This window comes from Solea solea, chromosome 1 (genome assembly GCF_958295425.1).
Source record: "Solea solea chromosome 1, fSolSol10.1, whole genome shotgun sequence".
Taxonomy (NCBI): domain Eukaryota; kingdom Metazoa; phylum Chordata; class Actinopteri; order Pleuronectiformes; family Soleidae; genus Solea; species Solea solea.
The window spans coordinates 38637595-38759490 of NC_081134.1; the positions used below are offsets into that span (position 1 = coordinate 38637595).

The following is a 121896-nucleotide window of genomic DNA, read 5'->3' on the forward strand; positions in this document are numbered from 1 at the left end:
TTTAATGTAGCAGATACTTGATTTCCTCCTCCAGACGGTTGAGCGTCATGACAAGTGTCACTTATGTGTTGTTGTTTTTTTGTTTTTTTTCTTTTGAGCATTTCCACATCCCGAGCCACTGAAGTGAGAAAACGGTCTCATTATTTTTCTCGGGAAGAATCAAGCACCTTGATCATAGCAGATATAACTTGCCTCCCGTTCCGTTTGTCGGGCTGCATTACAGTTAGAAGCGGCTTTGCGAGGTATCAAGGGAATCTCTACCCTGTTTGTGGTTAGCTAACAATAAAACTTTGGAGATCCCTCACTTTCAAGACAGTTCAGGGGCAGAGACGAGTGGATAGCTGCATCTGCTGGCAATCAAAACAAAGCATGGTTTGTTTTTCATATTGTACTTAAAGACACTTTCTTATTAAAGGTGAGGAAGGAGGTCTCTGTCTAAATGTGATGTCTGCTCAGGGGGGATGCCAGCACACGGGGGAAAGCTTCCTCACTGACTCCACCGCAGAAACCAATGCTGTGTTTTTATAACCTCTGATTAGAGGCTGTGCAGCACTCAATTTTGAGTTCTGTGGCAGTCGCTGTGGTACAGAGGGGAAGTAGAAATAATTGTGTTCCTCACAGCGGCTGTCTGAATTGTTGAAATAAATTACTTAGACCCCAACCCCTCATCCACCACACACAAGAATCCAGGCACACTTTCTCCTTCCTCCCACCTCCCACCAACTCAGACAATTCCCTGTGGGGGTTTGTCTGTTAGAAACACTGAGGAGCATGCAATTTACCTTGGTAATAATCATTTCACAAGACATCACACATATAGACAATGCAGGGTGAAATCCCTTGGGTCAGGTGGGGCCTCATGGGCTGCTCTAGTTTTTAGCTTTGTTCCTCTATTTAATTGATATTGGATGGTGTCTCAGCAAGACACTGGCTGCATCACAGTCGGGGCAACCCTGAATCACAGTTTAGACAGAATTGGATCAAGAGCTTTATCACAGCAGCTGCAGTTTCATTTCTTTCGGTGCATATCATTTCATTAGTCAGAACAGTTTAACTGCACACTACTCCCTGCATCTGTCGAAGGAGGTGTTACAGCCATTAAACTTATAGTTTGCATGATTTAAAAGAGCGCAAGTCAGCTTTGTCCAACACTGCCCGTTCATTTGCATTATATTGTCGTCAAATAAATGTATTGTAGGTTTCGTTTTAGAACAGTATTTGCGTCTTCTTGCAGCTATCAGGAAATATCAAGTGAAGTTTTCCACTAAAGGACTGTTTTTAGTTTTGTGAAGCTGCTCTCATCATCATCATCATCATCATCATCATCATCTTATCTGTTCTAGAAACTTGCACGTCACCTGGGAGCTGACGGTGTCAGATAAGTCGGGGCAGGAGAACACATTAGAGCTGAGCCGCTCTCAGTTCTGCGAGACGTCGGCGTATCTGTGCTGGGGCGGAGGAGACTGCTTGCCCAACTACCAGCACATTTCCACTCTTCAACTTCATGGTGTCAGGAGGATCAACCTCATCTGCCCTGGCCTAAAAAGGTAAGAGAGGAGGTGTCCATTTCCATTCTCTCTGTCTCTCTTATTCCTCTTGTCTTGTCGGTGAAAAACCAGTTCCTCTGCTTGCTCGGTCAGCCCTGGCTGGAGGTCCCTCATGGCCAAGTTGGACATGCAGACTTTAACTGAAAGTGCGGAGGTCATTGGTCAGGACCAATTGGTTGAACTGAAGCTGTTACATCCTGGAGTCGTCATTGGTACCTGGAGGGTAAATACAAGCACCCGTGGCATTTTTAAAATGATGATACAATGGTTTATATAATGACATAAACAAGAACCAGCCTCTCAAAACACATTATACAAACACACACACGTTAAGCCACATCTTGCTCTTTTGGGGAATGAGCACCGTCTCTGGCCTTCTCTGGTCGGCCAATTGTGAGCACCATTAAATCTTGGTCAAACAGCACACAGCATGCTTACTGTCTCACTGACACTGATGAGATTAACTCCTTAGGTACCGAAATTTGGTTTCAAATTTGGTAAAAAGTTTAATGCCCGTGCCCTTCTACTCTCAAACTGTGGAAGAACTTAAGTGATTGCTCTCTTTGCAGGACCAGAGCTCCATTGCCTTCATCATGTTCACCCTTCACTTCCACAAGCTGTTGGAGAGAAGCATCCAGGGATCATCTGTCTGGTGGGTGCTACACAAGAACAGGCACTTCTTATTCATGTGGTTATGCGGTGTGCAGTGTATCACTATCAGTCGGTTAGAGCCCAAACATGTAGGATGTGATAACTGAGGGGATTTATTTGATGCTCCTGGTGTGTGACCCATCTGTTATGCACTGCAGAGTGAGATTTGAAGCATCAGTATTAGTGGCACCTGTGCTTCACCAGCACATATGTATAGCGTGACTGGACCACATTTTAATATGAAGTGGTTCATTCTTGTCACGAGTCGCACAAGAGATTTTACAATCTTTTTTTTGACACAACAGGAGACGAAAGCCTCAGCGGACCAGGTGAAGAAAAGCTGAGGGAAATAGCTCAAACCATAACCTATGAGGTCTTAACCTGCCACTGGCCAAAATCATACACAGGTCACATCACTGTTGGTGATGATATTTATTTTTTTTAGTTTAGATTAGTTTTGGATTTGAAGTGTAAAACTGCCTCACTGATTATCCACAGCGTTCAGTAGACTTCTATATCCCCTGTGAGTCTCAACATCTAACAAAGTGTGTACATGGCCCCCTCTTCTGGTTTCTTTTGAGATCACAGTTCTAGATATGATATGATATGATCGTCCACAAAAGTAAAAAAAAACTCTTAAATGCCCCCCCCCCACCCCAAAATATTGTTTCCTCTTTACATCACACAACTAAGTTTGAGTGTAATTTATCTTTTTAATTTCCTTTCTCTCTTTCTTCAGCCCCTATTTGGAACTAATGGCCAAACCCCCTAGTGATGATGCAGACCCCGAATACGGTCTCCATGGTTACCAACTACACATTGTTCTCCACAACACTGTATGCTCGCTCATGTCTGGAAGCTTTTCCGAGCTCTTCTGCCTCAGATGTAATATATTTATTTATCTCCCTCTCTCTGTATGTACAGTATATGTATATATTTGGGTGTATATAATACAGTAAATGCAGTACATATATGAATAAATAATTTAAAAGAATTAAATTAAATCTGTGTTCTTGCAGAAAATACTGACTTTGTTTTGCAAACTAATGAAGTCACTAATCCCATAAACTGTAAAGAAACAATTGAAATTGTGTAAAGTCTTACTTTTTGTGTTGTTTTCCTTTGACCAGCTCAGATCAGTGATGCACACATCGAGCTGACCGCCATTAGCAGGACAAACCTGTCCCAACACACACCTCTGACAGGAAGCATCACCCTGCCATGGAGGTGTGAGGTCCTCAAATCTGCAGTGGAGGTACGAACTGTGCTGTCGGCCACTCACACACTATAATGTTGCTGACAAATTGTTAAAAAGAGAAACTATTCACTGTTTGTTATAGCATGGTGGTGATCACAGACCTACTAAAAAATAATACATTTTACAGTCCATAATAAAGTGTTGACTCACTGAGCTTAGCCCTGTTTATTTCTTCACTTCCTGCCAGAATTGCTGCATAATGAGTGTGACTGTGCTGGATGAATTCAGGAAGCCCTTCTGGTGTGTCAGCTCTCCTGTTTTCATGGAGCCGGGAAACGCAGCGGTCTCCTATGACTACGACGGTGAGCACTTCCTGATCCACTATCGAGACTCTGACGGTCGGGTGAAGATAGAACTCGCGTGGGTGAAGGAACAGAGGCAGTACGTCGTCATCGGTTTAGTTGTCTACGTCAGTGTTTCTAAAGTCAACGAGCATTTCGGCAGAGATTACTGAGTTTTGAGGATTTGAATCATTACTTCAGGAAGAATTTAAGCCTGTGTGATGCCCTCAGTTCCACACAAAGCTTTTCCATGGCAACTCAGGGATAATTATACTGTTGTCTGGCTATTATTATATTTATTTATCAGAGGGAAGTACCCAGACCAGAGCATTCACCTAGTGACGTCCATTCATGTAAAATACAACATGGGACAAAAGTGATTTGTTGTGATTTTGGATCTTTCTTTGTTCTTGGCCTCTGGCTCAGTATATTTATTGATTTAGAGCATTTTGTATTCACACAAATGTGGCCGTTCAGAAACGTCTTGTTATCTTAATTTGCCTTTAAATACTCGAGCAATCAACATCGTCAAATAAATGATTGTGAAGTGCTCTAAAATTTGACTTCAATTCCAATGATTTTGCTTTCTTACGCTTTTCAGTTACACCTTTTTTTTGTCCTTAAAAGCTATTTTGTTGGAATTCAGGTCACAAGCCTACACATGCACATGTGGATGTTTCTCATAGTGACCCCCTCTCACCCTCAGTTGAATGCACATTATACACATTGCAATATGTAGTCAGTTTTCTACTCAAACGTACTCTTCAAGGAGATTTGGGTCATTCTCCCAAACTAATACTGTATTATCCATTTAATGACTCACAATTAATTATGCTGTTACACACACTGTAAAAATTGTGCCTACAAAACTGAAAATGAAGGCATGCTTTATGAATCGAGTTAAAATAGTGTGTTTTCTATCGAATTTTCTTTGCTCCTATAGAATATACCTTAATAGCCACATCACCGTAACAGGGTCACACATTATGCAATCACTTTAAGATGAATATGGAGTTTAATGTCCACACCCTGGGCAGGTCTGGCTTTCGCAATATAGAATTAGTACTGGAGCAGTCGTCGGAAACTGCTGCCAGGCTGCTGATGGAGCCAGCACTGCTGATGGCAATAAAATAAGGCAGTCCTCTAGATAATAGGATTTCAGAGGCTTCCGTTTATTTTCTCAGTGAGGGTCACCTCACCTTGAAAATATGCTTATTTTTCCAAACACATCCACAAAGTCATTGGCTCTAGATCCAAAAAATTATTTGGGGAAGAGAGCCAGAAGCGGGGGGAAAAAAAGAAAAAGAGGGGGCAGCATTATGTGTGATAAATTGAGTTGAGACAACAACTCTGATAGAGAGATGGAGACACTGCCTGAATCATAAAGACTCCACGAGCAGCCATGTTGTCAACGCTGCACAGGCCTCCTGCTTAACTGTGCTGTGGACAACAGCCGTACAGACCTTTATTGGATTGCTGCCTCAAGCATTTAATACACTGACAAATGACATGATATTGACCATTACTTGGACCGAACAATGTGTGTCGTGTATGACTTCCAGGTTACAAGTGTATTACGGCACATTTCCATCACGGTGACCTTCACGCACCTGTTTGCTGTCACATCAAGTGTCGCAAACTGCCAATCCCTCATTCCCTTTTATATTAGAAAAACCAGGAGCCAAGGGTATTGCTGTGTGGTAATGGACTCTTAGGGACATAAAGACAGTTATTCAGCCGTTTAACTCACAGTAATGACGAAACAAGGGGATATGGATTTTAGGGGCAAGGACCACGGCGCTTTGTCAGAAAACACTATGTAATCTAATTCTGGGGGTACAGCGTGTATGGAAATGAAATCTCTGTGCTGTTTTTCTTTTTTTTTTAAATACCAAAATAATCATAATATATTCAAATCAAGCTGTACAAGCGTGTGAATTCAGTGATTAGAATGTAATTCAATGTACATAGTTCTCCAGTAGATGGCTCTCTTTGGTTAACAAAGAAAACATCAGTGCCTGTTCTTATCCTTTTTTTATCCTTTTCAATCCGTCCAAAGTCAGAGCAGAGAAACTTGAAAATATGTCATCATGTGTGTCTGTCTTACACCGTGTTTCTTGTTTTTGTTTTGCTCTCTTCCGTAAACACTCCTTTTCCTCCTCATCTTTGTTTTCCTCTGTTTTCCTTTCCCTTTGCCAAGTTAATTACGAGTCTGTGTGTTAATCACAATTTATAAAGTTTAACAACAAATGGTGATTAAGAAAGTACGGGTTAAATTAAGTGACATAAAGCCTCATTAAACCCATCTGTCTTACTTTTCCTCACGGGCTAATCTTGAAAGAAAATTGCTTCCATTTTTAGCCGTTAATTCTCTCCCCTGTGAGTGACCAGCTGGGTCCACAAACTATTCAGCCTCAGAAGCCAAAGGCCGTTTTTATTTGGTCCTTTCGTTGTAGGTAACTGTCAACTAATGAGGTACACAACGACGGAGCTTGACCACCTTGGTCAAACCTCGTATTTGCACACTGAGATGACGATTATGTTTCACCACATTGATCAGCAGTGGCAGGTTGTCAATAGGGGGCACTAGGGCACCACCCCACCTCTCCAACACTCTGCTCCCTCATGAAGAAGAACCACAGACTTGCATTGATTTTTAAAAAGGTTATTACACAGTTGGTGAGTAAAGTGTTTAATCTGCAGTAAAAATGGAGAAAATGCTCTGTGTTGTGTGGAGTTGCTGAGAGGTGATGTACTAACTGTTCATAGATTCATGAACATGAGTCCCTGTGCAAAAAGTGTTATAGGAAACACTGTCGTATTTAATAGTACATGAAAAATCGGTAGGTTTTGGACTGATGGATGATGGCTAAGTTGGGCTCAAACTCAGAGTTTTGAATGAAGGTCATTTTGATGTGGAAGTTAGAATTCCATCGTCCAAGCAGAGTCATTTAATTCACGTAAATGCACTAATGTATGACGGAGTATTAAGGTCAAACTTAACCCCTCAGCACCTGAAAATTATCCTGCGAATAAGTGATTTTGCCCATTTTTCCCAGAATATGCTTCAGTATCTGGCAGTTATTCATAATTGACTGCATGTTAAACTAGTGCATTCACATTTTAAAATGAAGAAAAACTAAAAGAACACTGTAGCCGTCCATGAACACCAGAATTTGCGTGCTAAATTTGAACCGTATAAAAACTTCACAAAAACAAACGTATGGTCAGTTCATCTAAACTCTGCAGCCACTGACCAACTGTCACCTCTGCCTCGTTTTACTCATCTGTCCTGACGCCTCCTACTTTTCTGATCACTCGAGAGCATCGTGTGCTGAAAGCTTCAAGGGGTGACAGAGTAATAAAAGGTTCACGATACTCGGTGAGATCTTTGGTTTATTCCACCCTTTAAATGGAGCATCAAGACCAAACGGGTGCGGATAAATCCATTTTATATCAAAGCTGCTGTCTCTCCTCTGGCTTTAGGAGCTCAGTGAGTGATATAAGAGGAAAAGTGCCCTCCCTGCTGCATGGTCCGGAGCTGCATCAGACTGCAGTGACTGTATATCCCAAATATAATATAATACAAATGTATAATCCTGGACCTCAGGTGGAGAATGATGCACCATTTCCTTGGTGTTATTGATTTGTAGAAACACTTTTTCAGGAACTCTTGTAGTAGTATGTAGCAGTAGGTCATGCTCCTACTACTCTGTTTTTATCACACAGCAGTGCTATTTATCTATATGCTTACCAAAAGAAAATATATCGTAGACCAAAGATATTAAAATTCTGCTGTGTTAATGTATAAATAATGAACCACTTAGAGAGAGGTGAGTCTGGCTCATAAATACCAACTCTTAAAGTACATTCTCTTGATATTATTTCTCTACTTTGACTCAATTACGTTGTTTTAATGCGCGGCCTTTACTCGGAGAACTGTGTCAACACACACATCACGATGACCCGCGACTAATAAGAAAACGGATTCTTCACGCTCAGGGAAACGCAAACTCCTGAAGTTAAAAGTTAATTGACTCGCCACATCACCTCTCACAGTTTTTATTTTAAGGGCCCTGAGCTGTCACATACTTGGCATCCGTCCGCGAACATTGTCTTCTGCCAGCGATCTAAATCATTTATAATTTTGGATAACAGGACGGTGAATGTCCTTTGTGTCAAAAAATAAATTACTTGCCACTATTTCTCTCCCTCACTTTCCTCGGCGCGTCCGTGCCAGGGAGTGAGAAGTGTGCATGAGTCAGCGCATTATCCAGTGTACTGAAAAAGCACTTTCCACAATTTCACATGGTTCACTAGTTTGTATTACCCTCACAGTAACATCCCGCGGCTGTTTGGTGTCAGAGCAGATGTTTTCCTGGGCAGGTAAAGTCCAAACTCCTTTCTGGTCTTTCTGCTGCATGCTGTGGGTTCAAACAGGGTCACCTGGTTATCTAAGCTCTATTTACTGGGCCACTCTTTCAAGGAAATAGTCAACATCTTGCAAAATATGTATTTACTCCCCTGCAACCCCGAAAAGATACGATGGATGGAGATTACTTTAAAAAAAAAAAAAAAAAAATGATGAGTAAAAGGGAAAAGTTGTGGTTTTACAGTTGGTGCAGACAACTTTGTACAGTATTGTATTTACTGCATATTTCTAAAAACCTTATCTGACTCTCAGTGAGACAGCAACAGCAGCTGTATGTGATGATTAAGAGATGAATTGCAAAGTATTTCCTCAAAAGCCAAACTTTTTAATGTTAATCTTCTTGTACCAGCGCAGAATAAACATGATTTGTTCTGACCCAAAGCAAAATTCAAATGCAGCACATTTTGCAGTATAAAAAAAAAAAAAGGAAAGAAAAAAGAAACATCCAGGAGGCTACACAGAAAACAACCCGTGCTCTGCTTATACATAGTTCCTGGAACAATTGGTTTTAGTGCAAAGGTCTGTGCCTGAGGCTAAATCTATTGATCTGAACCAGTATTAAGAGGGATAGAGAGAAAGAGAAGGGGGGGGGGATAAACCGATGAGAAAGAAACATGGAGGCAGAGAAGAACAAAGACAGTCTTACTCATTGTGGATGAACACAAGGGTTTCCTGTTGGAAACGCATTGCGCTTGTGTGCATCGTTGCTGTTGCGTGTTGCGGTGCTTGAATGTGACGTGCCGGTGATATATACGGTCAATTACACCCAACCGGGCACAGTTTGTTTTCTCTGTAAACTCTCTCTACAAGGCCATGAATTATTGAATACCCAGTGGTTAGTTGTATCTGTGTCATCGTTGTGCTGCTGCTTAGACTTCTGACACTTGTGTCTGACTTTACTCTTAAGTGCCATGTTGAGTTCTTCATTGCCCCGGCTTGCCGCTCTGACTGGAATGAAACATTAAATGGAGATTGTCCGGGGTCATGCAGGTCACCGCTGTGGATCTGTCAGCAGAGTAGAAATACAGGAGGATTCCAAGTGAAACTTATGCGTCCTATTTCTTAATGTCTTTGTTTTTATACGTGTACCATTTCATATATGAGGGTGTAAGTGCCTTTTAATCACAATTCTTTTTGTGGTCACCACCTCTGTGTGACACATGTTAAAGAAGATGGCTTTCACTGTGTGAGGCAGTGTGCCACACAGATACCTGGGTCCTTCCTTGGAAATCAGCCAAGTCATCCAAATGTTCTGCATCAGAACGTGAATTACACACACTCTGCGCTTTTATGACTTAAGTCTGTGTTTAGTATGACATTTATATTGGTGTAATTGGTATTTATATGGCGCCATTTTATGTATTAGCTACTTTTTGCTTTAACTGAATCTCCCTGCATCTCTGTTTCTGCTATGTTCTGCTGCCAGGGTTTGGTTTTAATGGAGCCTATTATACTGATGAGATTCACCTCCGATGTTACTATGGTAGTGACCCCTGTCTCAGTGTTGCTGACCTCACTGGCCACTGGCCATTGCAGGAAAACACAGCATTGGATACAGCAACAGGTTGAGAAATATGCTCAGATGCTTTTTAAACAGTGGTTGTATGGAAATGATCATCTGTCCACCACATTCTCACAGACTGAGAAGTCCATGCAAGGGGGCAGACACAGTTATTATTCTGTGAAATATCTCAACATCTAGTCAAGGGATGGGCAATGAAGTCAGCTTCTAAAGGACGAAGCCTAAGGACTTAAGGGGTTCGGCGAGTTTTTATACAATGCCATTAATGTGATTAATGCACACCCACCTCTCACATGAATTCAAAAACCATTTCATTTTGTTTCCATGTTACCGCCGTCGTGTGCAAGATAATGGAGATGGTTGAGTTTTATGTCTAGGTTATGAAACGCCAGCTTGTTTGCATTATGGATGCGTTAGCATTTAGCATTAAGCCTAAAGAACCCAGAGCAGCTGGCAATATACAGCTGCATAGCCCACTATTAATCTTGTTATGTAAAACGAGGATAAAAGCAGTAAAGCGGCATGAGTCAGCGATTCTGGGGTGAATAGTATCTCGCACACGACGTCCAGATGAATTTAATCCTAACCCACACTTTACCAAAGTGGAATGAACGAGGAAAGGTCAAGTGTTGTGCGCCTCACTTCATTATGATGTCATCTTAATCAAATGCACACACTCCCACTCCATGATTGAAAGTGTCAAACCTGTATGGGAGTGATGAATGCTCGCTTCCTGCAGCAACAGTTCCTTAGGTGCTGTGCTTTATAATGACCAAAATAGCTGAGTAATGAGTGCAGTTGGTAACTGCTGGGGGTGGGCTTTCCTTTCTCTGTTCGCATGTGCACTGTGTGATGAGAGCTCTCCATTTTTCACAAATGATGATGAGAATGATGATGATGATTGATACAGTGAGGTCCCAACTTTTTCACCGGTGTCTCCGCGCTTCATTTGCCCCTGCTATGAGTAAGATGAATGATTTTCATGTGTCTAAAACCATGGCGGTAACTTTCTCTTACGCTCACGTGGAAGTAATTTGTGGATAAAATCTGGTGTGTTTGTGCTCTTGTATTTGTTACCTTTTCTGACGTCAACACTGACTTTACTTAAGTACAAAATTCACGTAACTGTAGTTTACTTTTATTTATATTTTTATCTACTGTAACTGTCTTTGTTACTCGTTACTACCAAAGAAAACCAGAAGAAGAAGAGTTGATAAGGGTCTGTATTTATATAGCGCCTTTGTAATCTTGATGAGCTGCTTTACACTACAGTTTTCACCCATTCACACGTCTTTCATCCCCAATCACACGCTTCAACATGGGGTTAAGTGTCTTGCTCAAGGACACAGACGAGCAGAGCCAGGAATTTAACCCACAATCTTCCAGCTGAAAGACAACTCCCCCCCCCCCCCTACCACTGAGCCACCATGGCTCAACCATTATTCCTCACTTTTTAATACTTTGTACTTAAGTACATTTTATAACAGAACATTACTTTTGATACCCTAGTATAAAACACGTCATATACTTTAAGACTTTTACTTAACTAATATTATAAAAAGTAACCAACTTCTACCAAAGTCATTTTTCTGGTAAGATACTCAAGTATCTCTTTACTTTTATACAAGACTGGTCAGGACCAGTAGTCCTCAAAGAGACCAAAACTTGGTCCTAATGAGGCAGAGCCTCATTTCTGAGAAACTGGTTAAGGTAAATTTGAATGAGGATCAGGTTAAGGTTAGGTTTAGGCTGGTTATGGTCAGAAATAACCATTTAAAGGTTGTCCAAATGAATGATAGTCAATGCAGTGTCCTTAAAAGAAGAGCTGTGACCTCTCTGTGTGTGTGTGTGTGTGTGTGTGTGTGTGTGTGTGTGTGTGTGTGTGTGTGTGTGTGTGTGTGTGTGTGTGTGTGTGTGTGTGTGTGTGTGTGTGTGTGTGTGTGTGTGTGTGTGTGTGTGTGTGTGTGTGTGTGTGTGTGTGTGTGTGTGTGTGTGTGTGTGTGTGTGTGTGTGTGTGTGTGTGTGTGTGTGTGTGTGTGTGTGTGTGTGTGTGTGTGTGTGTGTGTGTGTGTGTGTGTGTGTGTGTGTGTGTGTGTGTGTGTGTGTGTGTGTGTGTGTGTGTGTGTGTGTGTGTGTGTGTGTGTTTGTGTGTTTGCTGGGAATAGTCAGTGTCGTTTTTCATGTTTGTGTAAATTGTCGTCCTGTAAACATCCATTATCAAGCTGTGTGTGTGTGTAGGTCTTAGCATTGAGATAAGAGGCTTTGTTTTAATCACAGAGAAATGTCATCTTAACTTTCACCTAAAAATAACCCTTAAATGTGTGTTACATAATAACGTAAAGTGTGTGCTTTGTGGCTGGTGACGGTGATACAGTGGTGAGCAGGAAGGAGTTGTTGAGTGGCCACCAGAAGGCACTGGAACGCCTCGTGGCTCTCTCAGCGTTTCACTCCCTGAGGATACAGGCAGACACGTGTTATATCAGCGGCACATTTTTGATGAAGTACAACCCGACAATTGAATCTGAAAGATGCGGTAATTGCTTATTAACTCTGTAAAGGAATGCAATTGAGAGTGGATCTGATTAACGGTGAGGATACAAGACTTTTGGGAATTTCTCAGTTATGTTTATATTACCCGGTGGATCAGGTAGCCTGTATGTTGAGGTTGCCTCGTCTGCCGCGGCTGCATGTTCATATCTGACTTGCGACCCATTTTTAGGTTATTTTCCCTCTCTCACTGCTTTTTATTTCATAATTTGTCCATGTTCATGCCTCAAAAGATGTGTAAGTGTTTGTATACTGGCAGAATAAGTGGAAAAGCAGAGCGCTGAGGAAGAAGGACTTGGTTGTTGGTAAGACCACTTAACTGGCGGGAATTATTTGACCTCGGAGCACTTTATAGTTTTGTTTGTTTCCCTCAGGTTCTGCTTTGACTGTTTTGTTGATCTGGCTTTATAGGAACAACTCTTAATATTGACCCACTGGAACAGCAAATCAGTCTTAAAGAAAATCACTTTCCTTTTGACATGAGGCCAAAGCAAAGACAGAAATGTCTCCCTGTGACTCTACGAAGATTTTATTTGAGAATGAAGCTCAAATTATTCGCATCTTTTAAGCATCTGCCTTTTCCTTTCGTGTGAATCAGGCCATGACATGTTCCACTATGGATTTTATCCAAACTTTTGTTGCACAAACATCAAGAAATTAAGATGCAGGTGTAGTATACAGGATACAGTATTTGCTCTTGGTTTGTTTAATCGTCCAAACCACATGGTCAAATGGGCGGAGCATGAGGAGGAGGAGAAACACCCAAAAATGGATCTTATGTCTTGGTGTGATGGTATCGTAAATAACTTCTATCCATGCTATCCCTCCCCCCGTGGCCTTACCGCTGCCTCCTGCCTTCAGCACCCTCACATCAACACTTTCTGCTGTACTCGCAACCTTGTGGGTCGTAGCACATGCTGCATCTCATCAGAGAATATTACCCAACACGTGGAGGACAACATTCATCAACGTCACATGGCTTTTGCCAATCGTGCATTTCCTGCTGTGGTCATTCCAAGTCCGTTTCTATTGCTCAAGCAGTACAAGAGTACACACACACACACGCATACAAAACTTGTTTTTCAAGTCTTTGCTAGTTACTACTGATACACACACTCCTAAACATATATTCTTGATTCACAGTTGAACTTTTAGCGTGAATTACCAAGTAAGAAAAAAAATCAATACTGAAATAATGAAGACCAAATCAGCTCGACCAGTATACTGTCAGCATTTATTGAACTGATGGGTCAGTGTAATGAAATGAGGAAACTGGAGGGCAGTAAGTTGCCTCCAATGAGACACTGTGGCTTCCTGAATGCTAAGCTGCTTTTTTGATAGGATTGTTTAGAATTTGTTGCTTGTTTTCTGACAACAAAGGACACCTGAGTGCAGTGTGCCTGACAGATCTTCAAATCAGCATGCATGAAAGATAAATAGTTATTACCATAAAACAAATGTCATCAAAAATTGGACCAAAAGCCAAGTTTCCTAAATTTATGTCCTAATTGAATCAAATTATTCCCTATGGACAAATGATCCCTGAATCCCAGCCAAATATGCAGCTACATTTGCACGTCATTCATAGTGAGGACACTCATAGACCCTTACCCTAACCTTAATCATCACAACTAAGTGCCTAACTCTAACCTAAACCAGCCAAAATGTCACACAAATACACAAACACACATTCACACACAAGGTGTAGCCGTAACATAACACCACACACGCTTTAATGCATGTCATGCATTAAACTTTCATGAGCAGATGAACTACAGCATCACCATAGTTTGTTTTTTGAATGATCCACTTAGGCTAAAAGTCCTTTTAGTTTGCAACAATTGCGTCGCTCATTCTGTCAGCACATAGGAAGGCTTGGCATAAGCACAGCTCCGGGGCTGTGTGTTATTTAGAGGCTCTTAAAAGCAGCAGTCATACAAAACTACCCTTTGGGAATTTCCAATGATCTCACTATCATAGAGAGAGTCACGTAAGCTCCACAGCCCAACACACAAATGCCAGGAAAATCACATTTGCTACGAGAGAGCCTTTTGATTTAAGAGGCATAAACATGAGCCCTGTCGGGGCGGGAGGTGGATGGCATGCAAACATTACATGTGATTTATTGTCTGAAATCTACCCGGTGAGCTTTGTCCTTGGCATTGCAAACACTGTAGGCGTACATCTTGAATATAGAGTTTGAACAAAAGAAGGAAACTGCTAATATGACTAAGATATTCAACAAAGTATTTTAAGGAGTTCATTGAGGTTCACTTTGAAACGATAAAATGTAAAAATACAATTATGTGCAGTACATAAACCAAGGCTGCATTTCCTCAAGAAGATCACACAAGTGAAGAAAACAGTTATCGCGGTAAAATGAATTACATGTCTGAGTATAATTACCTCTTATGGCATAAATATGACAACTCTCTTCACATGACTTATCCTTTATTCCACTCAAAAGTCCCACTGAGAATCAAATCTCTTTTACAGGTGAGACCGAGTCATCTGCATGTCTTTGGACAGGACGTAGGGGTCGTTCACTGTTAACCACCATTACCAACCATGTTATTCTCCACGACAACTTGTCTCCCTTTCTGTTGTTTACTACTTTGCCCTTTCTTCTGGCTGATCGGTGCAAGTAAAGGTCGACCTGGATCCCGTGTATACACACAAGTCGACCAAAGCCAATTTCAGATGTGTCAGTGGAACTGATGCTGCCAGCATTCAGTGACAGCTTGAGTGGAGCAGCTGCCGCCCTGATCTCAAAATCACCTCTGCTTACTGAGTGGAAACTGTTCTTCTTAAACGCCTGAGCCCTGTCACCGCACATCCATTATGTTTAATATCAGTATTAATTTATATGCATGATTATTATTATCAAAAGTGTGGGCATTCTCCTATGTGATGAAAACTCTATGAAAGGTCATGGCTTTTTGAAGTTAAAGTTTCATACTTAGCACTAGGTTTTCTACGTACTACACCCAAAACATTGGGTCCTTCATTTATTTCAGGGACACTGACTGACTGCGTCCTGTTGATATGGCGCTCTCAACCTTTGACCTGCTTTGACGTCACCCATAAGAATCTGAAGTCTTGCAATTTGAAGCCTTGCAATTTGCAATTTGGCCGACACCATGTTGAGGCTCCTAATGGACGATACCAGCTGTCAATCACACTTGTGTCCAATATGTGCTGGACTCTAAACTTGAACATCATTTGCATAAATTGTGCTATTAAAGGAGCCCTAAAAAATTAGCAATTGTGACCATTAACTCCTCAGGAAAACATTGATGCTATGCCAAAACTTATTTTGGCAACCTGCAGGGTTGCCCCCTAGTGGCTATTCAATATATTTTCATTTCCTTTTTGGCTTCAGGAGGAACCTGGGAGACCATTTATTTAATGTATGGTCTAAACCACATGTGTCAAACTGGTGGCCCGAGGGCCACATGTGGCCCTCCCATCGATTACATGCGGCCCGCCCACCACTGTGCAAGGTGATGGAATAGAGACAGAATATAAGACTAAATGTATCTGCCGGCAATGTTTTTATAATAGTAATAAGACATAGGTTGTAATCATTGCTTTATTAAATGTATTACACTCAACATGAAATTACATATATTTAAGCTGTTTTAATCACAATTATCCTCGTCATTATTTGCAAAATTTTCAATTTAATTCTCTGTTTTTGTGCATCATAAATATGTTTTTATTGTGAATCATTTTATATCAAAACAAGCACTTTTACTTTGCAATTCTGTCTAATAGCATAATGAATATCTTATATTGCCCACCGGCTACTAAGTAGTTGTTCTTTCCACTTTTTTTCCTCTGTCGGCCCCCGCTTGACCAGACTATATGCTCATTGGCCCCCAGGTCATTTGAGTTTGACACCCCTGGTCTAAACAATGTACTTGTATTTATAGCAATATCCATAACTGTAACAGGGCTGTCATGCTTTATGTACTTTTGCTACCTAATAAACAAAGTCCGACTGATCATCGGGATCCACAGGATTTCATTTGGCTCCAGTGGCCAGAAAGTGATAAAGTCCAGGGCCATTTTTTGACTAAGTCCAACCGTGACTATGACTGAGCAATTTCTGTTTGGGGAAGAGGTTAGCAAATCATTTAACCCAGTAGAGAATCATTTAATGCAGTAGAGAATCTGCCCAGATAAGCTGGTCCATGCATTTTTCTCTTGTGACTTCTCTTTGATAGCTGCCAAGTATTTGTTTTTTATTATAGCATCACCTCCTCCACAAAAGCTTAACACCACTTTGCATACGGCTCTCCCTCTTTATTCAATGTTCGTGTTGCTGGATCAATGAAATTAAACTTGTCAGCGTAATTTAAGCCTGAAAGTCCCACAACCATCCCAAACCTCAGGCTGAGTGCATATTATCTGTGTTACAGTCGTTTCCCCTGACATTTGACAAGAGGGTTAGAGAGACAGGCACAAAGTAAACTTTAAAGAGAGAGACATTAATGAATGTGGGCCCCCTCTGTATATGAAGCTGCTCTGTTACATAAAGATCCATCCCTCACTGCCCATATCTAATGTGTGGAGCCGGAGCCTTGGTTGCTGCATAGCACAGCAGGCGTCACTGGGGAGCTGTGATCACACAGTCACACTACAGAAAGCATTCGGCATCATCCCCAGAGGAGCTCATTCAGCGCATTTCTACGTAATTACCTCAAAGTAATTACAGAAATCAATGGAGCTCTATCACTGCAGAGAGCACTACCCCAAAGCCTCCGATAATCATAGTATACATACCTGTCCAGCTTCCACCGACAAGATTTATTAAAAGCTCCACAACGTACTCAGTGCTTTACAAATCGCACACATATCCGTGCTGCTCCAACCTGTTGCCCTGCGGATGTCTTGTGCCTCATACAGTTATTGGAAGTGTAAGATTGGGAGTGTTTGGCTCCTTTTATGAGGCCCTGGGGACGAGTATCAGGAGGCTTCCAGCCCATGAAACCAACAGAGTTGTTTTATGAAATTTGGTTTTGGAGAGATAACAAGCAGAGAGCCTCGTAAATCATCCGCTCTCGGGTCCAGCTGGCGAAAAAACGACCACTTCCTGACGACGGCTAACCAAATACATCTGATTATTGCTTCAAACCGGAGAACAAGGTTAAATATGCACAATTGATTCAGTAAATGTCTGTGAAGGTGAAAATATGTCCATCTACAGTTTAGCCTCATGTTCTCTGTGTTCTCGATTGAGAGATACTGTATGATTGCATGTTCTCCCCGTGTGTATGTGCGGGTTTTCTCCGGGTTCTCTGCTTTCATCCCACAGTCCAAAAACATGCAAGTTTGGGGATTGGGTAAATTGAACACTCTAAATTGACCATTGGAATGAGTGTGAGAGTGGATGGTTGTTTTTTCTCTGTGGCCCTGTGATGGACTGGTGACCTGTCCAGGGTATACCCCGCCTTTCGCCCTATGTCGGCTGGGATTGGCACCAGCGACCCTCATGTGGAGGATAAAATGGCAGAAGATGACGGAGTGATACTGTATGATATGAAACTGCTGATGGCATATACTGTATATTCTTTTATTTGTTGTCTGCCACTATATCCTCCACATGAGTCACAGGGAGCTGGAGCCAATCCCAGGTGACATTGGGACAAAGGCGAGGTCGAAGGAAACTGGAGAACACAGAGAACACAGGGTCCTCGGTTGAACAAGGTCGCAAACCTGGACTTTCATGCGATAGTGGTCATGTGTTCTCTGACATTGCATTTGTTCAAGTGTTGTTTTGCTGGTTTCAGGAAGTGGCATCAATAGCAGGGGCAGTCTCATTCTTATTCAAACGGAAATGAAATCTGCACAGATGACATGTATGTGAGGTCGTGTCTATACAGCCATAGATGTATTCAACCGGCTTTGTCCTTGGAAACGTAGTATGTTAGTGTAAATTTTTCATTGACCCTCTTTCCTTATCAAATCATACACTGGCGTCTTGATTTACACTGAAAGTGATGCATGTTCAGATGTAATCAGTAGCCATGCTGGTGTCTTATAGCGTAGGCTGTCAGGCATGTTCTCGTATGTTTCACTCCCAGCATCCATATCAATGAACATGTCCTTCGTCCTACATATGTATGCAGTATACATTTAACCCTGCTGACACAGCTGTCATTTATATTAATATATCACCTGTGAACACAGCAGCACAGAGGCACATCTGCAACATTTGCTGTTTTCCACTCGTGTCGTCATTCACAGCCATTCAAATGCGTGATTGAAGCTGTGAGTCGGCAACATTAACAACGCACCTGCACATTACCAGCAAACTGAAATGTACAGATCAGAACATGACGCTGGAGGTGAGTGTGGAGAAAAGAAAAAGATGAACTTTTGTGCTTTTATTCAAAGCCTGCCAAGCTCGATGCACAAGCTCTTCTTTACATGACGTTTTTACTGAACGTTTTGTTGAAGACGAGAGCCCAATTTCTGCTGAAGCCATTCACAAGCAGAGTTTTGGGGTTGTTGTTGTTGTTTTTTAAACATTGTAGCTGTGAAATCGGATTGTTCAGTTATGACATGTGCATGCTGTTTGCACAGAAACCATAACATGAAGAGAACATACATGGTGATGTTTCCCATTTTCCATTACCATGCCCATTTGTGACTGCCTATTCATTTGATAGATATGACAAATTCTGCATTTCACAATAATGTGATACTTTTCAGGGTGGCCATTCACAAGATGAACGTTTTCGCCTCAGGCGCTGACTCCGTCACTAAATCCTGCGATGTATTTGATATACGATAACGAGTCTCGGGTTGATTGTGTTGGGTCCGTCAAGGACTCCTCACAATACGTTTAGAGCAGAGGTCAGAGCCGTAATTGGAATTTAGGAAGCTGACAAGCTTGGCGTTACGCACTGACCTTGAACCGAAAAACAGGAAAGGAGGGTGACACAGGACCACAACTGTCAGTTAATAAACAAATAAACTGTTGTTCATTTCAGCAACTTCAGGAAAAATCCTCCATTTTACATTATTATGTTACTCTATTTTTCTCAAATAAATCTATTCTCTTTTGTCTTATCACCTCAAATAGAACATTTTTTTTTCCCACACATTTGACAAAGTACTGCGATATTATGATTTATAGTATAATTTCCCGTATTTAAATGTCAACTGTGGCTGCATTTTGTTCGGAAGTGCCAATTAAATGCTGTTATATTCATTAAATTCTTTCTTTAGACCTCATAGGGGGTTTGACAATTAATGCCAGAGTCTGTGCTGGATTCACATTGTCTTTGCAGTCACACTAGAAGATGTGTATATAAGTACGCTATGACTACTTTTAATGTTGCCCCATTGTTTACCCTATTTTTGCTGTATTATATATGTATTAAGTTGATGCTAATAAGTCACTAATACTATTTAATACTAGATTTCTGCCACAATTAGAGAAACACAGGGTGGCTTTCGTTTTCATGGCTGACATCAGTCACATGTGACGTTTTCTTTAATTATATGTAGTGCATGGGGAGAGACTATACCACAATATTTTTTGTCTGTCGAGATAAGACTGTGTCAGATAAGGCAATTAAAAAGTATCATTAAAGATTACATGTTGCTCCCTGACCAATCACTGTCTGCCATATTTTATGATAAATCGTGATGACACTATAGGAAGTAAGGAAGCACTCACGACTTCCAGGAAGAAGAATGTAAACAAACATGTCCAAAGTGATGATAGTGGATTTGTTGTGCACAGAAAAACCTAGAAAATCATACCTCTTCCACCCTGTGTTTACATCTGTGTGGCTCCATCTATTCCAGCAGAGTGCGATTGGACAAGTGATAAAAATCTATATTTCAAGCAGATTAAACATTAAGCAGTCAAAATCAGACATGTGGAAATGGCTTCCTATAGTGGTTGAATTCATTCGTTGTGTGTTTACTCTTCAATTTGTTCTCAGAATAACAAAATGGGCAACTGTCCAACCTGGTTTGTCTCGAAATTAGAGCTAATAAAGTTCCGGAGATCTTAGGGCGTTAACTTAAGAGTTGTGTTCCTGTGTCAATGTCGGTCTTTACTCAGGCGGCGGATATTTTGTCGACCCCTTGGGCTCACAGTGTATTACGTTTACACCGAAAAAAAATCGCCCTGAAACAACAGGACGTTAAATCGTCGCCCTCTCTCTGTTCAGCAGTCTTCTCTCAGCCTCCCAGTTCACAGCAAATGCATGAGCCAAGGATGACACAGTCGTGACAAACAGCCTCCAATATTACACAAGTGTAGGTTTTCATTTTCCGTGACACCTTACAAATGCTAAGTGTATTACGCCCGGCTACTACAAAAGTACATTATTTTAACCTGTTGTTGGTAATTGAATCCATAAAAAGTATTTCACTTTGAAATGTAGAACACACTGTGCTTTAGTTTTCATCACAAGCTAAATTATTAAAAAGATTTAGTGCAAGTCTTTTTCTTTTCCCTGTTTGGGGAGCATTAAGTGCGAGTGTGCTGAAGGGGAAGCTATTACTCTCCCTGTGTCCTGTGAGGGCCAGCAGAGCAGGATTAGATGATACAGTAACCTTCAGTCATAAAGCACATCAGCAATAATTCAAAAGAAAAAAAAAATACTACTACTTTAACTACACAAAGTTTAGCTTTATCACATACATTATTTCTAGCTGATGATTTAACATCACCCCTTAAAATTTCAGGGAATTATCTGGAACCACAATAAGTCTGTTAAATGTCCCTTTTAATCAACATTTAAGTTTTCTGTTTTCTGTTATTGGAGTCATACATTCACAAAATGTCGTCTGATACTTATCTGGAGTGAAATGTCTCTCTGTCAACAACACTTCCGATTGTTTTTGTCTCTGAAGTGTGTTGAAAACTGAAATCGGAAACATTTAAAGTCGTCCCCCGAGAAATATCCTTGCAATCGTCCCATGGTAACATGCGTTTGCTGTTTTGGAAATAACAAACAGTTTTCAGCTGCTCATGAATTGTCTTCATTGGAAGAGAGTTTAAGTGTTTTGTTTTTGTTTTTTTGTGTGAAAATGTCTAAGGACACCACCAGTTTTGTTGGTTTCTTGTGTGTCAAAATCTGTGATCTTTAGTCATCGGACTGGAATGATGTGACTGAAATTTGTTTTATCTCATACACTGAATAAACCTGGCGTAATAGCAGATCTTTTTTAACATGAAATAGTTGGACAAACACACATTTAACCAATAACAATAATTAGGGTCCCACTCCAGTTTTAAGAGAGCCAGGTCAGATCATGTTATTGTTCAAGTGTAATGGTAAGTCTCACCAAATACTTGAAACTGTCAAAGTTGTTTGATTGTTTTTTACTGAAAACGTTATTGTGTATTTCACATGTTGAATGTGTTCCATTAAAGTGACTTTTGCACATTACTGTACAAAGTACTTACATACAAAGTGCCTTTTTAGTCCAAGACAAACGTTTTGGCTTAGACAGAAAGAACTTAAAACCTTTTAAGTCGATGTAACTCTAGTTGAGACCAACAATTAAAACAACCCTAACAACCGCTTGTGCTGCACACGGAGCAAGTAGATCGAGTAAAATACGACACATTGCCAAACTGCATAAAATAAAGGAAAGTTCAAGGTCACAGTTTGTTTAAGAAAATACTGAGTAAGGGCGAGAATTAAGAAGCAATTAAATGTTTAAAACATAATAAAATGATGCTGACATAGAATACACACGGGAACTTTAATGTGGTATCTCCACACGGAGTACGCAAAGCATAAGTCGGCTCATTAAACCTGAATCAACTGGCTCAAAATGGTTTACGTTAATGCTGCTGCTGCATTAATGAATATGTATGTTGAGTTTAGCTCACTGACCCTTCATTTGACTGTTTGATTTCTTTCTTTTTTTAACTGTTATAAAACCGTAGTAAGGAGGAGAGTTGCTAACATGTCACACTTATGCTTAAGGTTACACTCAGTCCTTTAGGGAGTCGTGCATTAATGCAGTGTGGTGTTCCCGTTGGGCCAACCATCCTTCAAAAAAAAAAATAATAATAATAACAACATATCACCCTCTGCATATGTTTGTTTTTTTGCGAGACAATAAAAAAAACACAATGTTTTGCCAGCGCTGCTCTGACAGCAGCAGGCTGCCAAAGGTGTGAGAGTTACAGTCAGCAAATCACAAACGTCTGAATCTGTCAGCTTCCTCGGGAGGATGCTGTCTGCGGGTGTTGTGATATTCAAAAGGCAGAAAAATTCTTAGCTCAGTTCAGTTTTGTGCAGCACATGCTTGGTAAAGAACTAAGCATACAATCGGCTACGCCTGCATGAAGCCCTCTGGGCCACTGTGGGATTTCACATGCGTGGTCGTGAAATTAAACTGTTTGAAACGCACTTTTCTTTTTTTTCGTCTTCAACATTACAGTAAAGATAATCTTCTGTCTGTTCTCCGCTGCTGGTTCTGTGATGATAAAAACAGAACCAGCAGTCTATTGCTTACTGGTATCCATCACGTGCCAGTGGAAAGAGAAAGCAGACAAAAGTGTAAATTATTCTCCGTTTCGTTTCATTTAACCAGTCTCGTTGCTAAGACAGGTAGTTCATGAGATAATGAATACGTTTCAGATCACCACATGCTTTCCTTTGTTGTGGAGGAAGTAATTGACAATGTAGACGGATGAGGCTGAGCTTTATCTGCAATTTACATGTTGTGTGTGTGTGTTTTTTGGAATTCTTTTTTTTTCTTCTGTAGAAACATGTTGCATAACTGTTTCCTTGCTACCAAACCTTCTGATAAACATGCCAAGCTGATGTGCCGGGTCACTCGGACCTTGATTTCCAAACATTAACAACATCAGCTCAGTTTATCTCCAACCTGTTAGACAATAATATAGTTTGTAGTTTGAACTAAGTTGTATCCAAACCTGCTGGTCACCTGGCCTTAGACGTTTATTTATACCCTGATTCACTAACATTAACATTGTAACCTTTACTAAAAGGGTTAAACAAATGTTCATGTAATGTAAAACTAATGCAGCGTTGGATTTCACGGGCAGGTCAATGAGAGTTTTTCTGATGAGTGAGCCCTCGATGGACCCTGAATTAATGAATGTTAATTTAGTTATTTCAGAGGTCTGTGCCAATGTGTATGTCACCAACCTGAGCCTGAGTTCAGTTTAATAAAAATGCAAGCCAGCCTAATATCACAGGGCCAACAATCATTTAACAATGAAACCCATCTGCCAATTTTAGACTGTGGAGAAACATCGAAACTCCACATGGGAAAAGTAAGGACTCAAACCAAGAACCTTAATGTTTAAGACAGAAGAACCATTTCATATGAGCTACTTGGTTTATATGAGGTTGTCGTACAGTAGCTCTTGCTTTAAATGAGTGTTATAAAATACATGTGTCTTTCATTAAGTGTTATGCACTTACTCTTAAGTGATACCTTAAACGTTTCTAGGGAACAATACCAAGCCACAATGCTTTCCTCTTATCGCCGTTTTACTAACAACAAAAGAAGCTAAGCAGCACCAAAAGCTTTTTTTTTTCTTTAATCTTCAACTAAGTAGACGCTTCTGGACTGATAATATTGTCCACATTATTACATCGTGAGTTCTTCATCTATGAGCCAAACTTTGTCTCCATTTGTCTTTCACTGTCAGCGGACAATGATTTATCGCTGTCTGCTTTTATCTATTACTTTCTAAACACATTCAGCGAGAAACACGTCCTTTTACAGGAAACCTTCACAGCTTTGTGCCGTATATTTTTGCAGATCGCGTTAATATGGTGATATCAGGAATGCATTAAGACAGGATACACAGTTTTAGTGCGATGACACGTCATGTATCAAATGTTTCTGATGCTGCATCTGTACATTGCATGTAGAGAGGCTTCACACGCCTCCTCTGTGCTTTAAATCCACTGATCTCTCTCTCATGACCTCCCTTGTAGCATTTTGTGCTTATCTGAACTGACAACCCCGACTGTTTTGCATGCAGGGTAGAAACATTAAAGAGTGAATTAATCCTCCCTGATTCCATCTTCTGTCACTCACACAGTCTGACTAAAAGCCAGAAAATGTGCCTGAATCAAATTACACAATGGCGTCACGCTACGGTGTAAGACTAAAATACAGTAATGCGCAATTGTTTTTTGTGATGAAAATTAAATCGGTGGGCGGACATGCTTTTAAAAATAACTTTTAAAATGATTTAGAACGAGCCAACTACAAAATGGTTTCAACCAAGGACCAGATAGCAGGGGTGTTTGCAACAAGGGAACTCAGGCAGGCAATTGCCCCTCTCAAAGCAGAATTTCAGGATGAAAACCCTGTTTGTGCCAAATTTAATTTCAATTATTTAAATGTAATATGCTTCTTCAGTGGAGCACCCTCTGTCTATTGTAGGGCCTTTATGGTCAAAGTCCCACATTCATTGATTCATAATTTTATTTAACCTTTATTTTACCAGCTAGAATTGAGAACCACTTCTCATTTTCAATGACGACGTGGGCAGTTAGGACACTCATAACACATTAGACAACAGTGAAAAACAGGAGTCACATTAACACGGTGAGGACTCACATTAACAGCGTATAAAACATGAAAAACAGTGAATCCGACGGGGATCAGTGTTCAAGGCTGGCACTGTAGCAGGAGCAATGTGACAGTGGATCAATCTGCGGGATTTGTACTTCTGGGGAGAAAAGTTTGGCTGAAGATGTCGATAAAAGAAGAAAAAAAAGAGAGAGCGAGAGTTGAGCCAAAACCGCGCCAGACACGGTTGTACTGAATGTGCGTTCCTGCCCCACGCTGCACATTGGATGTTATTGATCAAAGCGCACTTGTCAAAGTTCCATGTCATTACTTTTGTTGATCGTTAATCTAAAATTTAATCATTTCAACTCCGTCAGGAGCAACTTGCTAATGAATTTGTCATTTCCGCCAGATTGTTGTTGTGCTGCTACTCATTAGCACATCATTCCGTTTCATTCCTCGCCAAATGAACTTGTCCAGTAAAAAGATAACAAGCCTTCGCATATTATGCAAAATATGCCAGGATGAGCTCAGCAGAACCATTAAATCATTTGTGCTATAACGATAACACTTACTGTTATCATTATTTACTGTGTGAAAGTAAAGGTTTTACCAAATGCCCCAGACTTATATCATTTATATTTATACTTCCTGTTTGCCAGCAGTTACCATTTTTATATGTGCACCTGTTCCGAAAACCTGAAATGTAAACAGTTCCACGTTTGATCAGCACACAAAGCAGAAATCTTCACATATTTAAAAATAACATCCATTAATGTAATTCTTACTTCCCTCTTTGAACAAGGGCTCCACGCACACACTGATAAAACATAGTAACCTGTCTGTAACCTGTGCACAAAGTCTGCTCAGAGGCGTACATTTAATGATCTGTCAAATCAAAAGGCTGAACCCGTGCTGCCTTGACGCGTGTGCAAATCGTCTGCTTGTGGATGCGCAAATAAATCAAAGTGGGAGATAACGTCAAAGTGATGTACATCGTGCGCTCCTTGATACATTTTTTAAACTTGATTATTCAGCAGCCGCTGAGAAAAGGACACAGACAGTAGCACTGTAAAGCATTTCATCTCTTCTCTCTACCAAAAATGTCAAATGCAAGCATTTGCCTATTTCAGTCCTTTCATCGTCCACTACATCTCTACTTTAAAATACAATTTTGTTCTTTTAGAGGACAAACGTGTGTAAACACTTTATGGGAAAGGTTGAAATAAAGGGTCTAATCTTAAACTTAACAACCATGTTCTGCCAGTAACAATAAAGATCTAAGGCTGACAGCTAACGCCCCAAAATCGCTGTGTAAAACTGTGTAAAAGTGACATCATTTACAGCTGCCATTTGTTTTGTTGAGATCAGATCAGCCATGTCCTCATTAAAATACCATGCATATTATATTTTTGTGAATGCTGTACATAAAAAGAAAATAACTGAAGGTCCATTTACTTAAGTCTTCCAAGCTTTTAACTGCACCACATGTCTCTTTTACATCCACCTCTGTTTAAAGTTCTGATGCTGATGGAGCAGGAATAATAAGCATTCCTGTAAATAAATCACTTAATAACATACGGATGCTGTTCCAGTCCCGGACCCTGTCTAATTATCGCTCCATGCTTTTCTATAATGCCCTAACCTCCCCCTAAATTTGGAATAACTCTTTGTAATGTCTTACCGTGGACTCGATGACGCATGTATCATCTTCGTTGACCTTTTTAAAGACAAATCCTTCTGGAATCTCCCGATGCCTATAGTTGTGGTTCAATAGCCGCTCTGAGACTGTCTCTCCTGACGAACTCAATCAATAACCAGTTTTCACACAACATTCATCTTGGTGTTTGCCTAATCAGCAATAGGAGAAATCACTGACACTCTGTTCAACTCTCACAGGCACCTTTCAGTAATAATGCTCTGTGCAAATGCTAATCTGTTATTTAATATGCTCGAGCTGGCGTTTTCCACTGCAGAGTGCCTGGTAACTGGCCAAGCTGCCCTGATGTTTGCCTATTAAAGCTTAAACTCTGGTCCTCTGTCTCTTCATATCTCTAATTGTCACAGACTGTCTAACGCTGTCTATATAATTGACATATTAACAATGGACATTGATGAGCATTTTAGGCTTTAACTGTCAGTTCATTTCCTCTGTTTCTTTTATACTGATGCACTAGAAATGCTATGTTTTTTTTAAGTATAATTGCTGATCCCTGTTTATAAGTTTATAAAAATGTAGTATATGTCCATGTGTGTGGTTTGTTTCACTTTGGTGCACACGTTGCATATTTAGTCATTAGTTTGTGTCGTGTATATGACTAATGGGCTGCATGTTTCACACCTACATCCTCCGTCTACCTATTACTCCACGCGAGGCGATCGCACGCACGCAGCATAATCCAGAGGAAAAAAACGTGTTTCCATTTCTCTTTTGTGCAAAGCAACCGCCTTCACTACGACTTGTTGACATGTGAAGAAATGAAACGAGGTTGAAAACATGATTGGAGGCATCAGTGCTGCAGACAGAAAAAAAACAAACCGTTACTGAGTCGGGTTCTGCACAAGTGTCTGTGCACCACGGTGTGGAAAACACACCGTTACCATTACACTGGCATGTGATTTTAATTTTTTCACTTTCTGATTTATGTGCATTTATACACAGATACATCATACAGTATCTGCATCTCCTTTATCCCCAGCATTAAGCCTTGCCTCCCAAACGTCCGCACACGAAGCCATGCTATATTTCAGCTTTCAATCAGCTCTTAATCATCGACGTGAGCAGAGGACCACTGATCTGTCTCCCCGTGCACCTCCTGCAGTCACGGAGCTACACATGATCGATGCCTCCTGCTCTGTTTCTGTCGCAGAGGCTGAGCAAAGGTAATAACCAGACCATGACCCACTCAAAGACATTTCCCTTTGTCTTGAACACCACCTAATCCCACAGAAATCCATGCTGCAGCACAGTGACTGTTCACACACACACACAGTAAGAAATACAGTACATATGCCACTGTCCTGTGGCGAATCAGAGCTGTGAGTCAGCTATTGGAAAAGTGGCAACTAAGGCAAGTACTTGATATGCAGGCATCTGCTTTGTGGCTTATCTCTACAGCTCAACTGTGCACAGCAATTGCTGCTTGGCTGGTGCTGCAAAAATGCTTTCTCTTTTCTTTTTTTTTCTCTCCTCCTCCTCCTCATCATTTTCTCTGCCTTCCTCCTTAGTTTGGTTCCCTCTAGTTTCCTGTGGGTTCACTGCTCTTAATTGCTATTTTGGAAAGACATTATTGGAATCATTTCCACTGATGTCAGTCGCAATCAAATGGGTGATTTAACCCTAATGTGAAAGATGGCCCAGTGCCATTTCAAATGATGTTATCATCAAAGAAGCAGTTTCACTGATAGGAAACAGAGAAAGAAGGGTGAACGCAACAGTAAGGAGGAGAAACTTACTGAATCATTATTGTGTGATTATCTTTTGTTTTCACAAATGCATGAGTGTTAACTTTATTTCAGGTTGATGTAAACGAGTGTACAGAGTCTAATATTTCGTTTTCGAAACAGCAGTTGACTCTACAACAATCGGCAACATAATCTTTTTTTTTTTTTTGCAAACCAACTTCTAGTATCTGACAACAGAAATGTGTAGCTCAAGCTCAGTTTAACAGTGTGAGGAAAACTCCACCTCAACCAGTGAAAATTATGATATTAAAGATATTATAGTGTCTCCAAGATAATTTTGATGGAACGTGAACTTAAAGCAGGGTGAAATGGCACCTAATTCAAAGTCTGAGTAAGTCCACATCACGGGATTGGCGCTATGTGACCTCTACTTTTGGATCCATGCTACAAAAAGAACTACAACATAAAGATAAGTACTGAATGTCAATGTCACTGTCTGTTGCTGTGATCCTCTCCGTCTCTTGGTTTCTCCCCTCATCTCCCTACACCTGAATTCTTCATCTCCATCAGATCAGCACATGTCCGTCCAGCAGATTGTGTTAATGCCTTGAATGTTTCTCTGTTTCTTGTTAAGATGACTCCCCTTCTTTTGTTTGCCTGGCTATTCAACACCTAACTACCAAAGCCTATTTTTACTGATTTAGTTTCTATGGCTGTCCTCTTTTGAGCCTTCAAACTTGACAAAGCATCAAATAGCCTTTGTGATGTGTGTGAGTCTGAGAAACCATAAGGGTTTAAATATAATGACCTAGTTCATAATGAAATCCAAATAAGAGGATTATGTGATGGTAACATTTATGCTTTTACTTGGTGCTTCACACCAGGTCTTTGTTCATGTACTGTATCATCACAAAAGTACTGTACATGCATTGTCTTAAGATTCCGTTTAATAGTACAATCATTAGAGCAATGGTTCTTTCATGTCTTTGTGCAAGGAGCGGATCTTAAATGTCACTGCGGGTGCAAGACTCTGGCAGTGGTTCAAATAAGGCATTAAAATGTAAAAATGAAGACAAAAAGTTCAAGGTTTTCGGTTTGGATGAGGGATGCTGAATGCCGCATCGATTCAAATCTTTAGCACTTTCCTATAATGCCTCCAATTTACCATTCGCAACTAGATTCATTCACGCCCCATTGAGTTTATAATATAAATCAGTAATGAAGCCAAAAACGCACATTAATTCCGTTGCATATTACCTCGTATGACAGAATGAAAAGCAATGTACAGCTGGTCACGACAGGTCGTCGAATGTTTCCTGTTCAATGGCTATTGAGGAGCCTTTGCTGCAGTTTCATAACTGGCCCTGCAGTGTGCTTGACTTTACTCTGATTTATAACTGAACAATGATGATTATTATCGCCACTGAATAATTTCTACCTACTTTCTCAGCTTTCAGTAGTTTCCAACCTTGGCTATAGAGTTTCTCAAGAGTGGATTTGCTTTGTTTCTATATAATCTTTGAATCAACCTTCATCTTCTTCTTATCTTTTTATTCATATCACACAAGTGTAGACTGATGATGGGCACTGCTTGCCATTTCAACCCAGATCACAGCCCTCCTTTTATTATTTTTCAGGACTGCTGAGCTGATGTCTGCATCTATCACTCCAGCAACAATCGAGTTGTTTGCACCGTCTGTATTTCGTTCATTCAATGTTGTGTAAGAACAAGGACAGATATTAATTGAGTAAACATCACATCGTGAGGGTAGTTATAGAAACACAAAATGAGCGTCAGTTATTTGTGGCAACAAATCCGAAACCATGTTGACTTGTGACTTGTAAAAACCTGTTTTGTGTACTACTTAAGACACATATCTATAATAATTTCCCAGCTTGTCCTCTGTATTTACAGATAGTAAATGTCCTTGTACCACTGTGTAAAAGATCAAATCTGCCTCCACAACCCTGGTGTTTGGTTTGTGTATCTGTGTCTGTTTTGTCTCCTCCAGGTTGACTCTCTCCGCCTCCTGCACAGGAGTCTTGAGTTGGTCATTAGTGGAGGTGATAAAGGGAGGGCGAAAAGCCTCGCTCTGCCCTTTTTTTTGTGAGCTGCAGCTTCATGAGAACTTGGTGTTTGTGCTCCTTTCTGTGGGAAGGAAGGTGTTTCCCCCTCCTTGGTTGTGAGTATGGTTCTACCCTGGAGTTTTCTTGTTTGGCTATTTTGTTTTTGTATTTTTGCAGTGTTTAGGTTTGTTCAACATGAATAATCTTTCATTTTAAATGAAGTAACACCTCTTGTTTTGAAGTCTCGACTGTCGTTTTGTTTGTCCCTTCATCTCCTGAGCCTAAGCCAGGGACGTGACATAAAACATAACTGAGCAAAATCAAAACCCTTTCAGGTGGATGTAGCTGTAAGCGCTACTGGAACTCTGTATGAAACCTGTCATATTGTAGATTCACGAAATACTCCAATTCATTCTTTTGGTGCGTGTTCTTTGAGTTAGACGTACTGTAATTACAGCCCTCCTGCTCTCACGCTCTCACGCTCTCACTCACACTCGCTTTCCTCTTTGTCTCTGTTGTTTGATGTCAGTAACACTCCGAGCCGTCCGTCATGTCGGCACCGACTGCTCATTTTTTTTTTCCCTTCATTATTTCTAAACTGTGTAATCAATTGAAATGAGGCCTAAATTACAATATGTGAAGGTGGCACTTTACCCCAAAGCTGTCATCCCCTCCCCATTCGTGTTGCTTGTATTGTGCTGTAATACAGTTATCTACCAACTGTCAGACCTAACATTTGGGGCCAGGAAGACGCGTGACATATTGAGCACCTCTCTGGAGTCAGATGGAGTACCTTGGGAAGACTTAAGTGTGGGTCAAGTGTAGTGGCTGCTTGATAGATTGTTTGTTCTGCTGTGGTCAATATGGCTGATGTGATCACACTCAAAGGTGCTTTAAAAAAAGAAAGACAAGGCTGTTTTGAATGTAAACCGACCGTGTTGAAGATGAATAAAACAATGAGTGCAGGCTTTTTATGCTGCATATCAATCCACGTGTGTGACATCTATCCCATTTGACAATGGCTCAGAGTGTGAGTGCGGTGCAGCAGCAGCATGTGATTGATAATTGCTGTACTGTGGCTGCCTGTCTGTCTGCCGTCTCCACTGTGGCTTGCCAATTCATCAAGCATCAGTGGCAGATTGGGTTGATGAATAACGCCTGCGTCTGTCTGACAGGCCGCAGCTATATGCTTTCTTTCCGCAGCCGGACGGCCCGCTACTTGCAAATGTGGTTTATTTGGTGACAGTCCAACATTTTAAACCATGTTTGTATATTCATCTGGGGGTAAATGTGACAACACAGAGCTTTTTTCCCCCTCTGTCTTGTTTTAAAAACAGACGGATAACTGTAATTTATCTTTTTGGTGTGCTTTCTGACTAGTTATTTCGATTTTGTAACTGCCTTGGAAGCCTTTTTGTCAGATCACGGTGAGTTATGCTGTAAACTTATCAGCAAATGTTCAAAGTTGTCAGTCGCATGCAGTATAGAGGTGTTTGAGCTGTTACCTGGTCAAGATGAGGTGCAGAATTGCCTGGTGTGGGTTGTTGTGTCTCTCCAATTCAGTAGGACTCATTATGATTATGTTGTGAATGTTGTCAGTTCATATTATTTGTTTTATTTCCATTATTTTAACTTCTTTATTCTCACAAAATGAGAAAACATTTGCCAGCTGAATGTGGCACACCCCAGATGGGTAATTAATTTGCAGTTTACCCAAATCAAGATCAATATGTTACATGTCAAGGAACACATTAACATACAGAGGTCCTGTGCACATTATATTTTAAAATGGCCACCACTATCATAGTTTAATGACCTGATAGCAGACAGAATGATGGATTTTGAATATCTCTCTTGGTTAATCTAGAACGTGCCTGCCTTCTTTGTCACCTGTTTTAACCAGAGGGAACACAAGCCTCTGACTTTCGTGATCTTTGAGCAGATCTTGCTGCGCAGACCGTTCTTATCTTTAATGGCTAAAACACTGAACCGACGGATAAAAGAGAGAAGGCTTTCGATAAATGGACAATAAAAGTGACTTAAAATCTTCTCGCTGACGTTAAAAGAGTTCAAATATTGTACATTGCTATTGATTAGGAGATGCTGCCAGCCACTTTGTACACACACCATCCCCTGTGTTAATTAGGCAAGGATATGCTCTCTTGCTCTGTTCTTGGCTGATTGGCTTCCTATTTCCATCCCTCATTCTTGGATAGAGTCTGTTATTAAGCAAATGAGTTGCTGCTCCAGTGGGCTTTGCCATCAGATAGCCGTGACTGAAGGTTAATGACAGAGAGGAAGTGGGAAGTGCAGAGGGGGCTCACCAAGCATGACGCCCTGCTATGAACATGTGCCCTCTGACCTGGGGTCAGCTGTCTCATGAGCCGGACTCTGGCTCCCACAGGTGCATGGGAAACGTGCTGGTGCCAGATGCTCAATGCGAAACCGAAACAAGCTCATTAATCAGGGCAAGGTGTCCTTCTTTTACTTTCCACCTCCGTGTTGTGTGTGGGTGGTTTATTACAGTCATGTACAGCTGGGCTGGTTGTCATACAGTAAATTTAGCTTGCAGTCAAGGCAGCAGCACACGCACCGAGAGAAGAGAGGGAGAGAGAGAATGAATTTAATGTGCCTGAGGTTCTTTTAAATTGAACAGCTATCTGTAATTTTCTGCAAAATCTCATGAGTTCCACCCCAGGACTGTACTTCTTATTAATCCCTGTTATGTTAGCTGTAATATGTTTGTGTTAAGACGATGATTATCAAGTGATTGTTAAATACGCGGTGACGGAAAGACCTCAGAGCAGCCCTTGAAGGATTTTTTTCATGGAGCTCAAATTAATTGCTTTCCCTTTTTTGATACACTGTTACAACTCGACCCAACGCTCCCTCTTGTACTTGTGCATTGTTTCATTTCATTTTAAACCCTCTGTGTTTTTAAAGCCACGTTATCTGCCCCATAATTGGGTTTTCTGCTTCTCTCCGTCAAAGCAAACAAAGCAGTGAGCAGCTAAGGAGTTCAACTTTTCTTTTTGACAAATCTAAATAATAAAAAAAAAATTAAAACGAAGTAGAAGAATCTTTTTGCTGTGGGTTAATTGTCGCGTTTGAAAAGCTGACCTCTTTTGCTGGTCCTGAATTAATTCTTTCTATGTCTCCTGTGAGCCAAATCATTAAAAGAAGAAAAAATAAACAGAATCCTTAGGGCTGGCACTGCCGGTAGACATTGTGTTTGGCTCGATGCCTGGATTTAAGAAACTATTCTTTATATTCTCTATATATTGTCAGTTTTTCAAAAGGTTATATTAACAGCTAAACAGTTATTATTTCTGTTTTGCCTTCGCTATAGATTGGTGTAAATAAAGCACATTACAGGATGATTGTCACTCAGTGTTTGAGTATGTGGACTATAAAAAAAATCTTATATGAATTTAAATTGACTTTGATCTTCATATTCTTAAGTGATAATATGAGCCAGTGATGTGCAAGTGTGGTGAATGTCATCATTTGTATAAGCAGCAATGTAGTTATGTGGATTCTATATTCTGCATTCTTGTTAAAATGTGTTGTTTCCCTAGATGATGCAAGTCTTTTGGTAAAATAGAAAACAAATGACAGCACTGCTGGAGACATTATTCTTGGACTGGAAAATTCCAACAACAGCCGACATGTTCCTCAAAGAAGGATGCCTCAGTGTAGGATTCGCTCTCAGGTTCCCTCTATAGTTTGTAAACAGTATTGTTTGTCGCAACTGCTGTAAAATATGTCAAATGTGTTAATATAGTGCATTCAAAACAAGATTAAAACAGTATAAAACCACCATCAAAGACAGAAAAAGGCATACACAAATACAGATTTGTGTATGTGATCCCACCCAACCAAGAAGTCCGAGCTAAAAGCCAAAGAGAAGAGCTGGGTCTTTGAGTGACATTTCCAGCTTTAGCAGTCTTTATGTCAGTTGACAGTTTGTTCCACAGCCGTAAAGGCTCCGTCACCTTTACTTTTGCATCTGGATCTCGGAACATCCAGAAGACGCTGACCTTGTCAGTCTGACTTGAGCTTGGAGAGTAAAAAGGTCACAGAAATAAGGTGGAAATCGTCCATTTCAAATCACCTGTCCAGGGTCTACCGCGCCTTTCGCCCTATGTCAGCTGAGATTGGCACCAGCGCCGCCCGTGACAATCACCTGGAGGATAAAGTGGTACAAGATGGGTAGATAGTCCATTTAAAATCATAAATCATGCAATAAAATCATCTTAAAATTGGTCACAAAGCCAGTGGAGGGAGGTCAGAACTGGTGGTACGTGGTCCCTTTTCCCCTTCCCAGTTAAGAGACGGACAGTTGAGTTTTGGATTAGCTGAAGGCGATGGAAAGATGACTCTCCTAGCCCAACATAAAGAAGGAAAATAAGCCAACAATACTGGTGAGGAAGCAGACCTTCTATTGTACAAAGAACACTTCAGACTAGCTACGGTAGACTATGTTATAGTATGTTTTACAACTAGTGTTTATTTTTCAATATATTAGAGACAAAAACTAAACCCGAAAAAAAAACCTTACTCTATCTACTAATATAGACAACATGGGAAAACTCACTGTGGTTTTCTACCTTAAAATACCTAGAAATACTGAGATTTACAGCTGCTTATGAATTAGCAGATGCTTTTATCCAAAGCGACTCACAAAAGAGGAATAATCTACAAAGAAGAAGTCTTGGAAAGAAATCCACTAGATAGGAACAGTGGACTGACAGAGGGTGAGAGTGCAGAAGTGGATCCAAGTGTAGAAGGAGATATGTGCAGGGGAGGGGGGGTCAGTGCTAGGACAAAAGATGGTCTTGGAAGAGCTGGGTCTTCAAGAGCTTCTTGGTAGCACTCGGTATGTCATGCCACCAGCGTGGAACGACACACAATTGTCTTGTGCGAGGTGTTGGCCCTGCCAGACGACAATTATTTGATGGGCGGAGTAGTCGAGGTGTAACATAAGCCTTAGATGCTATGTGATGTGACAGTGTTTCTTTGTGCCCAATATTAAGTCCGATGAAACAGTTACGATCAGAATGTAGTTATTAATCTCCTTCCAGATACCTGTGAAGACACTTTCTGCGGGACATAAGTACCTTCACGTGTATGTGTATATGTAAGCATGTGTGATATGGAGAGGGTTTGTGTCTTAAGAGATGCTGCTTTAGAAATGGTGAAAGCTGTGGTTGAATCGTTGACAATAAAGCACCAGAAAAGGCTCCGGTGTCAAAGAGGCAGCTGTTCATCTTCATTCTGCCTTCGCTTGCTTTGACAATTAACGCAGCCGACAACTAACAGCCGTTCAAATGACATGTTGTGTGTTTTTGTTGTTTTTTTTTGTCTTGCAGTGAGAGGACGGTGAAGACAAAGACCATCTTGTTGTGTTGGGCCTTGAGAGAAAAAGGACTGCATGGTTTTTCAGAAGCAGAAACAATGATTGCCTGCAGAAAAGCCTGTCAGTCAGCCCTCAATTCCATATCCTGGTGAGTTCTGACATTTCCAGTTTGATGGAAGTATTTGCTCATTTCTATTTTACACTGCTGTTTTCTATGCAGGGCAGAGTGCACCAACCACATTATCATTGACTTCCTCAGTGGTTATTAATAACTAGATTAAGTGGTAAATAAAGGTGTAACTTACAGTCTTATCAGGTGCATAATAATGTAGAATAATCAATTGTGCAATATTTAAACCTCTTGTTAATGAATCAGTAAGTTATTTATTCATTTCTCTGGCTGACAAGACTGAAATAATTTCACATTTTATAAATGGATTGTAAAAGTTGTTTTGGAGCCTAATGTTGTTGTCATAATTCAGCTCTGCAAAGCACAACTGGCAGTTTCTCATTCAAGTCTGTCTTTGCTGATGTTTTTGTTGCATTTAATGAAATGAACAGAGATAAAGGGACTACAGGCTATTTCCATTACACATCATGTAACAGCAGTGTTACAAAAGAAAACTGACCTCGCAATTTTGTTGTACAATTTTGGTTCTGTAATGACAATAAAGAGCCTTTCCTTTCCCGCTGTGTTGGAGAACATAATAGCCTTCAGTTAGCATTAAAACTCAAAAGATGTTTATTCATTGTGGGTTCATGTAAAAACACTGTGGTCCAAAATTGCAGCCTCTATTGATATACATATAAAAGGCTCATTCTAAGGCAACTACAAACAATAAATTCATATAATCAAGTGATTGCACACATAGAAAATGAAGTATAATTATTCATTTTCCCCTAAATGTTGCTCACTCTACTTACTTTTAAAATAATTGCTGTGCAATGCAATGTGACTATAGGTCAGATTTAATATTTTCATCAAGCACATATCTGAACTGAATATGGTCTGTTCACCATAAATACTACAACAGCACGATGTTACAGTTTGATGTTCAGTTTAACCGTCTCACATTGTGACAAAATCAAGTTTTTCTCATGTCAGATATAATTACACACCGTTTCCCTCCTTATATCTCCAACTTTTCTTACTGGAATATTTAAATGCTTTACTTTGCAGCGCATGTAGAAATAATAAAAAAGGTTGCCATAAGTCAAACTCTTGTCATCCTTTGCCACTATACACTGCCAAACTTAAATGTATTTCCAAAAATAAATGATAAACTGAAAACTAGTAAGTTAATTTACAGCAAGTGTCACTTACTGCATGTCTGACTAAAACATTGGATTCTTGGCAGGCGGTTTCTTGTAGTGTAAGTCACCTGCGTCAATTTAATTTATACACTGATGAAATTCTGAAATGTTCCCTTCATGTTCAAGTCAGCACCGACAAGAGTGTAGACCATGTAAATCAAACACAAAGGAATATATCTTTGTTTGCAGACCACCAGACTGTCCTTTTTGTATTTTACTCATCCCTCAAGTGTAAAGATGGTATGAGAGGGATAAATGATTTTCATCGCATTTAGTTCTGGATATAAAAGCTTAAGCTCTGTTTTTTTCCCCCCAACAGACAATTTTCTTCTCTGACTTGAAGCATGAAACACTGTGGAGTGACTCATCAACCCTGAACGCACACACACAAAAAATACCCAGGTCTTTGATTTAAAAAAAAGGTACAAGTTATAACCATATGTTTGATGGATCAGTTCTCACTTCTGTGGCTTAGTTTTGAAACTGTGGCACAAAAGCATGTTTGAAAGGCACTTCTTTGTCCATTAGGTATGAGGCCTTGTTACCTGATTCCCTTACGCACTGTGGCATGCACTCACAAGTCTGACCAAATTAAGTCAGAAATCCAGGCAGCTGCTACAGAAACGCTTCTCATCTGGACTCCGAGTGCTATGACTAATGCTTTCCCGCTCTCCCGGTTTCTTCATCACGGTATTTGATTATACTCTTGTATTTTAAATGTTATTGCAGATCTATGACGTCTACATGGTACATATGGGGACAACTGCTGCAATCTCATCCAATTTTTAATTAGAAAATAATTATTGAGGAGGCTGTCTCACTTTACTGCCAAACCATGCCAGTCAGTCACCTGGTACTATCCATCTGATTGGTGATTACGTGTTCACCGTCTTAACTTTTACAGGGCACTCGTTGAAATACTTACATTTTAAATGTCAAGCCCAGAGTGTTATTGGAAGATAGAACAAGACTTTGTCCTTTTGTTACATTTTCCAAAAAGATATACAAGCAAAACACAAACTAAGTGAAAGGAACATTATTTTAGGACATAGTGTTTCCCAATCCTGGTCCTCTGGGACCCCTGTCCTCCATGTTTTAGATGTCTCCCTGCTCCAACACACCTGATAGATTTTATCAACTTACAACAACATCATTAGTTTTTGAGATATTACTGTAGATGCATGAGAGGAGCATACTTTTAGCCTTCCGGAACTGCACTGCACAATTTGCTGATTGCTGATTGACTGGTTTGGGAGTTACCAAATATATTGTTGTTCTTTGCCTAGTAAAGGATAAACAGAGTGGGCATGGGTAATGATCACATGATGTCACATGTTATATCTCTTTTGTTCATATTTCCTCTATCCTTTTTTGGCTGATCTCGGCTTTTCCAGCACAGCATCAGTGATTTGGCACAGAAGTACAAACATATCATCGCACAGCGAGGAAGAGGAGCGAGCAATTAGAGCCATAAATAAGGGAGAAGTGCAAAAGCAATGGGAGCCATGTCATCAGTTTCAACATTGCACTGGGGTAACGACAAGGTCAAGAATTAAACGCATTATATTACTGTCAAAAATGTAGAGGGGCGAGGCAAGGCAGTTTTATTTGTGTAGCACATTTCACGCACAAGGGCAACTCAATGTGCTTTGCAAAAAAAAGCTAAATGACATTTCAAATTTTGGAAACACTAAAATGTACAATGTTTGAACAAAACCCAATGATAACATAAACAGAGTAATAAAAGAAGAGAAGAAAACAAAAAGTTAGACTTTCAAAATGTGATAGTGCAGCATAAAAATAATAACTTACTCTCAAATCATTAAAAGAATGTAAAGTGCAGAATCTTGCTTCAGTAAATCTCAGAGCCCTACAAGGTGTATGTTCTTATAGTCATCAATAAATTCTGGGCCTCAACCGTTTAGTGATTTGTGGACTAGCAGCAGAACTTTAACGTCTATTCTATAACTGACTGGAAGACGGAGTAAAGACTTTACTACAGTTTTAATGTGCTCGGAACTTTTTTGTTCTGGGTCAAACTCGAGCTGCAGCTGTTTAATGCTAGCATGAATGAGCTCCTCCTGGTCTGTTTGGGACATAAAACCTATGAATCTGAATAGATGTTAAAGCTGTTTTGGTAATTCATTTGATATCACTGCTGACGCTCACATCTGAGTCTATCAGCACAACACGGTTATTGACTTGGTTTGACACGTCCTCCTCAAAACAATTACCTCAGTTTCTCCTCATGTTAATTGAAGAAAGTTTTTGATTCATCCAATTATTGACTTGCTCTAAACAATGACACAATGAGGAACAAACACACTATGCATTGATTTATGATACTCACGATACTATGTCTCACACTCGTTGAGGTGATCTATTCATCACACCTACCACGAGCAATGTGTCTTGTAGTAATAATGTTTGTCATGGCTCGTTGTAAACCATCAGGGAGTGCTGTTTCCAATGCATCATTGATGTTGTGCAATGAAGAAAGATCAAGCAAACTAGTCAGGCTTCCCCAGAAAGTCTGTCATATCTGGCCCTGTGTCCTCCACAGAGATCATAGCAGCATCACATATGATGATGTGGGACAAGACTTTACTGGAAAACATCACACTTTCATTCCAGATCCAGTATTAACTTTAAAAGTGAACATTTTTCCAATATCTAATTTGAATCTCTACAGCTCAACGTTCCACACTGCTTGTATCAAAACCAATTCATTTCAAAACTTCCAAGACTAATCAATTGAACTTCTCCTTTGTGAGTCTCTTCCATGACTTTGGAACCAAATCACTTTCAGCACTTACTGACACAGAGCAGTGTAACGGTTCAAGATGGGGAAACAGGCATGTAAAGCTTCAGTCTGACATGTCCTGTATGTGTCTGCACTGCATGTGCGTGACTGCATGCTGCAACAAGGCAGAGACAGTGTCCTCTGGGACCCAGACGCAGCGTCGTGAGGGTCACAGCAAAAACTTTATATCACCAGAGATGGGAAAGGACAGACAAAGGATGCAAGGCTTGAAGCAAATAGCCATTCTCTATTTAAACCTTTTCAAATACTTTAAAGTACTTTTCTCAAGGACTACTGCTGTGCTGAAACATTAGTGTTGTCCCTTGGTTGTAAATAAACTTAAGGTAATATAAACTGTCTGAAACAAAAAGTTGGATTTTTTTTTTTGTCCCTTAATCTTTACACCAACAAATGATCTTGTTTTTGGTCACTTATGGGCAGCTCCCGCACAGTTTTTAGTCTGTCCCCTCCCGTTGGACCAATATGCTACCAGGTTCATGGGTCTGAGACAGTTGGACGTCCGTCCATGTTGTGCTTAGCCAAAACTTATATTCTGCAGCATCAGGTATATTCTGTTAGTTTGCCACGACGAGCAAATCCTTCCTTCTTGTTCATGTGATCATGTCACTATTAATTATACCTGATTAATATTATTATTGTTGTTGTTCCTGACTGTCGTGCTCCTTTTCGGACATGTTTATTTTTTATTTTTTGGATTCTCCTTTTATATTACATTACGTTCACATCCGTCAGTTGTGGTCTTAACAGTGTTTAGAAAGGCACGAAAACAAAAAGGACTATCTAACAAGTTTAGGTGACTCTGAAAATGGGGACCAACATTTCTGTCCTGGGCTTTAATGAGCTTTGTCTTTGGCACATATAGTCCAACCTCATAAAGTGCCGCACATTACAGGCTAGCCTTAAAGGGGACCAATATAAATGCGAATGGTTTCGTTTTTCCATCACAACTAAACCGTGTAATCAGCTTTAACATTATGACAAGCCTAGTCTAAGTTGAACAAGAAATGACTTCATGATACACAACATGAAGAACAAGCTCATTATATCGCCCATCGTCTCCCACTTCATCCACCACACGAGGGTTGGGTGGTGGCAGAGACAATCGATCAATATTCCTCAGTTATTCTTGAACAATCAGGATTTATGTGAATCTCACACTTGGACGAGCGGGGACGTAACAGGATGTTTCAGAGTTTCGAGTGTGGTCGAGAGAGAGACAGAGCAATGTGAGATGCTGTTCGAGTGCTGACTGATGAGTTCTATTAGTTGGCCAATTACAGGAACATTTAAATGAAGAGCATAACATACAGAGAGCGATTCATCATGTAGAGGTACAGCAGCAGGTATTAATAAAAATACCAATTTATCTTAAAACTCAGTGAGGGATGGCGACGTGTCATCGCGGCTGCTTCTTATTCAACGGCAACAAGGATTGTGGGTAAAAGATTGTGTGAGTTGCTGAATTCTATTAATGTAATGTGATGTCACACAATATCAGAGTGCACTGGGACTCTTGTTGAATTATCAGCAACATCCATCTCTGCCGCTCATCCCCTTAAGGAGCTCTTTTTCTGCAAAGCCTATTTATCCTGATTGATTTCTCATTAGACGTTAAACTTCAGTGTTTCCACGTTATTTTAGTCTTTTCTTTGTTTACAGTTTGATTTCGTCTGGGGGCTTTAGTTTGTAATGAGCTTGGGCTTCTATAGAAAAGGTTACTAGAAAAGGTTACAGCCGCCGCTGACCCTTCCTGTTTCTGTGCTTGTGTGTGTGTGTGCTGAGGAGGAGATAAGAAGCTGAAGAATGGCTGATGTGACGGCCATCTATACCTATATTGGTCTGCCTCTGGCCTCCTTTTGCCTAGTTTTTGGCTGGCAGCTTGTCTCCCCCACTTCATCAAGCTATGCGCATCAGCTGTGGGAAGTCTATTTAAACCTTGTATTAGCAAGATGGCTGTCTCTCTCCCGCCTGGAAGCCCGGTGGCTTTCAGTCGCTCAACACGACTCCAGTTTTGGTTTGGTTGGTAGTTGATCACTGTGTGGTCCTCCCTACTTTGCTCCGAACAAGCTGGGCTTAACGCTGACAGCGACATGTGTGTCCCGTGTCCTCATCTGCTGTGACTCCACAGTTACGTGGTGTTTTCATTTGTAACCTGGTTACTAATGGAGCTACAGTAACCGTTAGGAGTCCAAATGGCTTATTGAACAATTATCTCACATTAGTGCTGGATGCTTTTTGTTCAAACTTCAAAGTACCATTCAGATGTGCAGAGACATTTGATTTGTAAATTGTTCTGTTTTAATGTTGTGATAGACTGTGCTTCATATTCACACTCGTAAGTGTGCAATTTGTCTCAGAACCCGAGCACATAAGAAGCCACACGCACGCACGTGAGATGAGCACAAAGTGTCTTTGAGAGGTAATCTGAGGTCTTCTTTTAAGGCCTTCTCACACGATTACATTTTTCAAAGTCACGAGGTTATACAGTGGCACCTTAATTCATGATTGTTTCATTTATCCATACGCGGATGTAAAAATCAAAGTGTTCTTTTTATTCACAGGTGGTTTGGTTTTGTGATTATTTGTTTTAAGTCCGCGTGAAGTGATAAAAATATTGATTGTGTTTAGACTGCAGCCCAAATTAGATTTTTCTGGACAGCTAAAATTACACATGAGATCTGATTTTTCCAAAGCTGATTCAAACCACATACGGAGGTGGTTTTGACTGTGATTCGGATCAAATTTTTGCAGACCGTTTTTATTTGTTCCCGTCGTGTTGCGTCGCAGAATCGGAAGTGATACGCATCCACTTTAGTCAGTATGTCAGCTTCCACAGACTTGTGTTGCGTTGCATGTTGGCTCCATGATTGTTCTGCCAGTCCGATGCTCCTGCGGAAAATATGTTCTATTTTTGCAAGATGACAGAACACAACACTTCAATTCAGCAGAACAGGACAGGAAATGTAAAGCGTTGACATATCATATTTTACACGCATGAAGTGGAATCCTGGGGTGCTGTGTCCCTTGCAGTAGATGTCCACTCATATCTGCCGTTAATTTTCCTCAAAATGATTTCCAGAATGTGCTATTGAGGAAGACCCGGAACTTGTGATTGAGACGATTACCTCCCCAGGAAAATGTTAACTGACATTGTAGGTTCATTTTCCCATAGACTTCCATTCAAATTGACTTTTTGCAACCAACAAAGTCGAATGTGAGAATTTTGGTTTAGGTGCGAGAATGTGTGTGTGCATTAGGTTGTATATAATAAATGTGTACATGCACAAGTGTGTTGTTTGTGCTCCTCTGCATCTAATCTACATCTGCACCCATTCTGCGAAATGAAATGTGAAATGTGGAAGGGGACACTTAACATGAATGCTTGAAAAGAGTGAGCAATCAATGGCGTAATATCATCTCTTATTTGTCTCAGGCACGTCCACGGGCAGTACTTTTAATCCTTCCAATCTCGGTCCATGGTCAAGCACCTTCGAATGGGAGCCAGTGTGCCGCGTTGTTATTTGAAAGACCTGAAATCAAGAGTGCAGCCTCTTCATTTCCTTTCCATTCCTTTAAGAGAAGCTGCAGACAGATGGATGAAACTCTCTCAATGCCTGATACGCTGAAAGCCACTTTAGGATTGTAGGAGTTGACATAATCCGCCTTTATTGAGACAGTCGCCTCCGCTTCTTTGTGGAAATATCAAAGATCGTTGCTTCTTTCCTTTCAGACTTCCTTTAATCAGATGTAATCACATCACACATAAAGGGCGGAGGGCAAAGCGAAGAGTCCCTGACTTTGGTAGCTAATCACGCTCCGTGCCCTGTGTGTAACATGTGTTACCCTCTGGACATTAACACTGGCTTACTGGCTGCAAGTGACAGCACAGTGCTGTTTTTTTGAGGCGGGTGGGTCTGGAGATGCAGGGTGCTGTTTAATATGCATGGACTCACTAATTATAGCCCTCATACTCTAATGATGTGGCCTTGAGACTGCTATGGAGAGGAATGGTCTTGAATATGCTTGCATGAACACTCACATGACGGCAGATTCTGGCTGATAGTGAATCAATCTGAGGACACCCCTTAGTAAATTAGCATGCTCAGGGGTCTAAGATGGCGGTGCATAGGTTTGAATGAACAAAAGTGAACTGTTTAACGAGAGATGTCATTAAAATACGAGAGATCCAAGCAGATTTGGCAGAATAAGGACTTTGTGAAAGATTAACGAGTCCAGAGAAAAGTGTATCAAATAGGCTTCTCATGCTGTCATATCTTAAAAGCCGGCACCAGTACTTCTACCTGGGAGCCTGCCAATCATGGTGTCACCTACTGTCAGTGAGTAATCTATAGTCTCCCCTCTGGCCTCCCTGATCACTCATCTATTACAGTGCTGTCTCCTGCACTCCAGGAAAAACATCACCACACAGCCTTTGTCTACACCCACACTTCATTGTCGGTACATGTATTTAGAAAATATCTTCATCCACAAACACGCACTGAACATGATACAAAAGCTGCTGGTAACCCTGACTCTGCATTGACTGTCATTCATATGGACTGCCAAAACAAAGTGTTATCTGTAACTTTAACCTTCACTATTAATGCCTAACCTTACAATTAAAATCTTAGCCCTTAACTTAACCAATTCCTTAAAAATGAGTTTCTGCCTCATTAGATCTTGGTCCTTATGCCAAAAATGTCCTAAAGTGGTGCCAAATGCATGTATACACACACGCACACCTTTGTACAGGACACCCATAGATATGATGCATTCCCTTCCCCCTTATTCTAACCTTAATCATCACAACTAAATGCCTAACCCTAAACCTTAACCTATTCTACCCCAACCCTAAAACCAGGTCATGGACAGCCTTTTTAAGGTGTGAGAGAATGTGAGGACCAGCCAAAATGTCCTCACCGTCACAAAATGCCCCTGCTTCCTGTGGTTTATAATGTTTTTGGAACACACAGTGCATAAAGAATCTCACTTCAGCAATGTCTCGGCCTTGCTGTGGTCAGACATGACACAAGGAAACGAGAGCACAAGCAGACCACTGCAGAAACACTGCATCTACACTCTTTGAATAATACCAAATATTGCCCATTCAGTGGGTTTCCTTGAATTGTGGGAGGTGATTGTAACAGAAAAGCAAAATACTAATTCACAAAAACAGACCCAGAGTTTGCACAACCATTGTGCTGCTTTAGTTGAGGATGAAAGTGTGTGTGCATGTGTGTGCTTGTGTGTGTGTGGGAGTCTTGTATGAAGATGCAGTGGTAGTTCCCTTTGAGAGAGCTCAGGCTGAAATTGAAAGCAAGGCATCCTAATTGTCCCTCAGCCCTCAGCAGGGTGCCTGCTGCTACATGGCAGAGATTCCGCAGCTCTGTGCTGCACCGTGGTGAGCTGTGGGGAGATTACAGCATTGTGTATGCTTTCTGAAGCTCAATCGTCACCCGGCTCTGTGGGTGGCTTTCACACCCACAAAATGGGTAAATTATCCCATCACAGACACCGACCCACACCACTCTTGCACAATTAACTGAGCCTGACACATGACAAGAGGAGCGGGTGTTTTTGGAACAGCTTTTCCAGTCGTAAAAAAAAAAAATCGATCTAAATGCATACCCTCGCAACATTTACCAAAATGCCAAAGCTGCTTTTTCTCAGTTTTACTCCAGCTCTCCTTCAGCAGAGCCCATCTGTGTCCGCCTCGTGTTCTAACAGTAAAAGCAATGCTCTCTTCACTCTGGCATATGTAGGAGCTTAATTAGACACGAGTAAAGCTCCTCGATTGAGAAGCACAGTTGTTTGCACAGTTTCCAGCCCTGACCCAGTTGGCACAGTCATATTCATCATAAATGCTGTGAACGTGAATGTCCCTGTGGTTCTTCTTATGTGGTTGACAGAGAACATCATGTTGCTTTAATTGCTGTGTGGTTCTGTGCGAGGACGCAGAGGACACAACCAGGCAGGAGATATTTCATAGATGGATGCTTGGACAACATCAGAAATGTTGTGACATGTTTAACATCATGTCCATGAGTGGAAAAGCATGGAACTTTAACTTTGCCCATAGGTGCCTTGTCAACTTTAAATCCTTAATATTCATGTCATATATTCCACATCTCACATGTTAAGAAACATTTGGTGATTCATACAGCATTAAATGTAGATTGATAACACTATCTGGGCCAAATTTAGATGCTATAAGGACATGTGATTATGGTCATGGAGGCTTTGAAATAGTCTAAAAGCACCTTTGCTAGAGCTGGGCTGAATCACCTGCCAGAAACAAATGTGTCAGGAGCAGGAAACACAACACAGAACACAAGAAAGTGACCGAGTAGCAGTCATTTTATAGTGATTACACTTAATGTCTGTCATTTTATTCTCTAACCCATTCCTTTGCAGGAAAAATACCATTTGTTAGTTGCTGTTATGCCTTTTTATGACCAGTAGAAATGGTGCTTATAGTTCAGTTAACTACCAGCCTGCTTGTGCTCTTTTGCTTTGTGTGGTCGTGTTGCTTTGGCCTGAATAATGACATTTTAACACTGAGAATGAACACACTCATTCACAGGAACACATACCCCTCTGATGAATGGTTGTACCTTTCAACCCTGATTTTGCAGGTAAAGGTAAAGCGTGCGGTCATCCATCGTGTCGCCCACCGTGTGCTTGTGTGTGTGTGTGTGTGTGTTTGTGACTGTGTGAAGAAGTGCTGGAGGAGAGGGAACTTACTAGGTGAAGGACAAAGCTTGCTCAGCACTGTAACTCCACCGCCGAGCTCACCTTCTCACAGCAGGAACAAGAGAAACAGTATCAGATTTGCAACATTTATGATGACTTTTACATTCACTCTCAAATGACACAGCCACACTGTGGCAACTACTTTGGGACAAACCTTTCAGGACAACTCACATTTTCATTTGCATATTTTCAGCCAGACATTTTATTGCCTCCCTGGATTTTTTTTTATTGCACCAGCAGATGTTCTTCAGGCTATCATCAAAGAGATTTATGCAAGCTGATTACAGCCAAAGAGTCTCCAGGACTCAATAAACATGTTCAAGCCGGAAATGGACCCATGGCTCTTTCTGAAGCTTAACAAGGTCTGGTCTCCTTTGGTCTCCTTTGGTAGTTCAACCTGCATGTGGAGAGAAGTTGTGTATGGTATGGCATATGAAAAGTTCAGGATTGAACGTACTGTGCTTTGAATGTGATCCACAGGATCTTAAAATCTATCCCAATACATGCACAGTCAGGGCTTTCTCCTCTTTCTTTTTCATTTCCCCTCTTTTGTTTTAGTCAGCACCTACAGACATTTGTCATTAAGTCATCCCCTGTTCTGTGGAAGGTTTGCACTTTCATCCTCTCTTTGAAATACTCCTGCAAGAGTTTACCAAATAATGCAGCTTAGTTTCCTCAATTAAATGTCCCCAAAATAAACTGTAAAATGACCCAGAGAACAATGACACTAACAAACTGGCTTCCCTGCATTTTGGTTGCTTTAATTATTTCTCAGAAATTTGGCTCATTGAGGTGTTTAATCAATTACTCGAGAAAAACACATCTTAAATTCCCTATTTTAGAGATAATTGGGAGCAGCAAGGTCTATAGGACCTAACCCATTGGCTTGATCAATTAAGAGTTAATTATATTTAACCAGGTATTGCATTCTGCACAGTTTGTGTGCAGTGTCAGCTGGAATCCTCTTAAGCTCCTCACATGACCCTGAACAAGATAAATGGATGTAAGAAACCATATTTAGAATAGTGTGTGTGTGTGTGTGTGTGTGTGTGTGTGTGTGTGTGGGTGTCGCAAACAAGGACCCTTCTGCATGGAGTTTGCCTGTTCTCCCCATGTGTACGTGGGTTTTCTCCGGTTTTAGGCCAACTGGACATGCTAAATTGACCGTGAGAGTGGATGGTTGTTTGTCTCTGTGGCCCTGTGATGGACTGGCGACCTGTACAGGGTGTACACCGCCTTGTGCCCTATGTCAGCTGGGATTGGCACCAGTGACCCTCATGTGGAGGATAAAATGGGAGATGATGGATTGTAGTGTGCTTGATTTTTTTTTTACTGCAAGTCCACAAATGGATCACTGTACTGGAGACCTTAAGTTAGGGTCTGAGTCTATAGACTCCTCAGGGAAGTGTTTATTGATGTTATACTGAAAGCTGACTTTTTGAAACCCATGGAGTTTCCCCTGATGGTCTTCAAGAGAATTAAGTTTTCAGGCACTTCCACAATGGCTTCATTTTCCAGACCTGGAGAGATGTGTAATGTTAAAATAACATGAGATGTCATTTGAGTCCTAAATGCACCACAAGAGTATGCTGTGAAGATGTAATGACTATATATACTGTGTATATATGTGTTTTATGGCTGTGTAACTCTTCCTCGTGCTCGAGTCAGAGACTGTGAAGAGTAGCCAACATACTTTATCCCTCCCTGTGTGTCTGCATCCCAGAAAGCAACACATTAAGAAGTAAACAGGTTGTTTGTCTAGGTGCATGCCTAAATGGGTAATTAGAAACGCTCCAAATAATCTCACTTGTGCGTCCCCAAACCCCTGTGCAGGCTGGTAACCCTTCTATATCAGCATTCATCTATTGGAAACATTCGGACTTAAGTAACACAAATTCATTACTTACCGACAACAGGGACTGTTTAGGCCTTGTCCGCTGTCTCCACAGGGAAACAACAGTCAGCTGTAATTAATAAATTACATTAATTTAAAGCAAACCCTTAAAGTGGAATAGTAAACTTATTGCACTACTATATTGCTCTCATGAGTATCAGCATAATGAAAACACCAGTGATTTAAAAAAAAAAAATCCACTCAGGTGTTTATTAGCTGTCTGATATGCGGGTTTTGTCTGAACATGAATGCTTCTGATAATCTTCTGAGCAATGAATGTCGAAATTAAACAGTGAGCAAAAGTCATCTCCTTCACTGTGACACAACACTGTCCTCCTCCAGTCTAAAGGGGCTCAGCTTTGACGAGGAGCTCTCAAGAAATGCTGCGAAACAGCAGAATTGTGTGTCGCACAGCACAATTAAAACCATTGATTTCCTCGAGGGCAGCTAAAAGAGATTGCTGTTCTTATTGACCTTTTGTCCATTGCAATCTGTTGATTGCTTCAATTGATTTGAAGCTTTGGATGTGATGACACCTCAGTTGAGTGCAGTTTGTACGTTCGTGCTCATCAAATCCTCAAGTGAAAAAACAAACGATTTAGATTTACTCACATGTCAAAGTTGTACATTTCGGGCTTTAGTGGGACAATGATTGACATTTATTTTAGGGTGTTTAACACCAAAAATACAATGATGAATGGATTAACCTGGGTGTTAAAAATGTACAGTTTTTAAAATAAAAAGATGGTCAAGAAAAAAATCTCTGTTTTAAGGTTGTATTTCAAATGCTGTGCCAGAATAAATGAACGACTTCATATACTGCAGGGCTAAATGACACACAGTGCTCAGTGTAAACTGCACATGATTTGTGTGCCAATGGAAAACTGAACAAGCACAGCCAACAAGCTTCAGCAAATAATCGACTCCTCTGCGACATTTGACAGACTGTGTCTATGTTTGTATTTGCATCCACGAGCATGTGTTTATGAATGTGCAAACGCATGCTTCCGCTCTCTCACACACACACACACACACACACACACACACACACACAGCTATTCTTCTGCACTGACTACCATTCATTTACACAGCCCAAACAAAGCATTGTTCCTCACCTTAAACATATCCAGTTAATGCCCCCAAATTACGCTCTACCTCATTAGGACGAGGTTTTGGTCTGCATGAGGACTACTGGTCCTGCCAAGGTCAGTGTTTATGCCAGAAAAGGTCCAGAAAAGAGGTCAAATAATCTCTCACTCACACACACACACACACACCTTGGAGTTGGTACGTGCCTGTAAATCACCTCGTGCTCCCAATGGTCTGCTGCTGGCTAAGCCACTGTTAATTTCACTAACCACCTTGGCCATCTTCTCTTCGGTCATCATTAATCGTCTCTCCTCTCCTCTCCATTCTGCCCCTCCCCCACACACATCATTTACTTTCCTTCAGTACGTTTCTCTCCTCCTGCTGTCCGCTGCTCCAATATGTGTGTAAGCGCTGCAGTGATGAGATAACACCGACAGGCCCAATGGCAACAGTGCAGCAAAGTTAACAAAGAACGAGCAAAGTAAAAAGAAAATATATATATATATATATATATCGATATCGATAACATCCTCCTTCCCTGATGTTAACAAGACAAAATAAGATCTGTACCATGCTGGCCGTTAAAAAGAGCTGTAGACAGTCAAAAAGTTTCCACCTTTGAAATTATTCATGGGTTTTTCATTTCATGTTCCTGGGCTGTAAAAGGTCAGCTGTTGTATGAATCAGACTCATCGCAAAGACCAAAACCATAAACAAGACATGACAAACAATGTGTTATCACCAATCATCACATTAAGCTGTTCATTTGCTCTTTTGATATTAATACTTTTTTCATATAATTATAGTCATTATTCATCGTGAACACCTCTGCAGACATGAAAAACATCCCACTCAAACGAGAAAACAATTCCTACCAGCATTTCTAGAAGCGCACATGGAATGAGATTAGGGCAATATGGCACGAGACCTCTACTGAGATTAATTATTGAGCTACCATATTGCAGCATTTGGGCTCCTGGCCTATGATTCACTCATGAATCCATCTGGTAGGATGTCCTTCTTCTTTTTTTTGTTGAAAAGAATTGGATTAAAAAAGTCAAGCTTTCACTCAGTGGAAGTGTTTACTGGGAAATGTATCAAACCATCTCAACGTCACAAACACACAACCGGCCAAGTCCATGGGAATGAAGCCGTGTCTTGTGACTCGATTGAGTTTTCCCATCGTCTTCTGTGATGATCAATGTCAGTCAGTCGTGGGGTAATTGTGTATCGCACGTCACACAATGTATCCAATTAAAATGTAGGGTAAAATTCAACTTTTTGAGTCCATTTTATCAGAAATGTGTCTTATTCTCAAATGGCTGCACATCTATGAGCTTTAATTTCCTATAGCTGTGATAGCAGTAACTGTTATTTACTGTCAGACTTTATGTTGTTTATTTAATGTTAATATTTCACTAGTGATACTTTTCACCCGCGTATTCATGTTCCCCTTGATGGGAAATGTATTTTTATGATTAGTCAAAGACTAGTTATTTGTTATTTGTCTACAAATGTAAAGAAGCAGCCAGTTGAGCTGTCACAAATAGCTGGATATGAAATATTTTAGTGACAAAATAACATTTTGCTTTGATTGATACAGTATTATATTGAATAATGTATGAACATTAAAGCAAACATGTAATTAGCATGTCAATAGAAGGACACATTGAACATTAACATCCATAATAATGATATAATATAACTCTGCTTCGACTGTAAGAGTTAAAACATTTGACTAAAAAAAAAAACCACATAAATTATTTCTTCTTCCAATATAAACATAAAATATCATTCTATGCCCCAGAAAAACGAACATGAAATATTTCACTGAGTACATTAGGACTTTTTAAAATATGACAACTAATTTATCAGAGGTGGACGTGTGATTCAGTGTGACATTTCTTTAAAAGCAACAGAATTGACTGCAGTTGAAATGAATGAAACACAAACACAGAGTTGAAAGACAATGTGGGAGCACAGCGAGGCTGTTTGAGGGTGAGAGGACCTTTGTTGTCAGGTTTGGTCTTCAAACATTGGAAATACTTTTTATGGGTCATCTCTGCCCACAACACAGAGCCCATCTGACATTTCAGTGGAAATGATCTCTCTCCCTGCCAGTGAGCTGAGGGAATCCATCACAACACAAGGTCAAATAACATATTACATAGAAGAGAGTGTGTTAAAGGCCCAGTGTGTAGAATTTGGTGGGACTGTAAACACAAATTAAATATAATATTATGTTTTTTGCTAATTTATTTTAGAATAAGCCATTTAAAGTGGGAGTGGGTCTTTTTCTATAGAGTCCACCATATTGTGCCACTTTTTAGACTATTAATCATCCATTTTACACTGAAGTGGGCAAAAGCGGGCTTTTTATTTGTGGCTGATAAACATGGAAGTTATCGTAGGAAATGCTACAAAACGTACAACCCTTCGGCCTCCAGCTGATTTTTTTTAAATCATTGTATATGATTCATTCAAAGAAAAGAGTCCTACACTTCACAGCTACATGATTACATGATGTCAGTGGCCGTGGTGAGTTACAAATATCCTGCATATAGCATATTGTGTGAGTAGAATTATACATTCTATCTGTAAATGTGTTTTACAGCATTAGATCTGATGTTTTAGCAATGCTTTAATGACCATACAAAATGATTATTTCTCAGTCGCTGGAGTGGAGCACATCCGGTAAAGATGGACATGTATGCACTTTTTAAATAACACATTTTTCACAGAAAAACACAGTTTATTCAAGTCAAAGTGCCAAATATTTAGTGTGACCTACTCTTACACGATGACCCTGGCTCTCTTAAACCTGGAGTGGAGCCATAATTAATGTTACTGATAAAACCAGTTTCATGTTGAAAAATATCTGCTGTGAGTGATGTGACTGAAAGTCGCACTCGTATATTAATTGCCACTGTTTGCATAATTTGACAGACCTAAAGACAACAAAGCTGGCAGTGCCCTACGACTCCTGCACACTATACTGTGACTCCCCCATGTGGGGCGTTATGGCCCACAGAGTCACCCCACAGTGTCCACGTTACCCCCCCACCAAGTGACTAATGAGGTCAAATGATGGATTACACAGTCAGTTTAACCCACAGACTTTGGACAGCATACAGAACAGAGAGGGAACTGTTTGTTCGCTGAAATCCAGGACACCTGTGATGCAGCGTGTCAGCGCTTCCTTCATCATGTGAACAGGAAGGCGGTGTGACGCCCTGCAGAGTAAAAAGGAAAACATGAAAACAGAACATCTGCTTATCTAAAGTGCTAAAAAAACAGCCCTCATACAGTATAAAATATCTATAGCAGACGTGCCTGGCACAGCAGACGTATACTGTAGGTTCATAGACAGTGCAGCTGCCTCTCCTGGGTTGAGATTAATTGCTGGATGGATAAAGTCACAGTGATTGACAGTTGTGTTGCAGCATTTGAGGAGACACAAGAGAGACAAATGTGGAGCAGCTCAAAGTGAAAATAGTGCTTTGGATTCCTCAAAAGAATGTCTGCTGTTTAGCTCACGAGAACATTGACAACGGAGGGCAGTATTTATTTGTTTAACGCAGACATTTTTGTAAACTAGAATAAAAATATTTCATGGCTTCAAAACCATACAATTAATAAAACATAGCATTTGATCTCTAGTTTTTTCTCAAGCATTTTTAAAACCAAAACTGGACCAAACTCCCTCTATTATTGGAATCATCATCATCATCATCATCATCCTCCTCCGCTTATCCGGGGCCGGGTCGCGGGGGCAGCAGTTTCAGCAAGAGACCCCAAACTTCCCTTTCCCGAGCCACATTGACCAGCTCCGACTGAGGGATCCCGAGGCGTTCCCAGGCCAGAGTGGAGATGTAATCGCTCAACCTTGTCCTAGGTCTACCCCGAGGCCTCCTCCCAGCTGGACGTGCCTGATACACCTCCCTTGGGAGGCGCCCAGGAGGCATCCTCACCAGATGCCCGAACCACCTCAACTGGCTCCTTTCAACGTGAAGGAGCAGCGGTTCTACTCCGATGACCGAGCTTCTCACCCTATCTCTAAGGGAAAAGCCAGCCACTCTCCTGAAGAATCCCATTTCGGCCGCTTGTACCCGCGATCTCGTTCTTTCGGTCATGACCCAACCTTCATGACCATAGGTGAGGGTAGGAACGAAGATTGACCGGTAGACCGAGAGCTTTGCCTTCCGGCTCAGCACCCTTTTCGTCACAACCGTGCGGTAAAGCGAATGCAGTACCGCACCAGCCGCTCCGATTCTACAGCCCATCTCCCGCTCCCTCGTCCCCTCACTCGTGAACAAGACCCCGAGATACTTGAACTCCCTCACCTGGGGCAAGGAGTCATTCCCATTATTGTTATTTGGAGATATAATTAATTATTGTGTGTTTTGAGTTTTGAGGAGCATTCTTTTGTATTTGCCGACACTTCTAAGACCAATCATTTTGTTTATTAGCAGAAAAATGGGCACATTACAAGATATGACTATATTCAATAACTCTAAGCAACTGGAAAATAGTACACTATATATAACACTACGGTGTCTACTTCTTTTCTTGTCAAACACAAAACTCTTTTACCATGTGTCTGATTTTTCACTGTTTTTATTTATTTATTTATTGAATATAATGTGAGACGGCCTGTGGCCTGTGGCTGCACGGATGGTGTAGTGGTTAGCACTCTGGCCTTTTTTTTGCAGCAAGTACACGGTCAGAACAAGGGCCTTTCTGCCTGGAGTGTGCATGTTCTCTGTGGGTTTTCTCCGGGTTCTCCGGTTGTTTGTCTCTATATGTGGCCCTGTGATGGACTGGTGAACTGTCCAGGGTGTTACCCCACCTTTCGCCCTATGTCAGCTGAGATTGGTACAGCACCCCCCTGTCACCCTCATGGAGGATAAAGTGTTAGAAGATAGATGGATGGATGGATGAAATGGCCTGATACGATAACTGGGGGACCACAGGGCTTAAAAAGCCATGCTGTGTTGCAAACAAACAAACAATAATAAAAAAAAAACTCTCAGTGGCCATGGTTGCAGTGCCAAGATAAAGACATCCCATCACTAGAGACCCAGACTAATGTAGCATGTAGAACAGTTTAAAATGCGCCTGTGGTTGGAGAAACCCATTCTTGTAACTGGGTCCTGCTTAATGAACTACATGTTGTCTTGAATGACAAATAAATGGTTGTTTTTTTTTAGGCCAACAAAAATGCTCAATGCATCACTAATAAGGTTAATTTGAGCCCCAGTGGACTGGAAGCATTGGTCTAATTGTTTATCTGCTCTGGCAGCGTCCCCTGTTAGACTGACAAGAAAAAGTGTTTGCAGTGAAATTGGAATGACACTAAGTAGAAGGTGAATGTCCGATTTGCTCATCAAGTTGGAGCCAAACAAACACGGCGCAATCATTAATTACTTGCTGCTTTGTGAACGTTAGTGAAACTCAACAGAGGAAACGAGCTGGAGAACACATAGATTCCGCTCTGTGTGTGTAAAAAAAAATGTATGGTTGCAAACCTGGATGTCCCATTTCCCTAAACTGATTACAATTACAAATGTGAGGCCGCCACACCACAATAGTTATCTCCGGCCAAATGATAGACTCCCTTAATTACAAATGGTAGACTCCGAGGCTGCTGTTGAATGAATTATTTCTTTCAGATTCCCCCACTGTCTCAGTGCTATTCAGTAAAACAGACGGTTTCTACATGCCAGAGAGCTAAACTGGAGGCTGCTGTTAAATTCACCAGGGCTGCTGTTGCATACCGTGAGCCAGATAAGGCTCATTTGAATAATTCCCATATAGCCGCGCTGCGTTATCTCCGAGTTTACCCATCAGAAATGTGTGGTGCTGTGCTTATAAAGTTGTCAGGCGACGCAGCACCACTGTTAATCAATAACAAACTCTGGGCCCCGCATTGTATTTCGGTCTCAGATATTATTGACATTTCCTCGGACTGTAAGATCTATAATAGGCTTTCCCTTCAAAATAATTATATTTGAAATTATTTTCATTCGTGTCTTTGTTGTTTGTGTTATTTCGGATTAAGCGTCGGCATCCAGCGCTACACTGTGTGTTTCAGGCTTCGTGGACATTAATGTACAGTCAGAAGAAAGCGACTGCCAAGGTTCAGTCCATGTGTTAAGATGGAGGGAGTCTAAATCCAAAATCTATTAAATCGCTGTACAACAGATTAGCAGGAGCCTATTAGATTATAAACTTCTACGATTCTCCAAGTATTCCCAAAGTTGGCATGGCACCTTCAACGTCTGCACTCTGAAATACTTTTGGAGAATTTGAGAAACAGGTTTTTATCTTTAGGGTTTGTGCACTGAACAAACAGAAGAGAGAAAATGGAAAATGATTATGCTTGTCTGATTATTATTAGTATTATTAGATTCATTCAAGAATCTTTGCAGTGGATTTTAACAGTGTGACATTGACACACACACACACACACAGGCGGACAGAGTCCAAGTTTGCCTCTGCATTACAAGTATTTCAAGATGGATATTGTCTGCTGGTTGCCAAAACTATTTTTGGGACTATGAGTTCCTGACTTGTCCCTGGAAACCCTCTTGATCAGTTTTGCCATCAGGTGTTGAGAGTAGCGACACACACGGTGGATACATTCTGACACTCACACCTCAAACTAGTGGCTCTCTGTCACTTCTGTACGAAAAAAAAAAGTGACAAGAGGCAAAAAAAACCCAAAAAAAAAAACCCAATCCGCCAATTCCACTTTACGTCTTCAGTTCTTGTGGGAAATGGAAACATGGAGAAGTAAAGAGAAAATCAGAAGGTGCCATTCATAACAACCTCCGTATGGGTATTTAGGGTAAAGGGTTAGGTTAGGGCTAACCCTAACCCATATGGGACTTGTGTGGTCTTTAGTTGCGTTTCCAAACCTTTTAAATGGGGACCCAGCTATTATTTTTCCAGTCTTCATATGTGTAATCTACAGCAGATGTACAGTAAGTCATGATATAAAGATAATAAATGCAGTGATAAGATGTGTATTGTTTATGCAGCACAGCACTGTCAGTCTCCAGCTGATTTAATTCCGCATGTTTTCCCACGTTTGTTCATTCCCGTTGACAAATAACCGCTTCTCCTGTACTTGTTTATTCCATTTCCTATCTCATTGCCGTTTCTGCTTACCTCTCCAGTTTTCTTTCCGCGAGTGGAAATGAATTCTGCAGCGCGTGCCTTTTGTTCAAACACGCGAGAGAGCCCACGTGCCCGTCACCTCTCCCGACTCCACTTTTCCTCCACGTCTGCGGGTGCGTAAGTAGATGAAAGAAGGAAAGACGCGTCTTGGAGAAGTTTCCAAATGCGTGCGTCAAAAGTGCGTGAGAATGGTGGCGCATTGGTCGTCTGTAGTCAGTGCCGAATGAACGGGAGGTGGTGGAGGAGCAGGATGAGGAGCAGGAGGGAGACCATACATTAACTCGTGCTGGCTGCGGCGGACTCTCTCTCCAGTTGACAGAAGCGCAGACAGAGGGATGCGCGCAGAGCAACACTGACAGATTATTCAGGAAAAGGCGACAAATGGAAGGAACGTTCACTTAATGTTTTTCTTTCTGGTGTACCAGGGGATTTTTACGCACCGAGAAGTGTGACAGAAAACGCTGCAGGGATGAGTGTTGCGTGGTTTTTCGTGCTCCTAAAGGATCCACTCTCCTGATATAGGGACCAAAGAGGACAAAACAAGGCTGCCCATGATATTTTCCAAAAGAAGATCGCAAAGGTGGAGCGATTAGAGAAGGGCTGATGACGGGACTATTAATCCTTTCAGTGCATCAGAAGCACCAAAGGGTATTGGAAGCGTTTGGATGGAAATCGGGCGAGTGTTTAGAACTCTTTTTGGTTTTATATGAAACTGGTGATTAGTTGTTGTGGCACATCTGCACGGATTGTTTTCTTCCTCCTGTCACTGAAGATTTGATTAAGGAGTATTTTTCCACCGACAGGTTTTATGGTATGAGCGGTTTCCTGGTGTGAATTCCAAGAAACTCATCTCAATCTTTTTTTTTTCTTTTCCAGTATTCCTAAATCTAAATGGAATTAGTTGAGTCTGAAGCCGTTTGTGAAAGGAACAGACATGGTTCATGGGCACAGCTTCCATCACGGTAAGACATCTGTATTCCTCAGCTGAAGCACACTTGCTTATTGCAAGCTCAAACGCTATTGGATAAGAAGTATGGTAATCCGTTAATCAGCGTTAAAAGACTGAAAATATCTGAGCATAAGATTAAACTCAAAGAAGAAACTGATTTATTTTGGAATTATGTGCTGTTGTAAACACGATGTGAAAGGTCACTCTGCATGTACTTGTGTGATGTTAAAATTCATTCTTTTTTGCAACATCCTCAGAGAAATAGTGGTTTAATACAGATGTACAACAGATGTTGTGAATTATTTTGAAGATTTTGTTTTAGTTTTTTGTTAAAAGCTCCATTATTTTTTTTATTGGGTTTGGTTAAACCACATATTGTGCATGCTGGCATAAAGTTACAATACTGGATTCTTTCTTTCTTTCTTTCTTTCTTTCTTGCTTGATGTGTTGATATCTCAAGTGGGCTCTTGAAGGTTGCAAACAGAGCAGGTTTGGCTTTATAGCACAATGCTGATGTAAGGTAATCGAAAACCAGAAACCTAAAATGTGTCACTCGCTGACTCAACCCTTTTATCAGCTTAAAATCAAGCTGCACGCCAAGAAAAAGCAAACCCATCAATCCACAAAATGCATTTTATTTTTTTACCCTCTGTTCTTACAGTTGTTGCAAGTCTTCTCATACTTGGGTTGTCTGGGGCAACAAAGAAGGATACAGCAGGTAATCTTCATCACCATAACCACAAGTCTTTATATCCCTGATCCTGCATGCGTTCATCTCTGATTGTGTTATTTTTCATTTTGTGTTATTTAGTAAAAAACAACTCTGGAGTGAAGCCTGTAGGTCAGTGTGGAACCTGGGTGAAAGAACCAGAAGGAGGCCTCTTCACGTCTCCCAACTACCCAAGCAAATACCCACCAGACACAGAGTGTGTTTACATCCTTGAAGGTAAATATTCTACTTAAACACGGAAGCAGTAAAAAAAAGCGATTTATCCTCAGCTGAAGCATTCTAGGGGTTGTCCTTGGGAGTGTGTGTGGGGGGGGGGGGGTCACAGTAACTGCTCAGAGAATGATGAGATGTATTGGTTTATTAAACATCAAGTGGCCACTCCAGGCTGTTATTTTCTCTTTGTTTTACACCAGGAGACAATAATCGACTTGATTAATCACCACAGATAATCAGGGTAAAATATTACCCGAAGCGAACATGGACGCTTAAGATGATCACAGCTCTGGCATTTCAAAGATTAATTGACTATCAGCCAGGATTGGTGGTGTGTATTGAGTGCATGTGGGTGTACTCAAATTGAAACAGGTTGAACATTCATCAGTGAAAGCATGGCTAATATTTTACTCCCTGCTTTGTGCTCGGTGGTAATTGTTTTCTTTGTGTCTTCCAGCCCCCCCAAGGCAGTGTATCGATCTACACTTTGAGGAGAATTACTCAATCGAGTCCTCTTGGGAATGTAAATTTGACAACATCGAGGTTCGGGATGGACCATTTGCCTTCTCCCCAATGCTCGGACGATACTGCGGTCAGCACAGCCCGCCTGATATCAGGAGTAGTGGCAGATATCTGTGGATAAAATTTGTTGCAGATGGTGAACTGGAAGCAGTTGGATTTTCAGCAAGTTACAACTTCACTGCAGGTACATTTTTTCTTTTTTAAACATTTTTTTGTTTTATTCCTTTGTAAGCATATCACGGTTTTACAGCTTCAGCAGCAGCTTCAAATGAATAACAAACATCATCCAGGGAAGTTGGCCTTCAGGGAGTCTCTTGCAGTTTTATTGATTCTCTGTCGGCGAACACTCAGTATTTCCATTGGAAATATACTGTCACTGGCTGAGGCACTGTTGTGACTGGCCAGGCTGCTATTTCCATTCTCTTTGTATCCATAGTGATGCGGAACAGTGTCCGATTTTAATTCAGTTCAGCAGCACCTGCCTTTAACTTACAGGGTTGGAAGAAACCCAGAGAGTGTGGCAAAGTAATCTGAATTGTCGAACACAATCATGGCAATTACAGTTGTGTGTAAAACCTTGGCTTCCCTAACTTGCCCTTTGGTTGAGGTTCCATTACAGAGGAACTGTGAGGATTAATGACAAGGAATCAGGGCATAACCATGATTTAATATTCATTCACCCACACTTGACTGGGTCTAATAACACTGTCAACTTTTTTTTTTAGTGTTTTTGAAGGTTGAAAGGCACTGTGCCTGGAAGTATGAATGGTATACCAATTTGTATCTACATCCACTGCACCTTCAGGAGATTTATAGAAGAGTGTGTCACACTTATTCAGTGCATTTCACCTGGAAATAACAACAACATTGCTACTAGCTACAGGTTTTTGAAAACAAAGGTATTGAGGTCGGCATGGATGGTAGATTTATCTCCTTTAGCTTTGCTTTGGTTGTTATCACGATGAGCGTCAGGACGGTGGAGCCACTCCATTGAAAATATGGAGGAAAAGAAATGGCAATAAAATCAACTGAGGACTAAATTGAAGGAATTGATGTCATAGTCTGTTAAACAGCAGAAATGCTCCAGGACATTTATGAAATCAGCTCACATGTGGCCCATTGTAATCCCAATAATACCACATTGTCACTAGGATTTGGATGTCAAGGAGCCCTAACCTGTAAGGTTTGCTGAGGTGTGAGGCTCTTATTTTGCACATCAACTCCTTTATCAGCTGTAATACAAGTTTTACTCTGGAGAAATGCACTTTTGATTTTCATTTTGCAGTGTGTTATTTGCAAGGCTTGTTGAGGAGTTTTCTTTTTTTACCAGACACAAGATGGCATTAAGCACATGTTCACTACGCTCCCAGAAATGAACTGTTCCTTTAATGGGAGCACTTACATTTACCTCATGGGGTCTTTTGCCAAGAGTTATATTGATATCCCATTCTGTCTGTAGCCTACAACAAATGTAAAGCTGCTGCCAGAAGCCAGTTAGTATATTTTAAAGAGTAGAACAAAGAAAACAGCTTACTGGGCTCTGTCAGATAACACAATCCGCCTACTAGCTCTTTAAATGAGACTTCAGACAGAGAGAGAGAGGATCAAAACATTTGACAGTTTTTTGCAATTATGTGGCAAATATTCTGCCATAGACACTAAAAACTAACTACTAAGTATATAGATTACCTATGCACCTCCCCTGTTTATGTCTACATATGATGGGAAACATCATGTCTTTCCATAACAGATGACTGTCAATGAAATGTACCATAGGTCATGTGGCCTTGCAGCGATTTTAGAAATAAGAAGATCCAGTAAGTGAGCTCGCTATTTGATTTACCTAGGTGCACATAATGACATTTAGTGAGATGATAATGATAAAAATAAAAATATGTTGGTGAATCCAATTGCAGAGTAGGATGATTTTTATAATCACATCAAGTTTGTGTCACTGTGCATTGATACAGTGAGTTTTTCTTTGTGTAATCTCAGGGACATTATGTTATTCATGACACAGTGAGCAGTGGATACTCAGACATCTCCATCATCATTATCTTTCTTTGTTATCCCTCAATCTCCTCATCTTGCCGCAAATCTGTGCCAGTCTCAAAACTGAGCTTTGACTGATTGTCGCCTTTTTCATTTTCTGCCACTGAAGAAAGCAAACCCAGGGTTGGTTGATACTAATATGCAAATATAATCAAATTTGAACATTTTCTTATCGTTACAGTCTGAGCAGATTTTAAGCGGTTGATTCCAGTTGAGCTTGCAACTATGTTTCTGATGTAGTGACGGGAAACTGTCTTTATTTGTCGATTAAGTAATGTAGAAACACCAATATCTAAAAAAAAAAAAAAAACTTGAAATCATAGAGGAAAGAATAATTTGTTGTTTGTATTCCTTAGAGTCAGAGACAGAAAATCCAGATCAATGTGTCTATAATTTACAATGTGCTTCTTTATTTCTTTTCCCTGCTTCTCTTGGGAGTTTCATTGAAATTTTGCTCATGGAGAAGGGGAAAAAAAAACCTCTGCCTCTTGACTTGATAAGAAATATCTTTGGCATATGATTTACATAATTAAAGAAGATAAAAGTCCTGGATTCACTCGTCTCTCATCTGCATCAGCTCTGCCAAACATGTTAATTCACACAGCCTCCCTCTGATGAATGGGAGTGACAAAAATAGGCAACATTGGTGACTTGAATCAGCTGCTCACACCTCCTTTCCTCCATTAGGTTCAGGAGCCTAGAGATAAAAAAAAAAAAACTCTTCTGCCACTTCTTTACATTCTGCCAGTGTTCTTTCAGAGCCTTGTCCTCTTGATGACTAATGCAGCTCGCGCAAGTGAATGAAGAAGCAGCAACTGGAATCTCACAGTATCCAGTGTCATATTATATGCTGAGGTACTTCAGGGAAGCACTTAAAGTCTACAGATGCTTTGTATTCAGTTTATCTGTGCGGAGGAAGTAGGAAACTGCTGGTGTAACAGACACCAGAGATTCACTCAGAACAGTGACTAAATGAATTTGGCTGCCACGGCGATGTGATGCGCATTTTATTTGTCAAACAAATTACACCCAGATGCCTTGTGCTTGGTCTCTTTGTACGTCATGGACAGAACAACAACAGCACTTTTTCTTTTTTTTTTCTCCCACCACTGCAAAATCCATCACAGCAAGTTTTTTCAAGGTTATGAAAAGTATGTTTCGGATGTGTGTGTGTGTCTGTGTGTTTGACAGAATTGTGATGCACTTAAAATCATCTTAACAATTTTCTATTAAGCTACAAAGACACACTCTCACACAGCAATGTGACCATAAAATACCTATAGAATGATTTGAAGCTTAACTGGTAAGTGGAGTCCATCTGGCAACCTTGGCGTGTGACTCCACTTTTCTGACTGTCAGGAAATACTCCGGCCCAACACACACATGTGGTCCTAACACCTAACACAGCCCATTATATACACGGGTACAGTAGCCTTTCAATTCAGCTATCCCGGAAATAGACTTATTCAAAGTTCAATACCATTCTACTGAATTTATGTGAATCTACAGCCTACAGCCGATTAGTGTAGCTTAGCACGTAAGACAGGAAATGGGGGGAAAACCAAGTCCAGCTTTCTCTCCGTGGTAAGAAGATTAGCTAAGCAGATAAAGAAGATGAAATAAATAGTTTGGCAAACCACCCACACATGTCATTTTGATACTTAATGTATTAAACCAACAACATCTAGCGTTTTAAATAGTAAGCTTACAAGAAGGGTGTTCCATCTGTTTTCAGTCCTTGTGCTAAGCCAGCGCCTGCTCTTCTTACTCTCAACATCTGGAGAAATTATGACAAAGTTGCTGTTTGAACGGATTCCCTAAAATGTAAGGTGCTGTCGACGTGACTCAAAAGATTAAGCTGCTTGTGGAGTAAGTGAATCACAGTAGTCACTGTGAGTAGTCACTCAGTTTTTCTGCTGAGGAGTGTCCGTGTATTAGAGGTTCAGAGTTTAGTCATTCTTTATTAAGACAGGAGAGCGCGCGACAGAGGAGATGCTGTAAATCAGCCAAGACAATCAGTGTTTTAGAAAAAGACTAAGCCTTGAGTAAGTGAGGAATGACGATGAGTGAACTGGCCAGAGGATTCCTTAGATATTTCCTCTTGTGTTGTTTCATCCTCTCTGTCTAACTTTGACATTGAACTTATCACCGGTCTGTTGTGGTGCAGTTTTGAAAGCCACTGCAGTAAAAAAGTCTTTTCTTACAGCACATGCATTTGCCTGGTTTTAGTTCCACTTATCTCTGGAGGTCAATGACAAAGCCCAACAGTTACCCTCTTGACAGGTTTCGTACCGCAGTAATGACACAGTATAAAAAATGGCACATATTGTTCCACTTGTACACAATATGCTCAGCAGGGAAAAGCATACTGCCCCGTGGAGCTGTGTTTCGTATGTGAAAGTGTGTTTGGAAGATCTGAGTAAGGTTGTCCTAGGGCGCCGTCACCTTAAAACCCTGTGGACTGGTAGATTAAGTGGTGTTTCAGCACCTTGAGCCAAAGCTAGAGCAAATAAAACTGCTAGTTCTCCTTCCTTTGCTCCCTGTGCTCTGAACATTGAACGTGCTGTTTGCAGAGCCAAGACCTGGTCCTGAGGCAGATGCTGCTATATGAAAAAAAAAAAAAAAAAAAAACTGCATTTCCTTTCCCATTTCAAGTCTTGGCTATATATACACTGCTGTGATGTACATCTATTTTGCAGGTCTATGAATACATTTAAACTTAAAATACTTAATTTTTTACTTCAGGGGAAAAATACATCCTTCAGTTTGCACCTCTAACATATTTAGTTTTAATTTATTTGGTATCTTATTGCAGTTGAAAATCCTCCTTCACTGTAATTGCATCTGTTATGTTGCATTATTGCCTCCTTTTGAATTTAATAATCCATTACTATTGCCAGAGGACCTTTAACAAATGTAATTTGCATGTCGAAAAGTAAATGCTGCTTGGTGTTAAATACAAAGCACTGTTTCACATTGTTGAAAAAAATACCTGGAACAGTAAAACACAAACTGTGGTGTATGTGGCATGCTATACAGCCACATACACCACAGCTCCTCTATATGTTTTCCATATTAGGCAATCAGACCATTACTAATGGATCTAAAATCAAGTTTGATTGTCATAAGTGCCTTATAGCCCCACCAAGGTCCAACTGGACTGAGAATCATTTAGGAATAAAATGACTCAGATAGTATTTATGATTAAGGCTGGAACAGGATATATGGGCCTATCATAGAGGAGGCAGGGTCATGAGATTGAACCTAGATGGGCTCAAACTGGAAAATTGAAAATTGAACCAAAGAGATTGACTCTTGGCTCTTGTAGGGAGCGGACTATTGCAGCACCGCTGCTGAAAGACTGGACAGAAAGTTCACTGAATTCCCCAGTTTCACATCCACCTCCAAAGTCTGTTGCTGGTGGCAACTCGACATTTAAACGCTGGAGTGATTCTGTACACTCACATCCACTAAACTCCAAATTTACTCACCATTTTGTCAGACAGATAATAATCTAGAACGTTTGTCAGTGTAGTATAATAATCTCCAATTGAGTAATGTCATTAGACGGGCATGAGATAGAGAATGTATGGGTGATTGATTATTGAAATGAGGGAAAACATGGTATTTACTAACCAGAATCATGACACAGTTTTTCATTCTCAGAGGTACAGCAAAGCTCATGAGATGTGATCTTGGTTTTTCGATTGTATTTCCTCAAACTAAATCCAATAAAACACTGTCAGATCATTGTCCCGCATTGCTATCACACCTAAGGCGGTGGGAGTAAAATTAAATTGTCTATGGCCCACCACTGGTGGTGGCACAGATTCCCTGTGAAGCACAAAGAAAGATGAAATTCATAAGTGGAATTGGAGAGAGAATTCTCCTGTGCTCTCCCAAGATCTCAGGGGACGACTTTGTTTGCCTGAACGAGCTGCTCGGATATGATAGTCACCCCAAATAGGTCTTGAAACAAACCTAAAAACAGAGATCCTCCTTCTAATGTTTTGCTCTAATGCTTCTTGTCATTAGTGTTCTCTTCTGTGCTGGTCACATTCCCCGGGAGTTTTCTTCTTCTACTGATTGTTCGGTGCTACCCGCTGTGTCTCTGATTGTTATGGGTCTGTCTTTTTTTTTTCCTCTGGAAAAATTTGTCTGTCCATATTTCCTCACAGCAAATGAAATTTCCCCCAAACTAATGCTATCAGCTGAGTGACTCGTAAAGAGAAGAAAATAAATGAATGTATTGTCTGCTTTTGATTTGCAGATGAGTCACTCCATGTTGATAGTCCAGATCTTCTGGTTGTGAGTTTGGGATCTGGTTGCCCACACCAATCTCATTTCAAAGAGAATCCTCTGCTCATATGTGGTGAAGGAAAAAATTGCAGCTGCTGCATTTGAGCTCAGAAGACACCCTTCCCTTCACACTGCCTCTGTCTTAGCAGAATGAGAGAGATAAAGTGAGTTAGCATTGCAGGCACACCACTTGCAGCTGTGGAAGACGGTCACACTCTCGCTGTGCTCACTCATCTCCCTTCCTCCTTCTCTGTGTTCAGCGAACACTACCTCCTTTCTTCTCTCCTACCCTGTTTTACTGCCGTCATGCCTATTGCGCATGGTTCGTACGTGTTTCCCACCAGATCGACCGCAGAAATGAAGGCAGAGGTGACATTGTGCCTAAGATTATTTCAGCGTTTCAGTACTAACTGCACAAGGATCTGCCTGTTATGTTGCGGCAATAAATTGGACAGGATGTGGGATCGTTCAGTCTGATGTTAGCGTGGCACCTGTCTCTGAAAATAGATGTGCAATGTCTCCTTTTGTAATATTTATAATATTGCACACACACAAAGAGTGCCAGGAATATGGTGACAATGATTAGAGAAAGACCTGAGGACGACATGACCTTGCACATCTCTCCAATCACACTCTGTCAAGGTCTAACTTTATGGCACTTACGACACACTCACACGTACACAGTGGAGGCGTCAACTGAATGCGGCAGTGGAATTGCGGAACTGCATTGTGGATTCTGTTTCTTTGCTTTGCTTGCACTGCTCGCGCCAGGGGGTTGAGAAATATTGAGCATTCCACTCAGCAGCGTGAGTTAATCGAAATCATGTTATGCAATTATTTCAGCATAAGTGCGAGCCAATCAAATCATGTTTATGCGTTAAAGATTAAACCAGGGGTCACCTTTCTGAGACTGAGAGCTGCCTAAAAGGGTAGAGAATAATATGGAGGGCTACCATATCATTTTTTTACCATTATGAATATAAATTTCAGTGCTTACTAATATCACTAATCACATTTTTTATCAGCAATATCAATGATATTTCGTGCAACATGCACACTTTTTGTTTTAATATCAGCAGTATGTTTTCGCATACATACAGTAAGTCTTGCATTTGTCTTTGTAAAGTGTACAAGTTTGTCCTACGAAATTTACCGAAATTTATTTTTCATTTGAAAATGAAAAAAACAATGTCGCAGCATTTGTTTTCGGTCCAATACGCTGCCAATTTCTCTCAACTTTACTAAAAAAGTATGATGATCCAATTTATTTTTCATTCTTATCATCTTTCCTACCTGGATATCAATATTTACTCCAGGGAGCTTGAGCACTTGGGTGTGGCAATGTGGGGAACTGTGGTACTTGGCCGGCTGATTCCCTGGTCCTATCATTCCCTATCCTCCAGAAACTGATCCTGGATGGGGGGCTTGCATCCCTCTACCTGGTTGCCCGTGGGCCAGGAGCATGTCTGTCTCTGGGACTGGTTGCCTCCGTCTCTGCTGCCCTGTGCTCTGTGCCTCTGGGTCCTGATAGGCCTACTGCCGGGGGCCAATTACACATTGACGCAGTTCCCTACTCTAATTCCTAACTACATCTAGTGACAACCCCTATATACACACACACACGCACAGATGCCAGAGAGCACACACATACACATTGTGCTGCACTTCAGACTTCATTACTTCAAACTGATATAACCGCTGTCGCCTCGGTTACCTCTTTTTCATGTGGTTGCTAAGAGTTATTGCTGTTGTCGTTGTAATTAGTTTTTTTCTTTTTTCTTCTTACTTGTCGAGCTTATCCAGTCAATTACGCTGCATGCCTAAGCTGCTGGACAGGTTAAAACAAACAAACAAACAAAAAACGTTTATCGGCCAGCGCAACTTAACTCCCTATTCTGCAGGGTGGCTCATATTTACGTCCTTTGGTTGTCTCTGTCACTCCTAGCCAATTACCCTGCAGATCAATCAGTGGCTCAGCCTGCCTCCTGCTTCCATCCTCTGTGGCAGTTTGTTAGCCAGGCCTGCTGTTCAGCTGCAGATGCTGTGCAGGTCAGAATACTGCTCGGTTTTGCTTTAAGTCTGCAGTAGTGTAAACCCGTGTGGGAGTTATTTGTAGCCAGGTTTAGGGATTATACATCTTTGTATAGTGTATATCCATTGTTTAGACTGGTGTGTGCATACAACATGTACATGTCTTGGCTGCTTTCCTTTTCAAATCCCTGTTTCCTTTCTGTGCTGCATCCACTACAGAGCAACTCATTGTGTAGTGTTTGCTACGTTGTACCCATGATGCATATGGTCTTTGCTCCCTGAACTGCATTGGAAATTAGCTGGATTGTTGTCCATGCATTTATTCATTGGGCTGCCTTCCTCTGCAGGCACAGCAGCTTGCCGAAGGCTCTTTGTTTCATTAGCTTATCATTGTGGTGGATCCATGGCTGTCATGCTGGGTGCCTGAGTCTCTCCATTATGCTGTATTAGGCAGGAATGTGATTGAGCTGTGTGCTTTATCTCTGCACACATTAAGGCCTCAACCCATTGAAAATGTCTTAAAGAATTATTCTCCTGAGGGCTGATGGAAAAGGTGCTCTTTTTTTTTTTTTTTGATACGTGACTGAGTAATGTTTGCTCGAAGCTCCTGGTTTGTACCTCTGATTTCAAAGAACATTGCAGAGCACATTGCTTTACATGCTTGACAAGTTTTGTTTTTGTTTCCATTTTCTCATCAGTGAAGTATACTACATTTTGGAGTTGTTGTGTATTAACACACAATGATGAAAAGTTGAATAACTGGTAAAAATAAAAGGAGTACAAATGATGAATGTTTTGGTTTTTTTAATATCTACCCAGTGCCCATTACTCCCTACCTTTTTCCGAACGTCCTCTGCAGTATCAGATTGGACTTTTATCTTATCATCTAAGAGCAAATGTCTGAGTCCAGAGAGATCACAATCGCATTTGGCATCAGCGTCGTCTAATAAGTAATGGCTAGTTTTTGTGTTGCCCCAGGGAGAATGATGTCAATGTTCAACAACTGCTACAAGATGATGATGGGGTTATGAAAAGTTGAGTTTGGATAATCCTTACAACATTTCCACAGACCCCCCCCACAACAATCTATAATACTCTGTTATATGAAATGACAGTAAAATGAGATGAGGGTACATTTCATGAAATTAAAGTGCTGCTTGGGTCATATAATGCTTGTCCTATTCTGGTGGGACTGTGTTGGAGAGTTAATGCATATCATTACCATTTGATAGGCTCATAGAATAGCCACGACAAGTGGTTTATGGTTTGCAGCAGACTGTAATTCTCCAGCTTCTCTCAGTCCATCATATTTTATTTATTCTACGGTCCCCTAGTGTAAAAACAAATGTAATACTATAGTAATGGAAGAATATTTGTATACAAAGCAGAGCAAAGTCTGTGCTGCATTTGGAGGAGTTGCCTGATTTTGAAGCTTATTCCCAACCATATTAGCAAAATGTTCCAATCAGACTGAGACCAAATTCTCCCCCCAAAATCCAGCTTGGTTCTCTCCTGCCTCAGATCATCGAGTATGTGAGCTGCTTAAATACTCAGGAAGTCAAATTTGAATGTTTACCATTTGACGTCCTTACAGTGTGTGTGTGTGTGTGTGTGTGTGTGTGTGTGTGTGTGACATTTGGTGTGCTGGAGGCGTGAAACAGATTGCAGAATGTTCTGAGCAGTGGTTTCAGTATATGTTGAGCAATTTCTCTGAGGGTGTCAGGCATTTATTTGCCTTGGCTCTGAAACCTTGAGTCTCAAAGACTAAAAAAAACACTAAGGATGAAAACTTAACAAACATAAGCACGCTCTTTGGGGACTGTTAGGTTCCATCATCTTTTATCGCACATTTCATCGTCTTTCATCTTTGTCCAAGCTGAAACCTCTCATCCATTTGTGATTATTAAACTGCAATGAAATGTTTTTATTTCCTCCACCAGCAAGTCAATTAAGACTGTCTTCTTTCACTCGACAACTGATATCTTTGTGGCACAATTCCACTAAGACCAAGGACATGGGAAAGTTGTAAAGCCGGTCATGTGTGTTCATCTCTGTTTCTCCCTCAAACACACACTAAGCCTGGTGGACAGCATGGCCTTGCTGGCATTTCATTTTCCATTTGGCAAGCTCGATTAATCACAGCGCTCCTATACAATGCAGCGCACATGGCCACCCACTGGTGCTGGCTCTCATTATTCCCCTATGTAGGAAAATGTTCAGCAAGGGTAAAGTGAGGCAGAGAAAGAGCGAGAAGAACACTACAGCTACATTACTGCATATATGAGCAATAAAATGTAACAGAAAACGAGGAAATGAATGAGAAAAATATTTGGATTGCTGTGAATTGGTAATGGCCACGCTGTGAGGAAGACTTTGAAAAGACTGAGGTGGCTCCATGTCCCCCGAATGCTCCGCTTCTGTCTGAATATTCACTGAGCTGACACTGTCGTTTCTTGTTGCAGCCGTCTGTAAAAGGACACAAAAAAATAAAATTGGCTTTTACCTTGTGGCTTCTAATAAGCTTCTGTGCCTAACATGCATACAAACGACTCTTTGAAATGCACAGGCACACTGAGTGATTTCTGCACTTCCACATAAACAGCTTGAAGTGCCTTAGCAGTTTGCTCTCCATGTTTAAATTGCCGTGCATGAAGAAGCTGCATTAGTAGATAACAGTTTGTCTGTGACAGTTGACTGAAATTGAGACTTGCTGACTTTGCATGCATGACAGGAGATAAAGTCAGTCTCCTTTCATGCATGTGCTACGATTGCTCTGCTCCTGTGGACTAAAATTGTTGTTGTTTATCGTTCAGCGCGTTTATGTCATTTTTATTCTATGATCCTGACATAGTCATGTGTGCGATCTGCAAAAAGACAGAGGAGGTCTTTGCTGACAAATGAGCCAGAATGTGTTCTCTGTAAAAATGGGAATTCAGTAAATAAAACATCCTGCAATGGTCACCCATGCCGAGTCTGTTTGCCAAAACAACAGAACTAACAGTTAGTTTAAGAAACAATTCAGCTAAATGTGCAAAGAGGAAGTTTCTCATCCAAATCTTCAGTCAAGCTGGATTTGAGAGAAACACTCACATCTGTAGGCTTCTCCTAATCCCTTTGCACAAACACAGGCAAACACACTGGAACTCTGCTGAGCAGCTGCATCTGAACCCTCAGATCAAAAAATCCTTTTCATTTTGTAATCTTTGTGGGTTAATGTCTGTTCCTGCTTTGTATGTCAAAAGTGGAAAAAGGCATAAAGCAGGTAATTTATGAAATTCATCTTCATGTGGAATATACATATGGTATTCAATTCAATTCAATTCAATTTTACTTGTATAGCGGTGGGGGAGAGAAAGGACCAGAGGAAGGTGAGGTAGAGGCAGAAGAAAGAGACCTTGGAGCAGATATACAACAATTGTATCAAGTTATAAGTTTAAACAGGACAGTTCTGAGTCGGAGATGACATGAAATCACCACCTCTCCTCTGGATAGCTGTCCAGTTAACACTTTATTCCAAACTCTTCAAACTGTACGTTCCCATATTGTTGATATTCCACAGTTTCTCTCAAACTCTTCTTTTTTGTCTACATATATGTGTGCGCGAGTTATCGACTGTAACGGTGATCATTGAAGTGTCTAATCTCACGTTCGTGAGTTAATCTTAATCACAGCCACAGACATATGTCAGACAGAGAAATAAAGAAAAGTGGGAGGCGGAAAATGGAGGGTGTGGGATTAGGTTTAAAACCCTTTAAGAATCCTCTTTCTGTGTTTGTAGTTGATCAGAGAGATTGACTGTGATCAAGAGGGAAGTCTGACTCATTGATTTTTATCTTGTGGAATCTTAGATTGTGGCAGGAAGAGATCAGTGGAAATGCTTAAATTGAGTGTGTGGAGACGTGGGCTTTGGTGTGGCTTAAATATTAATTTGACAGTGACACCAGCTCTGGAGTGAGGTCTTAGCGTCCAGTGCTCTTGACACACTACATGTCAAATCGCTGTGGTGCTTTTAAAGTCGAGCAGTTTAGTATTATATTGCAATGTTGTTTTCCTGCCTGCTCTGTTTATCTGATTTGGGAGAATCTAGGCATGTGTCACTCATTTGACGCTGCAAGAGATGCTTAGTTGAGTTTGTCTGTACTAAGTGGATAGTAAATCAAGTAATTATTGTTTTCTATATTTTTTGATTCACTGTCATGTCTTCAGACCACGTACAGTAGTAGTACTTTTATACAAACATGACTGCATTGTGGGCCACACAGTCTTTCTGCATGTTCTCCATGTGTGTATGTGGGTTTTTTCCAGGTTCTATGGAGATTAGACACATTGGATGCTCTAAATTGACCGTAGGTGTGAGTGGGAGAGTGGATGGTTGTTTGTCTCTATGTGGCCCTGTGATGGACTGCTGACCTGCCCAGTTTGTATCCCACCTTTCGCCATTTGTCAGCTGGGATTGGCAACAGCTCTCTTGTGACCCTCATGTGGAGGATAAAGCTATTTTATTTTTCAAGATATTAGAAATGGAAACCCCAAAAAACAACAACAAAAGAACGATATTACATATGACATACAGCAAGCTCAAACGCACTAGATAAAGATAACATGCAAACTATTTACACTTACTAGTCCAACAGTACCAGGACCTTGGTCGAATATTCCTCCACTAGCGGAGGAAAAGCAAATGCCAGCGAGTGAAACCAGCAACAATATTCTCACAGCGATGCCATTTTCCCTGTTGTGAGTTGATGTATCATCCAAATAATATTGTAGACGTTATTTGAAGGTTGAAATCCTGCGTTGTGTCGCTTTAGATGAAATGGTTTACACTGTTCATTATAAGTGATAGGGCTGTCACTTAGATAGTTTGTTGAAACATAGAACCAATAGTCAAGGCAAACGGCCCAATTTAATATTTTTTGCCAGAAACAAGTCTGTCAACCTAATCAGAACTGAGTGCGACTCTCTTTTTATTTGCAATATTACTTGCGGATGAGAATACACGCCCAGACAATGTCCCAGGCACCCAGATATTTATGAGTCATCTTTGAGAGTTGCAGATACTTGGTGTACCCCATGTCTCTCCATCAAAGTAGAGAGAGGAGTCTCCCTCATGTGGACTTGCATCTCCAATGTGCTGTGACTGCTACGGCTGCCCTGTCACTCAGTTTGTACAAGTCCCTCTTGTGCCATATGATATGGCAGCAAACATTCCCCCCACTGCTGGATCTATGAACAAGTCACTACAGCTCAAACATTCCAAATCATATTTTGAATGAATTTTGAACAAAAAGGGACAGCCAGCCATATTAGATGACCCTGATTCCTCATCACATACTTCAGGTTGGAACAAGTGATTGTGGAGAGAGAAATGGAGCCACAGGCGTGGAGTGTGTGACAGGAAATGTGAGATAGATTCAAACTAGGCACCTCCTAACCACTCAGAGTCACATGTGATTACAAGGATCCCTCACTAGCATCCCGACCTGTCATCATTCCAGTTTAGTTTGTTGAAATGCAAATCATGTAGCTTGAGATACATCTGCAAAGAAATGTTTTCTCTCACTCTGTGCTGGTGGTATGCGCCTGTGCCTTATATGCACCCTTTACACATTTTTATTTAGGTGAAACCCAAAATATACTTATGACTGCAATGCAGTGGCAGTTGCTGGTCTTTGAAACAGGGGGAAGCTCACTTCAGGCCCAGTTATTTATACATACATTCAGCAAGCAAACAACTATGACAAGGAAATACGATAATTATGTGAAACTGAAATGCTATAATAATGTTTTTATTCAATGTATATATATGTATGAAACGAAAATGGGCTATATCATCGACCAGCTATTAAAATCCACTCAGGACTGAGGCAGAACAGTTCCTCCAATCATCATGCAGAAGCCCAGAGTCCGCTGTTACTTGCTCCAGGTGTTCAATGACTTAGTCATATGTGAAAAAAATGCCAAACAAATACATGTCTTCAAACAATTATCAGGACTACATATTGACCCATAGACATACTGCACTTTCATCGTGATAGCAACAGAATTATGCACATCGTCAATGTTGTGAATTATCTTTAGGTTTGAGTAAAGTTCAGTATTTTATTTAAAGAAATACTTAGTCAAGGTAAGAGGGGCTTTGTCACCGACATGGTGTGGAAAGAAACAAAACTGATGTGTAAATCTTCTGTGTTTTTGTCAGTTGATTCGGTCATTCTGATTTCCCATTGCAGACTCTGTCACTGTTTAGCTCCCATCATAATTAATATGACCAAAATAAGCTCTTGAACAATAGAGTGAAACTATGGATTAGAATAAGCTGCTTGTCCTTGTGACCTAAGGATTTATTTTGTATATAATGCACATGAAGATTTCAGATATTAGTCTGAAGGTTTTCATTAGTTAACTATCATTTGCCCCAAGAAGAGAAACTATAGAGAGTGTAGTTTTACTTTCAACACGCTTCACAGTCGGGCTAAACAATTAATTAAGAAATTTAGTTTTCAAATTAGAATCACAGTTTGATTTAATTTCATTTAACACTAATTGATAAATACTACATTTTCTTCTTTGCGTAACAATATAGTTGGTAATGTTTTGATGGTATCTCCTGTGTTAGTACTCCATATTATTTTAAACCAATAATGCAGTAAATATTGAACTGAAGCTCGACTTCTTTTTCAGAAAACGTTGACGTTTTACCCAATTGTTCAGTTCTACTACGTTGTTTGCAGTGCAATCGTGATTTGGGATTTGATTTCTTGTGGTAGAGACGAGAGTTAGCCCAGGCTTGAGGCGTGTGAAGCAACAGACGTGATAGAATTTTCCCCTAAACCAACATAAGTGATTATGTGTGAGAAAATGAAGAGTTTCCACGAGGGCAGAGCAAGAGAAACAATCAGCTCTTCTTTTTTGCCAAAGGTTCCATTACATTCATCATAGCAGAGGGTCTGTACAGTGAGTTCTAAATGACTTTCCTGCTGCTGTCATTCCTTTTTTTTCCTCTTTGAACACTCCGCACCGCAACTCATCCAGCATGATTAGCCAGCACACAACAGAGCCCCATTCCATTATATTGCAGAAATCTTTATTTGATCCTACTCCTTTAGCACATTTCCTTGTTAATACCCCTTCTGATGTCTGATTAAAACTCTCACATTAATGTGCCTTCCACCCCCAGCCACCCACACACACACAGACACACACATATCCCCTCCATCGAGCACAAAAAGCCAATTTGAGAAAATTAAAAATCTTTTAAAAGCATGTAGTTATCTCACCCTCTTCCAATGGACATTTTTATGTAACTCAATTGATGCATGACTGCTTCCATTAACTTCTGATCCCTAAGTTGGTATAAATACTCTTTTCAATTTAGATAGTGGCGAGTGGTGAATGGGGAGTTGCGTCGGTGTGCATGTAGAGTGCCGACCTCCGACAGACTTCTTGACAAATCACTCATCCTTTTATGATTATGCTGATCTTCACCTATAGCACTGCAGCTCTGTCTGCATGCTCACAGACCTGTCTGTCTGCAGTGACGCGCCGACATACATCTCTTCATCTGTCATGGTGACAAAAGCCTGAAATTGCATATGGAATATTTTAGTGAAGACAACTCTGTGCAACATTATTGTGATGCCACATTTTTTTCCCCCTTATTCTCAGCCTTATAGAGGCAGATTCTGGTTAATTATCAACTCCATCATCTGCTTCTTTACTCACTTTCCCCAGGTTTTATGTAGTGTAAAAAAACTAGCTTGCACTTTTGCCCCTCACACCCATTTTTCTATATCTCATAGTCTCTAGGTAGGAGAGATGTAATGACACTCTAATGTGGGGGTTTATCAAAATCAACCTGTGAAGAGTCTGGGTCTGAACATCGAAGCCTACTCTCCACTCCACTGCCAACTGGACATCCATCAAACACTCTGGCAGAGCGAGAGGCTAAATAAACTGAAATGAATGATAGAAATGCTTTTATTATGAGGACAGTAATACTCTGACGGAGGTCTTATCCCAGTGAGGGGTTTTTTTATTGTTTATTTTTGTTAGGACAGTGCACAATTAAATTTAATTGCACCAGAGTTAGCTTGCTGCTAATTTGCATCTGTTGTCCTGGGGCAGGTAGGCAAGGCAACAAAATATAAAATCTAGTAAGCAACAATAAATATTAGTTAGCATGAATTCAGACAATGGAATTAGTCAAATAAAAAGTACTAAGAGCTAAAAAACAAACAAACAATAAATTACCAAGCACAATTAAGACAAAACAACATAAAATAAACAAAACAATGCATACTTCACATTACCGTAACTCCTAGACGTTTGATATCTAGAAAATTCAAAAAGTATAGACTGGTGTTCTGTCCATGGTGTGACCCCGTCTTTCGCCCTATGTCAACAACGATTGGCACAGCACCCCGCGCGACCCTCATGTGGAGGATAAAGCAGTAGAACCCATGGATGGATGGATACCGGAAAGCAGAGAAATAGAGCTTTGCGCCCATATACTTGTCATTACGGTAGCCCCTAGGACTTTTGTGACGTCAGCTTCTCAGTACTGTATTTCTAAACGGTTGACTGACTGCCAGATAACGAAAGTGAAAGTTATCTTGGAAAATGGAGCAGAAGCACTCACTCATTGAAACATTTTTTACATGCAACAGCCATAAAATCAATGTAAATCGTCCAAATCGGAATTGCCGTGACGATGTTTTGGGTGGCTCTGTTCAGTTCTCTCTGCACAGAAAGACAACACTATATTTAGTATTGGCTTAGCTCACTTGGAACATCGCCAGAGCGGGTACCAAAAATAGCACCAGCTACCCGGTACTATCCCTAATGGAAAAGCAACAAAACCAAGTCAGGGTGAGCTGAGTAGTGCTAGAACTGTATAATGGAAAGGCGCCATTCGGTATCAATCACCCTTAGAGGATGCCTGTGACCTCCCAGCACTGCCACTACTGGTAGATCAGACATCCTCTGAGGAGAGGATGTGTATGATTGTGAATAACTTGAAGTTGTCCGTGAAGTGCTTTTCAACCTGGAATTGTATGAAAACTGAAGAAGAAACAGTCATCCTCATTGATGGATTATGCCATAATGCTGCGAGGTCCGCTCAAACACCCTTTATGGCATGGTATTGATTCAGGAGAAGATGAAAGGAAATTCTGTGTGATTTAATTTCTCATTCAGGGGACTTAATTCCCCCTGATGCGCGTTGAGAACCCGACTGTCTTTTTGATTGCACCGAATCTGACCAACATGGTTTTTCTCTCATGGCGATCAGAGTCATTCTGCCCATTTTTTATTAGACTTCAAAGAAAAAATGCAGTGAATATACAGCACATTTTTGACGGCTGTGGTCACCCTTTAATCCGCCATGAATCTGTATGTTTGTGTATGTGTCTCTTTCAGATGCAGAGTAATGTTCATGTGCTCTCCTCGCAGTGATGAAATTATCTCTATTTTTATGATAATTGTATAATCAAATCTGGCATTTGTTTGCTACCCATGTAGGGGATGCAAATTAATTATTGGAAATGTGCTTTGCAACCTCCACACGTCACAGAAACTGATATTTGCATAAAGCTGATCAAGCTTCACTTTGAACTGTATGGTGACAGATCATCTTGTTAGCAGTGATGATTTTCCTCCCTCTCTTGAATGGAGTTAGTTAGATTTGGACTCTGAATTAAATAAAGGGATTTTGGTATCATGCTTGGTGAGATTAAATTTTCCGATATTTGGTGTATTTGTGCTTGTAACAAAAACGTGTGCTTCAGTTTCTGGCAGATTAAACAGGAAGCTGTTCAGCCTGAGGAGATGCAGTGTAATCTCAGTTATAACAGAATTCATAAAGAGCTTACCAGTCAACATAGACTAAATATGGCAAGAATTCTCCTCATGTCAAAGAAAACACTATAATCTTTCCAGCTTGTGAGTAACTACTACATACTAGGCATGTTTCACAGTATGGGACAACTTCATTTGCATAGTAGCTGAGGGTGATTACAATTATTTGATCATGACTCTTAGCCTAATTGAATTTTTTGACATGATAGTGGCATTAGTGTCAGCATTAATAAGCATCTGCTGAGTGATATTAATGTCTGACATCAGCCCTACTGTACTGTTCACTGCCTGCATATGGTGTCAGCTGGGATTGGCTCCAGTTCCCCCCCGTGAACCTCTTAAGTGCATGGAATTCAGTCATATCGGAGCTGTGATAAGTTACTGCCAATGCAAATCAAAAGTTTAATACAGTATGCAAAAAGAATAAAAAATGAAATCTGATAGGACTCCAATTATAATAATCTGATGTTGAAACAACTTGGATTTGCAGTGGGGAAGCACTTGAACTGCACTTGTGACTACTTTGAATTTGTCGTGGTGGAAATACCACTCTAGATTTGAGAACATTCAGAAATGGTGTCACCTGATGGTGTTTAGCGTCCACACAGTTTAAAAAGAAAAATACCAATGTGATCTATATCGTGCTGCTATAGAATAGTTGAAAGAAATGCAGACAGGCAAACATGCATGTGCAGTTGTGCACACGTCTCCCTTTCATATTTAGTTTTCCTTGGCACATAGATGCAGTGTAAGCACTCTGAAATGGCCAATGCACCAGTAACCCACACACACACACACCTTAACTGTGTCGTTATTGATTGCTCCTCTCTATTTTGCTGAGACAGATGCTGTTTCTTCTGGGATGCTGGTAGACCACTTGGCTGGTGGCCTTTCTTTCTCCCCATTGCCTCTCTCCTTTTTTCTTGTTAGATAGCTATCCTTCATCATCCGGCGCGCACACATGCCTCAAGTCATCATCACATCTCTCTTGAGTTTAAATGACTCGCTGTCTTTTACATTTGTCATTTCCTACCTTTTCCCCATCCCTGTCTCTTTCTATCAGGCTCTGTTTTACCTGTTCTCCACCGGTTTTGCTGTCTCCTCCTCGTGTGAATTCCTCCTCACTTAAAAAAGAATCATGACTTGATAGTTAATAAATTGTTCTTAGAGAAACAATATAATTCATTATTGATGAATGTGTTTTTCAAGTCAGTGGTTTAGTGATTATTGCTCTGTGTGTCAGTGTCTATATATTTTGCTACCAACTAATGCAGAAAACCAGTGGGTTTATTTACTTTTTCCCTAAGTATGTCTGCTTATAAAATGCTAATTTGTTCAGACTTGAGCAAATAAGGAGAAAGAAGACTCGAATATCAGCAAAATAACATATTCTCATATGGTTATTTTAATTACCACTCTTTTGTGTTTTCTCTGATTTGTGTTGTCAGATTGTATAGAATTTGTGTTGTACAGATCAAACGTGGCCGTGGGTAGTTAATTCTACACATGACCGTATTAATGTCATCGCTAATCGACTTTGACATGCACATCCAGACTCGGGTGAAGCTCAAGGTGTCTTTGACATTTATTCTGTTGCAGTCAACTCAACCAGCCCCTGCACTTTCAGCAGCGATGCAAAAAAAAAAAATGATATTTAGCATTTTGTTGGATCCATAAATACACTGCACACGTATACGTGCACAAGAGGTGCTGTAAGTGTTTGAGTGAAAACACCATTTTTTTTACAATGCCTTTTTTTCCACAGTTGAGAAAAGGTGGTGTGATTCTGCACGTGCACTGTCCTTAACATTACAGTTTGATAAACTGTAGTTAATTAAGTGTTTTTAAAAACTCTGACCATGTTATTGTGGTATTATGCAGTCGTAAACTGTGTTTTCGACAGCCTTTTTCGTCCCAGAAAGCTTTCTTGTTTCCTAACATGTGAACTGTGACTCGTTGAGTAATTTGGTTGTGGGAATCTCAGTTGGAACAGCTTAACTAACCAGCACTAATCTCCTCACCTGGTTCTGTCTGCTGTGTCGAGCCCAAGTGTGCTTTCTCTCACTTCAATTTGTTGGCAGCCATCAAAAATAGAGGCTATTTTTGACTTGGCACCTGTGAAATAATGCATGTGAGGAATGGATTTTTAGCAGGTATCAGATATATGCTGCTTTAAAGCTGAGCAGCTGAGGGAAAATTGGACAGATCTTGCTTGGTTTTATTTATTTATGCCCAAATCTGGCAGACACATAGCAAAAGCTATGTTGTGGTACAGCTTCCCCTCTGCTTAGACCCCTACAGCTAGTGCTGAGAGCTAGTGCTTGGCTACCTTCCTGTTGCCTTTTTATTGTACTGGAGGCAGGCAACGGTCCCCCTGCCAAGTAGGCCTTATCCTTTCTTAAAGCTGCAAGTATTATTTTGGATAAAAGCACTAAGCACCGTGCTGATAAATGAGGTTGGAGAAAATTCATCTTAAAATTTAAAGAAATTGCATAAAATAGGCATTATTAGTGTTTGTAGGGCCACAAGTAAGGCTTTACTCTGAACTGTCCTTTATGAAGACCATGTGTGAGCAATAATGAAGAGATTGTAATTCAGAGCCATCTTTTAAATCCATATATTCCATTTATTTTTTTAATTTTAGGAGTCAAATTGTGACACTGGTGTCATGTATTATTTGTACTTCGTCAGGGGTGAAGTTTGACTAGAGTCGGTGTGAGTGTGAGGACGGGGTCTCAAACTGAAGCTCAGGACATTTGTACAGCTGCAGAATATGTGAGTGTAGGATTTGTTCTCAAGCAGAGGTATTTGAGAGAGAGGAACTCCACGAGCTTTCACGGACACCCTCATACATCTCTATACTGCATACATTGTTATGAAATCAAAGATGTTAACACTATAAGCTCCTTGATAGTAGGGAACTTGTGGTTCTTTCGGTTCATATTATCCCTCTGACGTGTGAAGATATATGGACATTAAGGCAGCGTGGAATATAAGAAAACTCAGGCAGTTTAGGTCTCATCTCATTTGTAACACTTTTTTATTTTACTGTTGTAAATGTTTCACTCAATTAATAATGATGTTTGGAAGCAATATCAAAAGATAATTTTATACAAAGAAAATTGTGTTAACCGACTCTGAAATCGGGCTGAACAGTTAATTGACATCTTATTGAAATCACAATACAACCTACTGCAAAACCAAAATGTGTGTCAAAATATAATTTTAGATTAATCATAGTCTTGGTGTATACACATCTTATTCTACAGACTGCTGCGAACATCTTTGTTTCTCACAGATCTGCACAAATATCCCACAGTTTTTTATTTTAAATATGTCTTTCAAATGGAAATAAGAATAATAATGATGTAAAAATGACCATTCCCTCTGATATCGTGATCCCAATTCCTGTCAAAATAATCGCAAATAGATAGCCCTAATCTGAAATCCATAAATCCATACAGTTTCTGGTTATAGACGGCTGCAGATGTATCTATTTGCTTTAAAGCATTTGTACACAACCAGTTGTATTCCTTTTTCTACATTATTATAATTTTTTAAAAGGAAAAAGTACTTTGCTGTAACCTCAAGTGCATATGGTAACATCTAATATGTGGGTGTGACTGTTTTATTTTAAAGAAACAGCCTTTTCAACCCTGTGCACCACACTGACACTGCTGCCCATCATGTGTTGACACACTTGTCACACTACTAACAACACAATGCTCAACATCCCTGGTGCAAACTGATGCTTGACATGAGTGTGACACGTTGAAATGATGCAAACCTCAAGGTCTGCTGGATCTTTCTCCCAGGACTAAAGTTTGTAACGTCGGACCCTTTACGATGACAGTGGAGCCCAGAGATCACTGACCCAGACACACGCGCCGATACTGTATATGTCAAAAACTACAAACATGGAAACCTGGATCGTAAACCGCACACCGGTGCAGTGCATGCACAGGACAGTGAATTTGACGGGTGGAAATGTTGACAGTTTTCTCACATAATGGCACAATGACTGTCTGTTTGACATTTCCATCTCAAGAGTGATCGACAGAGCCGGAGAGATCAAAGAGCGAGAGGGACACTTCTCTAACCCCTCTCTGTTCAGCACCATGGGTTAGAGAGCACAAGCAGGGAGAGGCTGACAGAAGAGGAGAGATACAAGTTGGCATGTTTGACAGCTGTGATCTCTCTCAAGCATGTGTGCATACATACATAGATACCAGTATATTCTGCATCTATTTAGAAGGCTGAATGACCAGAAGGAATTAGGCCCTTACTACATTTGTACTCTCCAACTATCAAATTTGTTAAAAGAAAAAAATACCCTTGATCAACACCAGCAGCTTGACAAGTAGACTATAAAGTAAGGTTTTAGGATGCAAAGTGTGCCAGCAACTCCCTAAGGAGTACTGAGAAAATATTTTAGTGAGATAATATGGAAAGGGTACTGCAGGAGCAGATAGAGGGCAAAGCTATAAAAACTGAAAGTACGCAGTGAGGATCTGGGAAGGATTATTGCCTTTTTTTTTCATTGTTTTCCAGATTAAAATCAGCCAAACCTTTGCTAAGAGGCATGGATGACAAAGAGGCCATCTGTGGTGTGTACCGTTGTTTGTTGCTGATAAGGGTTTTAAAGAAATCCCAAATCATCTAAACAACAACATAAACCGCACAGACGAAAGATATATTTTCAATTTCATTTAAATGTATATTTTCCTGTTATAAAATCGCTCCATAAAAAACCTGTTTCTACTTAAATAGATCATTGGCTATGTACCTAACATATCAAACAATTCATTTTATCTTTACAAGAAGTAGATATTTGCGGGCACTTAACATCGAGATACAAAAATAGTATAGAGCAGTCATGGCATACAGGTCGCATTTTCACAGGAAAAAGAGCAAATGACTAAATAATGAAACTGGTCACTGGCGCTCTCATATAGAACATCATCAGTAGCAGTAGCAGTGCATTTTATCACTAAATGTCCTGCTGTGGATTTGGCCTACAGACATCCTGGAGAAGGAGTTGATGGGGGGGAGAAAAAGAAGGATATGAGTGAAGTCATTACACTTCTTCACCATACTCTCAATCATCTTAGTCCTCTGAGTGTCCAGACTGAGACGTTGCTGTGTTACATTTCATGGACATCCTAAGCACTAGGGACACATATAGATTAGTCCTCAAGGGCAGTCACACACTGAGCCCTTGGTACTGACTGATTAGAGATGCAGTTTGACTGTTCTGTTCCTGCGTCGACAAAGGATAAAAGGAGACAAGAGTCCATGTCATTAAGTTCTCGGCCGTCTGAAGTCACACTCAGCTTTATGTTGTCTCCGGGCTCTTACACCTTCATGAATAAGGTTTTTCATTTTCAGTGACAACCTATTTCAAACTCATATACAGACATAGTGATTGTTTGTTTGTTTGTTTGTTTTTGTGCGGCCTGGCAACTTCTCACTATAAGCAGTTACTGTGGTGGAGCTGGTTAGCTGAAGGGCAGCAGCCCTCAAGCCTGCCTCTCAAACCTTCTGACCGTGAGAGACTCTGTTTTACTTTGTCTTTCACTTTGCTTTAAGCTAAGCACTAACATATGCATGATGAAATGCTCATAGTGACAATACTGCAGGGTGCCTGGCGATATGATACGTGATACATGACACGTATTTGACATCACAATGTCAAAAACAAAACATTTGTGAAAAGTTAAAAGTGCAGGACTTTATTCACAGCAAGTGCATAAAGTCTATGTATTGAATGTGGATGGGGCATCTTTTAACGTAGCTTTCGCCACTGTCAGTAATCAAGCACATCAAGTAGTGACACCCGCTGAGTGAAAGTGGCAGGGACTGTTAACTTTAGAGCACCTTAATTTATGAATTAAAATATCTATATTTGTATCGATTATCGTTTTGCATGAGGAAGCACCAAATCGATATTTTGGTGTGCCCTACTTGCATGTTAAGGTATTTCAACTAAGTTTTGGACACATTTGACCAGATGATCACACTAGACCTTAGGATTCACAAAAGTGCTTGTAGCTCGAGATTTAATGGCTAGCCCTCCAAAAGCTGTAAAACTACACAGTAAATCCCAGAGGTACCATGAATATTTGTAATAAACGCATTGGCAAGCCAGACAACAGCTGTTGATATATTAAGTTATATGTAATTTTAAGAGAATTTGAACCTCTGTAATGAAACCTATTCCTTCTGTACTGTAGTATACATGTATAATCATCACATACTGCATGAGAAAATGGAGATGAAACTGTTTTTGTAATTGAGTGAAGTGGTTTTGCTTTGCATGTAGTGTGGACTGTAGCAGTGACCGCAGTGAACAGAGATTGAACAAGACAGTGGTTAGAGTGTGGACTCTGGCAGCAGTCCAGTCTTATTAGAAGGCATTTCCCTGCTCTTCACTGCCTGAAATGATGAGTTCGTCAACAAAGATATGTCCATATGACATTTTATGCTTTAATGTCAGAGCAATCATAAAAGCAATCAACAGCGCGCCGAGCATCAGAATGGAACATCTGGCTGCTAATGCCGTGCAGGCAGGCAAATCTTGAATGTACACATTCAGCCACGTAATTGGATGTGGGCAGAAATGCAGTGCATGCTTGTATGTATCACGTGAACACACAATAGTACATGCACTGTTCTTTCATGAACACTTCTTCCCTGCACGTCATATCTTGCCCACCCTGCAATGACATCCGTGCTGCTGACAGTGATCAGACGTATGCTGGGATGAAGGCCGAAGGAAATCTGATGTGAGATGGTTTTACTGGTGTGGGGGGTTGGTGGATTTAGCGGTTTGAAGGTCGCTCTCAGTTGATTGTTCCACAGTGTGCATGCTCAAATGTGTCGCTGAGCCAACAGGCACTTAATCACATGTCACTGCTGCAAGTGTATGTGTATTAATGTGTGTGTATCTGTGTGAGGAATTGGATGGAATTAACGTATTGTTTGGCTGTGGATAAATCTCTTAAGTCTTTTCTATTGTAAGAGTCTCTAAAGTGACGCTATAGTGAATTTGAAGCTGAAACTAGCAGCTGGTGGACTTACATTAGCATAAGCATGACTGGGAAAGGGAGGAAACTGCCAAGCCTGGCTTCATCTTCCAGTACCAGAACCGCTGAAGCTCAGTAACAGACACAAAATATGTCATTAGATTCATTTGTAAAAAGCCAGAAGATGCTGGTCAGTGGATTGTATTTTGACAGAACCAGGCTTGCATTTTGCTAGATTTAGAGTTAAAGATTTATTGGACACACACATATGTGAATGAATCCTTTTCTCTGACTCTCAGCATGGAAATGTCAAGCATTTGCCTCTTCACTGCTTCTTTTGAGAAATGCAAATATGCAGGTGTCTTTATGAACTCTATATAAAAGCTATAAAATACTTAAAAAGTGTGCAAGTGGCTTGTGCTGTGATCTCTACTGTGTATTGCTCATTGGCACCACTATCAATAAGTGCGACTGCAGTCTCAGTCGAAGAAAGCTTTTAGATCTGGATCATTATGAAAAAGGAAATGAGGGACACTCACATACCCTGACCTTCTCTACTCCAATGATTTCAGGTAGTTACTGCATTACGCTGCCCTTTTTACATCGAGTGGTACATCCCTCTCTGCGGTGTTTGTAGAGTTGTCTTCATTTAGTAGTTGCTGTGTTTCTTTTGAATTGGCTCTCTGGTGAATTCATGATATGATGCTTGCATGCCTGAGTACTTGCTGTTGCTTTGAACTCTCTTTCAAGGACACTTCATTCTTAAAGCGAGGTGAAACAAGAAACTGTTCCATGCCCTTCACTCGGAAACAAACTTTATTCGTTTGCCAAACTGTCGACATCATGATCGCCCTTAGAAAACAATTACAAAGAAATAAAAAAGGGGAATTCAAATGACTGAAATTCTTGAGAATGTGAATTTCTAAAGCAAGTCTCATTTAGATTCACTGTTAAAGCATTTTGGCTGTTTAATTGTTCCCAAATTGCTGGCAAATAGCAAACACTGTGGTCACCCTCCATTACCTCCTAGTCTGCTCCGCTGGGAGTTGTTTTTGATGAGTAAAGCCTGAGTGTGCGAGTGTAAATGCAGTCTTCAGTTTGCCTACACTAACACATCCGTAGTCCAGCATCTCAGCAGGACTTGCACCCCCACTCCTCTGCTTCCCTGCTTCTGTTGATTGCATTTACTTATCTGAACGTTATGGCCATGGGTTGAAAATATGTTACGCTACAAGGAAAGCCCTCAGCCTGCATATTTGCCATTATTATGTTCAGCCACACTGAGAGATTGCGTAGATGGCAATTTCATCCAATTTCATACTAATCGTGACATTTTGGGAGATTTGCCTCAGTGCTTAATGCACACAGTGAATGCTCACTTTGTTTCTTAATAGCATCCAATGAAATGAGCATTACGGTGGAAATGAAGCCAGATTTTGGAGTTTGCTGCCAGTCACTCCATCGAGGAGACTCTGGAGAGCTAAATTTAGCCGGCTCAATTGTTTTTGAAATAGTCTGATTAGAAAGATTGAGGGAGAGTAGGATGAAGAGCAAACCATGCTTAGGGATTTACCCCTGTCATGAAGTAAGCTATTGCTGTTATTATGAGCTCACAGGTTTGTGGAGAGGAGATGGAGGCAACAGATCACACCTACTTTCACTATTTATGGAGCGGAACCTCTGTGCAAATAATATGTAAAAGAAGAAATAAACTCAGCTCACATTGATCAAATTTGACAATGGAACAAATTGGTCTCTCTTGTTGAAAGTAGACACCAAGCCTGTATGGATGTATGTATCCTCAAGGGTAACAATGAGTTACATTACAATAGTACTTTTTTTGCTAAATAAAGTATTTACTATGGCTTAGAACTTGTCACGCTTTACTCTCATTCAGAAGGGTTTACTTTGAATCAAGCCCGGCTTTCTTTCAGTGATCTGTCTCAATAAAACTTGCTGGTAGAAAATTCTGATGTTGTAAATCCACAAGTTATATAATTCATTTCATTTTATCACTAACGTATGAGTTTAACATATAAAGGACGCCGGGAAATTCAAAAGTGAATGTGCATGGGTTTCATGTGCATGAAAGAGAGTCTCTTTCATGACACTGAAAACCCTGACTTTGTGCTCAAATTGGCTCACGAACCCACTAATCTGCCTTGGGATTAGAGTCCTCTTCTCTTTTCTGTCTGAACTCCGACAGAAAAACCCTTTTTAACATTTTGTTTCCATGAGGAGGTACTTTGGTTGAGTTCAGGCAAAAGTAACTTAGTTAGTTAGACGTGAGAAAACATTGCTGGCATTGTTTCACACAGGCGTGATTGACAGCCATGCGGCAACCACATTCTGCCTCTATCCGTGATCAAAGGCCTAAGTGCCTCATATCTGCAGCAGCACAAAACCAATACAAGGACGACGCAGGTGTTTTCACTATGTTTTTCTACCATTTCAGCTCGACTGGGGGATGTGACGGGAATTTACAGTATTGGGTTTCATGTTTTCTTAAAAGTAATGCTATTAAAAAAAAAAACATTCATGTAACGCATTACTTATGTAATGCCCAACACTGTCAGTGGTGAAAGCGGTTTGGGCAGATCAAACACAGGTTCCCCAACACGCTCAATACGTGTGATTCAGCCAATTAACACCTGTTGTTTCCCAGCAGACATGGATCAAAATATAGAGGACAGAAGATCGAAGCCTGTGGGTTTGTGCATGTCAGGGCCGACCAGCTTTCTTTTCCCCTGTCTATTCCCATGACATGCCTCAGTTGCTTGCAGTATGCGTGTGGTCAGAGAGGCCAGTTTTGGGGCATAAAAAGCAGCTGCATTTCCTTGGTGACAAGAAAAAGGAGAAGCCTGATGAAGTGTAAAGAAAGGGGTGATAGTTATTAGTCGTGAGCCATTAGAGCTGCTGCTGCTGCCGAGAAGTCTTGTCACAGCTTAGTATCAAATCAGGTGGAAAGGAGATATAGGGAGGAGTGCAAGTGATATTATGGGACTAAGAACACTGAGGCTGCTACAGATCCACACTGTAACTTTTAGTTCACCTGCAAGCTTCAGTGAAATAATTTGATGGTGTAATAAGCAACTAGTCCAGTTAGGACTGAAGTTAATGCCTGGGTATTGCGGAAAACTGTTTATAAATGAGGATTATGGGGTATATTTGGATATTTAAACTGGGTTTAAGGAGGAGTTTGTGTGAAAACATGTTGTTAAAGTGGTCAGTGGTCACATCACTTTCTCAGATGTGACACAGCTCCCTTTAAAGATATTGTATAACTTAGAACTACAACAAATCAGACATTGTGTACATTCAGTGGAGTCTCCCTTGAGAGCGGATTGTAAATTGTGCACTCAAATGAACACTGTCCTCAATGATTAACTTATTATACTCATTTATTTATTCCCCTCTGATCCAAAAGACATTGTCATATTGCAGTTCTTAAAGTCATAGAATTGGATTTGAGCAGCCATTTACTGGACAGTTGAATTATCTAATTTTTTATGATACAGAGTAATTCAGTCGGGAGTCTGGGTGACATTTGTCATTTTCTCAAGTGCTCGTTGTCGAAATTCTTTCTCAGATTATTCCTCAAATGAAATGTGTCATTCTGAAAATGCCCTCCAGCAAACGGTGCCAGTGCCAGCATAGTTTCTAGTAAAATATATTAGAAATAGGCGTGAATTTGCCCATTTGTTGTATGGATTATGTTCTCGTGAACGTTAGACATATATCCAGCACAGCTGACAGTTTGCAGGGCTGTAGTTTTTATGGCTTGTTCTGCCTCTGGTCTAATGACCAGTTCCCGTCAGAGCTGTTGTTGTGCGACACAGCTGCACTGGTGGTGTAATATTCTTAATGCAATGCAAATCCTATTAAGGTTCTTTACAACAATCTGCCAATCACTTTGTTGCTGGAAAGGTGAATGAAACTGTGTAGCTCAGCTGCCAAAATCTCTTTCCATAGCTTTCTCTCTTTGTTTTTTAATCTGCCTTTCATAATCTCTCTCTTCTGGACTCCATCACTTTCTATAGGCGCATATTTAAACATATTCATTGTTATTTAACGACTACTGTGCAAACCATTTCTAATCTAACCATAAGCCCAGTACCAAAAGTGTTACTGCACAAACACGGCAAGCTGTTTGTTAGCTCAAGTGTGTTTAGTTGCAGTTTATAACCCCACTGTGCTGAATCGTAAAATTGCAACCTATTGTTGGCTTAGAAAGTCTGTGAACCATCGACTCCCTCCAGGCCCTCTGCAACAGATGCAGAGTGGCAGTCAAAATTGATACAGGAGTCTGTTACACTTCGTAATTCTTTGACAGTGAGATGAAACACTATCTCAAGGAAGCAATCAGACTCTCAAATTACCTTTCTTGCAAGGGGGAGCATTGTTTTGCAAATCAGAGGAGCTATCCTCAGTTTATCCCCCTGCATGTGCAGTAATGAGCGGCAGAGTGGAGATGCTGTGTTGATTTATTGCATGGTTGCCCAAATGGAACGTGGATGGGATGTGTCTGTCATTGGGGCGTCACTTAGAAAGAAACACCTGTGATGCCTTCAGGGACAAATGACTCCATCAGGAATGGGCGGCTGCTTGAACCATCAGTGCATCTATAAAGCTGAGGTCAGACTTCACCTAATGAGCAGGATTATAGCCCAGTCCGGCAGATGTAAGGTTGCTGGGACCTGCTGGCCTGTAATGTGCCATCGTGAACAACAGTGAAGAGCACATATGGGACGCCTTACACTCTCTTAACAAAAAAAGTCAACTTCTTTTACTAATGAGAGCACAGAATCCTCTGCACGTGCAAAAGTAATTACCATAAACAAACAAAACAGCCAAGCAAAAGAGCAGTGATGAAGTTGGTGATGCCAAATAGAGCAACTAGACAGAGAGGAAGTTATTTTTTTAGGCTTTGTCGGTTGATTCCCAGCATGTATGTATGGCTCTGTGATCACCTGAAATGACGCAGTGAAAATCCTACACATTGACACAGTTCTGCTGCTGTTTAGAGGGAGGAGTGTTGAGCTCACGGTGTTGTGTTTAAGTACAGTTTCGAAGAACACGTTTACTTTCGAAGAATTGTATTTGTCCTGTTTTCTGCTGCAGTGCTTTACACCACAGTAGGTACTCCATCTCATTTATTCAACAATGGAATGCATGAGTGCTGTTCTGCACTGATGTTTGTGTGTAGTGTATATTGTCAGTGCTGGGACTAGTTTTGGGAATTCATTAATTACATTATAATCTCAGCAATTGTTTGACATTTTGTGCTCTGCTGTGTTGTGTTGACAGTGTGAAATCCTCAGAAGTCGGGCCTTTCGAGAATTGTGTAGTCAATAAATCTGAACCTCATGCTGGACGGTCAATAAATCCCTCCAGCAGCAGGCTGCCAGCTTGTTAGACACAAGTCTTGTTTTGCAGTTCGACAGGTGTTAGACCCAAAAATGCAGTGACAGCAGTGGCGTCAGCTACAGGGTTCTCTGTGGTCGAGGTTCTACGCGATCTTCCTATGAGTGCACGGGTGTTGTCCGTTTCGATAGTCCAAAAATCATGCAGATTTAAGTTTGTGGCAGACTTTGGATTTTCCTGCAGTTGTAAATGTGTAAAGTAATGTGTTTATCACTTGTGATGACCACCATACAAAGACAGTCTAGCCGACTGTCCAGAAATCTCTCCATCACCATCAAAGGATATGCAGTATAGATAAAGAGTGAATTAATGTGTAATGTGCAATGAGTAATTAATTATGACTTTCAAGTAACTTGCTTAAAAGATAATGCATTGTAACAAATGAAATCACCCATCAGTACAGTAGATAAAGCTTTATACGATATATCCTCTGTATAATCCTCCTACCAGGCCAACACTGCAGTACACCAGTGCTTAACGTCACATATACATATGCGCGTACACAGACACACAATTGGGGACATTGTTCACAAGGTGCTGCAGTTGAGTTGTTTCAGCATCAGCTTTGTGCCCTTGCCATTGTTTCCCCACGGGCATTGTGGGAGGAAGGAACGAGGAGAAAAGGAGGAGAGCAGTTATGGCTTGATCAATGGAAGAGATAGATGGAAGGAAGCATCGACAGACACACAAAGCGATATACACGCAGAGACACAAAGCCATAAACAGATTTTTTTATTTTTTTATTTTTTTTAAATCCATCAAATGTGCAAAATGTGGGGGGGGAACTCTCATCTCTGTGACCACAATTTCAGCCGCCCTCTCAACATCACATATAGTGCAATGTAGAGTCAGCGTTAAGTTAACTACACTGCAAACTAATTAATCTGCCGATTATTTTCTCGATTAATTTAGTACATTTTTGGAACGTAAAACGTCTGAAAATGTGTCTTTCCCAAACCTGGAAATGATGTTCTTATTTCATCCAAACAACAAAATGATTCAGCTTTAATGATTTTGTTCTTATACGGAGCAAAGAAACAAGAACATTTTCAGAAGCTGAGAAATCAGAGAAAACGCATGAAAAAACACTCAAACCAGTGAATCGATCATCAAAATAGTTTACGATTAAATTAGTCATCGATTAATCATCAATTCACTGCAGCCTTAAACTGCAGTAACCGAGCTCCTGTGGTAGTGAGTGTCGTGGACAGAGTTAGACAAATGAACAGATTAATTAACAAGAGAGAGGGTTTTCTCTTTCAACACCAATTTGCTAAATAGGCCGGAAAGACGAGTGAAATTCAGTCATGTAATCAAAACTAATGAAGAAAAACACACAGACATAATTACATCAGTACATTTTTGTAATAAGGTATATTTTATTTTAATTTAACTGGATTAGAGCATTGATTTCCAACAAGGTCTACTTGGAACCTTGGGGGATATATTGGCAGGATTACAGTAGCTCAAGTACTTGATTAGAAATGTATCCAAAAACTGAATCAGCTGTTATACCTTCACAGTAGAAAGTGCATTAAAAGTAGTTGGCGTGCAGCTGGAAGTTAGATAAAGTGGAAACAGGCAGCTCCAAAACAATGAAGGGACAGTTCATAATTTATTTGTATGAAAAATGACCTTGTTTGTGAGGGAGGATGCATTAGGCAAAAAAAAAAAAAAAAGGTTGAGAACCACTGGTACAGAGATTAGAAGACAGACGTTTTCTCTGCTGATGCGTCCTTGGGTAAGACGCTGTATCCTGATCCACTTTAAGAGCTTTTCTATAACTACCTCCCTTATGGAGATCAATAATGTATCACATGAATCATTAGTTCACACAAGGGCAGGGATCACACAGGATTTGTAATGTATATGCTGTGACAGTCTGTCCTCTTAGTGCTGACACACCTGACACGAGATCTCCGTCTTTTTTCTTTTTTTTTCAAACTGATATTTCTGGACATGGAAAACCAGGAGAACATATTGGGGTTAAGTGCTTTGCTCAAGGGCATCTGAATCTATGATGGCTGATATAATGGTGCAGATTATTTAGTCCAACCCCCCACTGATGAATTCCCAGTCAAAAGCTCACCTCACTGCACCAAAGACAGTACTTTGAATTCCGTGTGTTTAGTTTATGGTGACTCGTGTGATAAATCGAGGTCAAGGGCAGGTTGTGTTTATGAATGTGAAGCAGATTGTGTTAAGCCTGCCTGGATAAATAAAGAGAGGGAGGGGGGGGGAATGGTGTTGCTTTTTGCACTATAAGCACAAAGTACACTCTGTGTTTCCCTCTCTCTTCCCCTGTGCAGACGAGTTCAGTGCCGTTGTTAGTGGACTCGCTGGTGTGTAGCTGGTGTTGTTCATGGCATGGCACCGGGGTACACATTGTTGCTAATCACTGTTCAGGGCACAGACCCAGCTCACTGGCCATAACACCCAGGGTGTGGTGAATCCTATCAGTCCGCGGCAGATCCTGTGGCCTCCTCTTTTCACAGCCACTCTTCTGTGGAGTTGGGCTGTCATCCGCGGGGTCAACAAAGCACTGCCGAGTGGGTGTTATCCATATAGCTAAGCTTTATAAGCGGCCTTTTTTTTAAACAGTCCACTATGTAATGTGTACGTTTGTTTTCGGGAGTTGGGTTAACCGCTTGATTGAAAACTTGAGATAAACACTCTCAATACTGGAAACTGTGAACCATGACGGCAACAATCACCCCTGCCAAAAATTGCGTTCTGCCATGATTGAAATGGCTGAAAGTAATCAAGCTGAAGGGAATGTTTCATTTTCCCCTCCTCTATCTCTCACTCTCTCTTTCTCCCTTGTCGGCCTGTCTCTCAAACTCTAACTCGCAGCTGTGCCTATGTGTGATAAATGGCAGCCATTCATTAACTTGATCAGCCACTTTAGCAGAGATTATTAATCAGATGCTTATTTAAATGTCAGTGCGGAGCAGCTGAGAGGAAATGACTCATATACCCACGTACAGTCTTAATATTATTATTATTATTATTATTATTGTTATTATATGCCACACACTGGTAATCACGTGTCCCATTCATACTGCTGTTTTGCACACATTGAACTCAGCATTGAATACTCACAGGATAGTGTGATGTTCATTTCCAAATGAAAAGATTGTGTGTCATTCATAGATTAAAACAAAAAGTGCTGTGTGTCTGTGTTTGGAAGAGCAACGCCAGACTCAGACCAAGTTTAGACTATCAACATCCGTCTCATGCAATCCAATCACTCTCAAGTGACCACTTGTGATCGGATCTCACTTCCTCCCACTCTGTATGCAAATAAACACTTGCACATTGTGACTAGTTAGTCGTCGGTGTGGTTCTGTGTATGGACGAGGACGAGGGAGACAGAGACGGATGGAAATGAGACTGAGGCTGAGATAATCAAAGCCCTGTGCTTTATAAATTAGGAATGGACGAAAGCATCAGTGCATCATTATTTTATAATGATAGGTGTGATTGCAAATGATCACCACCACGACAAAATAAATCACACTCACAGTCCTGTACTATTCAATTTAGTGCTGTTTTACTTGAATAAATTCACATTTATTCCACACTTTCTATTTGAAAAGCACAAAACTGCTTCAGTGCCTATAGTATGTCGTGTGTAGTGGCATTTGCTGCGTAGGAAATGCTATATAACTTGTCTAAATATCAAATAATAGCTAGATTTTAGTGAATAGTGAAAGTGTCAGACCCTAAATGTGTGATCACTGTATAGTAACTACAAATGTACATATCCTGACAGTCTGTTTGTCGTGCGTGTGTCTATGTGCATACGTGTGTGCAAGTGCTTCCTCATGGAGCATTTCCCAATATGCCGCTAAACAGGGCTTATCAGGACACGTATAAACACATTTTTAATGGTTGTTTTCATTTCTGATTGCAAACTAAATTATCACTGCTGGCATGATAATCATGTTTTTGAAGCTAAGCAAATTTGAGCTGGCTCTTGCGAGCTGCTTGCATTTGCTTCTCGAGGCATTCGTACATAATGTCTGTGGGTTATTTTGCTCGTAATGCGCTCATATAAGTGTTTCCGGATGTTGGTTTTGGCACAACGGGGTGTATTTTTAGTCCGTTTTGGAGGATGATGACATTGTTTTTTTTTTCCCCTTTAAGTTGCTTAATATGTGTGTAATATGTGAGTAAAGTCCTGTGTCCTGTGCTTTAAAGTGAGCATTCTCTATGCCACAAAGGGTAAATATTGTAAGCCCCCCCCAAAAGATTACACTCTTTGTAGAGCTTTATGGAGAGAGGAGGGGGGTGCGGCCATGTGTGGATGTGCTCTGAATTCAGCTTGTGCAGGCGAAGGCACACGGGAGGATCGTAAAGCTGCAGTGAACAATGACAACGCAGGACACACATCTTTCACCTCAGCACAAACGGCACAGTATCCACCGTGGTGGCATTTCTATACGGGCTTACCGACGTGGGCATTTGGTATGATGCAGGGATACTTTTTGATTTGTGACTCTGTAATCAAATACTGCATGACACGGTGTGACTGAACTGAGGCATCCAGCTTTATCGCGGAGTTAAATCACCTGCGGTGGAAAAGAGTACACATTCTTCGTGTAGTTCATCAATCATTTTATCAATCCATGTAATTGATTGAATCGATTCATCTTGGCAGGGCAGAGAGGGGGGTGGGAGTGATTGATGGGGGGGACGTGATGGAAGATTCCTGATTGAAATTCAGGAATCTCAAAAGGTCAAGGGTTGCATGCGACGCATTTATAGGCACGGCAGCTCTTTAGTAGAGCCTTTGTTGGTATGATTTTTAAAAAAAAGAAAGAAAAAAAAAAGGCCTTTATCAAAATGTGTACGCGATAATAAATCTATGGTGTAACCAGCACAAATGACCTCAAGGTCATTGTTTCATTAAGTGTCTTCCACTCTGATTCCCAGCCTGCTTATCTGCCCACGACACGATTCTGAACCTCTGAATGAATAGGAAGGACGGAGGCTGTTGAATATAGAGCAAATACAGGTGCTTTAAGTAATAGTTTAATATTTTGAGAAATCCTACACTGAATAATGTGCTCATTCAGTGTCTAATGCTTCATAGAGCCCATTTTCTATTCACAAAGACAAATGGTTTTTTTTCCAGCTTGATTTCTTCATCGTTTCTAATGCTAATGTTATAGTAATATTAGCTTTTTGCTAATATTGGCGGTGTCATTGTCTCACCATCATTCAACTAAAAGGTGAACAATTGCTTGAAAAGACAGTTGATATTCTTTGGTTATTAATCATTTAGTCAATCAAGAGGAGAAAAAAAGCTAATTTTACTATTTTCTATTTTCTATCCAATTTTCTATTTTTATTTTCTACTATTTGTTTGAGTGTCTTGTTCTGCAGTTATTGTTAGTTTATATACAATATACTAGTTTAGTTTAAATACAATTGAACAGAACAAACAAGCCAAATGTCTCTTTCCTCACCATTTACTGACACTTGTCACTGCACATATGATTCCTACAGTAATGATGGCTTATGAGGGTCAAATATAGACTTCATGATTAATGATTTCCATCTGTGAAAATAATCAAGCAGGAATAACAATAAATATGTGTCATTTGCTATTGAAAAATAAATATTCACTTCCTGTGCCCCATTAGATGTGTGGGTGGATTTCTCTGAACTGACAAAAGAAAAGTTGAATTCCACGGCCAGAGGAGTCGCTTAAAGGGCATGACATTCCCCCAATGAGCTTTTTATAGATCAGATTACCTTGTTCCTTACGCCTGGAGCTGTGGCGTATGCGCCGCTCATGTGCTACGTGTCTGCTAAGTTTCGTGTCTCGTGCTTTCATTCTACGTCGTGTTCGTCCAATTATTATGATTTCACTCTCTGATTTGTCGCTGACAGGAAACGTCACACACTGTAGTGCACTAGCTGTGGCGCTGTGGCGCTGCTACAGAAATGCACTTCATTGGAGTAGGTACCCATTGCCATGTGTACAAACAGTAAAGACGGAATGAAGAAAGCCAAGGGCGACTTAGGAAATAAAATAAAAGTTATCATAAATCGAAAAATCACCAAACACAAGAGGGAAATGGCGAAGATGAGGATAATAAAGAGTGTCAGGTGGGAATATAACATATTCAGCCATTGGTTGTGTGCACAAAACACAAGGGTGACGTCAGGAGATTTTTTTCACAAGGTCCCAGAGTGAAACAGCATTTCAGGGATCCCAAAATAGCATTTCCACGTGGATAAAACGCTGATAAGATAGAAAAACTTTAGACTTGTTTTTGTGCGGACAGCCCTTAAAACTGTCCCGTAGGAACCAGGCCTCACTTGACAGCAACATTTAATCAGGTAGTAAATGTCGTGGAAGCCTGAGGAGAGGCTCTTGAGTAGACTATCAGCACCTCTCCTGACTTCTCTTGAGTTCACATCAATGTTTTACTCAGTCTCAGTTGGCGTTGACGGCAAGTAGAGGGGATTTGTTTTTGCAGACCTGTTAAAATTTGTTACAGGTATTATAGGGGTTTTTTTCACCATAAAGGGAGGTTTATCAAATCTCAATCCCCACCAGAGCAGAGCAGAAACCAGAATCTCTCTCATTTGGTTATCATAATGAAGTTCTTGTGGTTAGGCGGTGTAGCCAACAATATGGGGTGTCTTATCACAAACTTTTAGAGAACTCGTTTTATTTTTGCTCATAGTCCAGTTATTAGGTCTCTGAAACGTAGCTGTGAGGATTGTCATTATACTCAGAGATACAGTGCTCTCAGTGTTTTTATTTTGAAAACCGGATGTCGGTGTCCTTGCAAATCAGCTTGATGCATTGGATTACATGCATTAAAATTCAGTGTCAGACAGCTTGTCCGCAGTAATAATCAAGCGTAGCAATAAAACATCTTTAGAGAAACACAAAACAGCACTCACCAGTGATCAGAGATGCCTGCAGAGGTGACGTTGCCTGGCAGCCTTGTTGTCATGTCCTCAGTTACAGTTTTTATTCATTCACTCTCCCCCCCCCCCCCCCCCCGTGTCTCATGTTCACCAGGTATGCACTGTGACACAGTATATATGGGATTTTCTCTCCATGCCCATGGTTCACAAAGTGAAGCTCTGACTCATGTCCAGATAGAAAAATTAGGGCATACACACAGACGGGGGGGAAAAAAAACAAGTGACATTTAGGAAAGGTGTTCACGCTGTGCAATCAGAGCTCATTTTCCACGCCGGACTCGGTCAGTGTTAGCCATGTCTCAATGTGACAGGGAACAGTCAGATTTAATGCAAAGCCTTTTTAGTGTCTCCGATTTCCGCGGGGTCTGTCCACAAATGAATGCAGTCTGGAGCTCTCAGCTAACTGCATATCTTTGAAAGCACAACTGCTCTGTCACCACAGGCTGGAATAAGATTTTAGTTGGGCCAAATAGCATTGCGACAACGTGATGTGTGTAACACAAGCTCAGCAGTGAGTCTCAGAACAACTGTCCTGCTCCGTGACCACTTTTTAATCGTCTTAAATCATGTAACAGAACTATTTGCAACACAGTTCTTAAAGAATGACAGGAATTCTCATCTCCCCCTGCTTATAACTAAGTAAATAAATATTTGTTATTACAATGTTCATGAATTTCAAATGTGTTTCATGCATTAGTGCTGAAATAATGATGATTTTACAGAAAAACTGGCATTGACCCGGGGTCATTTTCTTGTGTGAAGTGACCTTTATAGTGGTTTAAAAACTTTTGTGGATAAAAAAAAGGAAAAAAATAGATTGTGACATTAAACTAGGAGGAGGCAATAACACACCTCGGCAAGGTCAGGGTTGTTGATGTAATTTATTGAAGCACAGAACAACTGTTTAAAACTTTCACCAACTTCCCTTATCTTATTCACTCCACAAAATGCATGACTTTGTTCAAGTCTGTTTTTTGCAGTGTTTTCTTGGTTGGGGATTAATTTAATTGCACCTGGCTGTCTGCAAACACTTTCAGAGACTTTTCTTAAGGACAATTTACTGTTTTTTGCTCCTTTATTTATCTCCGTTCAGCTTGAACTGCTTTGCTCTAAGTCTTCAAAATAGAACAAAGACGGGACTAAAAGTTCAAAAACACATTATCCCTGTTTATTCTTACTGTGACCTGTCATCAGTAACGAGACAACAACCTGACAAATCCCTTCATATTTAATGAAACTGTCTGTTACGACTTGAATAAAAACAACAGCAGTCACTTGGTTTGCATGGCTTGGATCCATACTGGTGATTTTTACTCCGCGTTTTCAAAATGCATCGTCCCTCCACCAATGCTAATTAAACCAAATTACTGTCAAAGATGCTCTAAAACACAGCTGCAACTTTTACTGATCACCATGATCAGTAAACCCCAGGAGAACATCTGCTGCATAAAACTCCAACCTTTGTCCTTGAAATGTGCTTGCAAAGCCCTAATTGCCCATAAATTTGCTTTGACTCCATGTTTTCACCATTTTAGCTCTAATTAGTGTTTTACTTTTTTTTTTTTTTGAAGAGTGGCAAACACATTGTCTCAATTTGTTTCACTAATTATGAATTCGAGTCTTTTGGTTTAAGCTACAGCATGATATTGAATTAGGGAGGATTTTCTTTATGCACTTTCCAGAGCTAAAGTCAAAGGAAATGTTTTTGACTTGTGGACATGATGACAAATGGTGTGCGTTACAGCTGTAGAAATCATAAAACTTAGTCTTATGATTTCCTTCCTGAAGCCAAACCAGAAATAACAATATATTGAATGCAAAAACAAGTGTTTTAATTGAAGTGTATGGAAAAATTTGCATATAGCTACTTCCCACTTGATTTACTACTTCAGTGAATATTTTCCTGAGGAGTTAATGGTGTCAGTCGCTAGTTGTAGGTCTCCTTCAAAAGCAAATGATGTCACTTTTGTAAATTTTATTCCCACTTAATCATGAAAATAGATGACATGATTATGCTGTATCATCTAATAGGCACCTGTGATGTGATGACTGTGAACTTCCTGTGCAGCAAGTCATCTTGGCGAATTTTAGGACATCAAAATGGGTGTTCAGATTCTTACATGTCACGACTTGGTTTATTTTAGGTGACTCTCAGGCAAAGAAGAGACAACAAACAGCAAAACAGTCACAGATCCCAAGATAATTTAGGAGGAAGGAGGACTTCCTCAGTTCATTGTTAGACCTGGTTGTTTTGTTGTTTTTGCCTCTGTGAAGATCCTTATTTTGTAACCATGTATTAAAAATGAATGCCTCCCTCTTCTGCTCTCTCCTCAGATCCGGACTTTGCAGACTTGGGAGTACCTCCACCTCTGCCCTGTAGGTATACTCCTTCTATCTCTCTTTCTGCCTCTGTGTCTTTCTTTCTTTCTTTCTTTCTTTCTGCCTCTGTTTCATTCTTTCTTTCTTAGACTCAATTACTTCATCACATTCACTCCCTTTCTCTCGTGTTTCTTCCGGTTGCATACTGTATGATCATGTCTGTGTGTTTGTGTGTTTGTTTTGTGCATCTCTTTGTGTTGCAGCCTGTCAGTATGACATGGCCGGTCCAGAAGGTATTGTTGAGTCTCATCAGATCACCCGAGACGGGAAGGCGGGCACTGCCGAGGCCGTGGACTGTAAATGGTACATCCGCGCTCCGCCGCGCTCCAAGGTCAGTGACGTAAGCCGCGCTCGCATGCAGCAGTGCATTAGATTTAAAGCCCAATGTTGAAATGTCACAAAGAATCAAAGGGAAATGAAATTACGTGTTTTGTTTCTCTTTATAATTTGCTGCTTCCATTGTGCATATATGCAGCAGACAGCAGAGTTGCATCAGAGAGTTTTGATATTGCATATGGGTTTGTCTGCCGCTGTCGGCAATATCCCAGTGTGAGTGTTGTGGCTGTGGGGGAACTTGTTTGAGGGCTAGACAGTTAGGCAGCAGGGTTAACTGTTGCCAAGATGATTAGAGGGATAGAAGGAGAAAGAGAGACAGAGGAGGAGAGTGGGGTAGACCAGACAGAGAGAGAGAGAGAGAGGTCGTGCTGATGAAATAGTGCTGCCATGCTGCAGTTTGACCCTAAGGCCTGCAGCTGCCTGTATTTCCTCTCCCTGCCAGTGTTGTCAATGCTGCACTGCATGTATATACTAATTTAGACATGCATACACACACACACACACACACACACACACACCTTTGCTCCATCTACATATTAGACATTCTCGCTTATCTACTAGAAGAACCTGTGCTGCATAAACGCCACAGGATTAAAAGTTTCCAGAGAGCAGAGCAGCGGTGGAAGAACCACTTCTTTTTTTTATAAATGCTATAACTTAATATGAGTCCAAACTGACGTGCATGCACAGCCCTGTCCTAAATTCACTGGTGAAATGATGCTAGTCCCCTTTTAAGGAGCATTTAATTTAATAAAGGTAAAAACCACATTGTTACTTTGACTGTTATGGTCATAGCAGCTGACAAGACGTATTGTATTACCTACCTTTGCTCGCATTTATTATGATGTAACTGCAAATGTTGATGTCCAGTGGAGCTTTTCTCCAGATAATATAATGTACAACAAAATATAATGTATTCATCATGGTGATACACAATGTAGCTTATTTCCAGATATTACAATACATCCTTTATGCATGTATTTATTGACGTCATAGATGGGTTTTCATTATTCTGCCATTATTTACTTATTTTAAGCGTCAAGGCCACAGGAACTGCACTACTGTGTCACCAGACCATTCATTCATTTTAAATTAGCACTCATGTGGAGCTATACAGTCAAAAATTGTCATTCATTTAATTGTTAAATTCAGGGTACTGGATATGAAAATGTGTCCCTCAATGTCCGTGTGCAATCAACTGACTTACGAATCAAGTAAAATGAAATTATATTTTGACCATTTTTGTTAATTTTAACATTAAATAGTCATGTCAGGTGATAATAATGTGTATGTGCTTTTACTTTGAAACAAAAACAGGACATCTGTGACGTATGTGGCAGATATGGTGGTGAGAGAGTTTTTTCTTTGTCTCTTTTTGTTAATGAAACACATGCGTCTTGTGTTAGAAAGAGCAAGAACTCCAATCTCAAGAGAAAAAAAAGCAGCCCCACTCACATGGGCAGTGTGGTAGAAGATCTTGCTCTTCTACAGTGATCCAGACCGTGGTCCACCTTTTAGTGATCTTGGAGTTAGTGTATTACTGGCTGAAAAGGAATTATCCTGCTAAATTATTTAGTTGACTCAAATAAAGCAGCACTGATTAATCATCTTACCTAGACTGCACAAGTCAGCCAGAACTACACCGCCAAAGAGTCCCATAAGTCCATTTTGTGTGTGTGTGTGTGTGTGTGTGTCGTTCATGAATCCATGTGGGATGTGCATGAAATATAGCGAAAGTGACGAAGTCTTGCAGCGTGATGTATCTCATCCGGTCTGAATCGCTGTCATATTTCGCCTCTCGGAAGCGCGTGTCCTGCGCCAAAGGCTAAGAGTCATTGACACCGAGAGACAAGCCAGCAAATACATTTTTTGAACACAAATCTATCACACGGGCCTTGTGCTTTAACCTCCACCGTCGCTGCTCCTTCGCAGTCACACATGAAACGTTCAAACTTGCAGGAAGCGCCTTTGTCTCTTTTGGCTTCTTGCTTCATCTCTCTTTGTCATTCATGCAACTGTTACTGCAGTGGCACAAGATGCACTTCTCCCCCTATCATCCTGCTCCCATTCACAGTGTGTGTGTTTGTGTGTGTGCAGAGTAGGACTTTCATTTCCCTATGCTGATACAGTACTGCACTGTACCCAGTGTGCCAGAAACAGCAGCGAGATAATGACATCCTACACCGGAGGCTGTAATTAGACTGCACTGGAGTGCTCAACGGAGAGGGAGAGAGAAGGAGAGGGGGATGGAGAGGGGGAGAGAGGAAGATGGAAAATGGGAAATATACATTTAATAAAGCATTTTATTGAAGATCTGAATGTGTAGTGACAGAGTTTATGGGTGCGATGGCAGATGGCAGAGAGACAGAAAACGGGAAACTGAGTGAAAGATGTACCTGGAAGTAAGCAGTAATGACCATGTGTTTTTGCCAGAAGTGACAGCACTGCACCAGCTTTAATGCCATAATGTGATTGCTTTACACTTCCATGTTTCATTTTAATTACATTTTTATATATATATATATATATATATATATAAATAGATTTTTCAAAGAAAAAAATAATTAGATTATACCTGTATCTGGTAAATGACATTAGAATACTTAGTACAGTAAAGATAAAGACATAATGAATGTAAACTGTTCACTGGTTTCTCAGTAACATTCCTTCTTATTGGTATTTCTGTTTAGACATCTGTCTAAAAACCAGTCAAAAAAACATGTACGTGCCTCATTTTGACTCATTATGGTCGCTGATTTCCACAGACGTCGTTTTGTGTCTGTTTCACACTGTCTGGATTTTTCCACCACACTGGCCTGCACTTGTCTGACACCTTCTGTGTCTTTTCATGAAGATAATGGCCAAAATATGGACATTCACTCCGGCCGCAATAAACAAGCGCGACCGCTGTTACCGGGCACTTTTAAAAGCACGGTGAGAACATATTGTTCATCCTTCAGTGATGGATTCTGTGCCATTATCAGGTGCTGCAGGATCAATGTAGAGACAGCCTATTTTTTCTTGCCGCAGCCAATCTCGTGCCTTACAAATTGTTGATTGTATCTATCTGAACCATTGTCGTCATCAGGCTCTGTCATGTCACATTTGTCTTCATCACTGGTCAGTCGGAAGACTTTAGCAAAGTAAAAACTTAAAAGCCTTTATTTTTTAATGGTCTAATTCGCAGACAGTAAATGATGCCTTTTTTATCACATATCTAGTCGCTGGCTGCAAGGCATTGCTTCGGTGAATGGAGAGAAATGAGCAGACAGGGTTATCTCATCTCCCATAAGTTTACTTTTTATCAACCCAAGTAATTGAATAACACATTGTGGCCGGTGTTGACTTAATGCCAGCTGTCAAGATGTTTATGTCAAGCAACGCTTGGCTAAAGGCCTGTACATACTCTGTAAGAATAGAGAAATTAGTTCTTTTTCTCTATTCTTACAGAGTATGTAAGAATAGTTCTGGCCAGGACTCTCCATACTTCACGAGAAACTCAAATGCAGATCTCCTGGGAAGTCCCATATACAGTAGGGAATGACAACATTTCCTTATTAACCACACCCACTTCAAATGTCTGGCCAATCACACAATAGTTGTCGGACACCACACAAGAAAAAAGTTCTGCCCACCCAAATGATGTCAAGAACGCGAACAAATGTCTCTGTTCTTGCAGAGCATGTCCATGCCTTAATGTCAGCAGGCCTTGAAAGCTGCAAAAATAACATCAGCACCATCATCATCATCATCATCAGAGGTTTCCCGACCAGCAAACATTTATTCAGAGCTTCTCGACCATTGATTTGGGCTGCAAACTTTGCAGGAGAAAGAAAAAAATGATGAAAGACTAAACAGTAGGATGTTAATGCTGTTGTTATACAATGTGAAAGGTTGACTAAGACTTTCATATTGACTCAAACTGACAATTTATGACCGAAACTATAATAAAAAGTGACACTGCTGCATGTATTTACCTCTAAATGTGTCACATGCAGCTCTGAAATGCCTCAAATTAAGCGGGTGTAATTCTCACCATGTTCCACACGCTGGGCCTTTACTTTATGTAGCATTTCTGCTCATGGACAATGTTTCCTCATTAGCACCTAACCAGTGATAGATTGTGGACATCAGGGACATCACCCAAACATACTCAGAAGACCATACTGTATGTGTCTGCACCCACAGTCAGTTATGATGGTCACACTGGGGGATTATATTCTTTAATGATGGTAAGTTTGTTGCTTTCATCAGCCATTAGCACCAAATGAAGTCTATTAAAAATTGAATGCTTTATCAACAATGTTTTGTATTTGTAATTAGTCTCCCCTGAGTGAACTCACTTTTATTGGTTACAGACCGCTGCGTTTAATGCGTTCTTTTTTGCGGAGGGTACAAAACTTCACGTCTAATTTGGCTGCTACAAGCTGACAATGAAATGACTGGGCAAAGTGTCCCTAATTAACATGCTTATTGGTGCTTTTTCCAATTATTTGCCTCTTGAACACACCAAAAAAGAAAATGCATTCAAACTTGGCTGAGAGCACCTATAGCCATAAGCTTAACCTTGACTGTGACCTTTACAATTGCACATTAAATCTTTGGTAATGTTCCTAAGGGTGGGGTCATTTTTTTACTCAAACCCATATGTTATTTAGCTCAAATGCCAAATAAATAGAACAGGAATTGAAGGAGGAAGAGTGGGGACTTCTGGTGTTTATAAAAGGGGGGAGGAGTCTGGGACAGTGGGTACATGTATTATTTATAATACTTTAGACTAAACTTTGAAGATTTGCACCTGAACATTACTAGATGACATTGGTTTTCACCTGGAAAAAGGGTGGGTCAAGGGTTTAATCACACTTTTTCTTCGTCTTTTTTTCAACTTAATTAAATTTAATGATGAACTAAACACAATTTTCAAACCAACTTTACCATAAATTAAAAGCTGCTGAAAAAACACCTAATAAATAAATGATCAAATTATGCTCAGTAATGGCAATGATAATCACGGCAAATGCATTTTTTATTGAACATTGTTTCTGTCGTTATTGCTTCTATTTATATGACTAGAAATCGTGCTCACGAGAGCGCGGAATTGCTTAATAAACACGGTTACGTTTCTTAATTCAACAACACTTGAATGCAATTATTCACAGTGACTTATTAATGTTATAAATGTACTCATTTAGAAGACATTAACTATAGCTGTATTGCGCATGTATGTAATAAACCTCAATCAAAATATTAACCAAGGTTAATTAGCCTACACATTACAGCCAGTGTAGAATGTGCATGACTCGATACACATCCATATGACATAAACAATTCATTGCTACACCCTGTTTTCATCTAATTTGTTTGAAATATACTAATTAATAAGATTTGGCTGCTGTTTATAACAGTGTACAATCAAATTACAAAAGGGTGTTGTCATGGTCTCATTTCATTACTGTGTTGAAATATTTAGGCAGGTTCCAGCAGTTCTTAAATACTTAAATTCCCACGGTCTCAAGCTATCTGTCACATTTAAAGGGCCAATACCTTTAAATCCATGCAATATTGAAGAGACTACACAGCACTCCCCAGTGATATCTGATAGTAAATGTCCTCAAAGCCTCCTCGATCTTCCAGCTCCGTCTGCGGGGATTAAGGCATTAATACTACAAGCCAATGCATTCTGTAGCAGAAATTAATTTAAGAAGCGACACGTATTCCCTTTGTGTTCATGGTACATGTAATATAGTCTACATACTGTATCTACATCTAGCTTTGTATTGTGAGGCCACCAGTGACATTGGGTAGTATCTAATTCCTCTCACAGTCTTGTGACAAAGCCAATTTAGCCAACAGGGTGTCAGAATAAGTCAGAATTTGTCAGATGGAAGATTATTGACACCAGTATTAGACCTCAGTGGATTTGGCTGGCTTGTTTTCCCACTTCAGTCCATTTCACTTGTCATGTCGTAGAAGCCGAGTTGACACTGCGTGGTCAATTATCATGCTCCATCTGCAGCTTTTGTCTTTGGGCGTCTCAGTCCCCCCCCCCCAAACCCCCCCCCCCCCCCCACCGTCACGGTTCGGGAGTGGTCCACTCATTAACGGTAATGATGGCGAGTGCCGCGTGCAGTCGACCAGAACCATAGCTGTGATCGGGTGATCTCAGCCTGATAAATGAGTGACAGACTGGAGTGACTGCAACTGGGAAACTGGTGTGAAGGGTGAAAGTGAACAGCAAGGATTGTTAGGATAATAAAATAGAAGACATTATGTGCATACAGTGTTTGTCATTGTTTGAAAAGCCTTTGTTGTAAAGATGGTATAACAGTTATTTGAATTACAGAGAAACTTCTCTTTGTGAAATTGACTCGAAGTGCCTGAAACATCCAAAGCATGCGGCAAAATGTCTCACATGTCCTTAATGTTTAATAAGTGTGCAGGTTTTTGTATTACGCTTTATCTCGACAGATATGGATAATACGTGTGAAGCTAATGGACTCCTGAGTCTGATTCTGAGTCTTCATTTGATATGCGAATGTAATGACTTTGAATAAGCCGCAGTCTTATTTCATTAAAGCACTGCTATGTCAGGCACTGGGATAATGAAAGTGATGCACAGGTCATAATATGAAAAAACTGATATTTTTTCTTCCTTAGGATTTTTTTTCCTCCTCTTTCTTTCGTCCAAATGTTGTAACATCCTTAAAATTCCCCTTACTTAATCTCCTTTTTTTGCTCTTTGTATTCCCTCTCCTCTGAACAGATCTACCTACGTTTCCTCGACTATGAGATGGCCAATTCCAATGAGTGCAAGCGCAACTTTGTGGCGGTGTATGACGGTGGCAGGTATGACTTTCTGACTTATCGAATCTCTCATTTTAATGAGTCATGCGGAGGCATACCAGTGTTTTCTGTCATCCATCTCATAATCACGATAAGAGCAGTTTGCTGCTCAGCACTGCAGTATTTAAGGGAGAGAAGAAATACTGCTTTTTGACAATCCTTTCGTGTCTGCGACTGTACAGAAAAGAGAGTCTCAATCGTTTCATCTCACGTTCAAGAGGAGTTATAAAATAACGCAAGTTCAAATAATTCTGTACAAGAATGAGCAGTTTCACTTCATCGTGTAACTTTTGCTTTTTGAAATGATAAGTACAGATGGCAGTATTTGATATGCAGTGATAAGACAATAATGAAACTACAAAGCACTTGAAAACTCATATTCATTTGTGATCACGGGATAACCGGACAGATGATGAAACGTCGTAATTCAACATCATCCGTGACTTTCTGTCGAATTATATGTCTTATTGAGACGCACATGACAAATGTGATAAACAATGCATTTATCGATTTCCTCCTGTCTTGCCTCAGTTCGGTGGAAGACCTGAAGAGCAAGTTCTGCTCCACGGTGGCCAACGACATCATGCTGGTCTCCACGCTCGGTGTTATCCGCATGTGGGCAGACGAAGCCAGCCGTAAAAGTCGATTTCGCATCCTCTTCACAACCTACCAAGAACGTAAGACCCATCTCTGAAACATTATGTCCTCTCACACACACACATACATACCCTTTTTACGATTAAGGGTGTTTACTGCGACATAACTCATCTAATGAGATCAACTGATTGTCACACTAATCAGGTGACAACACTGTGACAGTGACGAAGGGGACCCTGAATAAAACAGAGCTAGTCTTCAGGGGCAGCCCATTAAAAGAACATGGAGGCACAGTGACCACGTTTATGGGGAGCGATATCAGATGCTGTTCATTGAAAAGGCGCTGTCAGAGGTTTCCATTTAGTTTTATGACCATTTAAACTGCACCAAAGCAGGAAACCAGGGAACATGATTCATATTATATGGAATATTGCCTTTGGGTCATTTTCACATGACATTATCAGTGGATTTCACCTGAGATCTGCAGAAGCACCACGGGTCAGACATGTGCAGTGGATGGGATTAAGCCAAGTTGAGCAAAAACGGAGCTTGAGACAAAGTAATATGCAGCCACAGTATGTTCATATTTATCTATTTTTTAAACCGAATACCTGGTAAAACGCATGCGCGCTCTCCCTCGTTCTCGTTCACTCGCATCTCAGTGATGGAGCTTGGTGTTTTGACAGAGGTTGCAGGGGGTATTTTTTGTATTAATGAGGTAAATGAAGAGGTTCAGAGGGCCATTATGAGCCTGCACAGATTGGCATTGTTCTACAAGGCCTTTAAACAAAACACAGCGCACCACTGAACAGAGCATCTGCAATTTTTTGAGCTTGAAGAGGAAGCTCTCAAAAGCAAAAAAAAAAAAAGATTAAAGTACAAATACTACATTGTTTTCAATTAATTCCACTCGTTTATTTTTATTTTGGCAAAATGAAACTCAGTGACAGCTGATCCATTTTGGAATGGTCTATTGATGCCACAATACATCGCATTTTTACTATTATTATTTAAACTTAAACCTTAAACCTTTATTATACCAGGAAGTGAGTCACATTGATAATAATCCCTTTTACATCCCTTTTTTGGTGTTGTATGCGTCTGAGTTGAATTTGCTTTTCTGATATCACACCTTACTCCCACATGAATGCATAATTATTAAACCCCAGTCAACTGCCGCCCCTTATACAGAGTATTTATTTAAACATGTCAAAACAGGTGTGTACAGAATGTTGTAGTGAAAAGTTGGCATGTTAGTGACTATAGCTTTTTCAGAATGGGTGACAGCAGCAGCGGCGGAGTTGTTTGTTGTTGTGATGTCAGTGTCCCTTTTGTAAGGCCTTTTCACCAAGTGGAGCCAAGATGTGCTGTTGCTGGGGCAACGCTTCTGCCTAAGTCACTCAGGCGATCCCTAGCCAGACCTCAGCTTTCAGAGCAACATCTACCACTGCTCAGCAGCACTGCACCAAACCTGTCAAAACTGTCAATGAACCAGTGTGGAAGAGCACACTCCGTGGAACGAGTAATCCAGTCTAGTGTGCATTCTCACCATGTTTTCGGTTTTTAAAGCATTATGAAGAAGTAGACAGTGCTTTAAATTAGTACACGCTGAGTGTCGCAGCTGTTTCAGCATGCAGTGGCTTCTTTAATGCTTTGGAAAATGAGGCAGAACCATATTCAATATACAAGGTCTAACACTGATCATCCACCTAATGTATTATTCTTTACTCTTTGCATACTTCACTGAAAGAGTCACTGTTGATTCATGTATTTTAATTTAAAATTGAAATGATTTTGTTGACGCACAAGTGGTAGATACAAACTAAATTTGGCAATATTACTGCTGCCCAGGAAACTAAAAGTTTTTTGATGGCTTAAGTAAAGGAAATTTCCTTTTGACATTTATTTGATTAGGCTCTGAAAGGAAACAAACACACTCATGTGTCCTTCACTACCGCATGAATGTCTACATCTGTAAACTGTTCCAATTTAAAGCAAGTAATCGCAGGAAGAAGTACGGCTGCCCATGGAATTCTAGTGAAAGTTAGACATTCAATCGAGAGAGATACTCACAATCATCATCATGGTGTGTTTGGATCATAGGTCGTCCAGTGATGTGGTTGAAAGCTATGGAAAAAAAGTAGTTAGGGGACCTTGAATGAAATTAAAGTGTGAGTGGACATTGGTAAATGTTCCATAATTCAACTCACCAAGTTAAAAGGAAGCCATTATATAACCAGTGCAAGCATGTTCTCTCTGTGCATGCTCAGCTACAGGTAAACTAAGTGGATTTGCAGCTTACCGGGCAGATTTTACAATAAGTGTTCCCTTGCCACAGCAGAGCCTAAGCCTTTATATATTTCTTCACAGCAGCTGGTTCCCAGTGGGACCAGCAGCTTTTACAGGACCATTCATAGCTGCTGACTCCCAGTGGGAGAGATGTTCCCACATGCAAACATCCTTTTTTATTATTGTTCTTGCTATTCACACCTGTTAAAACTACTAATCTCACACTGTTCTTTGTCCCTCTGTCTCATATTCCCTAGTCCTTTACTCTAAAGTTAATCGCCACAATGAAATGCCTAACCTTTACCGTTAACCGTTAACCCGTTTACGCTCAAAAATCCCTTTTAAATCGTGAGGAACAGCCAAAATATCCTAACAAGGTCAAAATGTCCTCACAAAGACAGGTTTGAATCAAAATATGTCCTCACAGACTACTACAGACATGCACACGCATACACACGTGCACACAGGTTTGTGCAGCTATTTCTGTCTGGAGCCTTCATTTGTAAAAACATAATCCTTAACCAAAGCCTTAAAACTTAGGTTCTGCCTCATTAGGTCTTGGTCTTTGGTCCCTATGAGGACTACTTTGTCGGTACAGGACACTGCAGGGTAGGAACATAATGTATTCCCTCGCCCCTTACCCTAACTTTAACCCTTTAACAGCGAGTGTATCGCAGACGAAAACGTTTGCGCAAGCGCACTTTGAATTACCGTAATTATGCGACAGATTGTGCTATCAGAAAAATTCCAACGGTTTGCAAGTCAAAGCCAGCATGTGGTTATTACGGTAATTTAACTCGCACTGTTGCAGGAAGCCGGCTAATCAGCGTCTTTGTCACTGGAGAGTAGAGAGTTTAGAGTTTAGAGTTTAGTTTTTTGTCTAAAAACAGGCCAAAAATTGCTTGTTTTTGGACATTAAATAAAGCTTCTTGTTTTTCTTCATTTTAAATTGTTAATACACTATTTTAGCATGTGGTAAATTGTAAATAACTGCCAGATACTGAAAGTAATTCTGGAAAAATGGGCAAAAGCACTGAGTCACAGGAAATTGCCTGGCCCTTTTACGGACATGTTGAGCCTTAAGTGTTAAAGGGTTAACAAGCCTTGTTGCTGAAATTTGACTTTACAACAACAGAACTGTTCATGCACACACACACACACACACATATATGTATATATATATATATAATGTACTTTTACACAATAGGAAGCATTGATGACCCTTATTAAATCTGACTGTGTGACACCTCAGCTGTCACCATTGTTACGCCTCATCAACAGATACCTGTCTCTGGAGCTGCAGTTGAAAATTCGCTCCACTACACACATCACATCTTGTTGCTGCAAAGCTTTTTAATTGTATGTATGGAAGCTTTGGAGACCCACCGAGTGTAATAATGTTTGTTAACATATACATCTTTGCTATAACTTGGGTCAGATTACATCGTTTCTACTCACTTATAAGCTTGGTTGCTTTGGGATTGCTGAGTGCATGGGAAGAAAACGAGGGTTTACCAAAATGCTTTGCAGAAAATGCCCAGTTTAGGGTGAAAATAAATAGGTAAATATAAGTAATAGATAATATTATAGTTAATAATGATATCTAATGATATGTGCATTTGAGAATTATTTGTAGAAAGGTGGTTACTTTAAAGATGGACATACATGGAGAAAAAGAAGAGGTAAACTGCTCCATTGTCTTGAAGATGTGATGGGATGGGCTTCTTCACCTATAGACTATGAGGATCTGATATGTCTGGATGTGGAGGATCACAGGAAATTAGATATGGAAGCTATAGTGCTGGTTTACTGAACATATTGCACTACAGCATATGTCACTGCTGGTGGTTAGAGGGGAACAGGCAGATTATGGTCTGTCATTTTAGTGCCAATAAGAACATACAGATAAACTGACACTGACTCTCACCCATTATTAAATGTTGACTAAGACAAATCTGGCAACAAATTTAAATGTCATATTGATGGAATGAGAGTGTTCTCAGATGGATGGATGGCTGGATGGATGTAATGCTGCAAACAGCACCGATAACACCTGCGAAAATACGGGCACCCACATCATCCCCATCTCTCTGCATTCCCACAAACAAAACCAGACACAAAATAAATATATAATGTTTATTTGAGCTGGAAATTTGATTGTAATCAAGCGTAGCTTCAAGCACTTGACCGCAGACGCTCGTGGAGTCCACCTCTGCAGAGACACCCAGACTAGTTTCATCAGCCACTCATTTAGGAGTTGATTTATGCTTCCAGCACCAACTGTGTATGGTCAGTGCGAGCAAAAGGGGGCATTTTTATTACAAAGTCTTGTAATTAATTTAGCATAAGATTAGTGTGAATTGTGCTCTTTTCTAATGCCTGGTCTCGCCCTGTGCTGTGTGGAAGGGGTGAGAATGGGAAGGAGTGGGCTCCCTCTGGTGGTTGTTATCATAATACCTATTGCAGTTATGGTATTTACAGTATGAGAGAAAGAGAGGCGGGGAGAGAAAGTCTACAAACGCACACAATCAAGAGCCAACATGGCCCAGAGAATGCTGGCAGAGGCCCAGGCAGGATAGGGTGGGACAAAGAGACATAGAGATAAGTCACTCTAATTTGGTGTGTCATTATTCACTTGGGACGAGGGCTGGGATGAAAACAGCCATACATCACAGTGGTAACACTGTCAAATAGTCTCCAGCTCTGCCATAACACTGGCAAGCTCTTATAGAAGGTAGTGCCAATGTTGCGTGTGAGAGAGAGAGAGAGGGGGGCGAGAGGGAGAAAAGGAAAAGAATATGAGACATGCACAAAGAAGAAAGAGAGATAGAGGGAGGGAAGACAGCTCCTCCACCACCAAACTGCCATCAACAAGATAGAGACATCCATTACAGTCACCTCAGTGGCAAAAAAGGTACACCTTGGGACATTTTGAACTTGGAAGTGGTTTTAGAGTACTGTATGTTCTCTCTCCCCATAAGAGCACACAGAGTAAATGGTTAATTATAGAGTACATTTCCTGAAGTGCAGCACTTTCAAACAGTATTTAGTGGGAGTAATTACGTTCAATGCTACACTACATTGTAGTTCTAGTCGAATCATTAATCACCTTAAAATCCGGCCCGCACTCTATTCATAATGACACAATATCACTTATAGTGCATATATACTATTAGGTGACCTTGAGAGTCCTGAAAGGCACCTATAAAAAAATTCATTCTTATTATTATTATTGTTATTATTATTACTATCTAGACTATTGAATTATTATATACTATATAGACTGATTCCATAAATTATTGCACTTTATTATTGCAAGTCCAAAATCCCATATTGTCAATATTCCTCTGGTTCCTTTAATAATCCTTAATATTTACCATTGAAATGACACTATACACTGAATATTCAATAGTGTTTGTCGGGATTGTCATCAAGCAGCATGACATTTTAATACCCACCAACATAGAAACAGAGAGAGAGTGGATCCAATAGGCTTAATCAGCAATGTGTGAATGGATTTGTTAATGTTTGAAAGTTAAGAGCCTGAGGTTCAAAATAAAGTAGCTGTTCGATGATGGTTTGTCTCCAAAAAAATTGAGCTTAAAAATGTCTTTTGTGCACACACAATTCAGTCACATCCACAAGTTGTCTCTGCAAATGTTTGAAGAGGAGCATGAGGATGAAAATTCATGAAGAACAGATGGGTTCGTGGGGAACCGATCTGATTTGACAACCTGGCAACCACAAACTTCCCCTGAGCTGCAGTATGTGTCCTGATCATTTGCTGCTGTTACATAAAGTTTTTACTCAACAATTTATTTATCTTCCGAATAAATTAGAGCCACTTACGAAAGGGGGGTTCAGTTGATTTCACAACAAGCAATATAAATGACCAGACCTTTTGTGTAAATGTGTTGTCTTGTTTTCCAGCTCCATGTGAGGCAGATGCCTTCTTCTGTCACAGCAACATGTGCATAAACAACACACTGGTGTGCAACGGCATGCAGAACTGTGTCTATCCCTGGGATGAGAACCAGTGTAAAGGTGAGATGTCACATTTCAGCTCATTTGTGCCAAACTTGTGTTTTTTGGGAGGAAGTCGTGGCACTGTGCAGAGACACAAGAAGAGACTACTGCTGTGCCTCAACTCTCGTAGTTCACTCTTGCTATTTTGAATGCATATGTGGGCACACACAATGACATTTAGGACAACATGTTGTGCATCACAAGTGTCTGGATGGTGTACTCACTCAAAAAGTCAAGTGTGAAATGCAGGGCTACTCTCAGTCTCAAGACTTGCCAGTAAGTGCACACCAGCCCTTTTTGATTAGAGAAAACACTATGCTTTTTAAAATTAACTATCCAAATGTAGACGTCTCTTGTAACCTCAACGAAGAAGGTTATGTTTTTGCAGGCATTTGTCTGTTTGTGAGCAGCATAACTCAAGAAAGGTAAGAACACCTTTTGATGAATCCGTATACAAAAATGAGCAGCCTTGACAGAGACCATCCACTTCTATCTAAAAGTTTCAGCACCATGGACAGCGGCAGAAATAAACAGCTACTTCAACTGCATACTTAAGTTTTATGGGGTTTGAATGGCTGCACAATAGTATTTTAGATTGGGAATTTAATGATTTAAAAAGAAAGTAGATTTTGTCAATATTGTTTTTATGTTATTATTGTTGCAATAATAAGTGTAAGAATAATCTTACACGTAGTCACTATGACCTTCACATGCCAGAAAGGACATCTTCATTAACGTGCATGTTGATTTGTCTGTCAGGTGCTGAGGTTTCCATAGAAACAGTTGTTTTATGCATTGAGTTTATGTGGAAGGAGCTGTGTAAACTCCATCTTCAAAACACATACTGGTCTGTTTGCTCCAGCCACTGTAGAGACATGACTGTCCAACAGGCACCACCCTTCCCTTAATTAGATACAACAGGGTATACCTGTTTGTTTTGTGTAGCTTGTTTTCTGTATTGTCTGTTTTTGTGATGCCACCTTGAAGTGTATTGTATTTAATCTCAGACTTGTCTATATACCAAACCTGTAAATTACCTTTTTTGAAAAAAAAAAAAAAAAAACAGCGTTGACCATATTTCCTGCATTTTGGTCAGAAAATGATGTTGTTGGTAGACACATAGGTGCTAATTGGAGTTTATAATGTAAGTTATAAAACTTACATTTTTGTTGTTTGATCAAAATTGTGCAGGACTCCACGTTTTTTCAGCCTTTTGCCATCTCCTTCCTCTAATAATGCATAGGTCCACCACAGTCCCCATATTTGTCCTCATTAGTGTTAAAATGTCAAGTTTTATTCCTCTCTTCTTTTACACTTCTGAATGTATCCATTTACTGTCACTGAAGTTCAGTGTGCGTTTGTATGTGTGCTACAAGTTCATCCGGTATTTAAATGTCACAGATCTCCCCACAGATTGCCTTCTCACACGTACTTACAGGTCATTATAATGTCTCTATCTACACACTGTTAGGTTGCGCCACTCTGTGTGGTTTCATGTAATTAACGGACCATAGCTGTGATTTAAACGACCCTTTTGTCCTGTTTGGTACCTCGTAAAAAATCATGCCCTTAACCTTGTTCATGATAGGTTATGATTGTTAGGAAATATCTTCACGGGATCATTCGTTAAGCCCTAAATGGCCCTTTTCATTTCTAGCCAGTGACGGCTAATTTGTCCAGATATTATGGAAACTGTCACTGGCAGATTATAGCTACAGCTAACACTGATTCATGAGTTGGTTCAAAACTGTCTTTTGCTGCCTTTTAATGTTTCCAGTTCACCGATTTATTCCAGCTGAGCGATTGTTGCATGTTTTAAGACTAAAGTGTGAGCTTCAAAGTTTAATTAGAGAAAAAGAGAGATCAGACTCTTACATAACCCTGTAAAATGCATACTTTGTAAGTAAGTATGTTTAGTTTTGAACCATGACAACCACCTACGAGTGTGGAGGATGCACTGTTTTGTTCTGGATAGACTTGGTCCAGTGTTAAAGTAAAGTAAAAATATCTCTTCTGACTTTGTTACTCCATAGAAAAGAAGTGTTAATAAACACCTTGCCAAATTCCAATGATTAAAAAAGTGTTAAAAGATTGGGTCCTAAGTGGGGACCAAAGTCTGTGAACATCGCTGTTTGTCAGTGTTACTACAGAATATTTAAGTAAACACTCTGGTATCAAACTTTTTGTTCAACAAACACTCCTAAACAAAAGAATGGAGGCAAACAGTTTTCATTCTTTACTCCATCAGTCACTATTTTACGACTTGCATAATGTGTGAAGAGGAGAATCTCTGCATTTGCTTTACAAGGAGTTTAAAAGCTAATTGAGCAGGACAGTTAATGAGCAGCTCATGCCAGCTTCCAACTGGTGCAGTGGTATTGAGGACAAGCTTCCACAAAGTTGAAAAGCTCTAAACAGCGAGATTGTGATGTGTTCTGACATCATTTACAACCTCATAAAATAATGTAGGATAAAATAATCTTATCTCTTTGATAACCTCCCAAAATTGTAACACTTGTCAAAATTCCTCAACATTTTTGGTTATAAGAAGAGAATAATAACCTGCCATCCAAACTGCACACTGTTTAAACTGCACTGAAACCAGAGTACTAAACTAATGGTCACTAACAGGGAATACAGTTGGGAAGGCTTTCAAATGTCATTTTGTTTTCTAATAGTTATCTTCTCTATTCTGCTGTGTCTGTGACTGTACAGAGAAAAGGAAAGCCAACATCCTGGACAACCTAAACAACACCAACGGGACCATCATTGGCGTCACCTGCTGCATCGTCCTCATCCTCCTCATCGTCTCCGTCATTGTCCAGATCAAGCAGCCGCGCAAAAAGTACATCTTGCGGCGTGAGGACTTTGACCCCACCATGTTCCAGGAAGTGTTTGAGCCGCCGCACTATGAGCTGTGTACTTTACGCAGCGCCACCGCGGCCGCAGCGGCGTCCGCAGACTTAGTCGACCTGGCGGAGGACTTTGAAAACTACCACGCCCTTCGCCGTGCCTCCTCACGCTGCATCCACGATCACCACTGTGGGTCCTCCTCCAACCCTGGCTCTGCCCACATCTCCCAGCTGTCACTCAGTGGACGAGGGAGTCGCGGAAACTTGAGCCCCCGCGACGGAGCAGCCGCCACCCTGCTCACAGACCTCCCACAGCCGCCCATGTCAGTGCGGCCCCTGCTGCCGACCACGGGAAACCGCAGGAGCATCTTGGTCATGAAGCACAGCTATTCGCAAGAGGCAGCTGACCACGGATGTGACCTGGATGACGACCTAGAAGAAGTTCCCACCACCAGCCACCGGCTTTCACGCCACGAAAAGGCAGTACAGCGGTCAGTATCCATAGATTTCTGATGAGGGATGAACAACAACCACAGGGTTGACTATAGGGATGTTTGAAATGAGTGTGAATTGCTTTTATTTGTGTTCCCCTCTTAATTTAGATTTGTTCTCCCCTTTCTCTCATTATGTTTTTTGGAATTATGCTAAACCCCATTTTCGCATCTTTGTTCCCCTTCTACAAGAAAAAAACGTTTGAATTTTTCACAAGGGGCTGAATTATTCCCCCCTTTTGCATGCTCGTCCTTAAACATGTCAAGCACTCTTTGCTAGTTTTCCTTAAATGGGGATTTATAATGTACGTCTATTAACACAAATGTAATTTGAGGTTTGTCAGAGAGCTTTAAAATGCAGACCTCATTGCAGATGAATTCTGTTAACAGTGCAGTTCAGATTGTGAACACAAAGGGCTTGAATTGGTGCCTATTTTTTTATCGAAAAAACAGATTTCATTCATATAAATTATCAAACGTTCTCTATTTGTATTCTGAACTGAAAATATATGACTTTAATTCTACTTCACAATCATTTTGGCATGAATTAAGATTTCAAAAAACAACATATTGTACTGTGTATTTGCACCTTGATTGCTTGAAAAGTAACTGTTTACAAAAATGCTATGTAAAGGTACATCCTTGGTGAATATGCTGAACGTGCAATTCTCTCCTGCATGCACTTTTTACGTGCTCTTCCCAAGAGTGTTCTTGACTGTTTTATCTGCATGCAAGATGCCCAGCGACTAGCAAAAGCACTAATGACGTTTAATGCTGTGATGTAGCACAATATGAGTTCTGACCTCTCTATGCAAAATTTGATATTAAATGAAAGAGCCGTGACATTTCAGGTTCTGCCTCATTGGCTCTTTGAGCAAACATGAATCAGAGTACAACACAACTAGGGTCTAAGAGACAATCTCAAGGTAAGCACCATTATCTAACAATCAACACCTTTATATGTTGTCGTGTAGTCATCATTTGCTCAGTTTTCTGTGGTTTTTGCACAAGTTTATATTATTTTTTTTATTATTATTATTTTATGTTCTTTTAATTGTTCCTTTTCACCAAGATGGCTTTCTTGCTTGCGGCCATCTTGTCCTCCTCGTGAGTTTGTTTGAAGTCTTTTGTGATGCTCAAGTTTACTTCTATGTCCTCTTTGCCTGAGGACATACATTTTTTTTATCACTCAGTGGATTTTCATCAGCATGGACTTTTTTTAGTCGATGTTGTGATCACTTAATATGTCTAACTTCTCTTTCTCCCTGAAGATCAACAGCAAATCATTCTTGTCAGTGATGTAAAAGTAAAAGCATCAAATGTAGCTCTCATTAAACTAGTGCATATTAAGATTAAAAATCTCATTAATCTCTCTGTGGCTGACAGATATTTACAAATCACGCACTTGCGCGGGATTCGTCGATACTCTTGCATGATTTCTGTCACTTGTAGTTCTTTTGGTTTCGTGTTTGGTCAGTTGTGAAGCATAATATTTGAGCTTGTGTGTAACATTTCATGTGTAAGCTCCGCACCAAGTGCTTTCCTGAGGTTGATATAAGCACAATATGATAAATTAACATCACAGATTGGCATCAATTTTATATGCAACTCTTTTTTTGTAACTTTTTATAGCTTCAGTCGGTCGTTAATTTGATCACAAAGAGGAGACGCTTCGTGCAGGTTAATAAAGGAGCAGTCGCATAAAGTGCTACCCATTGCTCTGTCTTTTATTGTGAAAATGTGTTGTCCTGTTGTGTGTGTGTGTCGTGTGCTTATGTTCTACACTATGTTGCATTGTCTCCATCATGTAGACTTCTTGAGAATAGTGAAATCCTGGATCAGTTCGAACGGGCGACACTGACATATGACAAAGCGGAGCGGAGTTTTACACCAGCATGATGCTGGTGCTGATGAGGATGAGGATGAGGATGAAGAGACACTCTGACGATGTATTTGTGTGCAAAGAGGAACACAAACGACAGCTGCAATGCTGTCAGTTTTGAAAACTCGATCAGCTCTGTGCTTTTACACACTGAAGGCAGACATTTTTGTCTCATTCGAACGATGTGGACCTTTACATAAGTATTGAATACTGAACTTTAAATTTGGGATGTTCACAAGACACATCTGTCATTGTCATAGATTCTGCACTTACAACAAAATTAAGATCAAACATGAAGTTAACAAGTTCATTTTTTAGCATGCATTTTACAAATTTATGGCACATATTATTTATTATTATTATTACCATCATCGTTGTTATTATTATAGTAATAAATAGCAAATAACAGATGTTTGTTAAAGTTTGTTCAAATTCGGGCGGATTTCATTTATACGTAAAGTAAACCACTAACAAATTCTAACGCTGAAATAACCAGAATCAGTTTAATTATAATTACTCTTCATATCCACTTGTGTGGCTTATGCATGTTTCTTTTATATCCATCTAAACATTAACATACTAACATTAAAATATGAAAGGGCCCCATTCACTAATGCATACGTCATAAGGGCATAAGTAGTGATTTAAAAGGCATCTTTAAAATGTATTCATTGCATTGCATGCGGCTGCTTAGTTAAAACCATTAGATAAAAAAAAATAATTGCACAAATATCACTATTTTCATTTGAACTCCATACAAGTTTTATTTGAGCGGATAAACTCAAAAATACTCATTTTTTAACATATTTACTTTGTCGTCTAACTCTCTTTTTATTGAAACCGACTTTTATACTAAGGCAAATTAAAACAGTGACACTTTTTACAGTTACTTAATCTATCTTTCAGGGCTGGTTTTACTGATGCTTTGTAAAACGAATAACAATAAAGCTTCTCCTTTTTTCATTTTGTTGGCTTTTGGTCAGTAGTTTCTCTGTTCTTCGTTTAGTGTGTCTCTTTAAACTGTCAGCACATGACGTCCATGTCTCCCATCCACGTTTTGAAATCTTGTTCATTTGCTATAGAAAAAAAAGCTAATTTAACTCAGTACATTTACTGCAGGAGAAGAAGACTTAAATTTATTTTATTTTATTAATTTATTAACACTTTGGAACGAATTATAAAACATTGAGCACAGTGACATCAAAAACAAAATGTCATTCATTCACATTTGCAAGTATGTTTTTTATGCTCAGTCATTTTCTGAATGCCTTCTTTTCTTCTTGTGTCAGTGTTATTATTTTCTATTTAGTCAAGACTGAGTATGTTTCCTTTACATCCATGCTTTCCAACTTCTTCTCCGTATATTGACACACCTCGTATGCGTATGAGTTGTACGAGATAGTGAATAAAACAATGTATTTTATTTTCTACACAAACATTGTTGTTCTGTGTGTCTCTGTTTCACAAGTGTGTCAAGATTCCTGTTGTTGTAAATCAACAAACGTGTCAGCCCTCTCTCTCACACACACACACACACACAGGACACTACACTGACTTCCATTCAGATGGACAGCCTAACAAATGCGTAATCCCTTACCTTAACCACAACCAGTTAATTCCTAACCCTTACCATAACCTAACCACAATTCAAATCTTAGCCCTAAACTTAACCAGTTCCTCAGAAAATAGGTTCAGCTACATTACGAACCAGTCTCCATGAGGACTACTGGTCCTGACAAGGTCAGTATTTATATCAGAAAAGGTCCTACAGAGGTAGAGCACACACACACACACACACACACACACACACACGCGCATACACAAAGTCATCATCTGCCAGTAAGTAGGTGGAGGAAGACAAATAACTCAGAATCAGGCAGCAGATGAGATGAGTGTTGGCCGATGCAGAAGAGACTTCCAAGTAATAGTGTTTTCATTTCTCTGCAGATACATCAGACAGATGCATCATTCCTCTGCATCTTGCCAAGTTTGACAGCATTCGGCGCAAAGGTTTCTCACCTTAATGCATCTTGAGTGAACTGTTGCCCCGGAGCAACTTTACCAATGTAGAGTGCCGTGATGAGAAAATTAAAAAGAAAAAAAAGGTTTGTGGTGTACGCGTTGCGTTGTATGTCATTGCTTTGAACCACAGAGGCGCAGTTTCCCCTTCCACAACTGGCTGGAATTGACGAGCCTTGGAACACCGATAATTTCACACACTTGACAATATTTTTGTTTTCCTTTTTCTTTTGTAGGAATAGAGAATCTTTAATGTAAAACTGTTTTTTTTTTTTAAACAACAGTTTGTTTAGTCATTTCCATGTAAAGATTAAAATATGAAATTGCATATTTTGCTCTTTTTTTTGATGCCATATCTTTACAGTAGTGTATCAACTTGTTTTTATATGACTGACTGTCCTGTCCAGAAGACAAAAGAACAGGATGTAATGTGAAACATCATAAATGGGTGCAAACATAATTCATCTAACCTTTATTTTCTCCCTATCTGGAATCTCTGCAGTATTTTTGTTTTGTTTGATTTTTTTTTTCACTCTTCTTGTCAGTCATGTTCATTTAAATCCATTTGCAAATTTATTTGTCAACATGTTAGAAAATGCCGGACAGAATGTTTTCAATAAACTAATGTTTACTGACTTCACTGTGATGATTTTGTTTGACCTGCTGTGTCTAATTTCCAAATCTGTTCCGTTCTGGGATTAAACTGTCACTGGTGATATTTCTCCAACCAAATTTCTCATTTGGCTGTCACCTTGAGGATGGTACCTGGCATATTGAAAGAAAACAACATGTTTTTCATAATTGTATTGTTTATTTGTTTTGGCCCAAGTATAATTTAACCTTTCATAAACTAGTAAACACTAGAATGGATGAATTGTTCCAATCTGTGATAGTGTGTACCACAGTCTGTGGTTCTCTAATGGGGATCCATCAATGGTTTCCAATAAATGTCATTAAAAATGATCATGACAACCTGCACATTGGCCTATATTTTTAACCTTTTTGCAAAAGTCTTTTGAGTACAATGAATAGTAAAAGTGAATTGATTTTTTTTATATGACAGTAAATTGAATACCTTTGTTTTTTTGCATTTTATGAATCAAACAACAAATTGATTAATCAAAGAACTAATCAAAACATTTATTAAGAATGAGAATAATTGTTAATCATTTGCACTTTAGTGGTTATAACTTCTCCAGAAGGTGCTGTTTTCTATTCCATAGGAGATACATGAAAGGATCCCAGTGATAGTGAATATTATTGGAATTCCTGGAATTTATTTATTTTTCTATTTCTATTGACCATGGCCTCAACTCAACAGTAAGTCGGCCATTTTGAATTTGGAAATTTCCATGTTTTTTGTTGTTCGTTTTTTTTTTTTTTTTTTTTAAAGCATCAGTTTGTACCAGACGAGAGGAAAAGTTATCGAAATACCTCACAGAGTCAAAAGGAAA

General features: G+C 40.3%; 2 protein-coding genes across 7 annotated transcripts in view; both read left to right on the top strand.

Moving 5' to 3' along the window:
- fbxo15 (F-box protein 15) overlaps positions 1–4300 on the top strand; it is a 7531-nt gene extending 3231 nt beyond the window's left edge. Inside the window, exons 4-10 of one of the 2 annotated variants that reach the window (XM_058640323.1) lie at positions 1344–1547; positions 1641–1770; positions 2117–2199; positions 2504–2527; positions 2938–3083; positions 3329–3453; positions 3644–4300. In XM_058640323.1, coding sequence (XP_058496306.1) covers positions 1344–1547; positions 1641–1770; positions 2117–2199; positions 2504–2527; positions 2938–3083; positions 3329–3453; positions 3644–3910 — 979 coding nt within the window. In that variant the 3' untranslated portion in view covers positions 3911–4300. The remainder of the gene's footprint in view (positions 1–1343; positions 1548–1640; positions 1771–2116; positions 2200–2503; positions 2528–2937; positions 3084–3328; positions 3454–3643) is intronic. The other variant, XM_058640333.1, reaches the window with a different exon arrangement.
- A 33170-nt stretch (positions 4301–37470) lies between these two features.
- On the top strand, positions 37471–121436 carry neto1l (neuropilin (NRP) and tolloid (TLL)-like 1, like). Of its 5 annotated transcripts, none has more exons than XM_058644301.1 (12): positions 37471–37619; positions 57548–57633; positions 58282–58338; positions 58432–58566; positions 59021–59269; positions 99063–99104; positions 99311–99438; positions 106207–106289; positions 106818–106963; positions 113103–113216; positions 115914–116541; positions 118353–119386. In XM_058644301.1, exons 2-12 carry the CDS (start codon positions 57606–57608, stop codon positions 118438–118440), a joined length of 1698 nt encoding a protein of 565 aa, XP_058500284.1. In that variant the 5' UTR covers positions 37471–37619; positions 57548–57605; the 3' UTR covers positions 118441–119386. The 5 variants fall into 5 exon arrangements, with proteins under 5 accessions (XP_058500284.1, XP_058500287.1, XP_058500283.1 ...); XM_058644303.1 differs by lacking the exons at positions 37471–37619; positions 118353–119386 and adding exons at positions 117393–117467; positions 120371–121436 and having other exon boundaries at positions 56709–57633; XM_058644302.1 differs by lacking the exon at positions 37471–37619 and adding an exon at positions 117393–117467 and having other exon boundaries at positions 56709–57633.
- Positions 121437–121896: the final 460 nt, after the last annotated feature.

Excerpts from the sequence above, each read along its gene's own strand:
- neto1l (XM_058644301.1), top strand. The coding sequence starts at position 57,606 with ATGGTTCATGGGCACAGCTTCCATCACG. Across the intron at positions 106,290-106,817 it reads GCGGTGTATGACGGTGGCAG|TTCGGTGGAAGACCTGAAGA; the intron begins GTATGACTTTCT and ends GTCTTGCCTCAG. Across the intron at positions 106,964-113,102 it reads CTTCACAACCTACCAAGAAC|CTCCATGTGAGGCAGATGCC; the intron begins GTAAGACCCATC and ends CTTGTTTTCCAG.